The sequence below is a fragment of the Pelophylax lessonae genome (assembly GCF_965119305.1).
Source record: "Pelophylax lessonae genome assembly, chromosome: 11".
In the NCBI taxonomy this organism is placed as follows: Eukaryota; Metazoa; Chordata; class Amphibia; order Anura; family Ranidae; genus Pelophylax; species Pelophylax lessonae.
The window spans coordinates 210,644,885-210,769,309 of NC_138778.1; the positions used below are offsets into that span (position 1 = coordinate 210,644,885).

At 44.2% G+C, this 124,425-nt stretch overlaps 2 protein-coding genes across 3 annotated transcripts; one reads left to right on the plus strand and one right to left on the minus strand.

Moving 5' to 3' along the window:
- Positions 1-28,329: 28,329 nt before the first annotated feature.
- SDCBP2 (syndecan binding protein 2) lies at positions 28,330-56,012 on the plus strand. Its single transcript, XM_082271681.1, has 9 exons — positions 28,330-28,413; positions 33,063-33,165; positions 37,664-37,764; positions 44,757-44,918; positions 45,603-45,778; positions 48,076-48,247; positions 49,806-49,897; positions 50,509-50,821; positions 56,000-56,012. The coding sequence occupies exons 1-8, from the start codon at positions 28,363-28,365 to the stop codon at positions 50,561-50,563; spliced, it is 912 nt and encodes a 303-aa protein (XP_082127807.1). The 5' UTR covers positions 28,330-28,362; the 3' UTR covers positions 50,564-50,821; positions 56,000-56,012.
- Positions 56,013-57,804: 1,792 nt separating this feature from the next.
- On the minus strand, positions 57,805-107,772 carry SNPH (syntaphilin). 2 transcript variants are annotated; one of them, XM_082272981.1, is made up of 5 exons: positions 107,694-107,772; positions 68,447-68,537; positions 68,223-68,327; positions 61,459-61,608; positions 57,805-58,893 (listed from the first exon to the last, which is right to left on the minus strand). In XM_082272981.1, exons 2-5 carry the CDS (start codon positions 68,488-68,490, stop codon positions 57,951-57,953), a joined length of 1,242 nt encoding a protein of 413 aa, XP_082129107.1. In that variant the 5' UTR covers positions 68,491-68,537; positions 107,694-107,772; the 3' UTR covers positions 57,805-57,950. The 2 variants fall into 2 exon arrangements, with proteins under 2 accessions (XP_082129107.1, XP_082129106.1); XM_082272980.1 differs by lacking the exon at positions 107,694-107,772 and adding an exon at positions 97,725-97,774.
- Between the last annotated feature and the right edge of the window lie 16,653 nt (positions 107,773-124,425).

The following is a 124,425-nucleotide window of genomic DNA, read 5'->3' on the forward strand; positions in this document are numbered from 1 at the left end:
TCGTGGCAAGAACTCGCGATCCTCTGGCAGTCGCCTCGGACGCGCTGGTGGTGCCTTGGAATCAGTATCATCTGATCTATGCTTTTCCTCCGATTCAGTTGTTGTCCCGGTTCATTCGCAGGTTGGTCTCGGAACCGAAGCTGGTGATCCTGGTGGCTCCGGACTGGCCGCGCCGGTCTTGGTACGCGGACATCATGCTAATGGTCATCGAGCCTCCTTGGCGGCTCCCCTTACGAGACGAACTGCTGTCGCAGGGGCCAGTCTTCCATCCTGCTTTACAGTCGCTGGCTTTAACGGGTGGCTGTTGAAAGCCGGGTCTCTCATCGGCGGTCATTCCTACCCTACTCAAGGCTAGGAAGGCCTCGTCTGGTAAGATTTATTATCGTACCTGGAAGGCTTATTTCGCCTGGTGTAAATCGCAGGGTTTCCATCCTCGCTACTTTTCGGAGGCGAGGGTGTTAGCCTTCCTGCATTCTGTTGTGGACCAGCGTTTGGCGCTGACCACTATTAAGGATCAGTTATCTGTGCTGGCTTTTCTTTTCCAGCGTCCCTTGACGTCAAATTCCTTGATCTGCACCTTTATATCAAGGAGTACATCATCTGGCTCCCCCTAGGAGAGCGCCATTACTTCCTTGGGACTTGAATCTAGTCCTGTCCGTTTTACAACACCCTCCCTTTGAGAACTTCAGGGAGATTCCTCTGCCGGCACTGTCACGGAAAGTTGCCTTCTTAGCGGCTATAACATCTGCTCGCAGAGTGTCGGAGTTGGCGGCCTTGTCCTGCCGGTCTCCCTACCTGGTTGTCCATAGGGACAAGGTGGTCTTGCGCCTCATCAATCCTTCCTTCCGAAGATGGTTTCTGATTTCCATCTCACCGAGGATATTGTTTTGCCTTCGCTATGTGCGAAGCCTAAGCATCCTAAGGAGTTTGCCTTGCAGTCCTTGGATGTTGTCAGGGCGACCAAGGTCTACCTGTCGTCTACTGAATCCTTCCGAAAGTCGGATTCTCTCTTTGTCCTTCCTGAGGGACCTCGGAAGGGTATGGCCGCATCTGCGGCAACCATTTCTAAATGGATCAGACAGACGATTGTACAGGCCTATTCGCTTAGGGAGCCGGTTCCGCCCTTCCCTGTCACGGCGCACTCTACCAGGGCGGTGAGTGCGTCTTGGGCTTTTCGCCATCAGGCTTCAGTGTCCCAGGTGTTCAAAGCGGCAACTTGGTCGTCTGTGCATATCTTTACCAAATTTTACAAACTTGATGTTTTGGCATCGGCGGATGCCTCCTTTGGCCGCAAAGTTCTGAGTGCGGCTGTGTTTTAGGGGTGACATGGCAGTTTTGCACCTGTCCCCTCCTGTTGGGGGTTATCCCCTTGGTTATTTGCTTTCCTGGGTTTTATTGGCTCATGTTGAGCTTTCCTGTTACCCAGTGTTTTACCTTTCTCTTGCAGATAAGGTTCTTTTCTCTGACCTGGGTTGCACTGCCTTTGTGACGGTTGCATTTCCCACCCCTCAAGTCTACACTGCTTTGGGACGTCCCATAAGTGAAGACTGTATGAGTGGGCGGCAACTGTCAGAGGACGTAAGAGAAAACAGAATTTTTGTAAGAACTTACCGTAAAATTCTTTTCTCTGAGTCCTCTGACAGTCGCCACCCCCGCCCCTCTCTTTGGGGTTGTTGGATCTGTGTACTGCTTGCTACCAAACTGATTTGGGAATGCTGCTAGCATGAGGGTATTGGTCCAGAGGGACAGCCCCCTGTGGGTGTGTACATGCAAATGTTTTATGTATGATTTCTAACAATCTTTTGCCTAGTTTACCCCTGTGGATAAGGACAATACCCATAAGTGAAGACTGTATGAGTGGGCGGCGACTGTCAGAGGACTCAGAGAAAATTATTTTACGGTAAGTTCTTACAAAAATTCTGTTTTTTCCCCCCTCCCACCCCCTCTTTCTCTTTCCTCTTTCCTCTTTCCCTTTCCTCTTTCCTTCCCCCTCTTCCTGCTTTTTCTCCTTCTCATTTTCCTTTCTCCCCTCTTCACTCTTCTTCTCCCCTTTTCCCTTCTTTCCTTTTCTTCTTTTTTAATTAGCATTGGGACTACGTGATAGGCTTGTACCACATTATAATAGTCATTTATTCTATCATTGATTAGAGTCCCCCATGTCCGCTGGGGATAGATTTATTGGCTGAATTGATATGGGATTTGGGGACCTGTGCCATCTCCAGGTGAGCCCAGACCCTTCCCCATTAATTTACTTTTTTGTTTTAGCATTGTTGTATTATTTTCTGTATCGTTATACTTTGAATTTGTCTCTGTTGATAGTACTTATTCATATGATGTTATCATCTCTAAAGTGTGAGTGTGCGTATACTAACTTCCTCCTGAAGAAGCGGAATATCTCAGTGAAACATGTTGAGGAATGTACGCCTTGACATGAAACTCTGCACTCTGCTCTGATCAATAAGTATTTACTAACTCAATGTGTTGTATACTGTTGTCGGGCGTGTTGTCCATTTTAATGTAAATATATTGTTCTGAATAAAATTTTGTAAAAGATTTTAATTTATGTGAGTATCTATTGAATCAAGGTACCGTGAAAGTCCACCCTCCCCATTCCCCTTCTGGGACTGTTCACATGGGAAGAGCAGCCCTGGTTCCCCCTTCTTTGTGACTAGATGTTTTGGATGTTGGTACCTAGTATTTCCTTATCTATCTCGGGCACATTAATATTAGAATTCCCTTCAGTGTCTACAGTATATAATTAATCGGACTACAATAAACCAAAATGGCAATAGTCAGTAATGCTAACCGCATCTATATACATACTGGCTGCACTTTGTATCATAGTCCCTTGGAAGTCACTGACACTGTTAATGTACTTTAGTTAGGTACACATTCCTGTGTGATATATATTTGTATCTGTCACGTGTGTGAAGTTTGGATCTGAAGTTTAGATTGGCAGAGCACTCGGATTACCTACAGAAACCTGCTTATTATCTGCAACCCGTTCAGCCAGTTACTTCCTTACTGGTGACCTCAATGTCTTGTGACCTGAATGACGTCACTACCCCGCCTAGTGTCAGGTCCATAAAGGGAGGATGCCAGAGAGCAGGTGCGTAACAGTCTCCAAGAAACTGCAGGGATTAGGTGAGTGTGGTTATACTTTCCCCACTGATACCAGGGATATATCTCCTCCTGGTTGTATGCTCCTAAAGCTGGCCTGTGTATGCTGGTCTTTGTAGTTCTGCAGGAGCAGAATAAGCTTAGTCGCTTTGCTTGGTTGTAAGAGTTGCTTGTCTGGCAGCGAAGGATGGTTGGCTTTCTACTAATGTTCCCAGAGGTGTGAAGGGTATGCTGGAACATGTAGTTTCCCTCTCTGCCAGTGGCTCTGGTGTCTCCTTAATTGTCAATCATTTTTATATCGCACGTTGAGAAACCAGAACTTAACAGCCTGCGTGTGATCAATATTTACCAGTAAATAAACAGAGACTAGCCAGCATGGACCCTCTTTATATTGGTTCTGTAGAGGTGAAAGAAGAGCCAGAAATTTCATGAAAAGTGGTATCTGTGATCAATCTTTTCCTATTCTGACTCCTACCAGGAATTAGTGGGTTCCTCGGGTACAGGATGTCTCTTGGAAAATCCTGACTCCCCCTCCAGTTCTTAAAGTGTTAGTAAACCCACTTTTTTTTGTCTTTTACCTACACGTAAGCCTAACACATAAGGCTTACCTGTAGGTACTGTAAATACCTCCTAAACTTGCACTGTTTATGAAATATTCAAAGTGCATGCAGCTGGTGATGTCAATACTGTGCCGGACCTTCAGAGCCTGTGCCGCAAAACGCCAGTTCCCGCGCGCATGCACAGGAGTGACGTCATCCTCTCCCCGGCCACTCATGTAGCCGGAGGCTGTGAACCTGGAAGGAAGACCAGGTGAAGATGGTGTCTCACAGCAGTGACAGCGTGACGCTGGAGGACTTCGTTTTTAAAGTGAAGTTCCAGTCGTTTTTGTGTTTATTAAGTCAGCAGCTACAAAAGTGTAGCTGCTGACTTTTAATAAACACACACTCACCTGTCCCACAATCCAGCGATGTGGCCGCCTGAAGCCTCGGTTCTCTCCCTCGGCTCTTCCTGGCGCCGGCATCACTAGTGTGGGCACCCGGCTGTGACAGCTTGCTGTGCATGCGTGAGTCATGCTGCGCGTCTTAAATGGCCGGGCAATCTTTTGGGACTTGTGATTGCAGGGAGGGAGGGGGAGAGGAGAACATCCGCTCGAGCCGCCTAGGTGACCCGAGTGGAAGTGGGAGCGGGTACCTGTCAAAACTAGGTACCCCCCCAAAAAAATGACATGCCAAACGTGGCATGTCAGGACAGGAGACCTTAAAGTGGAATCTCCACTTTTGCATACTAGCACATTATGACATTGCAGTAGAAAACTACCGCTTCAATGAATGGAGGTCAACCTAGGCAGCTACAGCTTAGCCCCAACCTGTTACTTCCCTTTTGCTTTTCCTGTTTTCCTTTCTTCTTTCCTAGTTTTGTATATTTTCCTTTACTTACACATTTTTAATAACTTCCTTAGTCAGGGGGAAAATGGTTTTGACTCTCCAGCAGGTAGCCAGCATGGAAATCTTGTTTGTTTTCTCTGGAAAAATTTTATTCCTTCTTTACCTTTTATGTAAACCATTTTTAGTTAAGGTCTCGATGTCTGTATTTAAAGTGTTACTAAACCCACAAAAGAAAAATGTGTCTGTATATGCAGTAAAGCATTCTTGTTATACTCACTGTGGAACTTAAGGAGTTAATCCTCTGCATTCTGTAACTAGGCTGTTTGATCCTGTCTTCTCTGATCTTCCCCTTCTTCCACTGTCCCCAATCCATCCCCTGATAGTACAGAGCCTTGGGGGCACTCTGCATATTCTCAGTTTGGTGTGTATTACTAGAGAGTTTTTTTTTTTTTATTGGGGAGGGTGCATGTAATTAGCACAGGGTCAGTCAGCACTTACCTGCTTACCTGTAGGTACTGTTGGATAGCTCTTATGCGGGCCATACACTAGCCAAAAGATCGTTCGAAAATCTGTCATTTGGTCCGACCGTTCCTTTTTCATTCAGTTAATGGGCACAAATAGAAAATCATTCTTAACTTTTCAGAGCCGAAATATCGAAGGAACAGTTTTGAAAATCCGCCGACCGAACGATAAACGAGCGATAAATTGAAAGATTAATGTGTTTCTTGGCCGAAACTGTTTGCACTAGGCATATGTGACAAACTGAACGAAAAAAAAGGTTAATTTATGTCCATTGAACGATTTATCGTTCGAAATTCGGTCATTACATGATGGCACGATCGTCTGCTCTCACGGCCAATTTTTCGTTTTTCGAAAATGAGTTCGCCCGATATTTCGGCTAGTGTATGGCCAGCTTTAAACGTGCGCTGTTTATGAGATATTCAGAGTGCAGGCAGCTGGTGACGTCAATACCATGCCGGACCTATAGAGCCACAGGGCTGATCAGCACTGTCATGACAGTGGGTCAGGGGTCCTGCATCCTCATAGGACATTCAGAGGAGAATGAAAACTCCTCCAACAAGCTATAACCAGTGCTTGGCTGGACACTGATAGAAGTCACGAGACTGCTATATACTGCTGATGAGAAAAGGTATTTAGCAGTTGATATTTACTAAAATGATTGCATTTCCATGTACTGTGGGAGACCAGATATAGCGAATGCAGGGTCCCAAGTTTAGTAACACTTTAAGGTTTTTGACCTCTTGTAGACACTATGCTTGAATGTATTCAATAAACCTTATATGTTCCCTCAACTATGTCTGACGTGCCTTGAGCCTATTTTTGTGACTGTACACTGAGACTGTTGACTTATGCCTTTTTCTATATAAATAAAGAATAAAAAAAAAAAAGCTGGGTAAGACTGACCATACACAGCACAATCACATTGTACAATCTGCTGTAGTGCGAGGGTCCTTCCTAAACAATCCAACCTATTTTTATCCAGTCCAGTAGGCTTTTAAACTGTACATTTAGTTGGTAAAATGTGACTCTGTGTGGCCAGCATAGAAAGTGTGAGGATTCAAGAAGTAGAATATCCAGTGCAGGAAGAAAGAATAGAAGAGACAACGGGAATAAAAGTCGAAGATAGGAGTGAAATGCTGTCCAGACACGGGTCAGTTATGAGCACGTTATGTCTAATGCCTCGTACACACGCAACGATTATCGGCTGACCGATCGGCCGACTTTTGTCCAGTGTTGTTGTGTTGGTTGAAATGTGCTCTAGACTGCACACAAATTTTCTCGGCCAACAAAAATCTACTTCAGAAGTGATGTCATGTGATGGTTTACTTTCCGTGTGTTTTTTCATCTCTGAGCATGCTCAGTCTTGCTCATCAGATTTTTGTCTGCCGAAATCTGTACTGACTGACGGAAAATCGGCCGTTGTGGTGACGGCCAACAAAAATTTTATAGCCTGCACACCAGATTTTATTCGGCCGAAAAGTCGGAGTCGGTTGTCGAAAGCATCATACTTACAAGCCGAAAATCGGCCGATCGGACGTTGGCCGAAAATTCACGGCCAACTATCGACGCGTGTGTACGGGGCATTAGTCTGACCATAGATGAGTTGGAAAAACTGAACAAAAATTCTTGGTCGTTCGCTTTTCGCATCATTAGTGTGCCAGCTGCGACACGCAGTTTTCGTGCCGCAATTGAAAGTGTCTGATCGAACATGCTGGATTTTATTATCAAAATTTTATTATCAATATCAATTATTATGAATGGTTTTAGAAAAACAAACAAATGATGTCACAATTGTATGCGCCATTTTAGTTTTTGAATTAATAGAACATTTCGGTTTTTTACTTGTCTATGGCTGGCCTAAGGCCCATGGCATGCAGGAGATCCCATCACTGGCTAGATACAGTGGTTTTAAAAAGTCTACACACCCCTGCTAAAATGTCAGGTTTCTGTGATGTAAAAAAAAAAAAGACAAAAATAAATAATTTCAGAAATGTTTCCACCTTTAGAGTCGGTTCACACTGATCCGACTCGAAGTCGCTCCAACTTCAGGCGACTAATGAAGTCGTCCGTGCAGCGCGACTTTGGCGCGGCTTGCAACGACTTCCCATAATGGAAGTCAATGCAAGTCGCTCCGACTTTGCCAAAAAATAGTGCAGGAACCTTTTTCTAAGTCGGAGCGACTTGAGTCGCTCTGATTAGAACGGTTCCATTGCACAGCATTGGAAGCTACTTGTCAGGCGACCAAGTCGCCTGACAATTCGGATCAATGTGAACCGGCAGTGAATGTGACCTATAAACTGTACAACTCAGTTGAACAACAAACTGAAATATTTTAGGTGGAGGGAAGTAAAAATAAAAAACTAAAATAATGTGGTTGCATAAGTTTGCACACCCTTAAACTACTACTTTGTTGAAGCACCTTTTGATTTTATTACACCACTCTTTTTGGGTATGAGTTTATCTGCACGGCACATCTTGACTTGGCAATATTTGTCCACTCTTCTTTCCAAAAACAAATCTGTCAGATTGTGAGGGCATCTCCTGGTCACAGCCCTCTTCAGATCACCCCATAGATTTTCAATCGGATTCAGGTCTTGGCTCCGGCTGGGCCTTTCCAAAACTTTAATCTTCTGGTAAAGCCATTCCTTTGTTGATTTGGATGTATGCTTTGGGTGGTTGTCATGCTGAAAGATGAAGTTCCTCTTCATGTTCAGCTTTCTAGCAGAAGCCTAAAGGTTTTGTGCCAATATTGACTGGTATTTGGAACTGTTCATTTCCTCTACCTTGACTAAGGCCCCTGTTCCAGCTGAAGAAAAACAGCCTCAAAGCATGATGCTACCACCACCATGCTTCACTGCGGGCATGGTGCTCTTTTGGTGATGTGCAGTGTTGTTTTTTCACCAAACATATCTTTTGGAATTATGGCCAAAAAGTTCCACCTTGGTTCCATCAGACCACATTTTCCCACATGCTTTTGGGAGACTTCAGATGTGTTTTTGCAAAAGTTTGTCGGACCGGTTGTTTTTCTTCTAAGTAAAGGCTTCTGTGTTGGCACTCTACCCCATAGCCCAGACATATAAAGAATACGGGAGATTGTTGTCACATGTACCACACAGCCAGTACTTGCCACATATTCCTGCAGCTCCTTTATTGTTGCTGTAGGCCTCTTGGCAGCCTCCCTGACCAGTTTTCTTCTCGTCCTTCATCAATTTTGGAGAGACGTCCAGTTCTTGATAATGTCACTGTTGTGCCATATATTCTCCACTTGATGACTGTTTTCTCTGTGTTCCATGGTATATCTAATGCCTTGGAAATTATTTTTTTAACAATGAGATCCCTCTGATGCTTTGGAAGCTCTCTGCAGACCATGGCTTTTGCTGTAGGATGCGACTAAGAAAATGTCAGGAAAGACCTACTAGAACAGTTGAACTTTATTTGGGGTTATGTAGAGGCACTTTAAGGGCTCTTTCACACAGGCGGACCGTTCAAATCCCCCTGTCCGTTTTTTTGGCGGATCTGAACGTTCCCCCCATGCATCCCTATGGGGCATCGGATGTCAGCGGAGACATGTCCGCTGACATCCGATCCGTCAAATCTGGATGGATGGAAACCCTATTTTCCATCCGTCCAGCGGATCGGATGAGAACGGACCGACGGTCTGTTCCCATCCGATTTCCCCCATAGAGATGCATGGGGAACTGACAGCTGTGTCTCCGCACACAGCACTGAGAACAGCTGTCATCCTCCTGCTCAGCGGGGAATCGGCGGATCGATCCCCCGCTGAGAAAAACGGACTCCGTCCGAAGGACGGAGTGTGTGAAAGGGGCCTAAATGATGGCAGGTGTACACTGACTCCTATTCAACATGAGTTTAAATGTGATTGCCTAATTCTAAACACAGCTACATCTCCAGTTATAAGAGGGGGTGCACACTTATGCAACCACATTATTTTATTTATTTTTTAGTTTTACTCCCCCCCCCCCCCCCCTAAAAGATTTCAGTTTGTTTTTCAAATGAGTTTATAGGTCACATTAAAGGTAGAAAAAGTTCTGAAATGATTTTTCTTTGTCTAATTTTTTTTACATTACAGAAACCTGACAATTTAACAGGGGTGTGTAGACTTTTTATATCCACTGTAGGACAGATAACATATGGCAGTATGTCCACAGTATTGTACCGGGAACACTGCAGAATCTCACTCCCCAATAAAGGAATGACACCTTGCTCATTCTGTCCTTGTGAGAGTGACGCAGTTGAAACCGGTATTTCTCTGCTCTTTATAGCTGTTGCTGGGAGGTTGTCGCAAGTTTGCCGTGGTCCTAAATACCATTGCATGGATGAATAATACATCCTAAAGACGATCCTCAGAATTCACCTTTAGATACTCATTAGAAATCTATCTTGCGGTAGTGTGACAGAACTTGTGACAGATTCATGTACGTGCCATTAAGTTGTATAGTAATCAAAACTGCTACCAGCACCTCTCCTGCCAATTGCTGAAGTGTTACAGAAGTTCTTTGAAGAATTTGGCTCAGAAAAGGAAACGTATTAAATATAATTTCCAGAGGACCAAGTTTTGTTTCAGAATTGTCTCATGACACAATTATTACATGTTCGACAACATGGAAGAGATCTTATTTCCCTCCTTATCGATACAGTAGTATTTCTTTTTAGATTTGTGGCAAGGCGTCATAAATAAGAACTACTTGAGATTGTTGCAGGCGTCGTTTCTAACAATGAAAGCGTCGCATGTATTTGGCGCAGGGTTTCTGGCTACATCCACAATGTCAGAAATAAGTCTTTATTATCTTATTGAATTGTCTCAAAGGTACGCCACAAATATTACACATTCAAAAACATGGAAAAGATCTTATTTCCTTCCATTCTTCTTATCAATCTGGTGGTATTTCTTCATAAATGTTTGTTTTTGCATATATAACAGTAGGGCGTAATTGCCACGGTCTGCTAATTTGTTGTTTGTTTGCAGGAAGTTTTTGCTGTGTCAACTTATGAAATTGATCTTTAATAAACCTACATCATGGCCATCAGGCCATTTCCGGGACTACAGCAATATGGCGGCTCCGCTATTTCTGGCTAAGCTGTACATAGTAATTTTTGGGGACTCCCTAAAGATGGCCGCCGCAATACATCCGGCGACACTAATTAGTGGCTAGCTGCGCGCAGCCACGGGGGTACTATTTATATGAATGTACGTCAGTATCACATGACCCCTTAGAACGAAACATGTCAGGGCGAGTAATTTGGTGCTGACTTTATGCTGCTGCTCGATTCAGGGTTAACAGGGGCTTTTAGATGTGAGTGATTTGATTAATTGTCCTGCATGTGCTGTCTATATGCTTTTTACATTAAAAGTACTACACTATTGGAATCTTCTCTTGGCTCCTGGTGAGCTTTATTTATTTAGTGTTGGAGGTTCTTAAGGAGATGTCCTGTGAATCCTTATATTCCAATGATCCGTGTCTGACTCTGAGCAACATGCTGACTGAGGCGGTTATGCTGCTGTAGTGGCAGTCACTTATTTTGGTGAGTTTGCACTCCGTACATGGGTGATGGGAGATCACTGAAGCACTTTTGAGAAGATTTATATCATTAATATTGGTGTCACCAGTTTGCACTTTTTATTTCTGACTTTTTTTTCTCTTCTCTTGGACTTCAATGTTTTATATATATATATATATATATATATATATATATGTGTGTGTGTGTGTGTGTGTGTGTGTGATTTGTCATATGTTTTTGAGACGCTGCACTTTTTATTTTTTGCACACTTCATAAATTTGTGGCGACAGTAAGCACGGCCCAAATAAGAACTACTTGAAGTTGTTGCAGACGTCATTACTAACAGTGACAATGTCGCATGAATTTGGTGCAGGGTTCCTGGTAACATCCACAATGTCCGCACTATGTCTTTATTATCTTATTGTCCCTAATATATCTAGCTGCCTCACTAATTTCCATAGGGATGATAGTTGTTTCTGTGAAGTCATATGACCAGTTTCTGCTTCTCCCTCAGGGCCAGTTTCAGGTTTCTGGTTCTCTCAGTTATTTCATACCTGTATAGTCCTCACTCTTCCTGGAAACTTCACACCCAGGACTGCTGCTCTTCATACAGAGAATTGTGACGTTTGTATTGCCTTTCCACAGATCTCACCTACCTGCTTCTCAAATTCCTCTTCTTCTGCTTTGCCTGCCATTGTCAGCTGTCCCTCTGGGAAAAGTCCCCGGTGTTCATTATTTGTCCCTGGTAAAGTTCACCTCACTAGTCTGCTGCATTCTTTCTTAGGGCCAGTTCACACCACATGCAGTCCAGTCCATTTTTTTTCTGCATCAAAATTGCATGTAAGACCCCTTTCACACATTTGTGCGACTTGGGACTGCAAAGTCGCATGAGAAGTCGTACTCTGATTTCCAATTACTACCATTCATATCTGTGCAACTTCAAGTCGCAGCGAATTCAAAGTAGTCTCTGCACTACTTTGGTCTGACTTTGATGCGTTTTGAGATCCATAGACCTCAAGATTACACAGGCATTGCTTCAAGTCCAGTCAAAATCGCGGCAAAATCGCATGACCTTTTAGGTCGCACAAGTGTGAAAGTGGCCCAAAGTAGGGTATATGGTTTCCAATAGCATAATTCACACCAGTGTGATCAGTTCCAGGGCGTTCCAGTTCCAGGAAAAAAGAAGAACTTTCTGAATTTTTCCTGCACTGGACTGTACTGGAACGTGGTAAAACGCATAAAAAACACAACGGAATGCACTGGAACGCATCCAAAATAGACTGGACCCCAGTACAGTGGGGGGAAAAAAAAGCATCTGCAATGCATCCGGAAACACATCAAAAATGCACCAGAACGCATTAAAAACGCGTATGCAGAAATGCATCTGGAACAGATCTGAAGTGCGTTTTTGTGGTGTGAACCAGCCCTTCGACTCATTCACATGGAAACAGAAGCCTTTACGTTGTGAAGAGCCATTTGCCTCCAGAGCGATGTGAAGCTGCATGCAGGCACCCTGTGCTAGTCATTGGAGATGAATTGGCTGTATGGGCCTACCTACGGCCGTGTGGATGAGTGCTTGATCATTCTTTTTTTTTCATTTGGCCATACACTGGATCAATTTTAACACTTCAGTCCTGGAAAGGTTTTACCCCCTTAATGACCAGGCCATTTTTTGCGATTCGGCACTGCGTTACTGCGTTAACGGAAAATTGCGTGGCCACGCACCCAAATACAATTGATGTCCTTTTTTTCCCACAAATAGAGCTTTCTTTTGGTGGCATTTGATCACCTGTACGGTTTTTAGATTTTGCGCTATAAACAAAAAAAAAGAGCGACAATTTTGAAAACAAAAAGCCATATTTTTTACTTTCTGCTACAAAACATTCCCAATAAAAACTTTTAAAAATTAATTTTTTTTATCAGTTTAGGCCAATTTGTATTCTGCTACATATTTTTGGTAAAAAAAATCCCAAAAAGCGTATTTTAATTGGTTTGCGCAAAAGTTATAGCGTTTACAAACTACGGGATAGATTTTTGGACTTTTTATTTATTTATTTTATTAGTAATGGCGGCAATCAGCGATTTTTAGCGGGACTGCGAAATTGCGTCGGACAGATCGGACCCCTAACTGACATTTTTTACACTTTTTGGGGACCAGTGACACTAATACAGTAATCAGTGCTAAATAATATGCACTGTTACTGTATAAATGACACTGACAGGGAAGGGGTTAATACTGGGGGGTGATCAAAGGGGTTAAATGTATGCCTAATATGGTTACTGACTGTGTGTGTGTGTGTGGGGGGGGGGGGGGGTTCTGTGACAGGCACAGAGAGATCACAGTTTCAGCTTAGCTGAAACTGCTTATCTCTCCCTGCCTGTCTGACAGAAGATCCGCCTGCTTTGTTTACATAAGCAGGCGGGTCTTCTCTCGGTTTCTCGGAAGATCGCAGGAGGGCAGTGGCAATTGCCACCGCTCCTCCCGCGGCCCGCCTCCCGCTGTGTCTACACAGCGCGCCGCCGAAACCACTCTATTCACGTAGTACTATGTGACTGGACGCAGCCGAGCCGTCCTGCCGCAGTAATATTACGGTGGGCGGTCGGCAAGTGGTTAATTTGAAAACTTTTGTTTCAGGAAGGTTCATTCGATTTTCAAATTGTTAGTGAGGTGAAATTGACACTTGTTTTTAAGCAAAGTGACACGAAAATTTGAAGGAGCAGAATGTAAAATTTTTTTGGAACGAACTTCTAACAGTGAATGTGATTTTTGTTCAATAAATTGCATTCATTCCAAAATCAAATGGTAAAAGCAAATAACAACCTGGCTAGGAGCAGGTCCCACCCTTATCGTTTCCTATTCTTCCCTCCTTGGAACCTACTACAGGCAGTCCCCGGGTTACGAACAAGATAGGTTCTGTAGGTTTGTTCTTAAAGAGGCGTTCCACACACTCACCCCCCAAAAAATAAAAGTCAGCAGCTACAAATACTGTAACTGCTGACTTTTACTATTAGGGCACTTACCTGTCCAGGCATCCAGCAGTGTTCTCAACTGAGTCCTTTCTTAAAACGGCTCTCGTGTGCTGGCGCAGCCATTTTGGCTAAGGGAAACCGGCAGTGAAGCCTTGCGCTGTGCTCTTTAAATGGGCTGGCTGCAGTGGGAAGGAGGGGGGGCCGAGGCAAAGTGAGCCGGAAATGGAAGCTGGGTTCCTGTCAAAGGTACCCGCCCCACCCCCCCCCCCACCCCCCAAAAAAATGACATGCCAAATGCTGCATGTAAGGGGGTGAGGAGTCCTTAAAGCAGAACTTCCATTTTTGGATGGAACTCCGCTTTAACCACTTCTGAATCACCCGCCGCAGTTTTACGTCAGTACTTTGAAAACCGGTGTTATGGCAGCAGATATAGCTGGCATAACCCCAATATTTTCTTAAAGGGTGGGCGGTCCTCTTTCCCGTAAATGTGGATACGCTGCAATATCACTTTTATGGGACCCAGCCGGTCGTTTTCCCCGCTTAGCGGAGCCGTTGGTAGTGGGGAAAACAATCTGGCAGGAAGTCGTGTGAGGGCAAGATGGCCCCCACTCAACTCTATAGCCTTGGAGGACTGGAGTGACGTCACAAGTTGCTTCCTCCCCAATTTTTTTCCCTTTCAAGCTGAAAAAAATGATTTTTTTTTTGCTTTTATGTGTAGATGTGAGATCTGGGGTCGTTTTTGACCGCAGATCTCACATTAAAGAGGAGAGATAAGAATGTTTTTAACCCTGGGACTGCCTGTACACATCTTGCTGGTACTTTACCCTTCTTGTCCATCCCCTATCCTTCTGCCCCCCCCCCCCCTTTTTATTTTTTCCTAAATGGTAAACTTCATGAAATCACGAGAAACAAGAAACCATCACCTTATCGTTGATAGATATAATTGGTTACCCATGATGGTATTTGCTGTGTAGGGTGGTGACTGGTTGCATCACCTTTTGTTGGAGGGACCATACTTCTAAAAATTTGAATGCATTCATTCGGATCTATACTGATTATCTGGCCTATATTTACTTGTTATGTTTTTATTACACCCCATGATGGGTGATTTGTAATTCTACTCTTTATGTCTTGAACTGTACTTTTTCCTGCTATGTAGCAAAAAAATAATTCTTCCTATACTGTATAAAGAATGCATGAAGGAAAATTTGAAGTTCTTTTGATTGCCATTTGTCAGATCAACAGATGTTCCTAAAGCCTCATACACACGCAACGATTGTTGGCCGTGAATTTTCGGCCAACGTTCGATCGGCCGATTGTCGGCTTGTTAGTATGATGCTTCTGACAACCGACTGCGACTTTTCGGCCGAACAAAATCTGGTGTGCATGCTATAAATTTTTTGTTGGCCGTCAACAGAATGGCCAATTGTTCTTCAGTCAGTACAGATTTCGGCAGACAAAAATGTGATGAGCAAGACTGGGCATGCTCAGAGAAGAAAGAAACACACGGAAAGTAAACCATCACGTGACATCACTTCTGAAGTTGGTTTTTGTTGGCCGATAAAATTTGTGTGCAGTCTAGAGCACATTTCAACCAACACAACAACACAGGACAAAAGATGGCCGATCGGTCGGCCAACAATCGTTGCGTGTGTGCGAGGCTTAAATCTTCAAATGTATGACCATCCTTATTGTCCTCAGGATTCAATACACAACACTACGTCAATCATATACAGCCATTCACAGTTGTATCTCTTTTTAGCTGCCAGGCTTATCCCAACCCAGAAACTTTGACTTCCTTTTCATTCATAGTCATCACTTCTTACACATAGGTTTGGGAATTTCCCTTGTTTGTACTTCTTTCTGCATGCCATGAGGCATTCCCCATTCCCCATTCTTTCAAGACATTAAAGTCCTCAGTTGTGCTGCCTCTCTTCTCTGAAATGCTTTACTATGTGCCATCAAGAAGAACAAGAAAATGCCTACATAGTGAGGGAAATTCCCTTTGTAGGCAGCGCTAACCAGAACATGTGCCTCAGTTGGACGAGTTCCTCAACTAATGTACAATTTTAAATTCCTTATCACTTTTTGTCTCAGTAACATGTCAGAGGAAAGATCAGGGAGTAGGGTAAGTATAATCCCTGGTGGTCTGCATCTGGTAGGGGGGTGCAATTCATTATTCATTAAAGGTGCAGTTGTTTTTTAACTTCCCCGGACCAGCTGTCTTTTCATCAGAATGTAGGACATGATGGTAGATATATTCTTGGGAATTCATAAAGAGTATCCAACGTGCCTCCACACAAATACTGGTGTGGAGGCACAGTGAGGCCGGGTGTGCATACAGACAGTCTGTCCTTGGTGCAACTGCCTACCTGCCGCTGCACCTGTCAGACACCTGGGGGGGGGGGGGGGGTCAGACCTGATGGCGATACACAGACACCATTTCCCCATCAAGTCTGCTCCCCTCGTGATTAACAGTAGGCAGTGGGTTGATCTTTAGCCAATAGACAGGCTTCTATTGGCTACAGAATCCGTCCACTGATTGCTGTCAATTAGAAGGTGAGAGCGGACCAGATAGAGAACTAGTGTCTCAGCTTCCCAATCAGGCCCCGCCCACTGCAGCATCACTCATTACCAGGGGGCTGTCAGATGTAAAGCCTTAAAAATCAATGACAGGGAGGGAATGGCGGTGGCAAAAATTAGTCTCTGCTGCAATGCATACAGGGACAGGCAAAACACTCTTTAATTCATTTCTTTTTATTTTTCAAGCAAACTCCCCCATCCCCAAAAATTACCTTCATTATCAATTTAAGTATTGCTGCATTAAACCACTGGACTTTACTAGAATTAAAGTGTTACTTAACCCACAACAGTAAAATCAGTCTGTATACGCAGTAAAGCATGCTTCTTATACTCACTGTGGAACCTAAGAGGTTAATCCTCTGCATTGTGTAAAAAGACTGTTTGATCCTGTCTTCTCCAATCCTCCCCTTCTTCTATTGTCCCCAATCCATCCGCTGATAAGACAGAGCCTTGGAGACACTCTGCACATGCTCGGTTTAGTGTTTATTGCTAGAGAGTTTTTTTTTTTTTTTGTTTCTTGGGAGGGTGCATGTGATCAGCACATGGACAATCAGCACTCTTCTGACCGAGGGTCAGAGGTCCTGCAGCTTCATAGGACAGTCAGAGTAGAACGAAAACTCCTCCTACAAGCTTTAATCAGACACTGAAAGAAGCCACAAGACTGCTATACAGACATACATACCCCGCTTTTCGTACCCTCTAGCGAGCACGGACACATTGGCGTCTATGGGAAATCTTTTATCAGCTTGACATGCCACTGCTCCTGGTTTTTAACATTGGCATCTATGGGAAATCTTGGTCAGCTTGACACGGCACTGCTCCTGACCCATAAGTGAAAGGAACACCAAACGTAGGGAGCACCGACAGGGGACCCAGGACCACAACATGACCGATTTTTGGGTCGGCCAGCATGCCTAGGTAATCTACCATGTTGTAGTCCTGGGTCCCCTTAATGTGCTTCCCAAGTTTGATGTCCTTTTCACTTATGGTTCGGGAGCATTGCCATGTCAAGCTGATCAAGAGTTCCCATAGAGATAGTGTACTTGCATGCATTGAGAAGTGAAAAAAGGTATTGCTTTACTTTAAGTACATTTTCCTTTTACATACATGGTCTGGTCCCGTTGTGTACTTAAAGTGGAGTCCTGGCCTATTTTGCGACTTTAGTGATTCCTGTAGTGCTCGCTATGCTGATCAACAATTCGGCATTTTCAATTTATTTCGGGGGGTCCCTTACCTTATTTTCAGGGCATTTTTGATTGTACTTCCTCCTTCTCCCCCCTCTGTGGCCACGGCCACCGACATCACTTCCGCCTTTGCATTGCATCCTGGGAGCTGTTTGTCATCACTCCCAGGAGGCTGGAATCAGGAAGAACTCCCAGAACACTCCCTGGAATCAGGAAGAAGGACACAGCAGATTACACTGCGGCTTCAGATTCCCACATCCAAGATGGCCACGCTCAGACAGCTTTTTAAAAGTAAGATTTTGACTAAAATCCAATACTGTACACCTTATAAGTATGAGAATAGCGGTTCTGTAAAGGGCGATGGATTAGTATTATAGGGGTATTTTTAGTTAAAAAAGGTATTTGAAGCCGGAATTCCGCTTTAAAGGGGGGTATGACTATACACCGCCAATGAGAAAAGGTATTTAGCAGTTTATCATTTCTTTTTTTTTTTGATTATAAAGCAGTTTATCATTTCTAATGTATTTACATTTCCATGCTCTGTGTACTGTAGCAGACAAGATATAATGAATGCAGGCTCCTGGATTTAGTATCACTTTAATGTAGAACTATATACCACACATCAAAATCTAAGTAGGAAAAGAAGAACCTACCAAAAAAGTAGGTAGTGGCACAAGGTGTCTAGGCCACCGTCCTGAGAAAATAGAAAAGGACAAAGAAAAAGGCGATAAAGGAAGGAAAAGAGAAACATATAAGGCAAAGGACGAGAAACAGGGAAGGAAGGAAGGAAAAAAAGGAAAAAAGTGTGAGTTAAGAAATATCTAAGAGAGGGCTGGTGGGATTTTAAGGGTACCATAAAGTATGAGGTAACAACAATGGTAAAATCAAGTTATTTATTATAACATTTTAAAACCAAATGTAAAAAACCCATACAATACATAATGAAACAAGTTATGGTCCATTACAAAGGTACAAAAGGTAGGCAATCTGTGTTATATAACTCATCCGATGTGCAAGGCATCGGAGATTAACCCAACATGTTTCGCAGCCTAGAGGGGGCTGCTTCTTCAGGGGTCTGTGTCATAATATACACTTTAAGCCTTTAATGACCTGAATGGTACTATACATCCAATATATTAGATAATGGGGTAAAAGGTATGAGACCCAATTAAGGGACTACATAAACTGGAACCCAAAGGTCCCTATCTCATAAGATGAGAATAAATGATCCTGAGAGGCCGGTTGTAGAAAACAATTTGAAATATATATAATCTGTAGTTCGTAGTGAACGGGTCGGCCAGTAGCGGGCCAATTCCCAGGCAAGCCCGTGGAGACTCAAAAATGGTGTCCAGACAGCAATGCCACGATAAGAAAATATCAACATATATTCAAGCAACCAGAATGGTCATCTCGGCCTACAGCAGGACTGGTGGTCCCCCCCCTTAAGCGGCCTTGGCCACAGCTAAAACACAAAAGGGACACATGTGGCCCTCGGGCCGCAGGTTGGGCAACAGGGGCATAATGTTTACGTAAAAAATTTTTACACACAAAAGATAATTCAACCAATAAATATTTGTCTGCTTGTCCCTCCAGTTTAGAGGGAAATACTTTTGATTCTTCGCTCCCTTAACACAAGAATGATGTAACACAGCAGCACAGTGTTCTCTTCCTCTCTCATGCTAATACTTTCCAGTGTATGGCAGAATGTTATTTATAACACACCTCATTCTGTCACGGAAGAACTTGCACTCGGGAAAAATAACGACAGAATGTCAGTATTGACCCTGTCACAGGTCCACACCCAGCACAGTCATTGTGTAATAGGCACTGAGCTGGTCGGCCATTTTGTGACTCAGCAGCAGCCATGTTGGAGAGTTCCAGTAAAATGATTACTCCGAAACTTCCTCTTTGAAGAACTCGCTCGGTGAAAACTTGCCGACAGCTAGCTGCAGAATTTATTCCTGAATTACCTGAAACGTAAGCTTGTTCTGTGCAAGTAGGCTTGGACCCTTGCCATAGGCGCTTGTTCTCAGGAAGCCAGAGCTGTGCACAAAGGTAACAACACAGATACAGTCCTCATTTCTGACAAAAACAATATCCCTGTTCTCCATAAATCACCTGTACACATCCACTACCTAATGGCCCTGTAATCTACTTTTCATGAAAGGAGCGAGCAGAGAAGGATGGCTATGTTCCTTCATACATGGAGAACCAACGTAGTCATTCTTTAAATCGGGGGTCTCAAACTGGCGGCCCTCCAGCTGTTGCAGAACTACAATTCCCATTAAATATTGCAAGGCAGTCAGCTACAAGCAGGACTTTCATAGGCAGAGCATGATGGAACTTGTAGTTCTGCAACAGCTGGAGGGCCGCCAGTTTGAGAGACCCCAGGTGGTACAGAGATACAAAGTAACATTGTTTATAAACATTGCTCAGACAGGAGGTAGAGAGATACAAAGTAACATTGTTTATGAACATTGCTCAGACAGGAGGAAGAGAGATACAAAGTAACATTGTTTATGAACATTGCTCAGACAGAAGGTAGGGAGATACAAAGTAACATTGTTTATAAACATTGCTCAGAAAGGAGGTAGAGATTGATACAAAGTAACATTGACTATAAACATTGTTCAGACAGGAGGTAGGGAGATGCAAAGTAACATTGTTTATAAAAATTGCTCAGACAGGAGGTAGAGATTGATACAAAGTAAAATTGTTTATAAACATTGTTCAGACAGGAGGTAGAGATCATTACAAAGTAACATTGTTTATAAACATTGCTCAGACAGGAGGTAGAAATCATTACAAAGCAACATTGTTTATAAACATTGCTCAGACAAGAGGTAGAGAGATACAAAGTAACATTGTTTATAAACATTGCTCAGACAGGAGGTAGAGAGATACAAAGTAACATTGTTTATAAACATTGCTCAGACAGGAGGTAGAGAGATACAAAGTAACATTGTTTATAAACATTGCCCAGACAGAAGGTAGAGAGATACAAAGTAACATTGTTTATAAACATTGCTCAGACAGAAGGTAGAGAGATACAAAGTAACATTGTTTATAAACATTGCTCAGACAGGAGGTAGAGAGATACAAAGTAACATTGTTTATAAACATTGCTCAGACAGGAGTTAGAGAAATACAAAGTAGCTTTGTTTATAAACATTGCTTAGACAGGAGGTAGAAATACAAAGTAACATTGTTTATAAACATTGCTCAGACAGGAGGTAGAGAGATAAAAAAAATAACATTGTTTATAAACATTGCTCAGACAGAAGGTAGAGAGATCCGAAGTACCATTGTTACTTTTGTTTTTGCTGCGCTTCATTCACCTGCAGATCGCACATCTAAGGGATGAGCCTTTATCTGCACATATCAGTTACATATGTTACAAATAATAATATTTTTAGTATAAACAATGTCTGTTTGAAAAGGTATGGACCCCTGGCTCTCTTACTTGCAGGTACCGGACAATAAAGCCTAGTATATAAGATTATCGGATGAATGATCATCCTTCTTTTTTTTTTTTGAATGCTAGCTAGTCTCCATATCCAAAATTAATAGGCCACTAAATTACAACAGTTCTGATAGGACAGAATAAAAATTCAGAAGTGATGTATTGTATATACGGAAGAAAACTGTACTGATTAAATGAATATCCTATCATCTGATATCATACGGGAACAATTTTCGTGTTTGTACCTTCTGATAATTTTGGACAAAAGCTGTGTACTAACAATCCGAATATCGTAGGATTACTTCGAAAGCGGTATTTTTTTGTACGATATTCTGACTGCGTGTACTAAGCTTTAAGGTGGGCACTGGATTGGTGGATTTATGGGCGTCTGTCCATATCCTTACTATCGTACCCTCTTTTATTTTATTTTCTTTGCTTGCTTCTATTATCTCTTTACTGTGGTGCCATTTCGGCCCTCTATTTGGACTGCTATTTCCTATTCAAGGTTTCTGTCTAGGTCCAATGTCCTTATGGTAGATGTGTAAGCCTATTAGTTGGAGCCATTGTGGCTTCTATATTTCTTATAGTTTGTTTTGCACTATTATAGTTATCACCTGGTTGGGTGGGTGTAGTTCTGCTTGACCCCCCTGCCGGGTCTACGATGTTGATCTATTTCAAGGCCTGGTCGTCGATTAGCCTCATCTTAGAACATGGCCAATCATACACTACTATAATGGACTCTTGCCCACTCCACTGGAAGATTTACCCCCCTTCATAACTAGACCATTTTTTGCAATATAGCACTACATTACTTTTAACTGACAATTGCGCGGTCGTGGGACGCTGTACCCAAATAAAATTGATGTCATTTTTTCCCGACAAATAGCGCTTTCTTTTGGTGGTAACTGCGGTTTTAATTTTTTGCGCTTCCGGTTTTTTTGCTGCAACTTAAAAAAAAAAAAACAATATTTTTAAATTTATGCTATAAAACATATCCAATAAAAAAAATCTCCATCAATTTAGGCCGATATGTATTCTGCTACATATTTTTGGTGAAAAAAAAACTCAATAAGCGTATATTGATTAGTTTGCGCAAAGGTTATAGCGTCTATAAACTATGGGATAATTGTTTTTTTTTTTTTTACTACTAATGGCGGTGATCAGCGACTTATAGCGGGACTGAGATATTGCGCCCGACAATTTGGACACTTAACTGACATTTTTTACTCTTTTTGGGAACCAGTGTTCAGTGCTAAAAATATGCACTGTCACTGTGCTAATGACACTGGCTGGGAAGGGTTTAACATCAGGGGCAATCAGTGTTTTTACTAGAGGAAGGCATAGATCCGTTTCTCTGCTTTGCAGGAACACAGGATCCATGCCTTCCCTACTGACAGAATGACAATCGGCCTTGACCGCCATTCTACCTCTCTCCTCGATCATTGGCAGGTACCAGCGGACATCGAGTTTGCGGTACCCACCGTTGGGCTACTGCTGTGTCTGATCACAGCGGGAGCAAACCGCCAGCGGCACGCATATGCACGCCCTGCCCGGAAGAGCCGGATCACGTGTAAAACTGCAATAGGTCGGACCTGAACTGGTTAATAGTTGACCACCTTGGCGCAGTTTCTCATACTTAGTAATGGACTCTCAATGGGACATTAGCTAAACCCCTTTATTCCTTCATTTGTGTTGATGTCAACATTTTTATACATACTGACTACGGACAGTTTCTTATTGCATTTTTCATACTTAATAATGTTTTCATTTTTACTTGCAATCCCAGTAAAAAGACTGAGGCCCCTTTCACACTTGTACGACCTGAAAAATGTCCGAAACGCATCAAAGTGGGACCAAAGTAGTGCAGGGACTACTTTGAAGTCGCACAGATATGAATGGTACTCATAGGAAATAATGGGGTACGACTTGTCATGCTACCTTGCAGGACAAGTCTCACAAGTGTAAAAGGGGCCTGAAACAGAAAAAAAATTTGTTTTTGTTTTGTTTGTTTTTTGTGAAATCTCATGTGTATTGGATGTACAAATACTACAGAAACTTAGATAATCCGGTTGCAGGGTTGTCAGTGTGCGCTCTTTTCCACCCATAAACATAAAAGTGAATCCTTGTGGGTGGATGTTGATATGTGGGCAGTGCCGGTGCAAAAATGTTTGCCGCCCTAGGCAAAATAAAAATTGCCCCCCCCCCCCATATTCTCTCCCACGCCCCATCCCAAGTTGCTGAAGGGGTTAAACCCAGTGGCGGCTGGTGCTCCATCGGTTGGGGGGGGGGGGGCAGCAGACAGACCTGGCTATGGACCCCCCGTCTCTCTAGAGTCCAGTCCACACCATTTCCCCCTGCGCCCCGAGCCCACCCTTTTTTGAAGCCTATTAGAGCCTCTGGCTCTAATCACGTGCTTCAAGGAAAAAAAAAACCCTCATTGGAATTCATGCATCCAGCGCCCTGCATGTAGATTAGGGAGCCAGACGCATGGATGGGGGGGCGGTGCCCCTGCGCCCTTAATGGACGGGTCGGCCGCCACTGGTTAAAACCCCCTTCAGTGACTTACGGTAAGTCACTTACCTCGGGTCAGGCTCCACCGGCGCCCCCTGCTAAGTTGCGCCCTAGGCAGCTGCTTAGGTTGCCTTACTGGTAGCACCGGCCCTGTATGTGGGAGGTGAATGTTGATGTTTATGCTGAAGCTGGTTGAATTGTGCTTTTTTGTGCAGGAATAGGTATAGGAAACAACCTTTGTGATGAAATAGTGGACAGTTCCACCCTCTTCCCAGGGTAAAGGGGTACTATAAACTTTGGGGGAGATTTACTAAAACTGGCGCACACGGAATCTGGTGCATCCGTGCAGAGAGACGAATCAGTTTCTAACTTCAGCCTGTTCAGTTAGGTAAAGTCACAACACGCGAAGCTTGTCGCTCAAAAATGAGCAGGAGATTCTTTTGGTCGACAGCGGCACGTTGTGATTTGCCGCGATTTAACGCGGCAAAATCGCGCCTCGATTGGGGTGCTATTGGGAAGTGATGGCACTACAAATGCGTCCCACGATTTGGAATTCGCGGACAGAATCATAGCGATTCCATCCGTGATCCAAATTGCCTAGATGTAAATGGAGCCTAAGGCTCGGATTCACACTAGTGCAGTGTGGGAACCCTGTGATTCCTGTGCTGGTTCCCACATCTCACCTGATTCACAGGCGGTTTACACTGACATCTGAGAACCACTGCGGGTGTCAATGTGACTCCCGCAAATCGGTTCGCAGATCGCAATGCAAATCATGAAATGGTACAGGAATAAGATCGCATGGGTGTGAACACTGATTCCAGTGCTGACCAAACAAAGGGTCTTACACCATTTTGGTGCGAATGCAATGCGATTTCAGCCACACAGTTTGTATGGCTGAATTCACATCGTACAGTGATGTGCTCAGTCATGTGGTGCGGATCACATGCATGTCTGGCATCGCAATAGCGTGAAGCCACCCTCAAGCTTTAACAATAAAACCTGGAAGCTGATTGCTTACTATGCAGAGCTGCACCAGATTCTTTGTGTGCTCCACTTTTAGTAAATCACCCCCTTTGTGATGTTTCCTATGTGTACATATCAACCCTAAGGCTGCATTCACATGTCAGCGTATAATCGCGGGCAGAACCGCCGTGGTTCCGCCCGCGATTCGGAGATTTATTGCAAATCGCGGGACGCCTAGCGTTGCCCGTTTATTTGCAATAGCCCCCCAAACGCCGAGCGATGTTGCCGCGATTTACGCCCGCCGAATCGCGGCAACATCGCGCAAACAAAATCGCGGGACGCAATACGCTCCAAAAAAGTACAAGAGCTTCTTTGGAGCGTATTGCGTCCCGCGATTTTGTTTGCGCGATGTTGCCGCGATTCGACGGGCGTAAATCGCGGCAACATCGCTCGGCGTTTGGGGGGCTATTGCAAATCAACGGGCAACGCTAGGCGTCCCGCGATTTGCAATAAATCTCCGAATCGCGGGCGGAACCGCGGCGGTTCTGCCCGCGATCCTACGCTGACATGTGAATGCAGCCTAAAATGAACCAATTCTTCATCCACTCATGGTCAAAGTACAAGGCTGGCTTCGTAGCCCTCCATCACTGAGTGCTGGTTCACACATATGCGATGTGGGAACCCTGCAAATCCACTGCGGGTTCCCGCATCGCAGGCAGTTCACACTGCCATATGCGGGCGGGGGTAATACAAGGTTAACGACTCCCCCAGATCAGTTTGCATATCGCAGTGCCAACTGTTAATTTGGACATGAATCGGATCACATAGGTGTGAACACCCATGCGAGCCAATTCTGGGGCTGACCAAAAAAAGGGTCCTGTGCGACTTTGGTCTGAATGCGATGCAAATTTATATATTTGCGATGCAAATATATATTTCAGCCATACAATCTGTATGGCTGAATTCACAACGCACAGACATCGCATGTGATTTGCATAGCAGTGCAATATGTGTGAACCGGCACTGATACTTATTTCCCCACAACTCAGTTTGCCACTAAATAGACTCAGTCCATGATCAGTGTTGTGTAAGTAATCTTATCAGTGTTGCTGTATAATACATCGTGTTTCTATGGATACATTTTCATTACATATGAACATGGGTGAAGCCCTTTCATCCTCTGAGCTCACATATGATTAAAGCATTCAGACTCTCTGCCGTCGTGATTGGCAGTCAGAGACCATGTGATCATCCTGCCTAGGATAGCAGTAGGGGAGCAGCCCTTTAGTTATGGCAGGAAAGAGGTGCTTTTGTTTACTCATTCTAAAATCGTTTGTTATTACTGACTTGTTACCTGCTGAGTCATGCGATGTATGACTCTTACCATACATTTTAAACCTGAACTCCGGGTTAAGCAAATATTTCCTAAACGCAGGCAGCTCGTGTATTCTTACTTAAATATTGGTGTGCTATGTATTTCTTCCAGATAAATGCAGTAATTCAGTGTGAAGACATTGATTTACTAAAACCGGAGAGTGCAAAATCTGGTGCAGGTCTGCATTGGAAACCAATCAGCTTCCAGTTTTTTTTTTCTGTCAAAGCTTAATTGAACAAACTGAAGTTAGAAGCTGATTGGCAAAAACGCACAGCTGCACCAGATTTTGCACTCTCCAGTTTTAGTAAATCAAACTCTTTGTCTTCCTGTAATAAAGACCGGTCACTGCTGCTCTCTCTCCTTTTGCAGAGTGACTGGTCTTGTCTCCGCCCCCCCTCCTGTAGTTTTCTGCAGGCAGCCTGTAATGGGTGGAGACTGCTGGGCCCCTCCCACAGGTATGCTTTCTGCACAGGTTATGTGCAGTATAGAAATGATGTAATTGCTACCTTTGCTGTGTTTTGTGGATTTATATTCTTTGGTATTATTGAGGAATATATATTGTGACACATCTGGGTTTTACTCCACGCCAGATTTCAGGGCGTACCTGCCCACTTTTATTTTAACGAACATCAAAACTTTAGACAGGTATATTTTTCCACGCAGGGGATTCTCCCCATCACTGCAAAAACATAACATTCAGCCTCCTGGCTCTAATGTGGCAGCTTTACTGCTCCAAGTACTTCTTCAGGTTCCGTCCTGAAGTTAAGTACCTTTTGTGGTCCTCCTGACCAGGGCCGGTGCTTCCACTAGGCAAACTAGGCAGCCGCCTAGGGCGCATTGCCACCTAGGGGCGCAGCCACGTGTCGGCACTCTCCTTTATTAATGATCCCTGTGAGCTGAGGGGAGGGGGGGCAGCAGTGGGGGAGGAAGAAGGAACAGAGGAAGATGCTAGGTGTCTGGGGCAGTGGCGGAACTACCAAGCCTTGGCTTTCCACCAATGTTGGGGGAGCCCCAAGAGGCAGGAAGGGAGCCCACCGAAGTGCTGCCTGCATGATGATCCTCTTCGGCTGGAGCTGTGGTGAGCACTGTAGTCCAGGAGAGGAGTGTCCTAGGAAAAGGAATCACAGTGAAGGAGGACAGAGCGTGGGCCACTCTCTTCATACCGCTCAGTGAGCGTCCCCAGAACAGGGGATCAGGGTCCCTGGGTGTGACATGGAGGATCCCTGGTGTGAAAGGGAATCGGGGTCACCAGGTGTGTCATGGAGAATCGGAATCACCAGGTGTGACATGGAGGATAGGGGTCACCGGGTGTAACAGGGATTCGGGGTCACCAGGTGTGCCATGGGGGATTTAGGTCCCCAGGTGTGACATGGAGGAACATCAGGGTCCCCAGGTGTGACATGGAGGAACATCAGGGTCTCTCCGGGTATGACATGGAGGAACATCAGGGACCCCTGATGTGACATAGAGGAACATTGGGGTCACTGGGTATGACAGCATGACATGGAGGAACACGGGGTTCCCTGGGTGTGACATGGAGGAACATCGCTGTCAGTGGGTATGACCGCAAGACATGAAGGAATATTGGGGTCCCAGAATGTGACATGGAAAAACATCAGGGTCCCTGGGTGTGACATAGAATGACATCAGGGTCCCCAGGTGTGACATGGAGGAATATGGGGGTCACTGGGTACGACAGCATAACATGGAGGAACCATCAGATCAGGGTCACTGGGTATGACATAGAGAAGTTTTTAACCCATACCCTTTTTATTTTATTTTTTTTTTTTGGGGGGGGCGCAAGTAGCTGGTCTTGCCTAGGACGTAAAATAGTCTAGCACCGGCCCTGCTCCTGACCATGAAACATGTCCAACTGTTTATGCACTTCAGCTCTGCGTCTTCCTTACAGCTTCCTATCTGCTCTGTCCCTCATGGCCTCTCTCTCAGGCTCGGATCTAGCTCTGTCCTGACCTGGACACCATGGTGAACACCAGCACCTCTCCCGGCTCCCTTCACACACTGATCTCCTCTGGAACGTGGGGCTCTGAGCTCTCTCTGGCTCTCATATGAAGCCAGCACACACCTGAGCCATTAGTGTGCCTGCTTCCTACATAATCTGGTTTACACCATTTAATCCTGTGGCACGGGGTCACCCTGCTTCAAAGTACATGAAAGTTTTTGTGCCCGAAGTTCAGCTTTAAGATAAGGATGATCTCTTGAGGATGACTTTTACTGAAGCAGCAGTTTGGGTGTTTATAAAAAGTGCAAATACTTTTTTTTTTTTTTTCCCAAGGCCCTCTAGGTGGATTATGCCATAATGTATTAGTATGCACAGCCTATTAGTACATTATGGCAGACTTACCTGTCATATGGTGTCCTCCTACCACAGTGCTGGGACCGATCCGGGGGGGCCCCGGCACTTCCATCTTCCCCTGGTCTTTCTTCTGGGTCCTGTGCCTTTAGCCACTTGATAGGCCAGGCTGCGATGATGCCACTCTGGCGCATGCGCACGGGAGTCACATCACCACGGCACGGATCGGGGGCGGTAAATGTTCAGTGAACATGACAGCTGACAGGCAGAAGAGACCATCAGGGTCTCTTCTGTCATAAATACCCTGCCTGTCAGCCATTTGAATAAAAAACTATTTTGCTTTCACTTTAAAGCTCTTTTACAATAAATAGTAAAATATGTATTTAGTACATTCACACTCCTAACCAAAGCTTTTCTGTTTTTGTTTTTGTAGACTCTGAACTTCCATAACAATGTCTCTGTACCCATCACTAGAGGATCTGAAAGTGGACAGGGCCATGCAGGTGAGTCACATTTCCTCTCCTTACAGAATGGAAGATTTCTCATACTGTACACACGCTGATAATTTTACATACATATATTTGCAGATATTATTTCTTAGGCAGGCTATACATTATGTCATTTTCTTTCCTTCAGCCACAGGTTAAGGGAAAGCAAATTGCTTGATCCCCCCATCAACACAGTCAGTGCTCATGAAGGAACCCCCCCCCCCCCCGCTGTGCTATTGTGTTCTGATGGCAGGAGGGTCCCATCTGTCAGAATACAATGATCACTGCTTGCGGCTCTAGCCGCTGACGGTGACCGTACAAAAAATACAGGTTTGTTGTACTGAAGTTGATCAATTAGATCAACTTCAGTACAACCCGCCTGTCCATCAAAACTCGGCCAGTTTCTACCAAACCGGACAAATTTCAGCCAGTTTAGGGTCTCTGTTGATGGTTACATCAGAGTGGCTTCTCTCCTCATATATGTCTGCAGCAATACAAAAGCAGCTTGAAAGCCGGTCAGATGCACCTGTGAAGGGATTCTATATGATCTCAGAAGTGTCTCAAACTGATGTCAAAGGCACACTCAGGAACACAGCCCAAAGGTTGTCAACACAGGCTTTTAGACTGATTTTTATTAGATTACTTAGAATAATAAATACATTTCTTTTCCTTGCTGAGCTGATTGCTGTCATAGTGGATTTAGCTGACCACAGACATTCCAGTTAGGGTTGCCACCTCTTCCCTTTAAACTAAGACACACATTAATTACACAGGCTCTGTGGCTGATTAAGATGGTAATTAAACTCACTTAGTTCCCTATATGCATTATATCAGCCTCAGGACCTGTGTAATTATTATGTGTCCTGGTTTAAAGGGATGAGGTGGCAACCCTAATTCCAGTCTGATTGTACAACTTTTGTCCAAACGCCTTTAAGCCTCGTACACACGCACCGATTGTTGGCCAACCGATCGGCCATCTTTTGTCCAGTGTTGTTGTGTTGGTTGAAATGTGCTCTAGACTGCACACAAATTTTGTCGGCCAACAACAACCAACTTCAGAAGTGATGTCATGTTCTGGTTGACTTTTCTTGTGTTTTTTCTTCTCTGAGCATGCCCAGTCTTGCTCATCACATTTTTGTCTGCCGAAATCTGTACTGACTGAAGAACAATCAGCCGTTCTGGTGACGGCCAACAAAAATTTTATAGCCTGCACACCAGATATTTTTCGGCCGAAAAGTCGCAGTCGGTTGTCGGTCGGAAGCATCATACTAACAAGCCGACAATCGGCCGATCGGACGTTGGCCGAAAATTCACGGCCAACAATCGGTGCATGTGTACGGGGCTTAAGATTTACCTACAGCTGTGCAGTGCAAGGGCCTAACCAAGCACTCATCCTATATCTTTATTAGGTAGGCATCTAAAGGATATTGTACAATCAGATTGTAATGTGTGTTTCCAGCATAATATACTAATTGGGGACCAGGTATGAAGGGGTACAAATAGATGCAAATCAGGCAGCCTCTTATGCCCCATACACACGTTCCGATAATCATACGACAAAACTCGCTTTCGACCTAATCGCACGATAATCTGATCGTTAGTACACAGCTTTCGACAGCCGATCACGACAGTTCATCCAACAAAATCCGAAGGGACAAACAGGAAAACTTCTGTCGTACGATAGCCTCGCGAACGACAATCGTTTAATCGTACACTATGCGTCTGCTAAAAATCGATCGGCAAAGACTGCGCATGCTCAGAAACACTAAAATAGCACAGAAAAAGCATGGCTGCCATTGTTTTTGTTTTACACCATCTGATACGTAGCTAAGCAACCAGGAAGCTTTTCCAGAATCGTATGACAAAAATCATACCGTTTGTACGCATTGTTGAATTCGATGTTAGTATCATGCAACAAAATGCGAACGATAAGTCGTCCGATTATCTGAACGTGTGTACGGGGCATTAGTTCCCAGCCCTTAAGGTGCTGAGCAGCCAACTGAGACAGATTTGCACAGGTCTGTGAAAGAATTACTGGAGATAACATAACTGAAAACAGATACAGAATTGAGAAGTGGTCTGAACGGGTTCTACCCTGCAGTGCTAATTTGGAGCAATTGAGGGAGGAATGTAGGATTCCATCTGTAAGGCTGGGTTCACACTTATGCAAATTGGATGCGGGTTTCCCTGCCGTCCAATTCACATGATAGGAGAGTGTGACTGGCTTTCAATGGAGTCGGTTCACACATCTCCGAGGTGGCCACAGAGCGCACTGCAGAAGGGTCCTGTGGGTCTTTGGCTCAGTTTCAGGTCCAAATTCAGGCAAAAATTTGAACCGGATTCACCCCTTGAACAGGAATGCACTGGACCCCCTGCTGTAAGCCGCTCTGCAAATAGTGTGAACCCAGCCTAACTGTATAATAAATCTTCCTCATTGTTTCTGTGCAGCATTGCCTTTCAACGTGATAGAATTGATACCTGTCCCCATTGTGATTTGCTGCCTGCTAGACATATTATAGACACTTCAAGTTGAGACTGAAGTCTATATAATACCCACAAAGTGTCTGTGAGACCAGTGAGCACTCAACGCTTAGAGCAGGGATCCTCGTACTACGGCCCTCCAGCTGTTTGCGGAACTACACATCCCATGAGGCATTGTAAAACTCCGACATTCACAGACATGACCAGCCATGATGGGAATTGTGGTTCCTGTAGTACTGGAGGGCCATAGTTTGAAGACCCCCTGACTTAGAGTGTATGTAACCCCAACAACAAAAATGTCCTATATTGCAGCATGCCTGTTCTTAGATGTGGTGCCTGCATTTGTTTTCTTTGTTTCCAGCAGCACACAGCCTGTCCTCAGGTGACAACACTCACTTACTGTATGGGAGCAGTGTTGTCACTCTAGGACAGAACAAAGGACACCTTCCCTTCTCCTCATCCCCATAACATATGGGTTAGGTGTTCTTTAGCCATCAGAGAGAATTGAGACAGGCAGGACTTATACATTTGCTTGAGATTTCAGTGAAGTCAGCTTATTACAGGAAGTTATTAGGAGATTTTATATCCCCCCAATGGCTGGAGTGGCTGCAGAGGTGCTGACAGCTCAGCAACCCCGGAGGTAAGGGTCCTTTCACACGGAACGGAGTCCGTTCTGCTCAGCGGGGGATCGATCCGCCAATTCCCGCTGAGTAGGCGGATGACAGCTCTGTCTCCGCTCTGTGTGCGGAGAGGGAGCTGTCAGATCCCCGCTGTCCTCTATGGGGAGATCGGATGAGAACGGACCACCTGTCCATTCTCATCCGATCCTATCCTATCTGATCCGATCCCCCAGACGGATGGAAAATAGGGTTTCCATCCGTCCAGATTTCACAGACAGGATCGGAATCGGATAGCAGCGGGTGTCAGCAGAGATGTCTCCGCTGACATCCGCTGCTCCATAGGGATGCATGGAGCATCCGATCCGGTCCGCCTGAAAAACTGACAGGCGGATCGGATCGCCCGTGTGAAAGGGGCCTAAGTACAGTAGGAACCAGGGTGTTGTACGGTGTTAGTTCTACATTTTTTCCTGTAAAGGTGAACTAACACTTTAAACGATGAACCATTCCCGCTCTGCTATTCTCAATGGGAGGAGGAGTTATGTAGTCCACAGGGAGCACTGGGAACAATGTAACTGATACCAGCACAAGCAGTCAGCCGACAAGATTTCTGGCAGGATCAACAGGTATTTTTTGGCACTCATCAAACTGGCAAAACACTCTCAATGGTGTATTCAACAGGCCAGAAGAGAGAAACTAAGAGATCATTGTTCGTATTTACATACATTTTTAACTCCAGGAAAAATAAATATCTCCCCCTGCAGTGGGGCTCATCTCACACCAGAAGGGTTAAATGTGTGTTTGTCTGGGGTACCAGTAGAAAGGACTTTTATTTACCTCACCCCTTGCTCGGCTGGCTTCCTCTAGAATATGTAACCTGCCTCTGCAGCTTCTTTTCTAAGGCGCTCCGGCAGTCACATGTATTGTGACATCATCAAGTACAATGCAGTACCAATACTCTTGCATTGTATCTGGGTGCCCACAGGCCTGAGCGTCAGGGAGAAGGGGTGAGTATCGGCTGCCAATGGATGGGTAAAAGTCTTTGTTACTGGTAACCCAGGCATTAATGCACATTTATTCCTTGAAGTGCAGGGGGATCCCCAAGTGAAAAAGAGGATTTTTCTTTTCCCGGAGTTTGGCTTTAACCTCCTGGTGTAAATGCACACACACCCTGAAATGTGGCAGCACACATGCAGCAATGTTTGGGTGATGTTTTTACACGTTTTGTGGCTTTGTGGTTTTGTTTGGACAAGGAAACATTTGCACATCTTTTGTGGTGAGACATTATTATCTTCATGTAGTATTGTTCCCCACGTGTCACATTCTTTTCCTTCTTACCCGTTAGTGGCATTCTGCGCCACGTGAACCCTAAACACCTCAGCATGCCAATCTGGGATTTTTATCTCACATGAAATAACAAATAACTGAATAATGATACATAGAAAACAGTGAAGATGATTCACCCCATAGAGCAGAGCAGGAAGTATCATTGTCTTGTGTTAAAATGAAATAATGATGCCGCAATGTGACAAATTAATTACATTCATTATGATCTTCCTCTTCCAGGCCCAGGCTCAGTCCACACAAGTGATTTCCAGACCACCACCTGCTATCATGCAAGCGCCCGCTCCATCTTCTGCTCCACAATCCGCTCCACAATCCGCCACAAGTAAGTGTTCAGTTCTAATGTGGATGGAGATGGAAACATTTGCTGATTTTCTGGTAAACTGCTCCCTCTAGTGGAGGAGGGGTGTACATGTCTTCATATGTCAAATTTAAGGGGAACACTACTAAAGTCTCTGATACTTGATGTCATTGCAATGCAGATAATGGCTCAGCCGTCTTCATTTTTTGTCCCTGCCCAAAACTGAAACCCTTCTGGAGCAAAGTCAGAGAAATCTCTCATGAAATTAGCGGACTTTGCTATTCCAGACAATGCAGCCTTTTTTCTATTACACGGTTTTACCATTCTCATAAAAAAATACAAGAAATCCTTTTTTTCTCTACCTTCCCATGCAGCTAAATCCTGCATTCCACTGCATTGGAAGGATACCTCTCCTCCCTCCATACCCTTATGGCTTCTAAGAGTTGATGACATCAGGGGAATGGAAGACCTGGCTCTGTCCTCCTCCTAAAAAAAACAAAAAAAAAAAAAACAGGATGCATACAGATTAATATTGGTTTACTAGTCTGACTTCATGTTTTTGGAGGAGGGTAAGGTCTTTATTTTTGGAGATATTTGGGACACTGCATGGGGTCTAGACTCCCACTTGACGGATACCTTGCTGCACCCCCCTTCCATTTTGGTGTGCATCCTTCCAACCCACTCTCCCCCCCCCCCCTTCATTCCCCACTTCCAACCAATTTCCTTCCTATACCCCCTTGAAATCCCTTCACCCCCTCTACCCTGTTCTACCCACCCCGTTCCCACCCTACCAACCTTGACTTTGTATTGGGAGAAAATGAGACAGAGCTTGTCCTCTCCCCTGTAATTTTAATGGACAGGGGGATATGGAGCTGAATATCTTTTACCCTCCTGATGAACGTCAGGGCCCTAAACTTAAAAGGTAAGTCCACCCTAAAACTAAAATCCCTGCCTCTATAGACATCCACAATATAACACTAACCTATCTAGCCCTGTAAAGAAGAAATCGATATACATTTACCTTTTTTGAAGCCAATCCGGTCCAGTCTCCAGTGGCGGAAGCTCTGCAGAGGACACAGCCGACAACGGCTGTGAAATGAATGGGAAGTGATGTCACCCACAGACTTACTTTGATGTTTCCGATGTCAGCTGTGTCCTCTGCACCCGCCTACACAGCGAAGCCGTGGCTGACATCTCAACGTGGGATTGAGTTGGATCGGCTTCAAAAATAGTAAGTATAGTGATTTCTTCTTTACAGGGCTAAATAGGTTAGTGTTAGATCATGGATGTCTGTAGATGCAGGGATTTTAGTGTTAAGCTGGATTCACACTATACAACTTTAGTTGTTAGATTTTCTTTAGATTTACCTTCAACCATGTAGTGCCGGGGTCTGCCTGATTGCATACAAAATGAAAGTGTTTAGGTCTGCCCTCATATTATTTGGTTTTGGTAAATCTAAAGGAAAAAAATCTAAAGAGAATTGTATAGTGTGTATCCAGCTTTAGGGTGGACTCATCCTTTTATCCACACAGTTTTATTAATAAGAACCTGTGCCACTTATTTTGTACATTGGTGAGATGTTCTTCATTGTTCTGCATCACTTTGTATTAAACTCTGAATATTACCGTGTTTCCCCGAAAGTAAGACCTACCCTGAAAGTAAGACCTAGTGTTATTTTTGGGGAGGGCTGAAATATAAGCCCCACCCTGAAAATAAGCCCTAGTTTAGTGTATGAAAAATCCTAGGATGCACTTTATTAGTGTTTTAAATAATGTCCAATGTGTGTTTTTGTAATATAATACTGTGAAATACCTTCCCTTCATCGCCGCTCCGCTCTCAGCTGATTCTGTCTTTCTCCTCTCATACCGTACGGTAGCTGTCAGAGGGGGATCTCAGCCCCTCCCCTCTGCAGTTTACACAGAAGCGCCGGTATTCGATTAGAATTGTGGGAAATACCTTCGATACATCAGCCCTTCCGTGACCCCCCAGCTGTCAGCGGGGGAGAAGAGGGCGGCAGATCAGCTGAGCCCGGAGCGGCGATGTCGAAGGTATTTCACACTATTGTAATCTAATCTACCCTGCGCTTCTGTGTAAACTGCAGAGGGAGGGGGGGGGGATATCCCCCTCTGATAGCCACGGTATGAGAGGAGAGGATGAGAGACAGGAGAGAGTGGGAGACACAGCAGTGATGTAATGAAGGTATTTTACAGTATTGTATTACAAAAACACACACTGGACATATATAAAACACTAATAAAGTGCATCCTAGGATTTTATATACACTACGGTAAACTAGGTTCACACTGGATTCTTGGCATGCAGGGAGGGAAGAGAGGGACAGAACATTATAAGACCTACCCCGAAAATAAGCCCTACTGTGTCTTTTGATGCCAAAATTAATATAAGACCCGGGCTTATTTGTAGGGAAACACGGTATAAATAATTTGGCAAAAACTTAAAGGATATTTTCCAAGAGAAAGACAAAATTCAGTTGTGTGCCATATGGAGTTGGCTTTTTTTTTTTTTTTTTACAAAATTGTACCTAATGAAGTTTGAAAATCTGTAACTAAACGTGAAGGTCAGGAAATGTTGATAAAATCTAATCTCATAATTCTATAAATGTTTCTGTGATATGTCCCCCTATACAATTATGCTTATATGCCCTTCATACTAGCTGATAAGATGCCCATAGAGACAGGATGACAGAATAAAAGGAACGGAATTGGAATGATCGTGCTTACTCCTATAATGTTCAGATAGCTGATTGTTCCCTTGAGGTCTCTTCTGTCATAAAAACGCCTGTCAGGACATTTACCAATGCAAATTTGGGTAAGTGGGGATAAAGGCTACAAATGAAGTGGACCTTGGATTTTTATGCAAAGTCCGTCCTAATAACAGGCTTCCTCAAATGGTTAACTGAGCTAAAAGGCCAGGCAACCCTCATAACATCGTCTTATGTGAGGGGGACCAACCTCCGGCCAGTAATGTAGACTGCAAGATGAAAATGACATTTTTCAGCCAGCACAATACAGAAATCAAATTCTACACGTCACCTGTGATTAGGTCAATTTTAATGTGACAGGTAATACAGGGATAGTTGACAGAAATCTTAATCTGCTTGAGGTTGTCAAATATTGCAGATTAAATTTCTGCTGCACACCCAGACCAGGAATGTGTGTGACTTTCTAGAGCAATAGTGAGCTTGTCTGAGGAGGATATTTGGTGTTCAAAGCACCCTTCTGTTGTCCTAATGTCAGATTCTACATTTTTATTCTGCTGATAAAAATATACTAGACAACCAGCTATATACTGAGTATATACATTGCTCAAAAAAAGTTACATTTTTGGTGAGATACTCCCAAAGAAAATCACGTCTGAAGAGATGCAGACCCTGCCATTTTCCTGATCAGGGCCCTGCAGGTGCAGCAGCTGATTGATTATTGCAAAATCACATACAGACTCGCTCTGCACAGACAAACAGTTACAATCCCCAATGTAAAAAGATCACCCAGAGGGGGATGCTTTTTTCTTAACAAAAGTGGAGGTACTCCTTGAAGGATGTTAGGAATCAGGTTTAAGCAGCCCTGGTCACAGAGCTCCCCAGTGAATTATAGTAAGATTTATTTTTGCTAATCCATGGTACTGGAGAAAAAAAAACAAGCATCTTGTTGTTTGTTAAAGGGAACCTGCCTTGTTTAAAATAAAGGCAATGTCTGCCCTTTTTCTGAAAATACAAGTTACCTGGCAGTCATCCTCTGATTTTAGAAGATGAAGAGACACAGGGGTTCATTTACTAAAACGGGAGAATGCAAAACCTGGTGTAGCTGTGCATGGTAGCCAATCAGCTTCTAATTTCAGCTTGTTCAGTTAAGCTTTGACCATAAAGCCAGGAAGCTGATTTGTTTCTATGCAGAGCTGCACCAGATTTTGCGCTCTCCAGTTTTAGTAAATCAACCCTACTGTTACCTTGCCCATATCTGTGCAAAGGGCATCCTGTGAGCTCCATATACTCTCCTTACCTACCCACAGTTCCTTTCTCCTTCTCAGCCAGCACTGAAATCGGCTGTGTCTGTGACTCGGGAGCACAGTGACCGCATTCTCCTGCTCATGTGACACTGACTGCTAGGTCCAGGAACCGTTACAGGGGGTGCTTTGTCCTACCTGGAAGTCCCAGGTATTCTCACAGGCTGTGGAGGAGCAATTAGCTTGCATGGGAGCACAGATAAAGGGGAGTATATGGGGGACAGGGATGCCATTTCCAGAGACATTATCACCTTGGCCTACATGGGTACGGTGACACTTTCTCTTTAATAATTTTTATGATCAGTGGCCAGAAACAAACAAGTCTGAGTAAGGTCAACACTACAAGTACATATTTGTTTCTGATTAATGACACAGACTATTCAAGTCACTAACCCAGCTTGTAACCAGAATTTTCAGAAGACGATAACCCCCGGCACCTTCTATTATTATCATAAGTGAAAAATTGCTGACAATAGTGTTATCATTTTTGTTTTTTTAGGTTTATACCCCAGTCTGAGGGAACTGAATGATTACATGGGGCTGTCACTGTCTGATGAGGAGCTGCAGCTTAATCTCTCACTGGTGCCATCTGGAGGAAATGTGAGTATGGCTGAGATGATCGATTCTACATTAAATAGATTATACATTTTCTTGCTTTGCTGTCACTGATACTGTTTTACTTTTCTCAGCTGTGTATAGGATACATAAAATTGTGGCTGGCTGTAAGCTGCCTGGTAGTTTAGGACTGGACTGCCTGCATAGAAGGGGGGCTGCAGACTGCTAACCCCAAAGATACACTTTTTTTTTTTTTTTAATGTCGTCGGGTATTTGTACTTCTGAAGTAGGAGTACAAGCACTCGAGCACAAGCACTCGAGCACTCGTGCACTCGTGAAGTAGCATGTAGGGTAAGTGCTTGGATTGACCTGCTGGAGGTCTGAGTTTGAATCCCTCTGAGGGCAAGTGGTTTCTCTGCTCAGGTACTGTACCTGCCCCCTGCTGGTGAAACAGGATAGTGAGAAATGTTTCAGACTTGCTACCCTGTCTCACCAGCAGGAGGTTCAGGTATTGTACAGAGGTGGGGGGTGCAGATATATAGAAAAAAAAAATAAAAATTCTAAGCACCACTTTTTGAACAGGCTGCCCCCAGTAAGACAGCCCATTCTAATTATATATGTTGCAGTGATGTCACAGACTGTGGACCGAAGAGGCAGGGTGCCCACAACCTAATGTGATGCCCACACACATTACAGGCCTGTGGGGGCCTTGGACTGAAGCAGATCGGTGGGTTGTCCATGGCCTCCTGGCTTTCACTCGGAGATTTAAGCTCGGGGTCTGCTGTGCATTCAGGTATTCACAATTAGGAGTCTACAGCACTTCATGGATTTGAACTCGGGTCTACGGCACCCTGGGTCATCATTCTCATCCTCTGAGCTACTTGCCTCTGCTCAGTAATTTGGATGTTCTTTCTCCTATTTCATGAGTAAATTAAACAGAAATTCAAATGGAAGGCTCAGGATTTGAACCTGCAACTCCAAAAAGCCTTTTTGAGGCTGGCAGCTTAACCACCACACCATAGCACAGCTCAGGCTTAGCAGTCAGCCACTTAAACACCAAGATTTGTTAAATAAAGATTCAGTTAATAAAATGCAATCACTGACTACAAACTCAAATGGGCAATATGAGCAAAAATATTTGTAATGAGCTGGTGAAAAAATGTGACTTAATATTTCTTGAATATTTTTTTTATTTAGATTCTGGCTCAGGGGTTGTCAGCCATCCCTTTAAATATTAAAACTTAGTAAAAAAAAAAGGAACACACATGTTGAGCGACTTCTAACAATCAATCTTTGGTGTTGGCATCCATTCATTCTCAGCCACAAACTGAAATTTATGCTGGTAGGATTAGAACCCATGATACTAAAGACACCATTGTCAGCCTACTAAACCACTAGGCCATCTCTAATGCTGGGAGTTGGTTTGTTTATATCACAGATATAGAAGAAATATGATTCTTCATTCTGCTGAGAGATCCTTGTCATTCTGGATGAAGCACTTTTCCACTCATTGTCCCAGCTACCCAAGACTATGAATGCAGTGTCTGTAACATGCTGGTTCTCATAATTGGCAGCCAAACAACAGGACTGAAATATATTTTTCTTTATTTTATAGTAGTAGTAGCACATATTGCATTGGATAGCAGGCTGAACCACCACCCGTCCTGTTACATTTATTGGTTGTTTTCCTACTATGACAGAGCTTCCATGCTGGGGGGAGGAGGGGGAATCGGAATTTAGGGCAGCAGCCCAGCACTAACAGCTCTTATATTTTGAGCATAGAAAAAGTGCATTCGGGTTCCAGTGGTTATAGGGTATTACCAACATCCCTGGGTATTAGAACAAAAAAGGAATTCCCCTAGGTATGGGACTTTAATGGCAATAACCAGACCTTGAGTAGTAAGTATATTTCAATAAATTTATTATAATTATACAGAAAAAGTTATGGAAGTTCAATTTTAAAAAATAACAAATTATAAACAACACTTTAAAATAACACGTGACCATGTGTTACATCGATTGGACTGAAGGTGGCTGAGACTTCCAAAGACGACCAGACGCGTTTCGGTCTGAAACGCATCTGGTCGTCTTTGGAAGTCTCAGCCACCTTCACATGTTATTTGTTGTTTATTTGTTATTTTTTGAATTTAACTTCCATAACTTTTTCTGTATAATTATAATAAATTTATTGAAATATACTTACTACTCAAGGTCTGATTATTGCCATTAAAGTCCCATACCTAGGGGGATTCCTTTTTTGTTCTATATTTTGAGCATGTTCAGCCTTTAAAATAGAGGCAATGCTTTGCTCATGAAGGGTTTAGAAAAAGCTTCACTTTAAAGGAGAACGCCACCTTTGTTTTAAAACTAAATATTGTAATAGCACACCAAAAAAATATAAATGCTTGCGCTTTTCTTTTGCCACACAAACCAAGATTTCGCAATAGGCTGCCTAGCTTAATTCCATTATTAAAGTGAGCAACAAAAATAAAGGTGGCCGCTGCCATCATTACTACGTGACCATCTGGGTGGCTGTGGAGGGCCAGAAAGTACTTACCTTGTTTTACAAGTCCCAGCATTCAGTGCACCTGTGGGAACTTTTTTCATCACAGGCATCAGTTAAAGTATAACTAAAGGCAAAACTTTTTTTTTTTTTTTTTTAGAGTAGAGAGGGATTAGGACCCCTGTCTGTTTTTTGGAGTCTTTATCCCCGTTAGGGAGATTCAGAGCCCATTCACACTAGCGCGACTTGTGAGGCAACTTGTGTTGCCCCAGGTAGCTTGACATAACAAAAGCAATGTTAATCAATCAGTGCCGCCTTAATTGGCACTACTGAAGTTGCTCCGACTTCAGAGAAGGGTCCTGTATTACTTTGAGGCGACCTGTGATCCGACTGTCCCATATACTTCAATGGGAGTCGCCTCCTTATCTTAATTGACACGACTTGTTATCAGACTTTCCAGAAAGAAGAAAGAGATTAGCCAGGCATTCCCCACAGACAAAGTCGCCTGTCTCTTCAAAGTAGTGCACAAGTCTCTTCCAAGTCTCTAAACAAGTCTCTTCAAGTCACGGGGCGACTTTCTGGTAGTGGTAGTGTGAACCGGCTCTCACCCTCTCTATTTGTCCTGTTTACCCAAATTTTGTGTTGTCCCTAGAAAAGTAACAGAGAGGAAATCTTCCAATGGGGTCACTAGTTCTGGTTGCCTGGGGGGGGTCCCCAAGAAATTCCCATAATTTGCAGGGATTCCCTCTCACTTCCTGTTTGGCTATGGGATAGGAAGTGAATGGAAATCTCCGTAATGGGACATAGATGGCGGGAAAAAAAATCTGACGGGTTAATAACCCTACCTTGCTCTATCCAAAAAAAAAAAAAAGGTTTTGCCTATAGTTCTACTTCAAGGCTTGGTTCACACTGGTGCATGTTGCATGTTAGGAGACATCCCAGTAGAGCCAGTTCACACAGCTCCGGGGCCCAGCCGTGGAGCAGTTTGCAGAAGGGTCTTGTGTGTCTTCTGGTCTGTTTCAGGTCCAAGTTCAGCCAAAAATTCAGATCTGAAACGATAAACAGGGACGCACTGGACCCCTGCTGGGAGCCGCTCCGCACACAGTGTGAACCCAGCCTAAAGGATAACTTCACCTTTTGAAACATGTTACATGTTTCACCTGATTTTAGGGTGGAACATGTTCACAATGCACACAGCCACATCATTCAGACACACAGCTCCGTGTGTCTGAATGAACTACAAATCCCAACATCATCCTTAGCGGCTGTCTGCTTATAGTTCTCAATTAACTACCATGGCGCTGTAGTAGTTCATGGAGTCTTCCTGTCAGCGAGTATCGGCTTACCCATACGGGGGATGTACAGATGGACAGATACATTGACAGTGTGCAGGAGATCTGCTGATTGCTAGTGTAATGCTTTCCAGGCTCCTTCATCAAAAAGTATTAAATGCACATTTTTTTACCTGCAAAATGTGCATTAATTATTTTATTTTAAAAAAGTGAACTTATCCTTTACCAATCAGTGGACATGCTCAAGAGATTCATCAGCAATCAACCTCAGCAGTGCTGAAAAGAAGAGTGATACACAAGTCTCTGTTCTAATATGTGAAGGTGAAGCTGACAATAACCAGTAATCAAGCAAGATTTTATTAATATTCGAGTTTAGATTAATCTGCTAACAGGTGGGTGGGACAAAGGGGAGCTGATTGGTTGAAACGCAAGCATTAGCAAAATATTGCTTGCTGGGTATTGTCACCTTCACCCAAGTGTTCAGTGTCAGAGACAGGTATATATCTCTCTTCATTTCAGCACTACTGAGGTGGAATATTGAGCACGTGAATGCTGCCAAACCACCTCAGCATATTCATCAATTGGCTAACTGGTGGATAGATGAACGCAGAGGTAGAGATTTTCCTCTGGTGCATGGGTGCTTGGACTTATAGAACAGAGAACAGGACTTCCTGTTTGTTCCTCCACAGGAGCCAGGATAATGACTGTGATTGATTTTAGGAACAGAGGTAATGTAAAATTATAGGCAACACAGGGTAATATTCCCTGTCATATTTTTTTTTGTTCGGTGTCCCGTGGGGGGAGAGAATACTTTCACCTTCACTTGCTGTCCCATAGAAAAAACAAGCAAATGGAATCCCTTGAGCACCCCAAGTGCACGAGAACTAGTGTCCCTATTGAAAGATTTCCCCTCTATTACTTTTCTGGGGGCAACCCAAAATTTTCTTTTACTTTTCATTCTCAGTGATAACTGTAAGCAGGACAAATAGAGAGAGTTAATCTCCATAAAGAGAGGGGGGTTGGGGTACAGACAGCAATGAAAACCGACAGGTGTTCTAATCCATCTCCACTCTATCCAAAACTCAAAAAACAAGTTTTGCCTTTAGTTATACTTTATTGATGCACATACGTAGAACTTTATATTGGGCAAGCTATGTCAAAAGCTTATTATGGGGCAAAAAAGGGTATAGCATTTCTATTGCTAATTTTAGATGTGTGCTATGCTCTTTAAAGAGGAAGTAAACCCTTCTCTGACACTTGTACCTATAGGTAAGCCTATAATAAGGCTTACCTATAGATACTGTAAATATCTCCTAAACATGTACCGTTTAGGAGATATTTACCTTACATGCAGCCAGTGACCTCACTGGCGCATGCGCTCTGAAGGAACGGCTGCTCGTGCCGTTCCTTCAGAGCACCGTGCCGTGCGCGGGAGTAACGTCACCGCGGCTCTGGCCAATCAGATGGCCGGATGCCGCGATCCCGGAAGACGGGCGACTGGACATGTCGCCCGTCATAGAGGTAAGCGGGCGGCACGGCGGGGGCTCGTTCCAAGGTAAGTATTTGATAATGAGCTAGTATGGGATGCATACTAGCTCATTATGTCTTTCTCTTTCAGGATGGAAAGAAAAAAAAATTTTTTTTTCGGTTTACAACCTCTTTAATATATTTTAAAAAGGTGCCGTTGCGTTTTAATGCTTGCCTTTGCTGCACAATGAACTTACCTTCTCTTAATTCCACTGACGCTGCATTAACTCCTGGGAATGCAGAAAATACAGCTTCTATAGGTAAAGGGCAGTGATGGCGAACCTTGGCACCCCAGATTTCCCATGATGCTCAACTATACTGCAACGTGCATGAGCATCATGGGAAATGTGGTTCCAAAACATCTGGGGTGCCGAGGTTCAACATCACTGGTATAGGGGGCATATGATACACACCCCTTCATTTTGTGTCGGTGCTGGTGATTGGTTGCACAGGCTCCATAAGCTCCAATTAGGATAAACTTACAGCTTACCAGTAGCAACTTCTTTAGGATCCCAGTGACAAACATGGGGGCGCAGGAACAAAGGGAAGAAAAATGCCCACCCACAGTTTTAACTCACAGTTCTGGCTCAGTAAAACTATTATGCTGTGAGCCCCATACATGTAAGAACATTCTCCTATTCCATATACAGAACATTCACAGGAGTAAATTATCACCCACTTATGAATTTACCTGTCCACTGGTCTAATCTGCTAATGCTAACTTTATTAAAAGCAGATTGGCACATTACTACATTTCTGAAACAAAACTTTATAGCTAAAGGACAGAAGTTCACTGCTATTGCCAAATTCCTTCTGGAAATTCTTTGTTCCTGGTATTCCCTGACCACAGACAAGTATGGAGCAAGGAAATTGGTGGGAAAAAAAGTGTCAGAAATTGTGATCTGCATACAGTACTTGTATTGGGGTCAGTGTAGGATTTGAGTAACAGACAGGAAGCTGGCATCTTCGAAGGCAGCATACACATTTTGTGAGTGTTTTCCTTATTTCAAAATAGTAGTAGATAAAAGTGATAAAATGCCCTTTTTTTTTTTTTTGCCTTCAACCCTTTGGGGAAATTTCACATCACTTCCTGCCCTGAAGACACAGGAAGTGAGAGAAAATCTCTAAGGCTGGCCATACATGTTCAATTTTCTTGTACAATTTTTTGTTAGATTTACCAAAAACCATATAATATGAGTTCAAAACTAAACAACACTTTCAATTGTATCCAATCAGGCAGGCCCTTGTACTACGTAGTTGAAGTTAAATCTATAGAAAATTGTAAGAGAATTGTAGAATGTATGGCCAGCCTAAGTAGTGAGGGGGAAATCTCCTCTTAGTTGTCACTGGAACGGGGCACCCTCATTTACCCTCAATTCTTGTTCGGGTGACAACTGTATTGTTTGGTATCTTTCTATGACAGTGACAATGTATATCAGGCTAAATGGAGAAGAAATTTCCTCATGGTGGACACAGCAATAAAAACCTGACCGGTTTAATCATTCCGTAAAAAAAAAAAATTAGACTATCCCCTTCTACACAGCAAAATCCTCCACACCAGACTTTTTTCAGACACGCAGTCCTGCAAGAAAATAAGTTTATTTTTATGCACTTTGCCTCTGATGGAAAATGTTTCACAGTTGTTTAAGTCACATCCAGTATAAAAAAAAGTCCATTGAGGTTTCCACTGACATTTAGGTCTGTTTTCTGTACAGGCAGTGGCGGTCCCCAGCACCATCTCAGGCGGGTTGGTTGCCCCCGTTACTGGTAATGACGTTGGTCTGAGACGCGCTGAAATAAAAGCTGGAATTCGGGAGCTGATCTTATGCAAAGACGAGAAAGGGAAGGTGGGCCTGAGGTTACGAGCTGTTGACAAGGTAAGTGCATATGAGAAGAGATGCTCAAAAAAGGGATTTTTTTTTTTTTTTTTTTTTTTTTTTAAACGGCGAGTGTATGGTTAGATTAAATCATCCAGCAGGTTTTCGAAGCTCAGCCAGTTCCTGATGAACCATTAATGGGGCAGGCAGAAGGTACCAAGTTGATCAGACCAATCAACTTGGGAACAACCAGCCTACTGGATTTGATCGATTATCCCGGTAGGAAAAAACAATTATTCAGCAGGAGAGATTCCCCTGACAACACTGTCTGTGTTGATGGAGGAATCATGGAAATTTCTTCCCTGCAACCCATGGTTGCAGGAAAGAAATTTGCAGTATCTATGGCCGTTCTGTGTTCTCAGCTCTGCCACCTCCCTGTCATGAAGCCTCCCCTATTCCATTGCTTTCTCTGTAATGTAACAAACTAGCCAATTGGATAAGATTTTTTAAATTTTTTATGATGAATACTATGAATACTAAAGTATGGAAATGAAGTAACTCTGCAGCAAACAGTGGTTTTACATGCACAGCTGCTCCTTCCTAGGCACTTTTCTCACTATGTGGGCACTCCACTGCAGAGAGCTCAGCATCGGGGATTTAGAATAGATGCAGATCTTTCAGTGAAAGGAAAGGTTTGTTTTGGACAGCAGAGATACTGAGGAATTGTTTGCTGTGTCTTTCCAGGGAATATTTGTCCAGCTGGTCCAGGTTAACTCTCCAGCCTCTCTGGTTGGTTTACGGTTTGGAGATCAAATTCTGCAAATCAACGACCAAAACTGTGCTGGATGGAGCACTGACAAGGCACACAAAGCACTGAAGAAGGCCGGACAGGACCGGATCAGCATGATTGTACGAGACCGGTAAGTTCCCAAAAATAACCTGCAATGTGAGAGCCCCCTGGGGCTGTGAGGGTCCTGTACAGAATGTGAGCAGCCCCCCCACACCATCACGACAGCCCCTTATACTCAGAGATAGAACAATCAGCAGCTTACACAGCTTTATCTTCCCAACAGCTGTTGAGTTACATGCTGCCTTATCTGTAGTTATACATTTTGTTATAGAAACATTCCTGGATGGTAAAACAGACCACAAATTCCACTTTATTAGTCAATAATTGTTTATTAGAACACAGACGTACATCATTCTGTCATCAGGGGTCCAGAGTAGCCCTTTTCGCTGGTATCTGCCAAATAAGCTGGGCCTGTAATTCTGAAGCATTGAGACACAAGAGCCAAGAGTTAGCCAACATCACACTGGTACAGTGCCCCCTAGTGGAGAGATATAGATACATACATTTTGGAGATGGATAATATAAATGTGTTGTAAGACTTAAAAGCATTGCTAAATTAAGGTGCTTTAACCCTAACAGGTACTTTATGACTGCAGTGATTGGCTGTCACAGTGATCAGTAGCCAGCTTCCCACTCATTAGTGGAGCCTGAATCACTGTGCTGGGAGTCAGCACATAAATGGTGGACACGTGTGTGGCATTTAGTTAATCATGGGAGGCAAAACAAAAAAAGTTAACATACTGAAATCTGAAACTGCTACCAAAGTTTTAGGTTTCCTTTTAGTAAAAGCTCTGGCACTTTTTATGCCTCTGCTAAATCCCAGGGTACCGACGGGCTGCCAGCAGCGGTCTACACAAAATACATGGCTACCCCTTTGCCTGGGCTGCACAGGGTCTTAATAGATTCTCTTGAGCTGGGTCGTCTTCCTTCCTCAAATGAATAAGACCATAATTGTCCCTATATTGAAACCTGGCAAAGATAGCTTATCCCCCAACTCATACAGTATCTCTTTTTTAATGACTGACGTAAAAGTCATCTCCAAATGTATACATGGTGATCAATCTGGATTTATACCAACTAGGTCCACAGCATGAAACATTCACCAACTGTTTCCTTTTGGCAAATATGGTTGTTAATTTACAAAACAATTTATGTGCAATTAACAAATGTAAAAAGGTAAACACCAGACCAGGGTGGCTGAGCAGTCAGTACCCTCACAGCTGCTCCATTCTGGGGATTTGAAATCCCCACTCTTCTCCCTCCTCACTGTGCAGCAGTTCCAAGGAGGACCAGATCCATTCTGATTGGCCAGCGCCGTCACAATGGCTTCATCTGGTCCGTCCCAGAAGCCGTGCAAGGAGTAGAGATAGATGAGCGGGAATTTCAAATCCCCTGGCTGCTGGAGCAAACCCAGAGGTAAGTACAGCAGGACAAGGAGGGTGTCTGGTGTTCGTTCACCTTTACATTTTTATGTAAAAAGGTGGACACTTTAAATGGACATTACATGTTTTACATGGAGAAACTTTCTTAGCCCTATCTTTTTTTTCTTGTTAAGTAATTTTATTGGAGTTTAAGTGTACATGAGATACAGTAAAGAGCAAATGTTCAACACACATGTACACAGCATATTAGTAGCTCACATTTTTGCTATAGGAGGTGAAGCGATGATATATCCAAACACAGATCATTTCCAGTCTTCGAGGGTTTCTCTCTACCCCCCCCCCCCCATGATAAAACCATTATACATTTAAAATATTTACAAAACTTGTTTATTAATGTACTAGAATATGCTTAAAAAAAGCAAAGTAAATTCCAAGTAAGAAAGGTTTGCCCCATACTTCCCAAATCTTGTGAAGCCACCATCTTTGGTTTGAGTCAGTCCCTGTAAAGAGTACAGTTGTGGTTGGGATATTGTTGGAGGGCTATAATGGCAGAACTAGAAGGTCAGGCTGAGGTAACCAAGAGTGGCAGACTATCATCCTTCAGTGGTCTCAGATTATTATATACAGTATATACGAAGACTGCTACTACAGATATGCTTTCCCCAAAAAGGGTTAGTTCCCTAGCTGGCTCCTGCTTCATTATGTTAGTTAAAACCAGCATGCATAAAGTGAAGTTAGAGACCAGACAGAACTAATCTACATACTTGTCTTTGTCAGGGACTCAATATAGCAGGCAGGCATCAAGCTCAAAAAGAAAAAAAAAGAAAAAAAAAGAAAAAAAAAAAAAAGGAGCTGAGCAATGTCATCCTCGCTGTAAAGGAGGGAATTGGTCACTAGACAAAAACAATTCATTATTAAAGGAGATTTCTATAGTGGAACTTGAAATAAACAATATAATTGTACAATTTCTGTATTCTGTTCACAGTCCATTCCAACGCACAGTGACGCTGCAAAAAGACAGCGCAGGACAAGTTGGGTTCATCGTCAAGAAGGGACAGATCGGATCACTGGTGAAGGACAGCTCTGCTGCCAGAAATGGCCTGCTAACCAACCACTATCTGTGTGAGGTCAATGGGCAGAATGTCATAGGACTCAAGGTAAGCGGAGCTCTCATAGGGGGGGTAAATTTGGGGAGCAGAACTGTTTTCCTAAAGTGCACATCACAGGACTTCATATTCATGACTACTCGAGTTATGCTGCCACCTTAAGATTATATAAACACTGGCCCCAAAAAAAAAAGTGTGTATATATACACAAATAACACATAACCCCTCCCAGCTAAGCTTCAGTTTTTAGTGAACATCCTTAGGTTATGCATGGTTTACAGAGATTCTCTCATATCTACTTTCATGGGCTTTAATCTCATACTTGGGGCTATTCCCGACACCCCAAGTGCCTCCAAGGGCTTCATCCAGATAGGTCACTACAGCCAGTAGACTGTACCTGGAGCCCACAAGCAAGTACAGGGACAAGCCTGTAATGCTGCCAGCCAGTGTTGGATATTGCGGATAGTGATCTACAGAGTACCTGGTGACCTTGCTGGAAGGGGGCTTTACAGGTTCAGGGCATGGATTCCCTGAAGAGGAGAGGGGTCAGGTGTGATGTTGAGTATATAGGCCGAGAATCCTCATGCAAAACAGAATGAACACTGTCTATAAAGAGAGGAGACGAAGATGGAGTTTCAGGTGAGAAAGAAATACCTTGGCCACAGATGTGTCCTCAAGAGCCCAGGATATTTCAGATGCAAGGTCAACAAACTTGCGCAGATAGAAGACCCACCTGAGATCCTCCAAGGTCTTAATGGTGAGGTCGCGCTCCAAGTCTGAAGCTGATTGAGCTGGCAGAAGCAGGTTGTTCAAGTACCCCAGGATTGCTATCCCCTGTAAACGGGGGAAGGGCCAGGAGCCTGGCACAGGAGGGAAGGTGCTCTTGTCCCTCGTGACATTCTTGATGATGCATCCAAGAATGCACTGAATATACGGGCACACTGGGGAAGGCATTTCTGTAAGGGCCTTCTTTGAAATCTGGGACTTAAGCTAGCAGAGGCACGGTAAGACCACTTGAATGAGTCCACAGCTGTGTTGCACAAGTATTGGAGCCCCCAGACTAGTTGATCTGCTAGTGTAACATAAGTGGGGGGATGACCTGCTCTGTAGCCAGCCTCTGGTGTAGCCGCTTGGCCCACTCGTTCAGGGTCTGCAAAACCACAGCCAATGCCAGTACCTAAAGGTACAATACAATACAATGAGTGCGCTGTGCTCTCAAACCAAAAATGGTGCCCGTGGCTCGTCCCCCTTGGACCCATAACCTGCCCTCCAATGAAGAGAGAAACTCTTACTGTAATATCAAATTTCAAAGTTGATAACTTCATTGCCCTGCCTTATTTTATGATATGTGACAAAAAAGTGGAATTCGGATTTTAAATAATGTTATACTGGAAACAAAGTAGGCATATCACATTGTAGTATCAACATCCAAAACAGTTCATTCATAGCAGATAAGACAAAAAAATTAAAATGTGGGGTAAATAGTGTTCACCACATTGTCCCTGGATGAGGACAGCTCACCACATTGTCCCTGGATGAGGACAGCTCACCACATTGTCCCTGGATGAGGACAGCTCAGGTGTTACAGCGTGTGGTTTTCTTTTCACAGGATCGTCAGATCGTGGACATTTTAGCATCAAGCGGACGCAGTGTTACAGTGACGGTGATCCCCGCTATTATATTTGAACATATTATAAAAAGGTAAGACCACGTCACCCTTCCATACAGAGAGGGCATCCATCAAGGTTTAGGGTCACACAGCCATTGGGGCTAAGCTCCTCCCTGCAACTCGGCAAGAGTTTTTTTGTACAAACTTTCTACAGCTGCATCTGACGCAATCATGCATAGAAAGAAACTGTGTTTAGGCCATCCATCACAGGAGTCTAAATTAGTTCACTGCCCCACAAGCAGCTATGTGCATGTACCCTGAACCCACAAACAGCTATGTGCATGGACCCTGAACCCACAAGCAGCTGTGTGCATGGACCCTGAATCCAGCTCCTAATGGTCATTCACAGACCGTGCTGATAAAAGACTGTTCTACATGCACTTTTAAGTCCTAATCATAGCTAGTTACTAGACAGCAAGTACAATTAGGGTTTTTTTTTTTTTTTAAAGTTACTAGCACGCATGAAGGTTGGATATATAGTGCACATATCACCTTTAGGAAGCCTTGTAAGCAAAACTGGGAAGAGGGGATCAAATGATTATTGGGAAAGACAGCCCTGACGTCATCGATAATAGTTATCTAAATTGTAAAGAGCTGCGTTAACTGTTGGCGCTGTATAATCCTAATCTTTTATTTTTTGCAGAATGTCATCTGGTGTCATGAAGAACTCTATGGATCACTCTATCCCAGAAGTGTAACGGGGACCTGTACATGGATGACACAGCAATGTGCACCTTTTGAGAGAGACAGTTCCATGGTGTGCGGTTGAAATACAGCTCTATAATGCACTTTTGTCTTCCTCCTGGTGGGGTCGATCTGATGTTGTACATCTTCCTAAATAACAGACGCTGCGATTCCAAGCGCTCTCCTTGTTTGACTCTACATACACTCATCCTATGTATTGCTGTCTAAATGTCCACCCTAGCGGGTTCGTCTGTATTGAAAGTCATGCATGAGTTCGTAATCTAGTGTGAATGGCTAGAATGAGATATAGGACAGACCTGAATCTACTTTTACCACTTTGCATGCTACATGGTCTAAAAAAAAAAAAAAAACCCACAACTGTCACTGGTGATCAGTTTCCATACATACAGGCAGATCAGGGCAATTCAAAACACTTGTGTACATTCAGACATGCCGTGACAACTCCATAGTCACCACTTCTCTATCCAGTTTTCATAGGTTACAGACGACCCATGTAGTAATGAAGAAATTTTATATTTATTTCCATTTTCCTTTTTATAATCTCATCCAGACTTAAACTGTTAGAGCAAGTGCAGTATACTTGTAGTTTGTGATGTTGTAAAGAGAACCTGTAATTCATGAACAGTGAAAGTATGCTGAAGGCTGCATCAACAAGCAAATACTGCGGTGAATTTACCAGTTTCAGGTTATGTAACAAGTTGTATTGCTGCCCAGCATTCAGAGGGTTGCCTTCACTAATAATGACAGGTACCCTTAAATTTGATATCTTATCTATAATGATGTGTTCTGTAAACCTTACTGTACTCCTATTATACCGCTGTGCTGGTACAGTTTTCTTATGTTACATTCTATTACGTTAATAAAGAAAAAAGTAAAATAAAGCGCTTACCTTTTCTCGGAGTCTGATGTGAAAGGATTTGTAGGAGGATTTTTGTTATCTAAAATTCCCATCAAAAGTAAACAGACATGGTTATACATCGAACGTAATACAGGAGCAGATTATATCCCCCGGTAAGCTTGGCACCCATACTCTGGACGCTCCCCTATTTCTGGACATTTTCAGCTGCTTCAAGGATGAAGTGTGGATAGAGGAGAATTATCCATACAAATAAGTCAGCCTACAACTACAGAAGCAGTCTGCCATATATAGATAGAACCAGGGGACACCAAGTAGAGAAAAAACAGTCTTCGGCCCCTTTCACATGAACGATCCAATCAGATCCGCCTGTCTTTCACATGAACGATCCGATCAGATCCGCCTGTCAGTTTTTCCAGGCAGACCTGATTGGATGCTCAATGCATCCCTATGGGGCAGCAGATGTCAGCGGGGACCTCTTCGCTGACACCTTCTGCTATCCGATCCTGTCCGTGAAATCCGGACGGATGGAAACCCTATTTTCAATCTGTCCAGCAGATCGGAGGAGAGCGGACAGGCGGTCCGTTCTCACCCAATTCCCCCATAGAGAGCAGCGGGGATCTGACAGCTCCATCTCTGCACACAGAGCCGATCGATCCCCGCTGAGCACAGAACGGACCGAACATCATGTGAAAGGACCCTTACACTCTACAAAGTCATATAAGCTGAAAAAAAACATCTGTTTACAGATTTTCTTATAGTATAGACCAGGGACCTTCAAACTGTGGCCCAGGGGCCAGATGTGGTCATTTGTTTACATTTAGGAAAAAAATATTGGTGTGTACCAAAAGAACTGATAAAAACAAAATAAATGAATGTAAATAAAAAACCACTAGGGCTATGATGGCCACTTGTTTACTAGTGAACATTCGACGTGAATAAATAAAAAAAAAAAATTATATTCTCTCTATATTATATATATATATATATATATATATATATATATATATAGGAATAAATATGTAAATATAATTATATAGATGGAATTACTCCCACACTGTGAGCTGCAAACAACGTGAGTAACGTGATAAATGAGATAATGGTAAAAAATATTGCGCTCAACATCATTATTTACAATAGAAAAGTGCACTTGTGCAAATAAATTGATAAAGTCTTAAGTGCTCAGATATCAAAACAATTAGGTGATATATGTGGATCAATATGCCTGTGTGACCCCCTATAATCAAGGGGTCACATCCTTCTGGTAAGGGGTACCTAATAAGAGCACTGGGTGAAAGTGTGGAGGTGAAGGCTTTGGAATCTCACTCCTATGAAGTCTGTGCTTCTATCAATTGCTGCTGTTAATCACCCAACTGTTTTGATATCTGAGCACGTAAGACTTTATCAATTTATTTGCACAAGTGCACTTTTCTATTGTAAATAATGATGTGTTGAGCGCAATATTTTTTAACCATTATCTCATTTGTTTGCATTTATCCTGGCCCTTGGGACGCTATTTATCCAACTGATTTGAGACACTATTCTGCCCACTGACCAACAATGGGACAATATTTCCTGCCACTGACAAACATAATGCCGCCATTTCCCCCACTGACACCAACATGGGCATCACTATTCCACTAAATACCAAAGATAGGGCACGGTTTACTCCCACTGATGCCAGAAACAATTTCTATTCCTACTGGTCACAGTCTGGACCCCCTAACGAAGGGGTCTTCAAACTGCGGCCCTCCAGTTGTTCGGAAACTACAGTTCCCATCATGCCTAGTCATGTCTGTGAATGTCAGAGTCTTACAATGCCTCATGGGATGTGTATTTCTGCAACAGCTGGAGGGCCGTAGTTTGAGGATCCCTGCAAATGTTTGAAGCACAGTAAACTGGTACTTTGTTTAGAAAGTTTGGAAACCTCTATTTTAGACTAATAAACAAAGATTTCCCCTAAAGATTAAACGAAGGCACCTTTCGTACAGGGTGGATTCTGTTCTGATCCCTCGCTGATCAGAGTGGACTGGGCCAATAACACACCTGTTTGCTCAGTTTCTGCAGAGTGAACATGGACACAGTCCGCTCTGCTCTATGGGAGGCTGGGAGTAAGCAGACTCTTCTGTCTGTTCATACCAGACTACCCTCCAATCCGATTCACCAGACTACCCTCCAATCCGATTCACCAGACTACCCTCCAATCCGATTCACCAGACTACCCTCCAATCCGATTCACCAGACTACCCTCCAATCCGATTCACCAGACTACCCTCCAATCCGATTCACCAGACTACCCTCCAATCCGATTCACCAGACTACCCTCCAATCCGATTCACCTAAATAGAGGAGGATGGATACCCTTCAATTTTTTATTTTTTTTAATTTATTTATTAGCTGGCCTGATCAGACCCGGAGGTAGGTGGGTATAAATGGACACAAGTCCATTATCTGCCTGTCCATAGAATGCACAGACCTTCCAATCAGCTCCATCTAAAAAAACTGACAGATGGAAGGACCTGAATGAAGGCCTGTGTAAAGGGGCCTAACATTTTAAACCCCTTTGGAGGGATTTTTTTTTTTTTTTTTTAATTAGAATCTCACCATACCTGCGACATGAAAAAAAATACCCAAAAACCTCACAGCTGTATACACCTTATCCAATATATAGAGTGACTAATAAAAATACTGACTTATCCTGTATTTAAAGTGACTCTCACTACATGGTCACCTTTAGAAAATAAAAGGATAATTTATTTGCTTAAAGGGCAATTCCATTCTTGTGGGGGGGGGGGGGGGGCAGGAAAAAAAAATATCTATACAATTGCTACACAAAAGTCATATTGTAACTAAAATGTTCTTAAAAATGACCTTTCCTTTTCAATCTGCAGCTCTGCAATATTCTGTAAAATGCTATATGGCAACCCGGAGGTGTTCTGTGCACAGACGATATAGAAAACGTCCCACCCCCCAGAAATGTAATTTCCTGCTTGTGCGATTGGCTCACTGATTTTCCCAGTAGTCAATCAGATTTTGGGCATCCCCTGCAACAAAAATGTCATAGGAAATCACATCTAAAGGGATGCAGATGCAGCCACTTTCCTCATTAGGACCCTGCAAGTGTAGCAGATGATTAAATATTTTAAAATCACTCCCATTAGATTCATTTTCCACATAGACACACAAACAGTAATTTCTTCAGAATAAAACCCTTGCAATGTACATAGATCACCCAGAGGCGATTTTTTTTTCCTCTCAACAAAACTGGAGTTACTCTTTAACTATCTGGCAGCCAATGTATACAAAATCCGCCATGTTTGCACTTCCCAGACACAGCAATCTGCCATCAGAGGAGTCAAATACTTGCTTCCCCTGCCAACTGCTGTAGTTCCACCCATCAGCTTGTACGACTAGTAATGAATACAAGGTAACAGAAGGAACCACAGCAGCTCGAGGGGGAGCAAGTATACTACACACCCAAAAGTGTAGAATATTAGCAGTGGCTGAGGAACTGAGAAGTGGCAGATTATCAATACACTGGTCACCACAAAGAATAGAGTTGACCTATTCTGTAAATTGACTCTCTGATGGGAGGGTCACTTTAAGGAGGAATGTAAACGTAACTAGAGAGCTGTGATGCCAGATCTCACCAGCAGATGGCACAGTATATGAAATCACCCCTCTCCCGTATGGTGGGTCCAGTGACAAAGATCTTTTCATTTACAATGAACAATTAAATACAAATTTCCACCCCATATTAACCCTCGGCATACCAGGACAGGAGAGACCACTAGAAAATCAGATATGGCTCATGACTGTGGCTCAGGCCAGTTTAATACATTCAGCAGGACAGACAGCAAATGACAAGCAACATCAAAAATAGATATATCTCTCTCTCTATATATATAGATTTATAGCTTTATAAGTGACTTCATTCCAGTAGTAGCTACATTTACCTGTCCACAAAGCTCGGTGTCAGGGAGACAAGTGACCAAGTAAAGGTTTTCCATTCAGTTCACCGACTCTCAGGAATCTAAAGGAGAATCAGGCAAGTGCAAAAAATTACGTTTTGAAGTGCTGAAAAGAAGTGCGGAACTGCCCTGTGGAGTTTGTGATAATCCCTAAAGAGCTCTACTAAGAGGGGATTACACACATTGCAATGTGAGCGACCTGCACAGACACTGTCACTCCAGCAGGGCATGGGGGTAACACAGGGGAAGCACCATCCCCAAGTGCCAGGAGCCTAATAGATGTCAGGAGGATAAGGGGTGAGAAAAAAAAAAAAAGGGGGGGGGGCGCAAATGTCCTCATGTTAGGCAGTTGGAAGCAGGGCTTAGCAGCAGGTTTCAATAATTAGCAAGGGTCTGTGCAACCAAACCATGCGACATGGCAGAAGGATGCAACAAATGCAGAAATTTGCAGTCCAGTGACAAACGTCAGCATTCATTTCTCTATTAATGAGTCAATGAGCCTAAACCTGCCATTTACCTCTTCTAGAATATTAAAAAGTCCTCACAACTACGAGAAACCAAATTTCAGTATTTGTTTCAGGATGGCTATTGCTCTATGCCAGTGGTCTCCAAACTATGTGTAAACCTATGTTTACTTTTATCTGGCCTTTGGGGCACCATTTCATCCACTGATACCAACAATGGAACATAATCATCCCTCCCACGGACACCAAACGACGGGGCACAATTCCTTCCAATGACACCAACCGACGGGGCACAATTCCTCCCAATGACACCAACCGACGGGGCACAATTCCTCCCAATGACACCAACAGCGGGGCACAATTCCTCCCAATGACACCAACGACTGGGCACAATTCCTCCCAATGACACCAACGACGGGGCACAATTCCTTCCAATGACACCAACGACGGGGCACAATTCCTCTCAATGACACCAACAATGAGGCCCAATGACATCAATTGATGGGGCACAATTCCTCCAATTTACAGCAATGATGGGGCAGCACAATTCCTCTCAAGGACACCAAAAATGGGGCCCAATGGCATCAACCATGTGGAAAAATGACTCCTACTGACACCAACAATGGGGCCCAGTGGCATCAATGATGTTGCACAATTCCTCCAATTGACACCAACAATGGGGCCAAATTCCTCCCAATGACACCAACGATGGGATCCAATGACATCAACTGATGGGTACAATTCCTCCAATTGAAAGCAAAGATGGAGCACAATTCCTCTCAACGACACCAACAATGGGGCCAAATTGCATCAGTGACGTGGCACAGTTCCTCCTACTGACACCAATGATGGGGCGCAATTACTCCCACTAAAACAAACGATGGGGCATTATTGTTTCCCACTGACGTCTGGACCTTTTCTACTCGCAATGGCCACATTCCGGCCCTCCAAACTGTCCCTTTTGTTTACACAGTTTGGAGACCCCCCACTCTATGGGATCAGTCATAAGCTAATTGCATAAACTGACCAACTTCAATACTGATTACTGACAGGAAGTTAGCCATGTGCAGGAAACAAAATATCTTTTAGGATTTTAGTATTCCACCTCATAGCTTCAACTTTGGCAAATAGATTTAGGAATGTTTTAGCAGGCGTGTACTGGCCCCTTAAATGATACAAAATGGACAATGTAACCCAATAAAGGGAGGTAAGAGTGGTTGGGCCTACATGCACTTCATGGTACAGAGGTAAGAGGTATGTAATAAATATGGATGTAATAAATATTATTGGTTTGATGTTATCTAAAAGCACAATGGGGTCTGGGGAACACATGGCAAGGTCACACCCGAGGACAAATGACCAAAAGAAAAAAAAACCCAAGTCAATAGGGGATAATAAAATTGCCAGGAGATGGGTAAGAGCCAGGGACAAGGTGACATTAGTCGGGCCTCAAACCAGTGCAATCCAGCACGTGGCATGCACCCGTCTACATATACACAGCACTGGTCCACGCATACACACAACATATATGTACAGAATACATTCAATGGCAATGCATTGCTCCCTTAGCTCTCCACCAGGTACTGCGGTGTGCATACACGGGTACAGGAACTGCACACATGACAGTTGGTGGCATTGCATGTGTGTGCACATGTGACATAGGATAGTTAACACTCTAGAGACACAGACAGGTGTAGGTGGTCAGGTGACATGGGGCACATCCTGTGTCTGGGCTGTGCTCAGCAGCAACTATATAATGGACCTAGAGGTATGTACAACAGACACAACCAATCACACAATACGAACTATGTGGACTGGCATCTGAGTAGATTAACCCAATAGCCCCCCCTCAGCCGTGACAGTGAAAGCCCCCCTCGGTCAATATTTGACTCTTTATCTTAGGATTCTTGCATTTTTTTTTTTTTTTTCCAGGATTACTCAGATACATTCCATAAAGTCTGACCGATTATCCTCAGCAAAATAAGTCTTCGGCTCATCTCCCTTCTACCCCTCCGGTTCACAGGCAAGATACAAAGGGAGCGGCAGAGTCATCAAAGTGCGAAGGTTAAGAGTCCGGGGGCAGCCAGAGTTAGGGCTGGCTTGTTGAGGCACTGACTGGACGGCAGCTGATCCTGCGAATGGAGTGCAAAGCCACTGTACAGCAGCCGCGCATCAGGGAGCTGATGTTATACACCGGCTGTCCTTGGCGCCTCTCAGCGCGGCATAACCAAGCCACCGTGGGTACCACAGGAATCAGCACAGCCAATAAGTCCACTACAAAGTGCCGACTCCAGTAACTAAGTGGTGCATCAGGCTCCTCAGCCTCCCCGCCTTCAGCCCCAGAGGCTCCGTCAGTGACCAGCACTACACAGCTTGAGTCAGGATTGGACGCTTCTGGCTCTTTGGGGTCCTGGGATGTAGGTGTGCCAGCCATCTGTGACTGCAGGAGCTTCTCTATGATTGTGTCTGGCTCAGGGGTACCCGCAGATTCATCCGTTTGTACAGCACAGTCACTCATGCTGCTGGCCTGAACAGCAGCCTCAGCACATAGCGGAGGTGGTTGCACACTGACACACAAAGGCCCCTCGCAAAGGTAGAACTCTGTGCCAGAAGAGACCGCGCTGCTGTCAGCGTACCCGCTATCCCCAGTGTCCTGAGAGTGGCGATCTCCGACGGGAGGCTCGCTGAGTTTGGTGTAGGTAGAGCTGCGGGTGAGAGAGCGGGCAGGCGAGTCCCCGGCAGAACCGCCACCTTCTGCCCCACACGGTACTCCATCCTGTGCCAACTCCATGTTCTGCAGAAGAGTTTCCAGCTTACGGTTCTGCAACGTGATGTCAGCAAAATACTTCTGGACCCCCGTGTCATTTTCTCCTAGCCGTCCCCGGACATTATCCATGACCTCACGGAGCTGCTGAATTTCCCTTTGCGCCGCCTTCAGCGCCAACTGTGCCTCCACTCGATGGCACTCTTCCTCTATCCAGTCCTCTTGCATCCGGCTCAGCTGCGAGCGCAGCTCATCGACCTCCGAGTCTCTGAATCCACACAGAACAAGTTTGGGTGAGGAAGAAAAGAAAACACAAAACCAGATGATTAGTATGTGAGCTGACTAAATTTACAGCATTAAAAATCACAAAGCAAGTCAAAATGTAAAAAATATTACTTTTCAACATATTCTATTTGTGCTCACTATTCATATCCTCAAATGACTTCTTATAATTTTATCATAATTCTCTGCATATTCTTAGATTAATAGCCAGGGGCAGATCTACGGATTACCCGTCCTGACAAAAGATGGAACGGTCACATTTAAATCATTTATGCTAAGGTAGGGAAGCCTGTATAAGACAAATCAGGGGCGGGGCCTGCAGAAAAAGAAGGAGGTTAAATACATTTCAGTTTGGGTATAAAGTTGCAAAATTAGAATATCATCCAAAAGTTAATTTAGTTCAGTAATTCAAAAAGTAAAATTCCTATTTTATTTAGATGCGTTACACACAGTGATATATTTCAAACATTTCATTTTTTAAATTGAGGATTATGGATTAAAGCTAGTGACTTGATAAAACACAGTGGACCAACACCAGCAGATGACATGACTCCCCAAATCATCACTGACTGTGGAAACTTCACAATGGACCTCATGCAACTTGGATTCTGTGCCTCTCCACTCTTCCTCCAGACTCGGGGATCTTGATTTCCAAATGAAATGCAAAATTTTCCACAGTCAGTGATGATTTGGGGAGCCATGTCATCTGCTGGTGTTGGCCCACTGTGTTTTATCAAGTCCTAAGTCGGTGCAGCCCTCTAGCAGGAAATTCTAGAGCACTTCATGCTTCCCTCTGCTGACCAGCTTTATGGAGATGCTGATTTCATTTTTAAGCAGGACTTGGCACCTGCCCACACTGCCAAAAGTACCAATACCTGGTCACATCATGGTATCACTGTGCTTAATTGGCTAGCAAACTCACCTGACCTAAAGAATCTGTGGGGTATTGTCAAGAAGAAGAAGAGACACCAGACCAACAATGTAGATGAGCTGAAGGCCACTATCAAAGCAACCTGGGCTTCCATAACACCTCAGCAGTGCCACAGGCTGATCGCCTCAATGCCACGCTGCACTGATGCGGTAAATCATGCAAAAAGAGCCCCGACCAAGTACTAAGTGCATACTATACTGTGCATGGACATACTTTTCAGTAAAGCCCCGTACACACACGCAGATCGTCGTCATACAAATGTTCGTCTTTTCTCCCCGGGATGTCGGTGTCTGTTGAAAAGTGCAAAGACAGCACAAGAATTTTGTCTGCAGACTTCAGCTGACTGCAGAAGTGATGTCATGTAATGGTTAACTTTCCCTGTGTTTTTTATTTTCTGAGCATGCCCAGTCTTGCAAATCTGCGGTCTGTCGGCCGAATTCTGTACTGACAGGCGAACAATCGTCCGTTCTGGTGTCCGCAGACAAAAATTTTCATGTTTGCAAGAAAGACTTTTGTCCGCGGATTGTGCGCAGACAGCTGTCGGAGGCACCATACTAACACGCGTACAATCGGCAGATCTTTCGTCCGCCGACGTTTGTATGCCGACGATCGGTACGTGTGTACGGGCCTTAAGACAACATTTCTGTATTAAAAATCCTTTTTTTTTTTTATTGGTCTTATGGAATATTCAAATTTTCTGAGATACTGAATTTTGAGTTTTACTAGCGGTAAGCTATAATCATCAAAATGAAAAAAGGAAATGCTTGAAATATAAATCACATCGACCTCCAAGTCTCTGAATCCACACAGAACAAGATGTAACACATCTACATAGAATTTATGAGTTTCACTTTTTGAACTGAATTACTGAAATAAACTAACTTTTTGATTATATTGTAATTTTAGGAGATGCACCTGTATAGTAAAATAAAATAGACACAGGGAAGCAGCAATAAATGTTTTCTAACACAGTGGGCTACCTGACATATTAGATCTTCTCTACCTTCAACATTGTTAACTCAATCTCAGCCCACAAACATCATTTCAGCTTCCAAGATTCCCATAACTCTTGTAACCATCCTTTAGGACAGGGATCCAATGCCCAGGGTTTCAGTTTATGTGGGAGTTGCTAATACAGTGAGGATGATGGCATTATAAACATAACCTAAAAGATGCATGGGCAAGCAATAGGTAAACCTTTATGCACCCTGCCCTACTTTTTGATATTCCAAATCAGGACAGATGACAAAGTCCTGTGCAAGTTCTAAGTTCTTGAAGCTAGAGCTTACACATGGTTCAGGACTCTAACCGTCCCTATGGGATTGATTTACTTAAACCAAAGAGTACAAAATCCGATGCAGCTCTGCATAGAAACCAATCGCCTTCCAAGTTTTTTTGCCAAAGCTTAATTGAACAGGCATGAAGTTAGAAGCGGATTAGTTACTAAGCACAGCTACACAGGATTGTGGGCTCTCCAATTTTGGTAAATTAACCCCCTGTGTGACAACACTGGGCCATTCAGCAACCATGAGCACTGAGAAAAACCAAGAATAACCCACCTGTGTCTTACCACCTCTATATGGAAAGATCATTAGTAGGATTTACAATACGTGATCTCACCTCTCATGTAGTGCATCCTGCATGTCCCTCAGTCTCGCCCTTAGGTGGCGGATGCAGACCTCTTTCTGCTGCAGGGGGGTGAGATATTGTTCTGGGGTGGGGGGCTTGATTCCATGGTTCTCACTGCACAGACTGTATTTGTTTGACCGCCTTCATAAGAAAAAACAAAACAAAAAACACACTGAAACAAAAAGAAAAACCATATAAAAATCAAAGCTTAAATAAAGACATGAATATTTGTATTATCCGATAGGTTTCCCGAAACTCCCTTCACCCTCCACAGCCTAGTCTACAGCTTTCTCTCTCGAAAATGAATGACCTCTCACAGATTACAATGAAGAAGGACACACATTTTATACTGTGGATTGCAGTGCTGCCTACAGAAAAATTGGAGACTGGCAAACAAAATAAAATTGTGGGCCAGCCCAGCATAACCCCCCTAATCCCAGCATCCCTCAGTTTCGTGGCACAACGCAGAAGGTAGGACTTGTTTCCCTCAATGGACTCCAAGAAAACTGGATTTTCTGGTAATCACAAAAATCCTCATAGCTTTCCCATCCATTGAGGAACACAGAAAGTCTCATCCTTTCAGGCATCCAACAGCAGTACAACTGACATAACTGAGGACTGCCTGCCTTTTGCCATACATGACCTATGGCAGTGATGGTGAACCTTGGCACCCCAGATGTTTTGGAAGTACATTTCCCATGATGCTCAACTACACTGCAGAATGCATGAGCATCATGGGAATTGTAATTCCAAAACATCTGGGGTGCCAAGGTTCACCATCACTGACCTATGGCATGTATGATACTATAGCGACATCTAGGGTTTGGAGCTAGGAAATGTTTTACTTCAAAGAAACTGATGTAAGAAGTAGGGAGTAGAAAGTTAAGAGTGTAAGAATAAAAAAAAAAAAACAAACAACATTTATACTCGTGCCTATAGACTGCTGCAGCATCAATCAGCTGTCCCGACACTCTACACTGAGATCAAAGACCACTCAGCTCTCATCCTCATTCCACACTCCATAGGACACTACTTCATCAGGAAGCCTTTAGGCATGTCAGCAGTGAATGCGGTGCAATCTTTTTCCGGGGCAATCCCCCCCCCCCAGTTGTCCCCAGCACAATCTGCCCTTGCTCTCAGCATCATACCAAGAAGCTAAGCCAGCTGCCAGTCAGCCATCTGGGCAGATCCTGACATTTTTGTCAGGATCCCTGCAGAGCCTAAACGCCTCTGACGTCAGCGGACAGCACATTTTGGCCCGCTGTCAGCTAATTCTGGATCACAGGAGTGCAGGATATCATTTTAGACTAGGAAAAGTCACTGACTGAAGCTAAAGCTAAAGTTGGCCTTTCAGTAACTTCATCTCTGCCCCATGAACGAAAGCCTGTCTGTTCAAATCAGCACAAGGTAGAGCTTTTAGTAACTTTAGGACAGTACCACCCTCACATAAATGGAAAGGGCACTGCAGCCCTCCTCCTGTCACTCTAGTGTTAGAATACTGCCCCATCCCACATAGCTCTGTCCTGAGGTCCATTATTCCCTTCTACATGGTTATGTCTTGAAATTCCCTGTGCTATGGTGAGTAAACTCATTTGATCACTTCAGCCAGTTTCACACGGGCCTCAGCTTGTATAAGAGCAGTGTGAACAGCAAGCTTTGTTGAAGCTTTTACAGCACCATTCATCCCCAGTTTGTAAATGCTGAACACAGATCCTAATGGTAGTGCTGATTGCCACTTTAACCGCTTGCCGACCAGGCTTTTTCTGTCATTTTGTTTACAAAGTTTAAATCACTTTTTGCTAGAAAATTACTTAAAACCTCCAAAACAAAAACATTCTACATTTTTTTTTTTTTTTTTTTTAGCAGAGACCCTAGGGCAGTGATGGCAGACCTTGGCACCCCAGATGTTTTGGAACTACATTTCCCACGATTTCCCATGCACTCTGCAGTGTAGTTGAGCATCATGGGAAATGTAGTGCCAAAACATCTGGAGTGCCAAGGTTCACCATCACTGCCCTAGGGAATAAAATGGCGATCATTGCAACTTTTTATGTCACACGGTATTTGCACAGTGGGTTTTGCAAACACAATTTTTTGGGGAAAAAATACACTATTAATGAAAAAAAAAAAAAAAGTTACCCCAATTTTTTGTATAATATGAAAAGATGATGTTACCTTGAGTAACTAGATACCCAACATGCCATGCTTTAAAAAGGCATTCGTGGAATTGCAACAAACTACAGTACTTAAAAATCTCCATGTGCGACGCTTTAAAAGCCTTTACAGGTTACCTGTTTAGAGTTACAGAGGAGGTCTAGTGCGAGAATTATTGCTCTCACTAACATTCGGGGCAATACCTCACGTGTGGTTCAAATAGAGTTTACAGATGCGTGCGCGACTTATGTATGCGTTCGCGTCTGCGCTCGAGCACGGAGAGATGGGGCGCTTAAAAAATGTTTTTCAATTATTATTTCACTTTTTTATTTTCCACTGTCTGTTTACATTTTTTGATCACTTTTATTCCCATTACAAAGAATGTAAACAAACATCGCTTGTAATAGAAATAAGCAGGACAGGTCCTCTTCATGTAGAGATCTGGGATCAAAAAGACCTCAAAAATCTCTCTTTACCTTTAAAAGCAAAAGATCAAAAAAAAAAAAAAAAAAAGTAATCTTTCGCTTACAATTTTTTTTCCCTTCCAGCCTGGGCTAGAAGTAACATGATGTCGCTCCGGTCCTTCAAGGCCAGAGAGGTGATCAAAGTGTTAACACTTTATTCGCCTATGGGAGCAGACAGTCACACCTTCGGTTCGTTTCTCAGGCGAACCGGCGGTAACGGTAAGCGCGAGGAGCACAGGTGAGCGGCAGGAGGGGGGGGACACGTCCCCTCCCGCTGTTTCAGAAACCGACTCAGCAGCTCGTGAGCCGCTCGGACTAGTTTCATAAGAAAACGGGGCGTCTGCTGAAAAAAGCAAAAAAAAAAAAAACTGGGGGTTAATGCGGATATTTTTAGCTATACCCCAGTAAACCACTTGCAAACTAACATTGTATATAGCGGTCAGCAAGCTGCTAGCAGGCTTTCACTACAAGCTTCAAGAAGTGCTAAAGCCTGCTAGTAGCTTGTATAAAGTGACAATCAACACTCCTATAAGGATCTGTGTTCAGCATTTACAAATTGAAGCCAAATGGAAATCCGTGTAAAACAGGCCCTCCAGGTTCTTCCTTCAAAGAAGATTTCTGAACTGGGGCAAAAATACACAGAATATGAAGACAGATTACTGCACTCTCACTAATTAAACTCATATAAAGTAACACTTCCCTGCTTTACGGATAATCAGGCTAGTAAGCAAGCTGGGTTCACTAAGCAATTAGATGTTATTAGGTCTGGCTGTCCCAGCGCTTCCCTGCTATGTGCCTATTCGGCTATTTCAGAGAGAACATGCTTATTCAGTACTTTATCGCAGCTCCCTGTACTTTGTGACACTCCTGGTGTGACAACAATAAGGCTCATGTTCAGTATAATGACTACAGGGGTAAAATAAGAGATATCTAGAGGATTCAGAAACATATCAGTTATTATCAACCGTCAATTTGATTGGCTGTTATGTCGGCTTTATTTGGGGTACACTCCTTGAATCCATACGCACATGCCACTTCTTTATTATTATTATAATATGCTGCTGGCCATCACTATGGGCGTATTTAATTTTTTATACATGCATTATACACATGTGCTCCTTGCTGCTAAACTGTTCCTTCTTATACAATAAAAACCCACACACACACACATATATATGTTAGGGATCGACCGACTTTCGGCAAACCCGATATAGCGGAGGCTGATATGCACTTTCCCCGATATATCGGAATAGGCCCCGGAGGTTACTGATATTGCCGATATTTTGGGAAAGTGCTGTACCGGAGTGATGCCTGCAGCTAGAGGCCTCACCCCGGTAGCCGCATTCGGCTCTGATTGGGTCTCCATGCAAAAACCCGGAAGTGTAGTCATGACATCACTTCCGGGTACTCGGCGCCAAATTATAAAAAATGACAGCATTCAAAACAGCCAAAACAGTGCAGAGGGGGGGTTTTAGACCCCCAGATCCCTCCACAAGAGTACCTGTCAAGTTAAAAAAAAAAATAATTTTTTTTTTAAATGTACGAAAATATCGGCCGATACCGATACACAATGACCAAAATATCGGTATCAGCAATGAAAAAACGATATCAGCTCCAGAATCTTCTTAAACCATTGGGTTATGCTGCCCCCTACAGGAGTACTACACTAGGCAGAAAAAAAATCTTTACCACACCTATGGGGCAGTCACAGGGGCTATACTCCCACACTCTGCTCTAGGCATTCAGATTTTTCCTGCCTAGTCAGGAGTAAGGACCTAGTTCCTTGCTGGGATCTCTGATCCTAGCATTTTTTTTTTTCAGGTGGACAAGACAGACGGTGGTGCAGGCACCACATCAAGGGTCAGGTTCCTCCGTTCCCTGTTAAGGCGCTCAGTGCCTCCTGGGCTAGCCGCCTGCAGGCGTCAGTGATGCAGGTTTGCAAGGTGGCCATCTGCTCGTCGATTCAAACTTTCACAAAATGTTTTAAACTGGATGTGTTGGCATCTGCGGTTGCTGCTTTTGGGCGCAAGGTTTTGCAGGCTGCTGTTTGAGAGGACCTGATCCTCTGAGGGTGTATTGTGTTCACATGAGCTCCAGTTGTTCCTGGTTGAGCTCCATGTTACCCGGTTGGCTAGGTTTAGCCTTTGGAAAAAAAATTTCGGCTGCGTTTTCCCCACCCTTCATGTCTGACACCGCTATGGGACGTCCCAATGGTTAAGAATATCAGGAGCTGTGTCCGTCAGTGAACGAAAGAGAAAATTGGATTTTTGTCTTACCGTAAAATCCTTTTATCTGGTGTTCATTGACGGACACAGCACCCACCCCTCTGTGGAGTTGGGTTGTTTTTCTTCTGATACTGCTTGCAACAAAACTGAATACCTATAGCAGAGTGTGGGAGTTTATCCCCTGAAACAGGCATGGTAAAGCTTTTTCCTGCCTAGTGTCCTACTCCAGTAGGGGGCAGTATAACCCAATGGTTAAGAAGATCAGGAGCTGTGTCTGTCAATGAACATCAGAGAAAAGGATTTTACGGTAAGACAAAAATCCAATTTTTTTTACCCCTCCAGATTATCCTCCGCATTCACCTCCACGTTTCTCCTTACCCCCTCTGTGTACCCTGGCAGGTCTTGCTGGTTCTCACCTTTTATAAGGGGGGGGGGGGGGGGGGGAGGTGGTAATACTACAATTGCCCTTTTTTTGAGAATTTGAATAGACATTATCGATGGTTTTAACAAATGCCTTGGCTGTTGTGTCCTGTAACGTCTCTGCATAAAATTATGCAAGTGTTTTGGTCAACTCTATTAGGTACGGCAATAATGAGAATACTGCATGTTTTCAATGTTTATATGCCTTTTTTTTTTTGCTTCATTTTAGAAGTGCTTTGCTCTAGTTTATGTATACACCCCTGAGGAAAGAAAGCTATTTGTGAAACGCGTCGGGTGTTTTCCCTGGTTGCCCAGTTGTGACGGCAGTCTGTGGAACATCTAGAGCCCCTGGCACTTAGGCATTTATGCTTTGTCTAACTACACATAAGCCTTTATTGTTTTAACAAAAAATATTTTTCAATAAAATTTATATTGTATTTTTATATTGTTTGTGATATATTCATCATATGTTTGTATTTAGCTCTCAGGTCGTTAAAGTCCCACTAGGGGGTTCTCCTTCCTTCTGGTTATGCCTGCTCTAAAGTCCAAATCCAGTGTGTGACCTCAGCAATGGCCATCATTACATTTTCAATGGCAATGTAAAATGACAAAATTAACAAATTAGGATTTTAATGTGTGACCTAGCCCACTTTATGCCCCCTTCCTGTTCCAACATGACTGCACACCAGCGCACAAAGCAAGGTCCATAAAGACATGGATCAGTGAGTTTGGGGTGGAGGAACTTGACTGTCCTGCACACAGTCCTGAACTCAACCCCATCCAACATCAGTGCCTGACCTCACAAATGCGCTTCTGGAAGAATGGTCAAACATTCCCATAGACACACTCCTAAACCTTGTGGACAGCCTTCCCAGAAGAGTTGAAGCTGTTATAGCTGCAAAGGGTGGGCCAACTCAATATTGAACCCTACGGACTAAGACTGGGGTACCAATAAAGTTCATGTGTGTGTAAAGTAGGGATAGACCGATACGATATTTTGTACATTTAAAGTTTTGAAAAAGACAATTTTTGACACAAATCTGGTACTGAACATGTAAATTTTTTCCTAATGCTTAAGCTGGCCTGGCTCGCTGGTACAGGGCCTGTAGGTGGCTGGCTGGCACTGGGCTGCTGCGGATGGGTGTATGGCTGTGATACACTCCCGCGAGACAAGTCCCGACTCCAGAGGAGGCTGTCCAAAGGAGAGGGAGGCAGAATGACGTCACAAAAATATCGGCAATAATCGGCCAGTTCCCAGGCCGATATCGATATATCGGGGAAAGTGCATATCGGCCGCTGATATATTGGCCTTGCCGATAATCGGTCTATCCCTAGTGTAAAGGCAGGTATCCCAATACTTTTGGTAATTTAGTGTATTTTAGTTTAGCTTTTACTTTTAAATTATGTGTAGTTTTTAATGCCATTTGGTAGGCCCTTTTTAAAAGTACAAATCAGTTGCCAGATTGTTTGTTTGGATTATTAGTTGCTCTACCTGGAAGAGGGACTGCCATCACTTCCTTTGTAGGAGCCGGAGGTGCTACTGCTAAGAGAGGATGTTCCATATGGGTCCCTCATAGAGACAGGAGGCGAAGCTCGTCTGTAGTGAGGAAAATAAAAAAATAAATAAAAAAAAAAAAAAAAAACAAAGATTTGCAAAGCACAGCAACTAGGAAAAAAAAAAAAAAAAAGTTTACACGACACAGAAGGCAGACTTACCTACGCGAACCAATAGATGGCCTCCTGCCTCCAGGGACAGACATTGGGGCACTGCAGCAAGGGGGCACAATAGGGTGGCAGAGAGCACCTCCTGCAGTAGGAAATAAAATAGTTGCAGCATTAGACTGGCTAAAAAAAAGGAGAGCCATTTCTGAACAGAACACAAAAGTCATTTTTAAACATAAAAAAAATTTAAATCCCTGGTGATCCTGCCATGAAGTTGCTTGTTCAGGTGCTTCCTATTATAGGGTGACAACCAACACGCTGTTCTTGTCTTCCAACTATATCCCTGCATTATCACATGGGCTTTGAAAGGAGACTACAATTGCATGCAGACAGAAGTGGCTGAAAAGAGGAGGCAAGAGAGCCGCAGCACTGAGGAAAAAAGGGAGGAAGGGAGGAAGGAAGGAAGGGAGGAAAAAAGGGAGGAAAAAAGGAAGGAAGGAAGGGAGGGAGGAAGGGAGGGAGGAAGGGAAGAAAAAGAAGAAAGAAAAAGAAGAAGAAAGAAAAAGAAGAAGAAAGAAGAAGAAAGAAGAAGAAAGAAGAAGAAAGAAGAAGAAAGAAGAAGAAAGAAGAAGAAAGAAGAAGAAAGAAGAAGAAAGAAAGAAAGAAAGAAAGAAAGAAAGAAAGAAAGAAAGAAAGAAAGAAAGAAAGAAAGAAAGAAAGAAAGAAAGAAAGAAAGAAAGAAAGAAAGAAAGAAGAAAGAAGAAAGAAGTCAACAAAATGGTTAAAGCACTTATGTCAAACACAAGGCCTGCAGGCCAAACCTAGGCCCTGTCATGTAGCCCCCACACCCAGTTTTACAGCTGGAACATGGCGGATCTCTATTCCCCCACCTCCAGCTCACTCCTGCTGTCATTTGAAAACACAGAGCACACCCTGCGCCCCCATGAACCCTACACCTAGCCCATCCCTGTATCCCGCACTCTTTACCACGTGCATCCCTGCACCCAGCACACCCCTGAACCATGCACTCTGCACCCAGCATACCTGAACCCTGCATTCTGTATGTAGCACACCCCAGTTACAACTGGCCCTTTGGGGGGTAATCATACTTTTGATGCAACCCGCGATGAAAAAGATGACACCCCTGGAACAAAGGGTTTACAAAATCCAGGATATGATACAAGGCAAAAAGCAGGGGAAGTGTCTGCACTAAAATGTATTGTAAAAAAAATTAAAAATGGACCAACTGCAGGTAAATGCCATAATGCGCTAGTATGCACTGCATTATGGCAGACTTACCTTTCAAAAGGAGATCTCTAGCGCTGAGCTGTCACTGCTCTTGGGCCTTCCATCTTCACCTAGTCTTCCTTCCAGGTTTGGGTTCTCTGGCCCTTTGAATGGCCAAGCCGCAATCACATCACTCCCGTCTCCCGCCCATGGGAGACACCATCGCCGCACGCCACTCTCTGCATTCACAGAACATTGAGTGCACCATGAATGTAGACAGTACTGTACATGTAAATGGACTTTGAGGGCACCGTAATAAAAAACACAACACTTTATTTTGGATAAGTATTAAAACCACAAAAGTGTATATCGACCGATCAACATGGACAATTTCATTGATCAGAGGATGCAAGTGATAGGTGAGTGGGGGGAACCTCACCACCTAGAACATACAGTGCAACAGACAATACAAGATTGCATTTGAATGATATACAAAGGAGAAGTAGGGCGCTATACGCTGCACACAGACCGCACCACGGTGCAGGCAACGCAGAGCGTCCTGTACAATATGATAACAACTTCCAGAAGGAAATAAAACAATATATCCAATTGCTCTACATGTTTCGCCTGGTGTTCAGACTTCATCCGGAGCGGTTTGGAATATAAATTCCATAGGAAGATGTTGTTGGAGCCAACCAATAGGCACCAGAAATAATAGACCAATCTTGTAATAAGTAATCACGAGGGGTGACCTGTTGAGGTAGCTGGAGGAGCACGCACTGCTTATGGTCAGATTAAAAGGGAATCAGGTAGTCACAATATAGGGTATGCATGTCCCATACATAGCCGGACATAAGGCATATAGTAAAATAGCAGGCAGTTCCTCCAAAACGAAAAAGCATGCAGCGCGTCCTCCAAATGCTCCTCAAGAACCCAGATCAGTGACCCCCGGATGGGGAATGACCACCAATGGAGCATTTGGAGGACGCGCTGCATGCTTTTTCGTTTTGGAGGAACTGCCTGCTATTTTACTATATGCCTTATGTCCGGCTATGTATGGGACATGCATACCCTATATTGTGACTACCTGATTCCCTTTTAATCTGACCATAAGCAGTGCGTGCTCCTCCAGCTACCTCAACAGGTCACCCCTCGTGATTACTTATTACAAGATTGGTCTATTATTTCTGGTGCCTATTGGTTGGCTCCAACAACATCTTCCTATGGAATTTATATTCCAAACCGCTCCGGATGAAGTCTGAACACCAGGCGAAACATGTAGAGCAATTGGATATATTGTTTTATTTCCTTCTGGAAGTTGTTATCATATTGTACAGGACGCTCTGCGTTGCCTGCACCGTGGTGCGGTCTGTGTGCAGCGTATAGCGCCCTACTTCTCCTTTGTATATCATTCAAATGCAATCTTGTATTGTCTGTTGCACTGTATGTTCTAGGTGGTGAGGTTCTCCCCACTCACCTATCACTTGCATCCTCTGATCAATGAAATTGTCCATGTTGATCGGTCGATATACACTTTTGTGGTTTTAATACTTATCCAAAATAAAGTGTTGTGTTTTTTATTACGGTGCCCTCAAAGTCCATTTATTCCTCCACCTTTTTTGTATTTCTGACATTCAGGACGTGGCACATGTCTTTTTATTTTATTACGCCCCTGTTCTTTGCTGCACCAGGGATAGGCGTAGATATTCTATTTAGTACTGTACATGTGCCAGCGACGTCATCGGCTTCATTCGTTTGAGCCAAGGTCAATATCTAGAAAATGGTGCAAGTTCAGGCCGTTTCAAAAGCACCTACAGGCAAGACTTTTTAGAAGTTGACCTGTAGGGCAAAGTTACAGTTTAAAAAAAAAAAAAAAAAAAAAGAAGTGCTAGATGAAATGTGTATTAGCATTTAAAGTGCAAAAGAATCCCTATAATATAAAAGGTCAATAAATAAAATGTGCAAAATAAGTAATGTATTCAAAACACACACACATATACATATTATATATATACATATATACACACACACACATACATATACACACACACACACACTAGTAGAGTTGAATTCATAAATAAGTGCATGCAGTAATGAAGTTCATCAAATGTTCAGAAAAACTGTGCAAAAGGTGCCTTATTTTCTTACTGATGGAAGGTGCTCATCCATGTCAAGGTGCCACTCTCCCATCTTGCACCCCCACTCACCAGAAATGAAGACCCCCCTCTGGGCCAAATGCAGGCTTAATGGTTAACAGTGAGTGTGGAGTCCTGGTACCATCCAGCAGTAACATTTAGTTCAAGTGTCCAGAAATCGTTTCCTTACCAGGCTCAGCCCAAATGAAATAAGATTGTAGTGCGATATTGTTTAAAACCATGGGGCTCAATACAGCCAACCGGACAGGGCCCCCTAAATACAGTTTACGATGCTTTAGTTATGAATGAACACAGTGCGATAGGTACCGATCACTCCTGTTGATTCAGGAAAGGAAGAGGCTGGTAAATTAAATTCTCTCTATAATTTATTAAAGTAGATCACAAATATACTCAGAAAGTCGAAGAAAACATAAGCAGTAGGTAATAGTATGAGAAACTTCCTTGAACGCCATCTTGCGTGTGTTCCACGAGGAAACAGGACACTCAGGAAACACAACTCAGTTTTTCATACTATTGCCTACGGCTTAGGTTTTCTTCGACTTTGTGAGTATATTATATTTGTGATCTACTTTAATAATCTTTATAAAATAATATCACACTACGATCTTATTTCATTTGGGCTGAGCCTGCTAAGTAAAAGATTTCTGGACACTTGAAGTAAATGTTATTGCTGGATGGTACCCGGGACTCCACACTCATCGCTACATTGCTTATTTTGCTTATTTCTTCGACCTTTATATTATAGGGATTCTTTTTCACTTTAATTACATGCTCATACACATTTCATCCATGAGTTGTTTTTGTTGTTTTTTTTAGCACGTTCAAACATTGGCTTTTTTTTTTATTATTAATTTGTTCTGGTTTTCCCCCCGTAGGGTGAATAGCAGCTACTTACAGTATTTTAGCAATCAACCAAGCTCGGGTTATTTTATTATTATTATTATTATTATTATTATTATTGTTAAACTTTTGACTATTACCACTTTAGAGAAAATAAATAAACTGAGTAGCTAGAGACAATACATTTGACTAAAACTACACAGTTTTTCTAAATGCAAAACTGAAAATAGGGAGAGATTCTAAACAAAGCAGAACTGTGTGGATTAGGCTCACATCTGTAACTTCCAAGCTTTCACAATCAGTGCTGCAACTGGTTCTTCCAGCAGCTCAGCAAGGGCTCTGCACGGCAACACTATATGCTGATTAATAAATCATAATGCTATTACTAAGGATAAGGGAACAAATCAGGAATCTGGCAAATTCAGCAAATTATCTTTTATCAGGGAATTATCAGTTTGTCTGAATATGTCTAACATGAGAGCCAGGCTATTCACTGTCTGCTTTATGAACTGCTTGATGCTTGGCAAATGACACATTGGATAGATAGAATAGGATATATATATGTGCATCCGGAAAGTATTCACAGCGCTTCACTTTTTCCAAATTGTTAAGTTACAGTCTTATTCCAAAATATAATAAATGCATTATTTTCCTCATAATTCTACAAACAATACCCCATAATGACAACGTGAAAGAAGATTGTTTAATCACTTGCCAACCAGCCGTCATCGATACACGGCGGCAAGTTCCCGTGAATCGCCGTACCTGTATGGCGATTCTCGGGAGCGATCCTGGGGAAGCGCACCCCCATTCGCCAGCGGGGAAGCCGATTCACGGGGGCTGCCAGCTGCTATTGCCGCCGGGCACCTGTGATCGCTCCCCGTGGAGAGTGAACGGCGGTCTGCTGTTGTAAACACAGCAGACCGTTGTTCTCTCAGGAATCAATACAGAGCGCCTGTGTTCCTCTTATTTGGTGCCAAAGGTGCTTCAACAAAGTATTGAGCAAAGGGTGTGAATACTTGTGCAGTTTTTACAAAGATTTCAAATTTCTTGGCGGTACACCTAAAACATTTCTAATGTCCCGTTCGACTGGTAAACTCGGGAGCAGCTGCTCTTCCTCTATAGTCCTATGAAAGGGTCGACAGGCCACCAGGTTATAATAAAATTCCAGTGAGCGGCTACTGTTTACCAATAGGCTGGAGAATCAGAAATGTTTTAGAAATGTTTATGTACCAACATAGGAGTGTTCTATAATTTTCCTCGACCTCCGATGTTTTGCGCATGCGCAGTGTTGACGTCACGGCAGCGGATAGTGATGCGGTTGGAGATTTTGAAGACTTGGCTATTTCGACAGAACACTGGCAACCCCAAGCACACAATAGGATCCTTCAGGATAGACCGTGGAAGAAGGGTCCGGTGAATATGTAATTTACCAGGCTCTTCCTTTCCTGAATGAACAGAAGCGGTCGGTACCTATCGCACTGTGTTCATTCATAACTAAAGCATCGTAAACTGTATTCAGGGGGCTCCGTCCGGTTGGCTGTATGGAGCCCCATGGTTTCTAACAGCAGTCCTGGCAGGAATCATTGCATTTTTCCAGTAGGGAAAGCTTCCCGCACCCCACCACAAGCAGAATACAATAGCGCTGTGGGAGGGATTCCCCCATCAACACCGACTGTGTTGATAGGGAAATCAAGCAATTTTCTTTCCTTCCACCTGTGGTGGACAGAAAGAAAAATCGATTCATGTACGGCTTGCCTAGGAAGCAGTTGATCTCCAGAAGTCTGACATACCCCCTGCATAGGGGAAGTTTATCCTATATACACGCCCCCTGTATAGTAAAAACTTCTCCCTTCCAATTAGCAGGGAGTGTAGGAATTTTGCGGTTTGGAAAGCTGCCGCTGTAATTGTGCAAAGGGTGCGATGGACCACTGGAGATCGACTGCTTCTCTCACACAGAACGCAGCGGTCCCTATAGTCAGAATGCTGTCAGGGGTCCCTATATTCAGAATGCTGTCAGGGGTCCCTATATTCAGAATGCTGTCAGGGAAGAGGCAATTTTTAATGGTTAGATATTAAATAAGGAATTAGGGGCGTGCACCTGCGCCTATGGGTAACCTCAAATAATTAAATATATGCACCATAAATTAATAAATATAGAATAAATGAATATATAAATAAATCACTAAAGTGCAGCTGTAATAAAACTCCTCATATCACAAGGATAGGCAAAAGTGAAATTAGAAAAAAAGGAATATTGAAAAATACCCCACGCTTAATGCGCTTGCAACAAATGTGTATCTATCTATATAATGTATTACACACTTAAAATTATGCAAAACCTCATATGTGCCATAAACAATACTAAAACATGTGTAACTCAATCCCACTATAAAGAGTGTTATACACAAATTCTGTGAAAAAGGAAAAATAATAATAAATGTCCACAATGTATCAGTCTATGTTGGGTGTAATATTACACCATATAGGGGTGTGAATCCAGGGTTCCAAAATAAATAATCAAAATTCCAGGGAAGGTGATAAGTTGGTGATAGGGATTTTTATAGGGGGTCACCGCAGTGCTTAAGCGTGTACTCCATGGGCGACAGGTATCAAAAAAAATATATGAAGCCTGTCTCGCAGAGAAGCCACATGGGTTGTAACCAGTTCCTGTTATTCTCTGTACCATGTGACCAAACAGACACATTGTCTGCTGACATCACCAGGGTCCTTCAGCAGACCATGTGACTGTTTGGTCACATGGTACAGAGAACAACAATTATTTATTTTGGAACCCTGGATTCACACCCCTATATGGTGTAATATTACACCCAACATAGACCGATACATTGTGGACATTATTATTATTTTTCCTTTTTCACAGAATTTGTGTATAACACTCTTTATAGTGGGATTGAGTTACACATGTTTTAGTATTGTTTATGGCACATATGAGGTTTTGCATAATTTAAGTTTGTAATACATTATATATCTATCTATATATCTACATCTCTATATCTATATCTCTATACAATTTTGATACACATTTGTTGCAAGCGCATTAAGCGTGGGGTATTTTTCGATATTCCTTTTTTTCTAATTAGATATTAAATAAAGCATAAAAAGACATCTATGGCCCTATGCACGCTGAGAATGAGACTTCAACGCTTTAGGTGCGGATGAAGAGCACAGGTACCATCCACCCCTGCAGCTGGCAGCCTGGCAAACTCCATAAAAGATTGGCAGCTGCTGCTGGATGATACACTTAGTAGTACTTACGTTTTGGGGGGTGGGGAGTACGCACCCAGGGACGAATTCCCAGAATGCAGACTGCTTGCATTTAGGGTATTCATCCTTGGATGCATGTTGCCCGAAATCTAACTATCACTAAGTGTACTGTCCCTCCAGAGCAGCCTGCAGCCTCTCAGGATCTGACAGGCAGCTGGCCTGGACAGTGCACCGGTCTCCTCTGTCCACACCTAAACACTGGGGCCTAATGCCTGGTACACTCAATGAGATTATCGGACAAACGATCATCCGTTTTCTTTTGCATGCTAGTCTCCATATTGAAAATGAAGAGTTTACTGAAGTTCCGAAAATTCTTGTATGACAGAATAAAAATTTGTAAGTGATGTAATGTAGTGAAATTTCGGACAACTGTATTGAAAAAACGAAAATCACACAATATGATATTTTACGAGAAAAATGTTTGGGCTTGTCCGATCGGATAATATCAGATGAACTGTCGTGATCAGCTCTCAAAAGCCCTTTACTAAATGTAGCACTGTCCCCGTAGGGCATGCTGTGCGATGACTTCTTGGGCCTCTCCTCTGATTACCTGCAGTCACTTAGGGACCGTTCACACCAACAAATTAGGTTGAAAAAGTGCAGAGTCCACCCAACTGATGTTCACAGTGCCCTCTCTCCAACACAGAGGCAACACATCTTCTCCTGGTGGCAGGCTAGTATCACTGGAGCCTTAGCAAAGCTTGCCTACTTGTGGGTGTCTAAGAATTTTTCAAGGGATCCTTCACTCTGGCACCCCCTCTCTCTGAAGAGGCAATGAGCCACTACCCTTCGCTCACAAGGTAGCAACTCCCTCAAAGTTCCTGCCAACATTACTCTGGGCCACAGGCCCAAAAAGGAATCTTCGCAAAGTGTCCTTTCTTAGTACTTCTTTTACCTGCAGTAATGGTCCTAGCCCCAACATCAACTTTGTAACATTAGAAGCCTTCAGGCTCAATAGCCCCTTTGTAACTCAAACTCTTCCTGTTGGACCAAGAATTCAACATAGCTCAATAGTAGTGATCAGGATGAGGTACACAGACGATTTTGCCTTCAGGACTCAGGATACTGATGGCCCAGGCTTGACTTTTTCCATCTGGGTGGTTGACCTCCACTCAGTCAATATATATTGACCTCCCCAGTTTGCCCTAATAGACAGGAAGGTGTCCCACAACTGAGGCATGGATTGGTTCCGATGTGGCTTGGGGACATATAGAAAATTCCAAACAGCCCGTTTACACCAAGCCCCCCTCTTTCTCTCAATTTCTTCTATTTTCTCCCAGGGAGCATATGGATAATCGTATTCGTACTCCATGGCCACCTTCCTCTGGACAAGTTTTTGAAAACAACAGAACCTGAGACGTTTTTGCCTCTCTCCTCCCTGAGGTGGGGTGTAAGGGGTCTCAACTTTTGCGATCAGTTTGGAGTAGGTGTCGTTCTGTGCCCAAGCCCGGGCATAGGTGCGGGGAGGGGATAAGTCTGGGACCCCAGTGGTGTAGGCTCACAAAACCTGGAGATTCCTTGCACGCATTATCAGAACAACCGCTGCCTCTGTCTCTTCACTAAGTGAACTGGCACTTGCAGGACTTCTTTCAGTTCCCTAGTCCCACTCAGCCTCCACTTCTGACCCCCAATCATCGATTCCCTCTTCCAGGGATCCATAACAATATTCACAACTGGGTGACCCCACATCAATGGCCCCTGCCTACCCCTCACTGGATGAACTGGAGGACTTCAACTTCTGGGCCCATTGAAACCCCTCTGCCTCTTTAAAATCTGGATTGTTCATTGCTGCGACCACAACCAATGCACCTTGTGACCGCTGCATGGCCCTCACAACTTGTATGCATTGCAGCTCTGAAATGTAGGATCTCCCTGGTTTGGCAGATGGTTGTGCAGGTCTGTACAACTGGTCCTGGCCCCAGCGGTACTTTCGGCACTCCCCATCCTCTCCCAAAGGGAATGGCCACTATAGGTGTCAGCAGTTTAGAGGTGGTTCCTACATCCCAGTTAACATACAGTCCTCTGAGCTGGCAATTACTCTGCTCCAACTTCAGCAACATGTCACCCAGTGCCACACGCTGACCCCACACTCGCAGCCACACACACACACATTAAGACATCAGTCCAAGATGCTCTGTGTCCACTCCGCTGCATAATGCCTTGGGCATCAATTGGACCCTTGTGTTCAACAGGGTTGGATTCTGCAATTCAGTCCGCTCTGCGTGTTCTCCGCCAACACGTGGGATAGCCCCTACGCTCCGGCATCCGCCATCTTGCTCCTCAGCTACACCCGATGGCGGAAGCGACGTCTCAGCTCTATTCGGATTGGCAGCCTGCGGGCGGTGACTTTGCCCACGTTCCTAAACTAGCTGACTCTTCGGCAGTGGCCCCTCGTGCAAGGCAGATTTCTTTTGCACGCTCTCTCCTGCGCGGTGCAGTAACTACTTCACTGCTGCCATAATGCTGCTCAACCTGCAGGAATGGTACTGCAATGCAGATTGTGTTCCCTGCCACAGACACACATACATCTGCCTCTTCTGTCTTGACTTGAGCTCCATTTGTACTTTTGCACTTACAAGCCAACCAAACTGCCTCACTGCTGTTAGAAATTGCCTTGCTGTTACCGACTGCACGGCAGACATTTTCTTATACAGCACGTGTACCGACAACCCCTGATGTGCCAATCCCTGCATCCCAGGTCACTGCTTTCTTGACCATAACTTGAAAGCACACTTGCACTGATTACTGTAAAGCAGATATTACTTTCTGGTACAATACAGCACATCCTTTCTCCACCGACACTCTAGCACTTTACTTGAAAAGACATGGTGTTTCTTGGGTAAAGGTCTGGTCGTTGTTGGTAGCAACCACTGCTGTAACTCAGAGGAAATCCTGAGCGATGCCCCAAAATGTAGCACTGTCCCTGTAGGGCTTGCTGTGTGATGACTTCTCCGATTACCTGCAGACAGTCACTAGGGGAGGTTCACTCATCCATCCTTACTCTCAATGGCCCGTTACTCCAGAAACAGTCCAGAGGTTTTGGTTTTGGATGGGAGAAGAGAATAGTGGGATACTCCAACTGAACTATTCACAGTAGATAAGGACAACTCTCACTTGGCCTCACCAGGTTATTTGTGGAAGCAGACACACTGCTTTAACCATACTGCCAATTGTATGGAAGAATTAAGTCTTCTTGCTCTCTTCAGCAGCAGACTTGAAGCAACTATATTATCTTCAGGACACTTTCTAGCATCCCCTTGACTGACACCCGTCCACTGACTCTCTATTGAAGGGATGGCCCTTTCAGGACAGGCCCTATGACACAGATCTGTACTCACTGTAGGCAGAATCAGATCCTTTCCAGTGTATCCCTTCTAGTCAGCTCTGCAGGACATCCGGGTTCAGCTCCTCTGACTCGCAGGTCGACCACCTGATGCTGAATGGCAGATTCTATAGTGGAATTGCAGCTGCCCCCTCCCTTCGGGACCCCACATGTGCCCTTGGCATTTATACAGTATCCCAGCATGCATCAAGGCACTTTCCTCTGCCAATCACCAGGGCTGTACTAAATGCCTGTGCACTCATTTGTCAGGTTTCCTCCCACTTTCCTTTATATGCATCCCTATTGGACCAGTGTGAAACACTTCACACAAACTGAGCCTGCACCTGAGCACCATGAACAGATCTCACTAGCAGATCCTGCTCTCTGGTAGGCAGAGGGCAATATAAAATTTACCTGGCAATCCCAGAAAAGATAAAAAAAAATAAAAAAACAAAACAAAATTCTCTCTTCTAGCACCTACCTAGGAGGGTGCTACATAAAGAGCAGATTACTGTACAATCCCTCCAAAAGTGGTATTTTTCGTATGATTTTCTGATTGTGTGCACGGGCTTAAAAGGAGATGTGCAGTTTGTTTTGCACTCCTGTGACCCATTTTCAGCAGAGAGCGGCCTGAAGTCACAACCACGGAGTCAGGATCTGCCAGGTGCCTGGACCGACACTCGGTTCAGCCTCTCAGCCAACTGCTCCACCCCCTCCCCAGCCCAGCGCTCCAGTGAGTGGGCAGAGCAGAAGTGACACTCAGCAGCTCTCCACACGGGGAGCTGTCAGAACCGAGCGATCGGCGGTGTTCGATCACTCGGTTCTCAGTGCAGAGGAGCCGGGGGACAGATGCAGCATCGGTCCAATACTGCACTCACCTAGGTAAGTATAAATGGGGGAAAAAAAAAAAAAAAAAGAGAAACCCCATACCTCTCTTAAGGCTGCATGAATGCAGGAATATTGAAATGCTTTCATCCACTTCAGATCCTTCTGCCAGGACCTGGCAGAAAAAAAAAAGTTTAAAAAAAAAAAACCCACAAACTCATAACGTCCCATTTATATTTGTGCGATGCAAGTGCATTAAGGCAGTTCATAAAAATCAATGTGCTTCCAACATACAGTAAACTCCCATGTACCAGACATATAACATTTATGACGCAATACACCATTTTGCATTTCCATGCGATGTCTCTGTGCCTCGGGGCGCTATTCAAAATGAATAGCATTGCAACGCATCAATGCCTGCATTCCCATAACCCATACAGTAAGTGTAAATTGGCCCTCAGTGTATGAACTTTGCTTGTTTGATACTTTCTAGCCCGCTAAGTATACCATTTAACCACTTGGCGACTGCTCACTAGAGCTCTACTGCGGCAAAGTGGTTGGTTATCGTCTGGCGACGTAGACCTACGTCGCCAGACACTCCCCTTTCTCGGCGGTGCGCGCGTCGCCGGAGGCTCGCTCCCGCCGCCGGAGGCTCGCTCCCGCTATATTCAGTCACAGCGGGAGTCGGGCCAGGGGAGGAGCAGCGGCGATCGCCGCTGCTCTTCCCCGGTCGGGGAATCGAGTGTGGAGATCCGCCTGCTTGTGTAAGTGACAGGCAGGGTCAGATTGCAGGGTTCAGCATAGCTGAACATGCGATCTGTCCCTGTGTCACTCAGTCACCTCCCCCCACACACGTTAGTAAGCACCAGGCATACATTAACCCCTTCCCTGCCAGTGTCATTTTAACAGTGCATATATATAGCACTGATTAATGTAGAAATGTCACTGGTAACCCCAAAAGTGTCAAAAATGTCAGTCATGGATCCGATCTGTCCGCCGCAATGTCGCAGTCCCGCACAAAAAAAAAAAAAAATGACAGAAATCTTTCCCTTAGTAAACGCAATAACTTTTGCGCAAACCAATCAAAATACGCTTATTGTGATTTTTTTTACCAAACATATGTAGCAGAAAAATTGGCCAAAAATTGAAAAAAATTTTGATTTTTTTTTGGGGGGAATTTCATATAAAAAAAAAAAAAAAATGTGAAAAATATTATTTTTTCAAGATTTACGCTCTTTGTTTACAGCGCAAAAAGTAAAAATCGCACAGGTGATCAAATACCACCAAGGGAAAGCTCTGTTTGTGGGAAAAAAAAAAAGACATAAATTTCGTTTGGGTACGGCGTCGCACGACCGTGCAATTGTCAGTTAACGTCACACAGTGCCGAATCGCAAAAAGTGGCCTGGATGTAAGACAGCAAAATCCTCCGGTGGTAAAGTGGTTAAAGCAATAATTGCGAATACTACCCATTTATTCTGACATAGTCCTAATTTCTTTTGCACTGTACGTTTATCTCCAGCAGAGTTATTAGCTCCGGCCAGTTTAGTATGTGGACTGCAAAATACCTTCCTCCTTATAGAGATGAGGTGGTGTCATGTAGTCCTAACATACTTGTTGTCCTAGGGCAGGGGTCTCCAAACTTTCTAAACAAAGGGCCAGTTTACTTCCCTTGTGGCCTGTGGGAGTAGAAAAAGGTATCAGTGAAAAGAATAAAAGGCCCCATTGATGGTGTCAGTGAAAATAATAAAGGCCCATCTTTGGGGTCAGTGGAAGGAATAGTGTCCCAAGGGCGTGATAAAGGCAAGCAAGCAAAGGGCCACAGTTTGAAGACTACTGTCCTAGGGTAACAACATGCTCATTTACAAATAAAGTACAGAGAGTGATCGTTGTCTAACTAGAACTGGGGTGCCCAACCAGTGGTTCGCGACCTTCTGCTCTGTGATGGTGCCCAGATCATGGGTAACCAACCCACCATCCCAGAGTATCAGTGTTGTAAATGGAGCCGGTGCTTCCTGTATAGAGCCGGCTCCTGTCTCAGACAGAGTGATACCAAATGCACTCCACCTTGGGAAGCAACAGCTGGAGATACCTGAACAGAAGACTGTTAGTAAGGCCCCTTTCACACTTGTGCGACTTAAAAATCGCGTGATTTTGTTGCCACGACGTGAAGCAATGTCTAGGTCTTTGGACCTCAAAATGCATTTAAAAAAAAAAAAAATCGGCCAAAAGTAGTGCAGGGACTACTTTGAAGTCGTTCAGATATGAAGGGTACTCATTGGAATTCATGTAGAACGACTTGTCATGCTACATTGCAGTCCCAAATCGCAGGACAAGTCGCACAAGTGTGAAAGGGGCCTAAAGGTCAGTTTAATACTAAACTCACAGTGTATGCATGGGTATTTATGTTTCAATTGTTTTTATTGTGTGTTTTCTGAAGATAAAGGCTGATCAATACAAAGCAGAACAGCGAACAACCCTTACAAAGCTCCGTACATACAAATTAGATACATACAATATAAAAAAATAGAAAAAAAAGGGGGGGGCAGACGGACATAAAATCAAATGAAATAAGCCATCTATGGGATTCTATAAATCACTTATAAATAGGGAGATCCATCCTGTGATGAATAGCAGCATAATATAAACCAGAAACTCGTTAGTGCTAGAAAACCCATCAAGAAGACAACTTGTCAGGATAACCAAATGGTATACAGAAGGACCTTGAGGTCCAAAACAATAACATTCGGGAACCTCTATTAAGTGGGCTGCAAGATGGCAGAACAAATATCTTGTAGCATAGGTTTGCAGAGGCCCACGCCAATGGTAAACAACATTTAGTCATTAATGGGGGACACTTCTCTCTGTTGCTAATAATATAAGTAACGTGGGTGGGGTGAAGGGATAATAGGAGAGGAGGGAACAGTAACATTGCTGGCAAGGAAGGAAAAGAAGAAAGGAAAAGAAAGAAAGAGGGCGAAACTGTCCGGGGTTCTTCTTGTATGGGCAGTTGTTTTGCAGTGGTTACTGGGCTGCTTTCAAACTGCCCCTGCGGGTAACCTGCACTGAGCCATAGACTTCTGTTATTACCTGCGGGTTTGGTGTGCTTTCAGAAAGTGCATCACACCTGCAGGAGAAAGTTTATGGTAAAATGGAGCTCACCGGCAGGAAAGCCACGGATGCACTGCACAGCACCCGCGGTGTGGGCAAACCACAGCGCATCTGTGTAAAAGCGGCCTTAGGCCCCTTTCTCACGAATCGTCTAATCGGGTCCGTCTGTCCATCTTTCAGGCGGACCAAATCGGACCCTCCATTCACCTCTACAGGGCTGCCGATGTAAACGGACTTGTGTCCGTTTACACCCACCTACCTTTGATAATGCCCTGTCGGAGGGGCGAAACGCATCAGTGACCGTGGGTGGTAACATTTCCAGCTGGTGAGAGACACATCATTGTGGATTAACGGTTCTGGGTTTTTTTGCCTGTTTATTTCTAAATCAATAGGAGCGGATGTGTTTTAACCTGTTGATCTTTATTAATAATAATAATAATAATAATAAGAAGAAGAAAAAAGAAAAAGAAAAAAGAAAGAAAAAAGAAAGAAAAAAAAAGAAAAAAGAAAAAAAAGAAAAAAAAAGAAAAAAAAAAAACGGAATTACTCCATGTGGATTTCTCTCGCCATTTATCCATACATATGGATGAGCAGCTAAATACAGACAGTATACAAAGACAGTGAGAAGGACAGCAAAGACCAGTATACCCAGGATATCCATTAAGCGCAAATGCCTCCTATCACTGGGATTCTATAGCAGCTTTTATTTTAATCTACAAGCATTTTCTTCTACAATGGACAATTTTATTTTGCAACTATGAAGACTTTGAGCCTGACAAGTTGCGGTCCATTGACTGCTACAGGACCCGTTCTAATAGGAGCGACAAGTCGCTCCGACTTAGAAAAAGGGTCCTGTACTACTTCGGGGCGACCTCGGAGCGACTTGCATAGACTTCCTTTATGTGAAGTCCCTGCAAGTCGCTCCGAAGTCGTGGTGCATGGTAATGCACAAGTCACCCCCGAAGTAGTAAGGAGTGTGAACCGACTCTAAATACCACAGACTTATGTTGATGTATTAATGCATTATTTATTGTTGATTACTAGTTATTGTTTGATTGATACACCGGTCACAAGATCAATAAGGGGAAGATTCCCCAATTCAGGTAGCGCTCTACACATAAAGTGGATATAAAAAGTCTACACACCCCTGTTAAATTGTCAGGTTTCTGTGATGTAAGAAAATGAGACAAAGATAAATAATTTCAGAACATTTTACCTTTACTGTGACCTATAAACTGTACAACTCAATTGAAAAACAAAAACGGAAATCTTCTAGGGGGAGGGGGGAAGTAAAAATAAAAAAACTAAAAAAATGTGGTTGTATCAGTGTGCACACCCTCTTATAACTGGGGATAAAGCTGTGTTCAGAATTAAAGCAATCACATTTAAACTCATGTTAAACAGGAGTCAGTGCATACCTGCCATCATTTAAAGTGCCTCTGATTAACCCCACATAAAGTTCAGCTGTTCTAGTAGGTCTTTCCTGACATTTTCTTTGTTGCATCCTACAGCAAAAGCCATGGTCCACAGAGAGCTTCCAAAGCATCAGAGGGATCTCATTGTTAACCATTTCAATACCGGGCACTTTCACTTTGGTGGTATTTGATCACCACAAGGTTTTTTCTTTTTTGCTAAACAAATAAAAAAAAAGACCCGAAAAGTTTGGAGAAAAAAAACAAATTTTTTTTTGTTTATGCTATACAATTTTGTAAATAAATATGTTTTTTCCTGCACTGATAGCATTGATGAGGCTGCACTGACAGGCACTGATATGCGGCACTGATGGGCACCGATATGTGGCACTGATAGGTAGCACTGATATTATGCAGCATTGGTGGGCACTGACAGGCGGCACCGGTGGGAAATAATGGGCACTGGTGGGCTCCCAGTGCGGACCCCCCCCCCCCCCCCCGTCAGGGGAGCCGCAGATCGGCGCTCCTTTTCCTAGTGCCTGTACGCACGTTCTGAGGAAAGCCAATCAACGGCTCTTCCTGTGTACTATGTGACCAGCCGTGATTGGACACGGCTGGTCACATGGTAAAGAGCCTAGTAGGCTCTTTACCGAGATCGGAGATGCGGGGAGTCAGATTGACACGCTGCATCACCGATCGCTGCTCCGGGATGCTCCAGAGCGCATTATCCTGCCGCCGTCATATGACGTCCAGTCAGGATAATGCAACCACATTCCCGCCGTCAATCGCCTATAGGGCGGGCGGGAAGTAGTTAAAAGGTATCAATCAGGAGAAGGGTACAAAAGAATTTCCAAGGCATTAGATATGCCACCCTCTCTCAACCTTTTCAACACAGAGGAACCCTTGAAATACATTTCTGGTCTCGGGGAACCCCTGCTAAAAATGTAAAATATACAATACAACTCATGACACATTAGTGTGACAGTCAGTGGGAAGAATGCTCCTTACTCTTCTCATCATTGGGAAGAATTACCCCCCTTACAGATAGCTAAAAGGAACAATGGTGTCATTGGGAACTTATCTAAGAGGCAGAAGTCGCCCATTTCTCAAGGAACTCCTAGCAACCTCAGGAGGAACCCTGGTTGAGAAAAGCCATCATAAAGTGGAGAAAATATGGCACAACAGTGACATTACCAAGAACTGGATGTTCCTCAAAATTTCATAAAGGACAAGAAGAAAACTGGTCAGGGAGGCTGCCAAGAGGCATACAGCAACATAAAGAAGCAGCAGGAATATGTGGCAAGTACTGGCTGTGTGGTACATGTGACAACAATCTCCCGAATTCTTCATATGTCTGGGCTATGGGGTAGAGTGGCAAGACTGAAGCCTTTTCTTATGAAGAAAAACATCCAAGCCCGGCTAAATTTCGCAAAAACACATCTGAAGTCTCCCAAAAGCATGTGGGAAAATGTGTTCTGGTCTGATGAAACCAAGGTTGAAGGTTTTGGCCATTTTCCCAAAAGATAAGTTTGGCACAAAAACAACACTGCAAATCACCAAAAGAGCAATGTACCCACAGTGAAGCATGGTGGTGGCAGCATCATTCTTTGAAAAAAACAACAAGTTTCTGTGAGCTACCTTTCAATTCGATTTTTAAAAAGCCGCAAACACTTCACTTCTCAAAAATGTGTAAAAATCGAAAATATGTAAAAATGTGTTGCGCAGAGTAAAAATCTAAAATATTCTCAATAAATTAATGCTGGTGCGAGTACAATCTACTATTTAAATGATCCTCAATAAACAGTTGTTTGTGCAAGCACAATGGGATGAATCACTACTATCCCTCCTCATTAAAGGTCTATTCTATAAATAATAATCAATATAAACTGTAGACAGTGATTGGTGAATCTTAAAAAATAAATAAAATATGGTCCAAAATATCAGTGAATATTGGCACAAAACCTTCAGGCTTCTGCTAGAAAGTGGAACATGAAGAGGAACTTCATCTTTCAGCATGACAACCAACCTAAGCATACGTCCAAATCAACAAAGGAATGGCTTCACCGGAAGATTAAAGTTTTGGAATGGCCCAGACCTGAATCCGATTGAAAATCTGTGAGGTGATCTAAGAGCTGTGCACAGGAGATGCCCTCGCAATCTGACAGATTTGGCAGTGTGTTTACAAAGAAGAGTGGGCAAATATTGCCAAATCAAGATGTGCCATACCGATAGACTCATACCCAAAAAGACTGAGTGCTGTAATAAAATCAGAAGGTGCTTCAACAAAGTATTCGTTTAAAAGGTGTGCACACTTCTGCAACAATATTTTAGAGTTTAATTTTTACTTCCGCTCATTGTGGCCCACGACCGGTTACCAAGTCACTTGGGTGGCCCTCGCTCTTCAAAAGGCCTACCCTAGAACATGAAGAGTTACTGCATCTTAAAGGGGCATTACATACCAGGAGTGCATTACATACAGAATGCAGAGTTCAGGGGTGCGCTGTATACAGAGAGCACAGTTAAGCCTCCTTCCACTGCTGCATCCCACATCCACATCTCACCTTCACCCATCTTAAGTTTTGACCTCTGCATGCAACCCCTCCTCCACTGCCTTCATCCCCCACCCCACCTCACCTTAAAAGCTCCACCATCTTCCACATGTCTTAAGGCCCGTACACACGATAAAAAAATCTGTAGGGAAAATTCGCCCGACGACCGACCTGCTGATTTTCGGATTGTTAGTATGGTGCTTTCGACAGCCAACTCCGACTTTTCGGCTGACAAAATCCTGGTGTGCAGGCTATGAAATTTTTGTTGTCCGTAATACAACGTTCAATTTTCGTCTCATTAGTACAGATTTCCACGGAAAAAAAAGCTTAAGAGCAAGACTGGGCATGCTCAGAGAAGAAAGAACACATACAAAGCAATCCAACACATGACATCACTTCTGAAGTAGAATTCTGTCGCACGGGAAAATTCGTATGAAAATAACCTCTTCACTTTCCACATCAGACTAGCATGCCACGAAAAACGGACGACAGATCGTTCGATAATCTGATCGTGTGTATGGGGCTTTACTATTGTTGCTGTATTAACCACGTTTCACTGTTCACACGTTAAAACCAGTATTTTTTCCTAGAAAACTACTTAGAACCCCCAAACATTATATATATTATTTTAGCAAAGACTCTGGAGAATAAAATGTCGGTCATTGCAATAATTTTTGTCACGCGGTATTTGCGCAGCGGTCTTTAAAGCGCCATTTTTTTGGAAAAATTTTGAAAAATCACATTTCACTGCATTTAAAAAATACTAAACAGTAAAGTTAGCCCATTTTTTTTATATATTGTGAAAGAACATGTCACGCCGAGGAAATAGATACCCAACATGTTACGGTTTAAAATTGCGCCCCCCCCCATGGGATGGCGACAAACTACGGTCAATAGAGATCTCAATCTGCGACGCTTTAAATTTATTTAATGGTTACCAGTTTAGAGGTAGAGTGTAGCTCTTTTTTTAAAATTATTGCTCACGCTCTGGCGATCGCGGCGATACCTCACATGTGTGGTTTGAACAGCGATTTCATTTGCGGCTCGACTTGCGTATACGTTTTTTTTTTGTGCGCGAGCTAACAGTGACGGAGGCGGCTAAATTTTTTTTTTTTTTTTTCCCATTTATTTTATTTATTTTTTTAACTTTATTACAGTTTTAAAAATAAAAATAAAATCTGATCACTTTTATTGCTGTCACAAGCAATGTAAACATCCCTTGTGACACCAATATGCAGTGACAGGTACACTTTATGGAGGGATCGAGGGTCTAAAAGACCCTAGACCCCTCCACTACACTTCCATGTATGCAAAACGCCAAAAACAGCGTTTTTGCATACAGCCGATTTTCAAATTTGCCGCCTTTTGCAGCACAGTAACCCGGAAGTGACGTCATGGACGCCGCCTCCGGGTTACGTCAACGGAGACCCGATCGATGCCGTTTCGTTTCCGGCATTCATCGGGACTCCATCCAGCCGGCTGGGTGCTCGGGGCTCCCGGTGGGAAGGGAGCCCCGAGCAAAGCCACGGAAGGCGGCGGGAGGGGGGGGGGGGGAACGTCCCCTCCCGCCCCCCCGGGTACCGATCGAGCGGCTCCCGAGCCGCATCGGTCGGTACCGAAGGAAAGCCAACCGTCGGCTTTAAACCACGGTACCGGGATGGTGTCTCTAGCTAGAGGCATCATCCCGGTACACTACCGCAAAGTTTACCGACGTAGACCTACGTCAGTATGCGGTAAGTGGTTAAGCTGAAGCACCCAGCCAGCTCTAGTACCTCCCTGCACACTGTAAGTGGCTCCCCCTTTCTCACTTGCAGGGAGATCATCCAATGGGGGTGTTGGCCTCCGCACTGCACCCTGTGCACCAGCATCTCCCTTGTCCCCATCCTGCACTCAGTGGTTGCAGATCAGATCTGTGGGAACCATTAAGGGACAAGCTGTCACCTGTAAACACAAAAGTCGGACTTCTATGTTTACAAGTTAAAGTGCTGAGCAGAAAGCAGAGGGCCTGAGCCAGGGGTGGAGGAACTGAGTTCCACCAAGTTCCAGCTGAAAAAAAAAAAAAGTCCTGGGATTTATTCTTCCAAAGCAAATACACATTTGTAAACTGGTACCAATTAGTATTCCAATGTTTCTTTCCCCCCTCAGTTTTTCTCTATCATTCAGCTAATGTGAGGGGCAGGGGAGGGTCAAATAAGGATGCTATGCAGGCGACTGATGACATCCTCCTTATCAACTGAATATGCCAATGGTCGTTAGGACAGCAGCAGCTAAAAGGTTGTTATTGTGCACAATGAAAACCTTTTTTTGAAAAAAATTTTTGGGCAATTTTTTGCCAAGGCACCCCTGAAGAAACCTCAAGGCACCCCAGGGTGCTTGGGCACACTGGTTGAAAAAGGCTGCTCTATAGCATGGACGCATTACAGACAATTCTTGTTTGGGGCACATTGATAAATGAAGTCTGATACATTATTTACTAATCCACAATCTGGAGCACCCAGTGAGGTACTTGATGTAATTCACTCACTTGGCTGATCAAAGTGCTATGAAATAATTGCATTACTTATTGACTTAATTTCACTAAGAGCTTCTGGCAAATGAAAGCAATAAACCCCCAGTGTGGAGGAACTACAGATATCAGGACATTATTTAAAGAAGCCTACCCGGCTACTAACTAATAACACTTTCACTTGCTCCATCAGCCCATCCCCCCACAGCTATTGCCTTTTGTATCAATTGACCCTCCCTTTTAGGCCCCTTTCACATATACGGTCCGTTCAGTCACGTCAAAATGTATCAGTTTTTCATTCGTTGTCATCCGTTCTTCGTCAGTTGTCATCCGTTCTTCGTCAGTTGTCATCCGTTCTTCGTCAGTTGTCATCCGTTCTTCGTCAGTTGTCATCCGTTCTTCGTCAGTTGTCATCCGTTCTTCGTCAGTTGTCATCCGTTCTTCGTCAGTTGTCATCCGTTCTTCGTCAGTTGTCATCCGTTCTTCGTCAGTTGTCATCCGTTCTTCGTCAGTTGTCATCCGTTCTTCGTCAGTTGTCATCCGTTCTTCGTCAGTTGTCATCCGTTCTTCGTCAGTTGTCATCCGTTCTTCGTCAGTTGTCATCCGTTCTTCGTCAGTTGTCATCCGTTCTTCGTCAGTTGTCATCCGTTCTCCGTCAGTTATCCGTTTTTCATCCGATCCGTTTTTTTGACGAAAAATAGAGCATTCATACGTTCAAAAAAAACGGACATTGACGGAAGTGGATGAAAACGGATGTTAACTGATAATCATCCGTTTTTACATAGAGATACATTGATGTCCGTTTTTCATCCGTCAACGGATGGATGAAAAACGGACAGCATGTGTGAAAGGGCCCTTAGATTGTAAGCTCTAACAAGCAGGGCCCTCTGATTCCTTTTGTTCCAAATTGCATTGTAACTGTAATATCTGCCTTCATTTTGTTAAGCGCTGCGCAAACTGTTGGCGCTATATAAATCCTGTATAATAATAATAATAAAAAATATTTAAACCAGCAATACATGGGTCAGATACTCGAATTCAGAACTAAATTTCTTTAGAAAATCAGAAATTGAGTGTGCTTTCTGATCGGATGGTGCCACCATTGATTTCGAAATTCGGCCAACCAAGCTTTCAATTTCACTTCATATTACTGCAGAAAAGAAAATATGTAGCCTGGGATTCTTTGCTTTCCAGGTCGCAGCTCACGCGCATTTCTTTTTCCGCACAATTCTACCATCATTGAATAGAAATTCGTTAGTTCTTTTTTTAAATTTCCAGCATGTCCAATCGCACAAATTGGATGGCCGCACGGAAATTGGACTTTGCTGCAGTCCACTAATAGCACGAAATTCAAAAGAAAAAATTCTTAGTTACGATTTTCATAAGAAAATCCTTTTGAAGTTCGACCCACGTATGGCCTGCTTTAGTGTTGATGTTGGAACTTGTAGCGCCTCAACACCCAATTTCTTATTATCCGGCATTTACCCGATAAAACCAATAATCCAAAATCTGACCATCCTAGACAAGCTTCACCTGTTGCCTTCAGCTCAGCCTTAAAGGGTAACTCCACTTTCGTGGGAAAAAAAAATAATCAGCAAATAAAGAAAAAACAATATATAGTGTATACAATTGCGACACAAATCATATTGTAACTGAATGTTATGAAAAATAACCTTTAATTTTCAATCTGCAGCCAGGGACCCGAGAAGAGGAGGATCAGGGCTACTCTGCAACTTCACAGAGCAGGAAGGATGAGCGCCGGTTCACACTGCAGCGACGCTACTTCGGAGGTCGCGGTGCGAGCAGCGCGCCGCTACCTCGGAGCGGCCGCCACGGACTTCATAACATTGAAGTCTATGGCGGTCGCCCCAAAGAAGCTCCGGACCCTTTTTCTAGGTCGGAGCGACTTGTGTCGCTCCTATTAGAACGGGTCCGCAGCTCCCCTATGGAAGGCGACCTACGGCGAACTGTGAGGCGACCAGGTCGCCTCACAGGTCGCCCTAGTGTGAACCGGCACGAACATGTTTGTTATTTTAATGGGGGGGGGGGGGGGGAAGAGACTTTACAAATCACTTTAAAGCGTAACGCCACTTTGTTGAGAAAAAAAACATTCCCCTCTGGGTGATCTCTGTACATTGCAGGGATTTTACCAAACTTTGTTGCAGATTCCTATCTTTTTTTATTCTGAAGAAATCATTGTTTGTTCCTCTGTGCTGAGTGGGTCTAATGGGAGTGGTTTCATAATTATCTATCAGCTGTGGCAGCTGCAGGGCTCCAATGAGGAAATCTGCTGGGCTGCATCCCTTTAGACGTGTTCCTATTGTGGATATCTCACCAAAAATGACATTTTTGCTGCAGGGGATGCCAGAAATATGACTTGTATCTTACTGCAGACTTCTGGGAAAATTGGTGAGCCAATCACACAAGCAGGAAATGATGTTTCTGGGGGTGTGGTCAGTATACATTCTGTGTACAGAACACCTCCAGGCGGCCATATTGCATTGCATTTGCAGAAAAATTACAACAGCTGCAGATTGAAAAAGGAAAGGTAATTTTTCATAACATTCAACTACAATATGACTTGTGTCACAGATGTATACGCTTTATTGTTTTTTTTATTTATTTGCTGATTTTTTTCCCACGAAAGTGGAATTACCCTTTACAATTGACCTAACAGAGGCTTTAAAATAAGAATTTCCAGAAAACATGTAATGGAGGATACTGGACATTTATGTGCTTCAAAAGATGATCCTTAAACAAATCTGCAATCTTTTATAAATAGTAATAAGGCAAGGTTCATGAAATAATGAGTATTGCTGGGGGCATAGGGATGACCTTGATATGTATTGTTTGATGTAAGCTATTGCACTGTTTGTACATTGGAAAGTGTGTACGTTTTTCTCTGTTCAATAAAGTTTTTTTTTTTTTTTTTTTAAATCCGAAAAATAAGAAAGAAATAAGGCAGAATATTTTTTCATCACCGTAACAAGCAACTGGGAAATCAGAAGATGCTATGTGTGAACCATGCATGCCTGCACACCAGGCCTCAAGGATCAGCTATGATTAGGGTTTGGGGGAGAGAGAATGATGTCATACATTGACTTGGGCATCCTGCCCTTCACTCATCGCACATGGTTGCCCCAGCAACAGGAATGATGCTGAATTAGGATTCCAAGCTGTGTCAGATTCAGCCTCTCATTTCCTCCACCCACTACTAGCTGAAAGCAACATACAACACCCACACCGAGGGCCCCGACAACCTTCATCCAGCGAAAGACGCACCCTTTAACACCAAAAATCACTTTAATGCAAATGCACAACATAAATCCACTTGTAGTATCCGGGCAGAATCTGGGTGTAAGAAGCCCCCCTTCTCTATTAGTCCTATAGGCGCCCATGCATTCCAAGCTTACACAATTGTCCGATATCAGCACAGTCCAGCATCCCCTTTGATGAGAACGCTGCATGTAGCCTGCAATCTGCAGCAATGACTTGCTCAGCACAGATTTGCAGCGTTCTGGACCCAAGAGATCCACCCACACATCAAACCACAGTGAGACTGCGAGCACAGAGCAGATGCCCCCAACCTTGCGGGCAGGAAAGTGAATTCTGACGATGGTACGGCTGCAGATGTGTGACCTTCACAAGGCGGCCACATTGCTGCCATCAACCCTGAGGGAATGCAATGAATGGCAGAGTGCACATGGAGGAGATATGAGCACTGATAGAAAAAAGCACAAGTCAGGATTTATGGCTGGATACAAAGGTTATGTAATGGAGGATGCCGAGTACGTGATGGAGAGAGAGGGCACAGCACCGCTTGTGTGATTCTCTCTAGGATATAATATCTATCACACAAGTATTGTTGCAAATATAATCTCCCTAATGAGAATAGGTAGGCCCTGTACACTGTCCATAGGAGCTCAGTCACACAGAAGTGCAATGCAATACAAGCAATCCCAAAGCAAGCAAAGAGCAGTGTCATAGGCAGGGTGCCCCCCCCCCACGGGGTCCTGCACACGAGGCAGGGTGCCCCCCCCCCCCCGACAGGGTCCTGCACACGAGGCAGGGTGCCCCCCCCCCCCGACAGGGTCCTGCACACAAGGCAGGGTGCCCCCCCCTCGACAGGGTCCTGCACACGAGGCAGGGTGCCCCCCCCTCGACAGGGTCCTGCACACGAGGCAGGGTGCCCCCCCCCCCCTCGACAGGGTCCTGCACACAAGGCAGGGTGCCCCCCCCCTCGACAGGGTCCTGCACACAAGGCAGGGTGCCCCCCCCCTCGACAGGGTCCTGCACACAAGGCAGGGTGCCCCCCCCCTCGACAGGGTCCTGCACACAAGGCAGGGTGCCCCCCCCCTCGACAGGGTCCTGCACACAAGGCAGGGTGCCCCCCCCCCCGACAGGGTCCTGCACACAAGGCAGGGTGCCCCCCCCCCGACAGGGTCCTGCACACAAGGCAGGGTGCCCCCCCCCCCCCCCGACAGGGTCCTGCACACAAGGCAGGGTGCCCCCCCCCCCCCGACAGGGTCCTGCACACAAGGCAGGGTGCCCCACCCCCCCCCGACAGGGTCCTGCACACAAGGCAGGGTGCCCCACCCCCCCGACAGGGTCCTGCACACAAGGCAGGGTGCCCCACCCCCCGACAGGGTCCTGCACACAAGGCAGGGTGCCCCACCCCCCGACAGGGTCCTGCACACAAGGCAGGGTGCCCCACCCCCCGACAGGGTCCTGCACACAAGGCAGGGTGCCCCCCCAGACAGGGTCCTGCACACAAGGCAGGGTGCCCCCCCCCCAACAGGGTCCTGCACACAAGGCAGGGTGCCCCCCCCCGACAGGGTCCTGCACACAAGGCAGGGTGCCCCACCCCCGACAGGGTCCTGCACACAAGGCAGGGTGCCCCACCCCCGACAGGGTCCTGCACACAAGGCAGGGTGCCCCCCCAGACAGGGTCCTGCACACAAGGCAGGGTGCCCCCCCCCCCGACAGGGTCCTGCACACAAGGCAGGGTGCCCCCCCCCCGACAGGGTCCTGCACACAAGGCAGGGTGCCCCCCCCCCCCGACAGGGTCCTGCACACAAGGCAGGGTGCCCCCCCCCCCCCGACAGGGTCCTGCACACAAGGCAGGGTGCCCCCCCCCCCCGACAGGGTCCTGCACACAAGGCAGGGTGCCCCCCCCCCCCCCGACAGGGTCCTGCACACAAGGCAGGGTGCCCCCCCCCCCGACAGGGGTTCTGCACACAAGGCAGGGTGCCCCCCCCCCCCCGACAGGGTTCTGCACACAAGGCAGGGTGCCCCCCCCCCCCGACAGGGTCCTGCACACAAGGCAGGGTGCCCCGAGAAATAACAGACATCTTTACATAAATCAGTCGCTCTTTCTCCAACAAAAAAGCAAGATGGGGAGTGTATATGGCAAGGTGACCCTCCTGATCAACAGGGTCTTTCATAATAAAAGGGCAAGGGGGGTTTATTTACTAAGCCCGTGTTTATACCAGTGCAGCTTTAAAATTGCGCTACTTCACTGGGGTTTCAAAGTTGCACATCAGTGCGATTTGCACTACCAATTTCATTGCAGCTTGCGACTTCATTTAGGCCCCTTTCACACTTGTATGACCTGAAAGTCATGTGACTGATGCTCTAAGCAATGCCTGTGTAAGCTTGAGGTCTATAGACCTAAAGTCGCCATCAAAGTCGGACCAAAGTAGTGCAGGGACTACTTTGAAGTCGCACAGACTTGTCATGTGATGTGACTTTGCAGTCCCAAGTTGCAGGAGAAGTCGCACATGTGTGAAAGGGGCCTTAACAGAAGTCTAAGCAAGTCGCAATGAAACCGGTGAAAAGTAGTGGATCCTTTCATGAGTTGCGGTGATATAAATGGTTCCATTGCCGGCAATGGGGTGTGACTCGACATGCGATTTAGAGCTGACAAATCGCAATGGTATGAACATGTCCTAACTGGAGAGCGGCAAATCTGGAACAGCTCTGCATAGAAACCAATCAGTTTCCAAGTTTTTTTTTGTCAAAGCTTAATTGAACAAGCTGAAGTTAGAAGCTGATTGGCTGCCATGTACAACTGCACCAGATTTTGCACAATCCAGTTTTAGTAAATCTCCCCCAAGGTGTTCTTAAATCACAATCTACAAGCTAAACTCTCCACTGACAATGACCCAAAAAATGCCCCAGATACTTTTTTCAAATCTTCACCAGTTTTACAAAGATGAGATTTATCATCAAAAACAAAATGTTACAAATCTTCCCACTATTCACAATGTAACATTCTGATAGCATGACATAGATACTGAGCTTACCTCTATTTACACATGCTAGAAAAAAAATACAAATAAATATATTCTACATACACACATCTGCAAACAGCTGTCAGGAAATCCACCCCAAATGACATTTACATCCCATCCAATAACCGGTCAATAATTTAACTGGCCCAACTTCAATATTCACTGACCACATAAACAGTGACATATAAAGGCATGTAATGCAGGGAAAGCACACAGAGATGTATAGCAGCACTACATACACAGGAAGTCACAGTGCCACACATTGATACATTGTATCCACACCAATCATCTGGTGACACACACACCAGGCACTGTGACTACAGCATATGGCCACCCTCAGTTTATACACACCCACCTACCTATCCACCACACATACCAATCACCTGCACCCACCTACCCACCACACATACCAATCACCTGCACCCACCTACCCGATATACACATACATTAATCACCTACACCACACATACCAATCACCTGCACCCACCTACCCACAACCTACCCACCACACATACCAATCACCTGCACCCACCTACCCTATATACACATACATATATACCTACACCACACATACCAATCACTTGCACCCACCTACCCACAACCTAACCACCTGCACTATATTTATACACACACACTAATCACCTACACCCATCTACAGATCACCTGCACCCACCTAACCTAACAACAACTTAGCCACCTGCACCTACCCACACATTCCAACCACCTGCACCCACCAACCTAACCACCTGCAGCACACATACCAATCACCTGCACCCCCCTACCAACCCACAACCTAACCACGTGCACCATGCATACCAATAACCTGCACCCAACCACAACCTAACTACCTGCACCACACATACCAATCACCTGGACCCACCTACCTACCCACCCACAACCACACATACCAATCACCTGCACCCACCTACCTACCCACAACCTAACCACCTACACCACACATACCAATAACCTGCACCACACATACCAATAACCTGCACCCACCTACCTACCCACAATCCAACTACCTACACCACACGTACCAATCACCTGCACCCCCCTACCAACCCACAACCTAACCACCTGCACCACACATACCAATAACCTGCACCCACCTACCTACCCACCTGCACCACACATACCAATCACCTTCACCCATACACCCACAACCTAACCACCTGCACCACACATAGCAATCACCTGCACCCACCTACCTACCCACAACCTAACCACCTACACCACACATACCAATAACCTGAACCATACATACCAATAACCTGCACCCACCTACCTACCCACAACCCAACTACCTACACCACACGTACCAATCACCTGCACCCCCACAACCTAACCACCTGCACCACACATAGCAATCACATGCACCCACCTACCTACCCACCTGCACCACACATACCAATCACCTTCACCCATACACCCACAACCTAACCACCTGCACCACACATAGCAATCACCTGGACCCACCTACCTCCCCACCCAAAACCTAACCACCTGCACCCACAACCACCTACACCAATCACCTGCACCCAACTACCTACCTACCTACCCACACATAGCAATCACCTGAACCCACCTACCTACAACCTAACCACCTGCACCATACACACACCAATCACCTGCACCCACCCACAACTTAACCACCTGCTCCCATCCTGTACACACCTACCCACAGCACTTGCTTGATTTAATTAAATGAAGAGACAAAGCTGGGGATGCCCTCCGCCCACATGCAGCTATACCCAGCCCTGCACCCCCACCCCAATCTGGGTCCCCTGGCCCGGGCGGTGTCACCTGCGGGGCTCTGCATGATGCTGCCGCAGCTCCGGCCGGCGGAGGAGGAGGAGTGGGGGAAGGGGGGAGGGCTGGGGGACACCAGGGAGGGGGGCGGAGTCTGTGCGTCATCTCACTTTCACTTAAAGACACAGAGCAAGTAAGATTGATGTACAGCAGATCACATTGTGCTGTGTGTAGATGTCTATGAAGAGTTCTGTACTACACACAGTGCGGAGATCCCGATTCCTATACACTGTGCGATCCCCAAATTCCTCTCTTCTCCCCAACCCCCCCCCCTTTCCTTGTCTGCTGGATATCTTCATACAGCACCATAGACATGAGACATGACATGATCAGCCTGTCCTCAGACATCTCCCATCCCCTCATAATAAAGCAGTATTATACCCAGTGCAGGGAAGGGGCCATATAGAGACCAGGGCAAATCCCCCCTTTCCCCCCTTCTAGCACAAAACCCCCCTCTTCCCCCTCCTAGCAAATATCCCCCCTCCTCCCTGTTCTAGCAAATATCCCCCCTCCTCCCTGTTCTAGCAAATATCCCCCCTCCTAGCACATATCCCCCCTCCTCCCCCTCCTAGCACAAATCCCCCCTCTTCCCCCTTCTAGCACATATCCCCCCTCCTCCCTGTTCTAGCAAATATCCCCCCTCCTCCCCCTCCTAGCAAATATCCCCCCTCCTAGCACATATCCCCCCTCCTCCCCCTCCTAGCACATATCCCCCCTTTTCCCCCTTTTAGCACAAATCCCCCCTCTTCCCCCTTCTAGCACATATCCCCCCTCCTCCCCCTCCTAGTACATATCCCCCCTCTTCCCCCTCCTAGCACAAATCCCCCCTCTTCCCCCTTCTAGCACATATCACCCCCTCCTCCCCCTTCTAGCACATATCCCCCCTCCTCCCCCTCCTAGCACATATCCCCCCATTCCCCCTTCTAGCACAAATCCCCCCTCTTCCCCTTCTAGCACAAATTCCTCTCCTCCACCTTCTAGCACATATCCCCACTCCTTCCCCCTCTAGCACAAATCCCCCTTTTCCCCCTTCTATCACATATTCCCCCTCCTCCCCCTTCTAGCACATATTCCTGCACTGCTCTGCACCCCAAAGCAGCTTGTTCCCATGTTGATGAGGACAAGGGCCACTTCCCGACAACCCTGAGCGGTGGTTGTGGGGATCTGTGGGCAGGGGGCTTATCGGAATCTGGATGCCCCCTGTAACAAGGGGGCCCCCCAGATCCCGGACCCACCCATGTGAATATGTATGGGGTACATTGTACCCCTACCCATTCACCCCAAAAAAAGCAGTGTAGTGTAAATAATGACAAGAGACGGTTTTGAGAAGTCCTTTATTAAAAATCTTCCTCCAGTCCTTCTCCCTCCAGTCTTCCTCCTCCAGTCTTCTCCCTCCAGTCCTCCTCCGACGATGTCTCCCGTGATTATATCAGCTCCACTCTTTGCAGCTTCTTATATAGTCATGGGGACGTGGCCACCCGGTGACATCACCCGGAGAGCCACCCCCTTGTGACATCACGCATCGTCAGGTGACGGCACAAGGGGGCGGGGTCTCAGTGACATCCCCAGTGGCCAAGCCCCGCATGGCTACGTATATTAAAAGCCGCAAAGAGCGGAGCCGGCATAATGAAGGGAGACATCGTCGGAGGAGGACCGGAGGAAGAACATCGGAGGAATACCAGAGGAAGAAGATCGGAGGGAGAAAATCAGAGGGAGAAGACCGGAGGGAGAAGATCCGAGGAAGATTTTTAATAAAGGACTTCCCAAAACCGTCTCTTGTCATTATTTACTTTACACTGCCTTTTTTTGGGTGAATGGGTAGGGGTACAATGTATCCCATACTTATTCACATGGGGGGGGTCTGGGATCTGGGGGGCTCCCTTGATTCCGATAAGCCCGCAGACCCCCACAACCACCACCCAGGGTTGTCGAGAAGAGGCCCTTGTCCTCTTCAACATAGGGACAAGGTGCTTTGGGGTGGGGGGTGCAAAGTTTAGGAGTGTCTATGGGAATGTTTGACCATTCTTCTAGAAGCACATTTGTGAGGACACGTACCGATTGTCCGCCGTAAATATTCGTCTGACGACCGATCAGCCGATTGTAGGCTTGTTAGAATGATGCTTCCGACAGCCGACAGCATATTTTCGGCCGAACAGAATCTGTCGTGCAGGCATTAAAGTTTTTGTTGGCCAACACCAGAACGACCGATTGTTCGCCAGTCAGTACAGATTTCGGCCGACAGACAGCAGATTAGCAAGACTGGGCATGCTCAGAAAAGAAAAAAGACAAGGAAAGTTAACCATCACATGACATCACTTCTGCAGTCGGCTGTTGTTGGCCGACAAAATTCGTGTGCAGTCTTTTGCAGTTTTCAACAGACACGACAGCCCTGGACAAAAGACGGCCAATCGTTCGGCCGACGATCAGCTAAAATGACCCATAAACGCATCAGAATTCGCCAAAAAGGCATTTGCGTTTTCACAAGTTTTTTCAGTGGAGCAGTGTGAAAGCCACCCTTATGTGAGATGATATGGTCACAGCATATACAATCATTTTATAACAGCAGCATTTTAATAACAATACACACAATAATTATTTTAAATAATTCTGGTACTGGTTAATTTTTTTTTCCACAGCGTGCCGGTGTAACGTTAAAAAACCATACCCCGTGAAGAAACCATACCCTCGTCACTTCCGGTCTGAAACAGCTGAGCAGCGCAGCAGTGCGCATGCTCAGAGCCCCGGATACCTAATTGAACATGAAAGGATTAGACAAGTGCGCATGCTCGGTGGGCATGAAATTATCACGGCACTGTGTCTAATGTTATACTTGCGGCGGGTACATTAAAACACTTCGGCTGCAACATAAATCATCTCCTCTGCTATCGATGTCACTTCCCTCATCTCCGGTAATAAATATAAAAGCGGCGGCGGGTGTATGAGATGTAAATGACGGCGATCGCGGCTCCGTGATCCGCTTTTATATTTATTACCGGAGATGAGGGAAGTGAGAGGGGGAAGAGCGGAGATGATTTATGTTGCATAGGAGCTGTTTTAATGTAAGCGCCGCAAGTTTAACTACCGTGAGAAATCCATACCCTCCGTAGGTGCACCGGAAGTGACGAGGGTATGGTTTTCTCACGGGTATGGTTTTTTCACGGAAGACCGGCTGTCATTAAGAGCTTTCTTTCCATCTTGCACAGTGATAGTTGTGAGATAAAAGTAAAAGCAGCTACTAACAGCATAAATATTGTGTGATCACTATGATTGGTCACAGTGATCACTTGGTACAGAGTCACTCTAATAGACTAGAGGGCAAACATGAGCATCTACAAGGGGAGGCCTTCTTAACCATTTGCTACCCGCCCACCGTCAAATGAAGGCGGAGCTGTGCATCTATTGTTCTGGGACGCTGTCATATGACAGCGCACCAGAACAGCTTCTCTGGGGCGCGCAGAGCAGCGAGTGTGGCCGCACCGTGTTGCTAGGACACGGCGTGACCCCGATCTTGGTAAAGAGTCAATGACATGACTCTTTACCCATGTGATCGGCTGTGTCCAATGTAAATGTTTATCGGCTCTCCTCGCCTCACACTGTCAGAGTGTGTGGTGAGGAGAGCCAATCAGCGGCTCCTCCCCACAGGGCAGGCCAGGACAGGTAATCAGGGCACTGATCATCAGTGCCCTGATTACAGAAAAGTGAAATAGAGTGCCAATCAGTGCCCACCATCAGTGCCCATAGTGCTGCCCGTCAGTGCCTGCTCATCTAGGCACTGATGGGCACTGACTGGCAGCACTATGGCCACTGATTGTGGGCACTGATGGTGTCCATCAGTGCCGCCCGTCAGTGCCCATCAGTGCCGCCTATCAGTGCAGCATATTAGTACCTCCTCATCAGTGCCACCTCATTAGTGCCCATCAGTGCCGCCTATCAGTGCCCATCAGTGCCGCCTCATTAGCGCAAATCAGTGAAGGAGAAAAATTATTTATTATAATTATTTATTTTAAAAATTTACTCACAGAAAATAAGAAAAACTTTTATTTTTTTTCAAAATTTTCTGTCTTTTTTCTTTTTGTAAGAAATAAAAAATCCAGCGGTGATTAAATACCACCAAAAGAAAGCTCTATTTGTGTGAAAAAAAATGATACAAATTTCATATGGGTACAGTGTAGCATGACCGCGCAATTGTCATTCAAAATGTGACAGCGCTGACGGCTGAAAATTGGCCTGGGCAGGATGGGGGTGAAAGTGCCCAGTATTGAAGTGGTTAAGATGGCCTCTCACCCACTTCACTGCACCATCCGGCCATTTATGTACAATGGCTGAACAGCAAGTTGTTAATCAGACCATAAATCCCTGTCACCTCAGTACACCATTTATGGTGTTGGAATTCTGCCAAAACAAAATATCAAATTTACTAGTGTATTAATTTGATCTAATGAAAGAAATATAAAGTAAGTTAAAACTGTTTTTTTTGTTCCATCTGTGGCCTATTGGGGAGATTTCCTTCACTTCCTGTCCTATAGACACATCAGGAAGTTAAATGAATTCTCTCCAAAGTCACTGTAACAAGTGTCTCTTTTGGAAGATTTACTCTCAAATCTTGTTTCAGTGGCAACTAATATTTTGGGATTTAGCCATCATTTTCAGTCCCAATGACAATGGTCATGTGACAAATACAGAGAGCGAATGTTTACCTATGAGTGGTCAAAGGTTAGTATAGCTGGAACAAAACAGAACCGTTTGCTTCAGATAATGGTCCTAGTCTTTGACAATATACCTGTTAAAGGGCCTTTTTGTACCTGATTTTGTATCTCCACATAAGTGGACAAATCTTTGATACACAGATCCTGTTTTTTGTAATTTAGATCCACTCAATGGTCTTCCGTGTATTTATATACAATATCTCACAAAAGTGAGTACACCCCTCACATTTTTGTAAATATTTTATTATATCTTTTTATGTGACAACACTAAAGAAATGACACTTTGCTACAATGTAAAGTAGTGAGTGTACAGCTTGTATAAGACCCGGTTCACACTACTCCAACTTGGGACACACCTTGTGTGCCCTCAAGTCGCCCCAAGTCTCTTGTCATCACAAATTCAATGTAAATGAATGAGAGCCATCTATGCACTACAGAAGTAAGTCGCTCCGACTTCAGAAAAGGTTCCTGTACTACTTCAAGGCGACCTCTATCCGACTTGTGCACATAGACTTCAATGGGAGTCGCCTCTAAGTCGGATCCTTATCTATTTTCAAGCAACTTGTTATCAGACTTTCCAGGAAGAAGAAAAAGATTAGCCAGGCATTCCCCACAGACAAAGTCGCCTATCATTTAAGTCTCTTCAAAGTAGTGCACAAGCCCACCAGTGCCACGTATGTGTCCACCAGTGCCACTGCCCACCAGTGGCACGTATCAGTGTCCACCAGTGCCACTGCCCACCAGTGCCACGTATGTGTCCACCAGTGCCACTGCCCACCAGTGCCACGTATCAGTGTCCACCAGTGCCACTGCCCACCAGTGCCACGTATGTGTCCACCAGTGCCACTGCCCACCAGTGCCACGTATGTGTCCACCAGTGCCACTGCCCACCAGTGCCACGTATCAGTGTCCACCAGTGCCACTGCCCACCAGTGCCACGTATGTGTCCACCAGTGCCACTGCCCACCAGTGCCACGTATCAGTGTCCACCAGTGCCACTGCCCACCAGTGCCACATATGTGTCCACCAGTGCCACTACCCACCAGTGCCACGTATCAGTGTCCACCAGTGACACGTATGTGTCCACCAGTGCCACTGCCCACCAGTGCCACGTATAAGTGTCCACCAGTGCCACTGCCCACCAGTGCCACGTATCAGTGCCATGAATCAGTGTCCACCAGTGCCACGTATCAGTGCCACGAATCAGTGTCCACCAGTGCCACATATCAGTGCCACGAATCAGTGTCCACCAGTGCCACGTATCAGTGCCACGAATCAGTGTCCACCAGTGCCACGAATCAGTGTCCACCAGTGCCACGTATCAGTGCCACGAATCAGTGTCCACCAGTGCCACTTATCTGTGTCCACCAGTGCCACTCACACAGACCAGGCAGAGATAATGGTATATAGGAACTGTAGGCATGGCTGCAATGTGGGGAATGCCTGGCTAATTTTCCTTCTTCTTCCTGGAAAGTCGTATCACAGTCGCTTGACAAAAGATAAGGATCCAACTTGAAGGCGACTCCCATTGAAGTCTATTGGTACAAGTCGGATACAAGTCGCCTCAAAGTAGTACAGGACCCTTTTCTGAAGTCGGAGCGACTTCAGTAGTGCATATTAAGATGGCTCTCATTCATTTACATTGAATTTGTTATGACAAGCGACTTGGGGCGACTTGAGGGCACACAAGTCGCCTGACAAGTCGTGCTAGTGTGAATGGAGTCTCAAAGTCACACTAAAAAGTCGCTCCTTCATGGGGCGACTTTCTGGTCGCGGTAGTGTGAACCGGCTCTAACAGTGTAAATTTGCTGTCCCCTCAAAATAACTCAACACACAGCCATTAATGTCTAAACCGCTGGCAACAGAAGTGAGTACACCCCTAAGTGAAAATGTACAAATTGGGCCCAAATTGTCAATATTTTGTGTGGCCACCATTATTTTCCAGCACTGCCTTAACCCTCTTGGGCATGGAGTTCACCAGAGCTTCACAGGTTGCCAATGGAGTCCTCTTCCACTCCTCCATGATGACATCACAGAGCTGGTGGATGTTAGAGACCTTGCACTCCTCCACCTTCCATTTAAGGATGCCGCACAGATGCTCAATAGGGTTTAGGTCTGGAGACATGCTTGGTCACTCCATTTAGCAAGCCAGTGGTAGTCTTGGAGGTGTGTTTGGGGTTTTTATCATGTTGGAATACTACCCTGTGGCCCAGTCCCTGAAGGGAGGGGATCATACTCTGCTTTAATATGTCACAGTACATGTTGGCATTCATGGTTCCCTCAATGAACTGTAGCTCCCCAGTGCCGGCAGCACTCATGCAGCCCCAGACCATGACAATCCCACCACCATGCTTGACTGTAGGCAAGACACACTTGTCTTTGTACTCCTCACCTGGTTGCCGCCACACACACTTGACACCATCTGAACCAAATAAGTTTATCTTGGTCTCATCAGACCACAGGACATGGTTCCAGTAATCCATGTCCTTAGTCTGCTTGTCTTCAGCAAACTGTTTGCTGCTTTGATGCAGTGTGTGGCGTATGGTCTGAGCACTGACAGGCTGACCCCCCACCCCTTCAACCTCTACAGCAAAGCTGGCAGCACTTATACATCTATTTCCCAAAGACAATCTCTGGATATGACGGTGAGCACGTGCACTCAACTTCTGAGTTGGAACCTGTTGTGTTGAACCAGTGTATGGTCTTGGCCACTGTGCTGCAGCTCAGTTTCAGGGTCTTGGCAATCTTCTTATAGCGTAGGCCATCTTTATGTAGAGCAACAATTCTTTTTTTCAGATCCTCAGAGAGTTCTTTGCCATGAGGTGCCATGTTAAACTTCCAGTGACCAGTATGCGAGACTGAGAGCGATAACACCAAATTTAACACACCTGGTCCCCATTCACACATGAGACCTTGTAACACTAATGAGTCACATGACACCGGAGAGGCAAAATGGCTAACTGGGCCCAATTTGGACATTTTCACCTAGGGGTGTACTCGCTTTTGTTGCCAGCGATTTAGACATCAATAAACAAAAGAGAAAATAGGCGCCTCTGAGTTAAGACTGCGATTTAATATGGCAAACAAGTAATAAAAACTTACATCAAGGTAAGTATAAGCAGACAAGATGGGTCCTTCCGGTGTCCGTGTGGAGGCTGGGGCTTGGAGTCATCACTGTGGGTCTGTAATCATCTCCTCTCTTCCTCTTCCTGTCCAGCAGGAAGTGGAGGGTGTCATAGCAGTGAGATGGAGGCTTGGGCCGCACGGTGGCCGTGATGCTCGTTCACAGGATCTTCCGGCGTAATGACTGACGCGTTTCCGAGCGTGCGCACTGTGATGGGAAACCAGCGCGATCTCCTTTTTCAAAGTCGGCATCAAAGACGAGCATCACGGGCTACTGTTATACAAGCTGTACACTCACTACTTTACATTGTAGCAAAGTGTAATTTCTTCAGTGTTGTCACATGAAAAGATATCAAATATGTACAAAAATGTGAGGGGTGTACTCACTTTTGTGAGATACTGTATTACACATTTGTGAGTTACTTGTTACTTATGTTTTGCATACCAATGGCACATAAATGTAAGACCAAGAGACATACTGTATATTTGTAATACCTCTTTATTGACCACAATAAAAATAATTGTAACAGAGAGAGTGAATCTTTCCAGAGGGCACACAGCAAAACAAAACAAAAAACCGATGGACTTGCCAACCCTTCAAAAATGGCTTTAGATACAGTCTAGAGAGGTGTACAGAGACAATCTTATTGTGGTGTTGCTGGGGACTTCCATGGAAAATACTTACTTGCATCACTAAGGGAGCTTGGACCACTTTGAGACTGTATTGCTCAGCATCCAGAAATGCTATTTATATTTATCACATCCCTGAAGGAAAAGATGTGACTACTATAGTATATGACAAGCCCTGGGGGATTCAGCATGAACACACAGAATGATGAAGAACTTAGCACCTGCAGCTATTTATGTCACTCACCAGGAGCTGTGACAACAGAAACCATTAACTTACCACTCTGCAAGGCTCATTCCAAGGTATAGCGGCAGCAGTGATGTCCCTGGAGAAGGCCTGGATGTTAAATACTACATGCAACAAATTAGAAAAGAAACATTGGATACCTGGACTGATAATATATAAATACTCAACGTACAGTATATACAGTCATAAATATGTACAACAAAAACCTATGCATGCCTTTTGTATAAGGATGGTAAAAATGTTGTGTCCTTTGAAGTCTCTCTTTTGCAGACCAGCACTTTTATCCTCTATTGGAAGGAGCTGCCTCCTCCATATAAGGGCTCTTTCACACGGCCGCTCCACTGTTTTTGTCCGCTGCGGGACTTTTTTTTTTTTTTTTTTTTCACGGAGCGGATGTCATTTGTGTCATCCGCTCCGTATGCCCGCATATCATCCCATCCGTTTGCGGATGATATGCGGACATAATGTAAGTTTATGGGCATTGCGGATGTCAGCGGATGACACCGCTGACATCCGATTTTCCTTCCTTTCCGTTTTTTGAACGGAGGAAAAATAGGGTTCTGTTCCGTTCCAAAAAACGGAACAGAACTGAAAGGAAGAAAATCGGATGTCAGCGGATGGTATTCCGCTGACATCCGCAATGCCATTGACTTACATTATGTCCGCAAATCATCCGCAAAAAAATAGGATGATTTGCGGACATATGGAGCGCCCGTGTGAAAGGGCCCTTAGTTTATAGCCTTTCGTGTCCCCACATCTCATATGAGGCTGACCTTGTTGTGGAACCTCAGTGAGGGTTATTTTGGACCCTGTCCCCAGGGGCTGGTGGACTGCCTCCACCTTGTGGCAAAACTTGACTTTTATTATGCAAACGGCTGTACCAAATTTTTCTTTTTGCGGATGAAACAATTGTATCTTCCCTCCTCTACATTACCCCTGGTGAAAGTATTGAACTCTTCCTGAAACGCGGTGGAACGAAAAGGAGATATGGTTCTATTTAGTAAACGTTTCCATATCCTATATTCAGCCATTATGCTTTTTTATCAGAATTTTAAATTCTTACCATTGTCATATATACTATTTTAAAAGATGTAAAAAAATTAATGCTTTTATGCAATTTTGTGATCTAGTAGAAAGTTGCCTTTGAAATCCCACAGCCTGCTTGGGGGTTTCTCTTTTTCTTATGTAATCCTGGGAGGTTGGCAATGTTGGCATGGTCTCCCCTGGTGGCTTTCCATCTTTACAGACCAGGAACCCTACCTCAGCGGAAGTCCTATTATTGAAGCTCACAAATTTTGCATTTCCATCCAACGTTTGCTCTTTCAAACTATCACAGATACAGTGCCTTGTGAAAGTATTCGGCCCCCTTGAACTTTGCGACCTTTTGCCACATTTCAGGCTTCAAAAATAAAGATATAAAACTGTAATTTTTTGTGAAGAATCAACAACAAGTGGGACACAATCATGAAGTGGAACGAAAAAATGTATTGGATATTTCAAACTTTGTTAACAAATAAAAAACTGAAAAATTGGGCGTGCAAAATTATTCAGCCCCTTTACTTTCAGTGCAGCAAACTCTCTCCAGAAGTTCAGTGAGGATCTCTGAATGATCCAATGTTGACCTAAATGACTAATGATGATAAATAGAATCCACCTGTGTGTAATCAAGTCTCCGTATAAATGTACCTGCACTGTGATAGTCTCAGAGGTCCGTTTAAAGCGCAGAGAGCATCATGAAGAACAAGGAACACACCAGGCAGGTCCAAGATACTGTTGTGGAGAAGTTTAAAGCCGGATTTGAATACAAAAAGATTTCCAAAGCTTTAAACATGCCAAGGAGCACTGTGCAAGCGATAATATTGAAATGGAAGGAGTATCAGACCACTGCACATCTACGAAGACCTGGCCGTCCCTCTAAACTTTCAGCTCATACATCAGAGATGCAGCCAAGAGGCCCATGATCACTCTGGATGAACACCATCCCCACTGTCAAACATGGTGGTGGCAGCATCATGGTTTGGGCCTGCTTTTCTTCAGCAGGGACAGGGAAGATGGTTAAAATTGATGGTAAGATGGATGGAGTCAAATACAGGACCATTCTGGAAGAAAACCTGATGGAGTCTGCAAAAGACCTGAGACTGGGACAGAGATTTGTCTTCCAACAAGACAATGATCCAAAACATGAAGCAAACTCTACAATGGAATGGTTCACAAATAAACATATCCAGGTGTTAGAATGGCCAAGTCAAAGTCCAGACCTGAATCCAATCGAGAATCTGTGGAAAGAACTGAAAACTGCTGTTCACAAACGCTCTCCATCCAACCTCACTGAGCTCGAGCTGTTTTGCAAGGAGGAATGGGCAAAAATTTCAGTCTCTCGATGTGCAAAACTGATAGAGACATACCCCAAGCGACTTACAGCTGTAATCTCAGCAAAAGGTGGCGCTACAAAGAATTAACTTAAGGGGGCTGAATAATTTTGCACGCCCAATTTTTCAGTTTTTTATTTGTTAACAAAGTTTGAAATATCCAATAAATTTCATTCCACTTCATGATTGTGTCTTACTTGTTGTTGATTCTTCACAAAAAATTACAGTTTTATATCTTTATGTTTGAAGCCTGAAATGTGGCAAAAGGTCGCAAAGTTCAAGGGGGCCGAATACTTTCGCAAGGCACTGTATATAAAATGTATCAGGTTTGTTCAAAACTGAATACAAAATATCACACAGTAATGATATGTGCTGGAAGCAGTCACATCTAAAAATAAACATCCTCTGTAAATACACTTTATGTGCAGTTAAGGCCAAGGTCACATATATCTGTGTATGCTTTTGTCAGCTTTTTAGTGCGTCTTTAATATGCGTTGAATGCATTTATGCATGTTTTCATTACTCTATCGCCCATCACAGCGCATGAAAATGCACAGAAATTGGACATGCCTTGTTTTTTTTTAAACCTGCAGCGCAAAGAACCGCAGAGATCTGAGCAGTTTCAATGAATAACATTGCTTCTTATGACACGTGCATTGTGTTTGGTTTACAACCCGTGAATTTTAACCACTTACCAACCGCCCTATAGCAGATTTACTGCTACAGGGCGGATGTTCTGTGCAGAATCACATATACAGTATCTCACAAAAGTGAGTACACCCCTCACATGTTTGTAAATATTTTATTATATCTTTTCATGTGACAACACTGAAGAAATGACACTTTGCTACAATGTAAAGTAGTGAGTGTACAGCTTGTATAACAGTGTAAATTTGCTGTCCCCTCAAAACAACTCAACACACAGCCAATTAATGTCTAAACCGCTGGCAACAAAAGTGAGTACACCCCTAAGTGGAAATGTCCAAATTGGGCCCAATTAGCCATTTTCTCTCCCCGGTGTCATATGACTTGTTAGTGTTACAAGGTCTCAGGTGTGAATGGGGATCAGGTGTGTTGAATTTAGTGTTATCGCTCTCTCTTTCTCATACTGGTCACTGGAAGTTCAACATGGCACCTCATGGCAAAGAACTCTCTGAGGATCTGAAAAAAAGAACTGTTGCTCTACATAAAAATGGCCTAGGCTATAAGAAGGTTGCCAAGACCCTGAAACTGAGCTGCAGCACGGTGGCCAAGACCATACAGCAGTTTAACAGGACAGGTTCCACTTAGAACAGACCTCCCCATGGTCGACCAAAGGAGTTGAGTGCACTTGCTCAGCATCATATCTAGAGGTTGTCTTTGGGAAATAGACGTATGAGCGCTGCCAGCATTGCTGCAGAGGTTGAAGGGGTGGGGGGGGTCAGGCTGTCAGTGCTAAAACCATACGCTGCACACTGCATCAAATTGGTCTGCATGGCTGTTGTCCCAGAAGGAAGCCTCTTCTAAAGATGATGCACAAGAAAGCCCGCAAACAGTTTGCTGAACAAAAGCAGACTAAGAACATGGATTACTGGAACCGTGTCCTGTGGTCTGATGAGACCAAGATAAACTTATTTGGTTCAGATGGTGTCAAGCGTGTGTGGCGGCAACCAGGGGAGGAGTACAAAGACAAGTGTGTCCTACCTAGAGTCAAGCATGCTGGTGGGAGTGTCATGGTCTGGGGCTGCCGGCACTGGGGAGCTACAGTTCATTGAGGGAACCATGAATGCCAACATGTACTGTGACATACTGAAGCAGAGCATGATCCCCTCCCTTTGAAGACTGGGCCACAGGGCAGCATTCCAAAATGCTCCAAACACACCTCCAAGAAGACCAGTGCCTTGCTAAAGAAGGGGTAAAGGTGATGGACTAGCTAAGCATGTCTCTAGACCTAAACCCTATTGAGCATCTGTGGAGCATCCTCAAACGGAAGGTGGAAGAGCGCAAGGTCTCTAACATCCATGTGATGTTGTCATGGAGGAGTGGAAGAGGACTCCAGTGGCAACCTGTGAAGCTCTGGTGAACTCCATGCCCAAGAGGGTTAAGGCAGTAGTGGAAAATAATGGTGGACACACAAAATATTGACACTTTGGGCCCGATTTGGACATTTTCACTTAGGGGTGTACTCACTTTTGTTGCCAGCGGTTTAGACATTAATGGCTGTGTGTGGACTTATTTTAAGGGGACAGCAAATTTACACTGTTATACAAGCTGTACACTCACTACTCTACATTGTAGCAAAGTGTCATTTCTTCAGTGTTGTCACATGAAAAGATATAATAAAATATTTACAAAAATGCGGGGGGGGGGGGGTGTAATCACTTTTGTGAGATACTGTATATACGTGATTCTGCACTGCCGGGTAGCGGGCGCGCCGCTTATGATGTAATTAGACACAGTAGGAGCCGATCAGCGGGTGCTGACCATTGGATGCCTGCCGTCACCCGCTGATCGGTGAGGAGAGACACAGGACAGAGCTCTGCATATGTAAACATTGCAGAGCTCTGTCCTGTCAGCGGGGATGTTCCAGTTTTTGTTTCCCTGCAAAGCACATCCCTTAGTAAAGTCAGCACACTGTGTACACAAAACACTTGTTAGGCCCACAGTAAACCCTTTGGTTGCCCTAGATGTTTAACCCCTTCCCAGCCAATGTCAGAGGTACAGTGACATATTTTTAGCACTGATCACTGTATTAGGGTCACTGGTTCCTACAAAGTGTCAAAAGTGACAGTCAGTGTCCTGACTGTCCGTCGCAGTATCGCAGTCCCAATACAAGTTGCTGATCGCCGCCATTACTAGTATAAAAAATAAATTCCAGTATATGTGTCATAGTTTGTAGATGCTATAACTTTTCAATCAATATACACTTTTACCAAAAATATGTAGTAGAATACTTATTGGCCTAAATTTAAGAAATTCGATTTAAATTTTTTTTATTGGATATGTTTCACAGCAGAAGGGAAAAAAATTTTTTTTTTTTTTCAAAATTGTCGCTCTTTTTTGGTTTATAGTGCAAAAATAAAAAAACGCAGAGGTGATCAAATACCACCAAAAGAAAGCTCTATTTCTGGGGAAAAAAAATGACATTTATTTTATTTGGGTACAGCGTTGCATGACCGCGAAATTGTCCATGAAAGTAACGCAGTGCTGTATAGCAAAAAATGGCCTGGTCACGAAGGGGAGTAAATCTTCCGAAGGTCAAGGGATTAAATAGGGAAGGTGTGCATAGGAGCCAAATCACTTCTTAGCATAATAACTTATTACAGCCTTTTTGATCCAATAGTAAATCTTTTTCTCTTCCTTTACCAGCCCCCATCCCACATAAATAAAAAAGCCTTAGACTTTATTGAAAAAATGGTAAAATCCATATAACATTTTGGAGTGTGGCTGCCTTTCTTCTTACTAGAATTGAATTCTAGGTGATGGAAAATGAACTAGCGAGCCAGCCCCGAGCCAGGAATGTACAGGTACAAGTATCTGCAATGGGGCACAGTACCTTTTCATATTTTTTAAAGTGGTTGTAAAACTCAGACATGAAATATGAACTAATCATTTCCCTCTATAGCAAACGTTATAAGCAAAGGGCCGGTTTACTGTCCTTCAGGCTTTAGGGGGGCCAGACTGTGGCCAGTGGGAGTAAATGTCCTGGCATCAGTACCCCATCATTAGTTTTATTGGGAGGAATAGTCCCCTATTGTAGGTATCAAGTGGAAGAAGAGAGCCCCATTGATGGTGTCAGCAGGGGGAATGGCGCCCCATCATTGCAGTCAGTGGGTGAAATAGTGCCACAAGGACCAGATAAAGGCAAGCAAAGGGACACATGTGGCCCCCGGGCCACAGTTTGGAGACCACTGTTCTATAGTGTGTGCTTGTCTCAATTAGGAACACTAAATGTAATTTCTCTCTGTTGCCCCCTTGCTCTGCTATCAGCATGAATCACTTCTGACAATTTTTCCTGACACTAAGAGCTGGTCCACACTAGCGCGACTTGTCAGGTGACTTGTCAGCCTGACAAGTCGCGCTCCCTCGCGGTCCATTGACCCCTACAGGACCCGTTCTAATAGGAGCGACACAAGTCGCTCTGACTTAGAAAAAGGGTCCTGTACTACTTCGGGGCGACCTCGGAGCGACTTGCATAGACTTCCATTATGTGAAGTCCCTGCAAGTCGCTCCGAAGTCGTGGTGCATGGTAATGCACAAGTCGCCCCCGAAGTAGTAAGGAGTCGTGTCGCCATAGTGTGAACCGAGCCTCAGAGAAAAATGGTGACATGGGAGAGACCTCCAGCAGACTAACAGTTTCAGCACTGTTCCTGTCAGCTGTGTGAGGAGAGGTGTGTCCCTTCCCTCCAATCAGCTCTTAGAGATCTCCTCACTGAGCTCCACAGAGTGTGACTTCAGCTCTCCGCCCCCTTTTTTCTGAACCCTCAGGCAAGCTTTAAAATTCTGCACTTTAAACAGATGTAGAGAAGAGAAGACTGCAGATAGTGAGGTGCAAGTTATGAAGGAAAATGTGATTAATCTCTGTGTATCACCTGAGACCAGTCACTGCACTGGGTATACAGTATGTAAGGGTCTACTAGCACTTTAATGCGGTAGAAAACTGCAGTTAAAAAAAAAAAAACTTCCCCAGCAGGGCAATGTCATAATGTACTAGTATGCATCGCAAACAAAGCCCTCCAGCATCGCACTGAGCACCCGCTGAGAGGGCTGACATCTTCCCCTGGTCTTCCTTCCAGGTTTGCGTCCTCCAGTTACATGAGTGGCCAGGGGCGCAATGACGTCACAGCAGGGTTTCTGAAGGTTGGGCACGGGTATGTCCCTGGCTGTATAGAGTGTGAATATCTCCCAAACAGTTTAGGAGATATTACCAGTACCTACAGATATGCCTTATTATAGGCTTACCTGTAGGTATAAGTGGTGGTGTAACAGAGCTTACTACCACTTTAACCACTTGCTGACCGTCGCACGACTATATACTGCGGCGGTCAGCCCCTCCTGGGCAAAGCGACGTACCGGCTCGTTCCCTGACATCCCCGGACATCGGAGCCGCCGGTGACTCGCGATCTCCCGCTGGAGAGGGAGAAAGGCAGACGGCTGATGTAAACACAGCCCTCCGTCATTCTCCCTGATGTAACTGCAGAGACTATACGATCTTGCTATGTAGGATTGTATGTCTCTGTGGTTACATCACAAGCCACGCCCCCCCACAGTTAGAATCACGCCCCTAGGGATACATTTAACCCACTGATCATCAATAAAGTTAACCCCTTCACTGCCAGTGTCATTTTTACAGTAACAGTGCATATTTTTAGCACTGATTACTGTAGTAATGTCACTGGTCCCCCCAAAAGTGTCAAAAATGTCAGTCAAGGGTCCGATCTGTCCGCTGCAATGTCGCAGTACCGCAAAAAAAAATCTCAGATCGCCGCCATTACTAGTTAAAAAAAAAACAATAAAAATGACAGAAATCTTTCCCATAGTTAGTAAACGCAATAACTTTTGCGCAAACCAATCAAAATACGCTTATTGCAATTTGTTTTACCAAAAATATGTAGCAGAATACAAATTGGCCTAAAATGTTAAAAAATTTAGATTTTTACATTTTTTTTGAGAATTTCATATAAAAAAATGTGAAAAATATTGTTATTTTTTTTCAAAATTGTCGCTCTTTTTTTGTTTATAGCGCAAAAAGTAAAAATCGCACAGGTGATCAAATACCAGCAAAAGAAAGCTCTGTTTGTGGGAAAAAAAGGACATCAATTTCATTTGGGTACAGCGCCGCACGACCGCGCAATTGTCCGTTAAAGTCACGCAGTGCCGAGTCGCAAAATAGGCCCTGGTCTTTGAGCAGCCAAATCCTCCGGGGCTTAAGTGGTTAAAAGAGAAGTATGGACTTGCTTTTTTTTTTTTTTAAGAATCAAACCTACTTAGGTGGATGGTGCATATGCCCCCCACCGGCTCTGACACTGAGAACCGAGCGATGTAATATCTCCGATCGCTCGATTCTCACAGCTCCCCGGGCAGAGAGCTGCTGACTGTCAGTCACCGCTCTCTACACTGCCCCCCTCCTCGCTCACTGGAGCGCTGGGCTGTGGAGGGGACGGGAGCGGCCGGCTCAGGCTCTCAGCGGCCCACTGAGAGGCTGAGCTGGGTGCCGGTCCTGGCATGTGGGCGGATCGCGACTCCATGGTGACGGCTCTGTGATGTCAGCAGACTTCAGCCCGCTATCTGCTGAAAATGGGTCAGAGGAGTGCAAAATGGGTCAGAGGAGTGCAAAGCGAACTGCACTCCTGTGATCCACAGAAGACAAGCCAAATGAGCTTTGGCTGTACTTCTCCTTTACTTATCTACAGTTTAAAATAGCAGAGGTATAGCTTCTGGTAAAAAAACAAAAAACAAAAAGGATCACACTTTTCTTATTCTGCCCCCTGATCATATGTGCCATTATGGTAAATACAAACCTATATGTTTTCTGCCCTGCCAACCAAGACTAGCAGAAGAACAAACACATTGATGTCCCCAGCCAAGATAAAAAAATTTAAAAAAAATCAAAAAATTGCCCAAAGTAAGAACAATTTTGTTACACGAGGTTGAAAAACAATTCAGGGAGTTTGCAAGCTATGCTTCATAGTGTCATTTTAAAGAAAAAGTCATTCAGGGTCACACTGGCGCTAAACAGATAGAGCGGTGATGATCCTGTAGTCAACCAAGCAGTAACTGACCTAAATATAAGGATTATCGATTCTAAAAACCACATCAGAGTACATGAGATTCTCAGGAAATTCAGTGCAGGGATCACATACAGTGAGATAGGGTTCACTTGGGGTAATGGCATAATAGGATTTTATATTCGGTGGTATGGCATGTTGCAGAAATGAAAGTAAATCTAAAAACACAAGAATGTAAAAAGTTAATATGTTGCAGCTTATAACTCCTTAGATGACATGGCCGTGTTGGTTTTTCCAGTCTAAGAACATTTTTTGCAAGTAAAGAAAAATACTTGCCAACACTGAAATCTCAAACAACGTTATCAAGGTAAAAATAAAGGGAAAAAAGCCAGAAAAAAAAGAAAACAAATGCAGTCACCACATCTAAGGACTGGTAAGCTGCAATATATTACATTTTATTTTTCAGGTTTAGATAAACTTCAAGTGTACATTTTAGAATTTGACCCATTAGTTTTACTGGAACAGATTCTGGCAATAAAAAAATACCTGTGTGAAAAGCTTCATTTGGTAGCAGGGCTGCTGATAAGGCAGTATGGCCAGCCTTCCTGTACTAGGCCTGGGCTCCATCATTTCAAAAGGGGGAGCCGGGGCACCTGTTGACCAGTAGGTCTGGCTGTATTGTCTTTTTGCAAATGCCAGCTTCTCCTCCTCTCCCTCTGGCTGCACTGCAAGGGGTTTGGTTCCAGCACATGCGCTCCTTCTATCTGCTGCCTAGGCCCCCGTGTGCCCCTTTCCCCCGCAGAGCTGCCAGATTCCCTCCTCTCCTCTGCCGTCAGCAGCTGCTGCGGGCACACGGGGGGATGTTTCAAGATGGAGGGGGGGGGAGAGGGCCAGTACATATGTAATTTACTGTCCCCTCCCTTTCCTGAATGAGCACAGTGAGTGATCTGTACCAACTACTCCGGTACTCCTGTGTCCATTGATCAGTGAAGCATGACTAACTGTGTTTACAATGCTTCAGTTTGTGAATGAGCAGGAATCCTCATAGCGCTTCCTATTCATTCATCTGTGCAGCTGAGGCTACAGAGAAAGGGCCTGATAAATCAATGTCCTCAGTCACTTTCGGATGGAGATGGGGGGGAGCCTGTCAGGTAGGCTGTATGGTGCCCTGTGATTTCTAACAGCAGCCCTGGATGGTAGCACACATTTTCCAAATCCCAGGTAAAAAGAAAAGTTTGAGGTCGCTGTGACCTCCTCCTTCCAGCAACCCCACTTAGGGGGGGGGCATTTACATCGGTTCCCAGTGGGTGTGGTGCCGAGATTCTTTTGGATCATTTACATATGCCACTGCTTTTCATTAGTAATCACCTCCTGCCTAAGCCATTTTCTGACACTTGTTGCTTTGAAGTTAAAATCAGTATTTTTTGCTAGAAAATTACTTAGAACCCCCAAACATTATATATATATATATATATATATATTTTTATATATATATATATATATATAGAGAGAGAGAGAGAGAGGAGAGAGAGAGATATTTTAGCAGAGGAGACCCTAGAGAATAAAATGGCAATTTTTGCAATATTTTATGTCACACTGCATTTGTGCAGCGGTCTTCAAATGCAATTTTCTTGAAAGAAATACACTTTCATGAATTAAAAAAAAAAAAAAAAAAAACGTAAAATTTTTTTGTAAAGTGAAAGATGATGTTACACCGAGTAAATAGATACCCAACATGTCATGCTTTAAAACTGCGCACACTAGTGGAATGGCGACAAACATTGGTACTTACAAAATCCTCATAGGCGACGCTTTAAACATTTCTACAGATTACCAGTTTAGAGTTACAGAGGAGGTCTAGGGCTAGAATTATTGCTCTCACTCTGATGATCGCCTGATACCTCACATGTGTGGTTTGAACACCGTTTACATATGTGGGCACGACTTACATATGCATTCGCTTCTGCACGCGAGTACAGAGGGATGGGGAGCTTTACATTTTTTTTTTATTTTTACACTGTCCCTTTAAGTTTTTTTTTTTATTTTTGATCACTTTTATTGCTGTCACAAGGAATACAAAACATCCCTTGTGACACTAATAGACAGTGACAGGTACTCTTTATGGAGGGATCTGGGGTCTATAAGACCCCAAATCCCTCCTTTGCACTTAAAAGCATTTAAAACACCAAGTTTGGCTGTTTTCGAAAACGGTCATTTTTTAAATCTGGCGCCTTTAAGTCTTCTGTAAACCGGAAGGAATGTCATGACCTCTTCCGGGTTACTGGATTCGAAGCAGATCAAAGCAGATTCCCGGATTTGTTAAAGTCTCCGGCCAGCGGACGCACTGGCTGGTTGCTCGGGCCTCCTGTGAGACAGGAGAGCCCAGGTGAGACGCGGAAGACGGTAGGAGGGGGGGATGTCCCCTCCCGCTGCTTGTAATAACAGCAATGCGGCTGATAAGCTGCATCGGTTGTTATTACAAGAAAGCCGACCATCAGCTCTAAAAAAAACGGTACTGGGGTGATGCCTGCAGCTGCATATCACCCCCATACAACCCCTTGAAATCAAAGGCCTCCATATTTGCGTTACATCGGTGTCAAGGGGTTAATATTGTGTCTTGCTTTCCTGAAGTAGCAAGATGGTACGGCCAATATACAATGAAACCTTCTATACTGAACTGATCAAAAATAAGTGAAAGTATTTTCTGCTTGTACTATATTGCGGGGGTCTCCAAACTGCGGCCCAAGGGCCAGATGTGGCCCTTTGCTAGTCTTTATCTGGCCCTTGGGGCCCTATTCCTCCCACTGATATGAGGCACTATTCCGCCCACTGACACCAACAATGAGGCACTATTTCTTCCACCGATACCAATAATGGGATACTATTCCTCCTACTAATAGGGGCACTACTCCTCCTCCTATTGACCACCAACCCTGAAGCCATATTTATTCTCATTGATGCCATGGCCCTGGATATTTTGTGCCCCCACTGGCCACAATCTGGTCCTCCTAAAGTGTGAAGGACAATAAACTGGCCCTTTGGTTGAAAAGTTTGGAGACCCCTGTTATATTGCTATGCTAAGTGGCAATAAGCATTGACATGTCTTTTTGTGTACCTAGCAATACCCTGGTGATACAGGGGTTACTATTGAGTCTTTTTTTTTTTTATTATTATTTGTACCTGTAAATGTGATAAAGATTAGCATTTATTTTATGTGATAGATTGTGTGGCATGCGTTTTTGGCACCTAAAAAATCCCTTATCCATTTAAAAGGATGTGATTTGCCATATGTAATATACACTCACCGGCCACTTTATTAGGTACACCTGTTCAATTACTTGGTAACACAAACTGCTAATTAGCCAATCACATGGCAGAAACTCAATGCATTTAGGCATCTAGATGTGGTGAACACAACTCGCTGAAGTTCAAATTGAGTAAAAGAATGGCAAAGAAAGTGGATTTAAATGACTTTGAACATGGGGTGGTTGTTGGGGGCAGACGGGCCGGTCTGAGTATTTGTGGGATTTTCACACACAACCATCTCTTGGGTTTACAGAGAATGGTGGGAAAAAGGGAAAATATCCAGTGAGCGGCAGCTGTGTGGAGGAAAATGCCTTGTTGATGTCAGAGGAGACTGGGCAGACTGCTTTCAGATGATAGAAAGGCAACAATAACGCAAATAACCACTCAAGGTGTGCAGAATACCATCTCTGAATGCATAACACATCAAACCTGGAACCACTTTTGTCAGCTAAGAACAGGAAGCTGAGGCTACAATTCGCACAGGCTCACCAACATTGGACAATAGAAGATTGGAAAAACGTTGCCTGGTCTGATAAATCTCGATTTCAGCTGTGACATTCAGATGAGAAGGTCAGAATTTGGTGTAAACAACATGAAAGCATGAATCCTCCCTGCCTTGTATCAACGGTTCAGGTTGGTGGTGTAATGGTGTGGGGGATATTTTCTTGGCACACTTTGTGCCCAATTGAGCATTGTGGAATCACCACGGCCTACCTGAGTATTGTTGCTGACCATGTCCATCCCTTTATGACTACAGTGTCCCCATCTTCTGATGGCTCCTTCCAGCAGGATAATGCACCATGTCACAAAGCTCCAATCATCTCACCACTGGTTTCTTCACCATGACAATGAGGTCACTGCACTCCAATGGCCTCCACACTCACCACATCTCATCCAATAGAGCACCCTTGAGATATGGTGGAATAGGAGATTTGCATCATGGATGTGCAGCCAACAAATCTTCATGTCACTATAAACCAAAATCTCTGAGGAATGTTTCCAACACCTTGTAGAATCTATGCCACGAAGAATAAAGGCAGTTCTGAAGGCAAAAGGGGGTCCAACCTGGTACTAGCGAGGTGTACCTAATAAAGTGACCAGAGAATGTATATAGGGATGCGATACCCAATGACCACAGCCTGTACCAATAACCCAATGACCACAGCCTGTACCAATAACCCAATGACCACAGCCTGTACCAATAACCCAATGACCACAGCCTGTACCAATAACCACAGCCTGTACCAATAACCCAATGACCACAGCCTGTACCAATAACCCAATGACCACAGCCTGTACCAATAACCCAATGACCACAGCCTGTACCAATAAGATACTCACTCAAAAAACAGGTTCCAATATACATTTAAAAAGATCAAAATAGAGGTTGCCATTGCTGACAACTCTCTGGCAATGCTAGTTGCTTGACACCGTATAGCTTCAATACTCTCTGAACTTCAGATCCAGAATAAGAATATATATATATATATATATATATATATATAGTAAGTGTATTTAATTTATTTCTTACCTGTGTACTGAGATAGTGAAGTATTGAAGCAAGCAGGTCTGCATGAGAGCCAAGCAATGGTCAATTGTGGATGTCAACCGCACTGGCAGCCTGCAGGTTTCTCTTGGATAAGATTACCTTTAGGACTGTATGCATAGTCTGTTATGGTGCCACCTGGTGTTCACCATAGAGTATTACAGCATTAAAAAAACAAAAGAAAAAAACAAAAAAAAAAACGTTTTCTAACTTCCACTTCTAACCCCACTGTATCCAAAATGAAAAAAAAAAAAAAAAAAGTTCTCAGATTTCCACTTCACAAGATCAGATCTCTCTGAATACCAAACTTGTATTTTACGGTTTTTGATATACACTAAGATATTGAATCATCAAACAGTATATTATATATTTTGGGCAGTTCATCAGTAAAGTATGAACTATATAGGGATTGTTTCATGTTACTAGAATTTTTGCAGGATGAGTGAAGGGCAATGACAAAAACTATGGTGGGAAGACCTCTCTGACAAATCCTGCAAGCTATATGTGAAATGCCAGTACATATTTAAGGCCATCAGTGCCCCCCTCCCAAAAAAAAAATAACACTTTTAATAATTTCAATGACTTACCGATTTGCTCTATACAAGACAGATATCAGAATCAAATACTGGTTTCTAAAATCTCAGCTGTAGTTTCCAGAGATTATCGCTACTAACAGATATGTAATGTTTGCTGGAGTATGAGCTGGCAGTAAACATAGAGGGTAAACAGAACTTAATAAAGATCCGGGATCTGGTTTTGGCATAGAAATACTTCCTATTATGGTTTTTCCCTTTGTGAAATGATGGAAACAAGATTGTTGTTTTTTTTTTAATTTTTAAAAGTAACAGAATTCTCATCTTGTGACAGAATAGGATTTTTGTACTCACTACAGTACACTAAGGGACACAACTTGATGATAATAAGCAAGAGTTATACTGCCATCTGCAGGAGAAAAGGACATTAGTCACATAAAAAATGGAAGGCGAGTTCTTTTGAGGATAAAACTAATTCAACCACATTCTCAGTGATGTCACCGGTCTCTAGTGAATGGATAGGCTGCATTCTCAGTGATGTCACCAGTCTCTAGTGAGTGGATAGGCTGCATTCTCAGTGATGTCACCGGTCTAGTGAATGGATAGGCTGTATTCTCAGTGAATACACCAGTCTCTAGTGAGTGGATAGGCTGCATTCTCAGTGATGTCACCGGTCTCTAGTGAGTGGATAGGCTGCATTCTCAGTGATGTCACCGGTCTCTAGTGAATGGATAGGCTGCATTCTCAGTGATGTCACCGGTCTCTAGTGTATGGATAGGCTGTATTCTCAGTGATGTCACCGGTCTCTAGTGAATGGATAGGCTGTATTCTCAGTGATGCCACCGGTCTCTAGTAAATGGATAGGCTGTATTCTCAGTGATGTCACCGGTCTCTAGTGTATGGATAGGCTGTATTCTCAGTGATGTCACTGGTCTCTAGTGAATGGATAGGCTGTATTCTCAGTGATGTCACCGGTCTCTAGTGAATGGATAGGCTGTATTCTCAGTGATGTCACCGGTCTCTAGTGAATGGATAGGCTGTATTCTCAGTGATGTCACCGGTCTCTAGTAAATGGATAGGCTGTATTCTCTGTGATGTCACCGGTCTCTAGTGAATGGATAGGCTGCATTCTCAGTGATGTCACTGGTCTCTAGTGAATGGATAGGCTGCATTCTCAGTGATGTCATCGGTCTCTAGTGAGTGGATAGGCTGCATTCTCAGTGATGTCACCGGTCTCTAGTGAGTGGATAGGCTGCATTCTCAGTGATGTCACCGGTCTCTAGTGAGTGGAAAGGCTGTATTCTCAGTGATGTCACCGGTCTAGTGAATGGATAGGCTGCATTCTCAGTGATGTCACCGGTCTCTAGTGAATGGATAGGCTGTATTCTCAGTGATGTCACCGGTCTCTTGTGAATGGATAGGCTGTATTCTCAGTGATGTCACCGGTCTCTAGTGTATGGATAGGCTGTATTCTCAGTGATGTCACCGGTCTCTAGTGTATGGATAGGCTGTATTCTCAGTGATGTCACTGGTCTCTAGTGAATGGATAGGCTGTATTCTCAGTGATGTCACTGGTCTCTAGTGAATGGATAGGCTGTATTCTCAGTGATGTCACCGGTCTCTAGTGAATGGATAGGCTGTGTTCTCAGTGATGTCACCGATCTCTAGTGAGAGGATAGGCTGTATTCTCAGTGATGTCACCGGTCTCTATTGAGTGGATAGGCTGTATTCTCAGTGATGTCACCGGTCTAGTGAATGGATAGGCTGCATTCTCAGTGATGTCACCGGTCTCTAGTGAATGGATAGGCTGTATTCTCAGTGATGTCACCGGTCTCTTGTGAATGGATAGGCTGTATTCTCAGTGATGTCACCGGTCTCTAGTGTATGGATAGGCTGTATTCTCAGTGATGTCACCGGTCTCTAGCGAATGGATAGGCTGCATTCTCAGTGATGTCACTGGTCTCTAGTGAATGGATAGGCTGTGTTCTCAGTGATGTCACCGATCTCTAGTGAGAGGATAGGCTGTATTCTCAGTGATGTCACCGGTCTCTATTGAGTGGATAGGCTGTATTCTCAGTGATGTCACCTGTCTTTAGTGAATGGATAGGCTGTATTCTCAGTGATGTCATCGGTCTCTAGTGAATGGATAGGCTGTGTTCTCAGTGATGTCACCGGTCTCTAGTGAGGATAGGCTGTATTCTCAGTGATGTCAGCAGTCTATGGTGAATGGATAGGCTGTATTCCCAGTGATGTCACCAGTCTCTAGTGAATGGATAGGCTGTATTCTCAGTGACGTCACCGGTCCCTAGTGAATGGATAGGCTGTATTCCCAGTGATGTCACCAGTCTCTAGTGAATGGATAGGCTGTATTCTCAGTGATGTCACTGGCCTATGGTAAGAGGGCTCTTTCACATCGATCAGTTTTTGATACCCTTTAGAAAAATGCATTGACAATTGAATTGCTTTAAATCCTATGGAACTCTTCACACTTCAGGAGCGCTGCGCTTTGTAAAGTCCCACATGCTGCATCTTTGGTGCAGTTTTTCAAAAGCACATTTCATTGCAAGTCAATGGGAAGGCATCAAAAGTGTATCAGTGTGAAAGGGTCCTTATGTATGCATTTAAAAACAACCTAGCAGGAAAAACCGCAAACAAATACACTTTAGGTCATTTTAAAGATATTTTACATCACGTCTGAGGACAGCAGGTTTTGATGATGAAATGCATCGAGCAGAACTTCCGGTATGTCACTTCCAGTCTGTAGCCGCTACGCAGGCAGAGGCGAGGCAGAGTCCGTCCTGCTAAACATATACCAGACCAATGCTTTTTACTCATATGGAGTTTTATTTGTAATGATTTTACTCGCTAACTTTTAAAAAACATATGAGGTTTTCACTATGAGAGGACTCCTCTACCTTCTTATTTTACAAACGACTTCTGCCAATGAATTAAGAGGACCAGAATAAGGACTTATAGAATAGAGGACAACAACCAGACCAAGGATCATTGGAGAGAGACCCAGATAGGTCCCATGGTGACCACAAAGCACTTTTGGCTCCTCTTGCTATACAGTAAGGGGGATATTGAAATCTAGCGAGTGTGATTGATATTACACGAGCACAAGGTGGCACAGCATTAAGAGGGTCGTATTCGCAGAAGCACTTTTTCTTCACAATCCTAAGGACTTTGCTTGTTCTTAACATCTTTTAAAGATTTTTTTTTTTTTTTTTGGTGGGGACATATATATATATTTTTTGCTGTTTTTAATGTGTGGACATTGTTTCATTACACTAATAATTAGTATTTGGGTTTACAAATGTATAACTATGTTTAGTTGATTAGCACATGTATGGAAATTTAGATATGTATAACAGGTATATAGCAAGCACTGTTTAATATTTACATTTTATCTTTTCAAAAAATAAACATAAATATATATGTTTTTATACAATTAAGACCCCGTTCACACTGGGGCGACCTGGTCGCCTGACAGGTCGCCGTAGGTCGCCTGCCATAGAGAAGCTGTGGACC

What these genes read in the sequence shown, in the direction of transcription:
- SNPH (XM_082272980.1), bottom strand. An exon ending in GATGGCAGTCCCTCTTCCAG is followed by an intron (nt 61,609 to 68,222) that starts GTAGAGCAACTA and finishes TTTCTTATGAAG; the next exon opens with GCGGTCAAACAAATACAGTC. An exon ending in CAGGATGCACTACATGAGAG is followed by an intron (nt 58,894 to 61,458) that starts GTGAGATCACGT and finishes GTGTGGATTCAG; the next exon opens with AGACTCGGAGGTCGATGAGC.
- SDCBP2 (XM_082271681.1), top strand. Translation starts at nt 28,363, where the DNA reads ATGTCTCTGTACCCATCACTAGAGGATCTGAAAGTGGACAGGGCCATG. An exon ending in TGGTGCCATCTGGAGGAAAT is followed by an intron (nt 37,765 to 44,756) that starts GTGAGTATGGCT and finishes TTTTCTGTACAG; the next exon opens with GCAGTGGCGGTCCCCAGCAC. An exon ending in AGAATGTCATAGGACTCAAG is followed by an intron (nt 48,248 to 49,805) that starts GTAAGCGGAGCT and finishes TTCTTTTCACAG; the next exon opens with GATCGTCAGATCGTGGACAT.